The sequence below is a fragment of the Microtus oregoni genome, unplaced genomic scaffold (assembly GCF_018167655.1).
Source record: "Microtus oregoni isolate MIOR12 unplaced genomic scaffold, Mior012 000044F_ref0000062, whole genome shotgun sequence".
Lineage (NCBI taxonomy): Eukaryota > Metazoa > Chordata > Mammalia > Rodentia > Cricetidae > Microtus > Microtus oregoni.
In genome coordinates, this window is record NW_024543218.1 from 6,889,658 (window position 1) to 7,033,836 (window position 144,179).

A 144,179-nucleotide genomic window follows, 5' to 3' on the forward strand; every position below is an offset into this window, starting at 1 on the left:
CATCTATTCGCTCCTTTGTCTATTGAAAGAGAGAGAGTCAGTTTCAGTCGTGAATTGAATTAAATGCTTGACACAGCATTATGAGCATCAGGGCCAATTATTTTCTATGTTCCTCCACATTTCTAGCTTGTCTGTACCATTGCAACGGCACAAGAACAAGAACATCCCTCTGGGGTCCAAAGTACCCTATGATCTCTTTCTTCCCAGCCCCAATCAGCATTACTCTCTCATCCCCTGTCTTGTATCTCGTTCCTCCCATGAAAACACTTAGAATCCCATTTCCCTTTTACTAGTCTCCTTTCAAAGAACCTTTTTATGAAGGTTTCCAAGGTACTTTACTTTCTTTAATATGTTTTAACGAGTATATGACTCTGCCTTGGCATCACTTATAAGGTGGTTTTGAAACAATTTCCTGATTATTGCATGACTACTCATCTCTCCATTCATTTGGGGTGACTCGGCCAACAAGTGACAGGTTCTATTCTATTCGGATTTCTGTTGTTGTATATGTCCATGTAAAAGCACAGACAAGACCTCTCTCTACCTGTTAATACAGGATTTCCATAGTTTTCATGGAAATTAGGTGTCTTTTTGGCAGTTCTGCCCTTGCCATCACTTGCTGAATACTTCAGACTTGAAGGTGGCTTAGTGTGTTTCTGGTCAAGGGCAATATCACAGAGAAGATGTAACTGTGTTGACCAAAGATGCTGCTTTGGTGCAAATTTGCCTTGTTACCCTTGCCAAGATCCCGAAAAATCAAAGTCTCAAAAGAACCTTTTACTTGGTAACAATTTGATAATTTGAATTTTCCAGAGAATAGTTGTTTCTTGTCACATTGCCCGTGTACTGATTTGTATCAGTTGAACTTTTTGGACTACAATATTTCTTGGAAATTAAAATGACTAATGTTTCTCTCAACCATGACATTGCTTAAAATATCAGAGACACCCAGAAATAGCACCTTTTAAGGTTGGGTAGAAAACAAAAATGTGTCTCTGAACAAGAGGCGTGTTGGTGAGGTGACCAGAGTCTGGGAGAATGCGCTAAGTGGCAACGCCTGAAGGGTTTCCATGGAGGACTGCGAGCAAGAGCAGCAGATCCTGGACTCTACTGGCCTGAATTCAATGTGGGAAGATGTGCTCATTTGTTCCTTATAACGCTATGCTATCCAAAAGAAGAAAGAAAGGAAGGAAGAAGAAAAGAAAATAAATCCAATGATTAATTGGTGCTGCCTCGTTTCATCTAAGTTTAGGATTCCTGAAGCCAGAAAGAGGAGATGACTGTCTCTTCCATTTCTTGCTGGTGTGCGCCTTCTTATGTGTGTCTTCTTCATTTCTGGTACCTTGTCACTGAGAAGAGGGACTGGATCTCCTGTGTGTTGTTTGGACAGATGTGGAGGATGGGGAGAGGGGAGGCCGAGTTGTCATCCTCTGACCTACAGTGCAGCATCCTCAGAAGTCATTAGCAATTACTAAGTTATTTAAACCTAGCCAGACTTCAACTTTCCTAAGACGTTAAGAATTTTTGATAGTTGTTTTGCTTGTTGTCAATGATGTGAACTAATTTCTGTGCTAGGTTAACATCGCCAGCTCATCGAGAGCTGGAACACTCTCCTGGGACTGCAATATTTACCTGGGGTTCAAATTGTTAGTAACTGACGCTGGCTCTCACTTAAAAGTCACAGAAATTTCTACTCGGTTCTTTGTTTTCCTCTTTCCCTCCAACTGATTTCTAATTGGCATAATTCTGCAATAGTTCTTTTCCGATTTCATACTTGAGGTGAAAATATGTTAGAGAATTATTTGGACAATATGCAGTTTTTCTCATTACTAAATTTCATTCTGTGTTCAGAATGACTAGTTGAGGTTAGACTAATTGGAAGACCACAGCAGTGCATTTAAGGAACATCAGTCTCTTAGTTTCTCTAGGCCAGCAGTTCTCAGGAGGCACCTATGACCATCGGAAAACACAAATATTCACATTATAGTGGTTCTCAGGGGTCACCTACGACCACTAGAAAATACAGATATTTACATTATAGCGGTTCCCAGGGGTCACCTATGACCACCAGGAAATACAGATATTTATATTACAGTTCACAACAGTAGCAAAACAAAAGTTATGAAGTAGCAACAAAGTTGATTTTATAACTGGGTGTCAGCACAACAGGAGGAACTGTGTGAAAGGGTCACAGCACCGGGAAGGTTTGGAGGCACTGCTCTAAGCCTTTCCTTCACTATCCTGACCCTGGTTTTCAGAAATAAGATGGAGAGAAGAATAACAGCCAACTTAGATAAGTAAAGTAATTGAATGAAGGGAAGAAACCCAGCTCTGGCTTTGGTTGGAATAAAGTAATGAACTCTCATTTGTACTATGCAATGTGTAGTCTAAATTTTTTGAATAATTTTATTATTTTTGGGGATTATAGCATAATGATATCATTTCACCCACCCCTTTTCTCCCTCCAGAACATCTTATATATTTCCTTTTGCTATCTTTCAAATACATGGCCTTTTCTTCTTTAACTGTTGATCACACACGCACGCACACACATACACACCACTCCGCTCAGTTCATATAATGTTGCTTGCATGTATGTATGTTTTCAAGGCTCACCCTTTGGGATAGAATCTCCCTCTGGTGTGCTCTTCCCTAGGAAGATGGTTTCTCCCACTCAGAATTCCTTAGTTGCCTGTAGTTCTTTGTGTAGGGTTGAGGCTGCCTGTGCTCTCCCCTTGTATGTTAGCATGTCTATTGGTGTCGTCCTGTTTAGTCAGCCGTGCCGGTGAGTCTTTCTTGTTCTATGCTTTATTTGATCTAAAATATTGACATTTAATTTAGCTGAGAGAGAGAGAGAGAGAGGGAGAGAGAGAGACAGAGAGATGGAGAGAGGTTGAGAGAGGGGCAAGGTTCTGCTGTCCAGGCTGGTCTTGAGAGCTTCTGAAGGCTGGGGTCACTGGCACAGGCCACTACACCTATCTACTCATAGTCTTTAACTGCTCTTTCTACTGCTCTCTTATGGGTCCCATACATCTTATACCACTTGCTGAAGTTTATTTAAAGGGTGCAGAGTTATAGTCATTGGATGCTGAATCAAAAACAGATCAATGGTTTCACTCAGTTTTTGTGCCGGAATGCACCATTTTGGAGTTTATAGATGTTGCAACACTCATTAGGGATGCTATTCATTGTTACCAAGTCAAAGAACTGCATGTGAGGACTATTGGAATGCTGGGTTATCGATGAAATGAGGCTTTTATTTGAAGCCTTAGCACAAAGGGGGGTGGAACAGTGCTGGTGGATGACCCTGGCATGGAGGTCATGCTCCTCCTCTGTGGTTTCTCACCTAGTCCTCAGACCACAAGCACTCCACGTTGTGCTTATGAGAGAGTAGGTATCCAAGAAATGCTTAGGACACGCATGAGGGATGGAGGAAGATCTGCTTATCATAACAAAGAAAGCCTGTCTCTGTTTACACTGTTTTTCATGATGGAGAATGATAGATACCCTATTTAGATAATAATTCTTCCTTGGAAGGATGAAAATGCTGATAGGTGGTTATGGTCTAGTATGTGGGCTATAAAGAGTTAACTGCTTAGGAAGGAAAGTTTTTTTAAAAGTTGTTAAAAGTAGCTGGTAGTATGGTCCAATAATTGTTGATTATAAAGGCCTCCAGCTTTTAATTCCTGCCTGTGGTTCTAATTAGTTTTAATGAATGTAAATCATGTGGTCCTCTGCTGACCTGCTCCAGTTCATTACTCTCCTGGTTGTCTGAAGCTAGTTGGTTTAGGATTAACTGTCATACTCAGAAAGAAGAGCTCCTGTCACTCATGCAGCTGCAGATATGGGCTGTTTTCTTCTGGGAATGAAATTGAAGGTGCACAAGATACGCAGCTTCAGTGAGCAGCTGTGTGTTCATGGGTGACAGGAGTGGAGACTCACAGACACCGGGAAGACACAGGCTGCAGATACAAAGGGAACGCCAGAAATTCCTTCAATCACATTTGCCTTATTAATGTGATATGTCCACATGTACTTACGGATTCTTATTGTGATTGAAATTGACATTATTTCAAAAAGGAGGGCAAAGTTTAGGGCTTAAATTCGTTGTAACATATTGCCCCATGGATTAGTAGCTAGATTAACAATAGTAAGCATGTTCTTTTCTCTGTGGAATGAACCTTAGATCCAACCAAAAAGCAGTTGGATACGGTCTTAATGATCATAATTTGCTGTAAAGCTATTTTAATTTTTACATAGTAATAATTATTAATAATTTTATATGATCAATTGTATGTATTAAAGTTAGGAAACAGAATGATATATTTTAATACATAGTCTTTATTGTGATAAAACACATACAGATTTTTTTCTTTACATAAATAAAATCTACAATTGTTCTCTTAGCAAAAGAAGTCATTGGATAACACCAATATATCTTTTTAACAAGGAAACTTAACATTGACATAATAATTTAATCTGTAAATTGTGGTCTTATTTTGTCAGTTGTCACTATAGTGTCTAGTCTGTGCTCATTTTGCTAAGCTGGTTTTAACTTGGTTTTGTATTCTGGATGTTTACCTGACCATGTTGTTGATGTTTACATGATTGAAATACTGGGATGTTTTTGCATACAATCGAGTCTTTTTTTAGGTCTTTTTAAGGTCTTGGAAACTTGATGGCCACTAAAACCATGCCAAGCCAGTAGCCAGTAACTTTCAGGTTCTTGTTTTGAGAATTCGAACAATGAAATTCATGGGCCACCGAGGATGTGTTTTAGAGATAAGTTTATCATATATTCGTTTAAGGCAGTTCAGCTGTGTTGAGTAAGAGCAAGAGAGTAAGAGGGCAAGAGCTAGATGAGGAGGGACCCTGTAAGCAGGAAACATTCAGAAAATAGCTTGGCAGAGAGCCGCTAATCAGGGGCTAATGGAGGATTTTCTGGAAGAGACTTGGGTGAGGTGGGGACAGCAACTGGCCCACTCATGTGTCCAGGTGCCTTCTCTTAGCACTGCTAACATAAGTGCATATAGCCTTTAGACAGAAGAGCTCGATTAGGTTGTAACAAAGAACAGGAAAGAGAACTCTCCTGGTCTTCCTGCCCTCCAGCATGAGGAACTGCTGCTTTGGGTTCCTGGCGTACATTCTCAGTTTCTATTTCTTAGTCTTGTCATTGTAGGGTAACTCCAATTAAACTCTTTGAACACACACACACACCCACACACACCACTACACAGGCTTTATACATGTGCTTTCCATAGATATTTTTAAACACTTTTAGTACTAGTTATCCCTTACCCAAATGCCCATACCTTTCCACACAGAAACCTCTCTTCCCATTATTCTACTTTTCCCTTCAATATCACTTTGTTCTTTTGTCTTTCTCCCTTAAGATCTTTCTTTTCCCTCCCCACCAGTGGTCTCTTTCTAGTTTCCTTGATTCTACAGGTGCTTCAAGTTAAACACAGAAATCTAAAGGTTCAATGATAATATCCATGTAGGTATGTATGCATGAGAACATGTGATACTTATCTTTCTAGATCTGGGTTATATCCCTTAGTAGGATGTTTTCCAGCTTTATCTATTTTTCTTCAAAGTTACACTTTTGTTTTTCTTTAAAGCTGAATAAATTTCAGTGCATATAGGTATATTGTCATTATCCATTCATCAGCTCATGGATTTCTAGGCTATTTCCAGCATGCAAATCTAACCAAGAACTCATAGTTGGGAAGCTATGAGTTAATCTACTACTATTTCCCTGCAGAACTGACATAGTTTCAAACTGCCTTTTAAATTAATATCTCTATGTCCATAGACTAGTGCAATGCTCAGTCTTCATCAGGGAAGTTTCTTTGTCCAGAGCGAGGTGATTACTATAGACTTTCACAATTGACCAAAGTGCAGTGAAGAAGTCTCAGTGGAGTGCTCAATTAGGTTTTTATATACTCATCCACCACAACAAAAACCAAGAAAAATCAGTAACAGAGATAAACTAGAAAAACAATTAAATTTATGTTATGACTCATGTTTCCATTATTGCATTCCCTCCTTCATTATCACTTAATATTTACTTTTCTTTTTATAAGCACATTTGTACACATACACACATGTGTATACACACACACATTATAGGATAGGATAGGAGCCACATATGAAGGAGGACATGCCATTTTTTTCCTTTGTTCTTTTCACATTTGGCAACTTTACACAAATTAGTTACCTGGGAAGAGACAACCTGAATTGAGGAATTGCTTTCATAATGTTGGCTTATAGGCAACTTCTTGATAGTGATTATGTGGAAGGGTCCAGTTCACTATGGGTGGTCCTGTGTTGTGTAACAAGACAGGCTGAGAAAGCCATGTAGAACAAGCCAGTAAGCAGCATTCCTCTATGATCTCTGCCTCCAGGTTTCAGCCTTGAGTTCCTTCCTTGGCTTCTAGTGATGGTAGACTATGGCAATTTATAAACCAAATAAAACCTTTTCTCTTCAAGTTGGCTTTGGTTAGAATTTTATTACAGCAACAGAAAAGGAACTAGGATGGAAGTTCACACCAGAGAGTGGGATTGTTGTGATAGACCTGACCATGTTGGTTTTGGGGGAGGCTTGTGGAAGTATTTTTGATTTTTGTACTAGAAACAGCCATTGAATGCTCAGAGCTTAATGCACTGTTGACTGGTCTTTGAACATAGGAATGTTGAGAGATGTTCAGATCAGGAGACTTGGTCTGTGAAGTTACAAAGGGGATCAAACACTACACCCTGGTCATTCACATGAAACTTGCTTTACTCAGACAAATGGGGGTAGTAGCTAAAGCTGAAGAATTGTGGCTAAATATCAGCGAATAGTAAGAGATTATAAAATCTTCCTGGAAGTATTTCTTCAGAATCAGCACACAGAAGCTATGGTTGAAGGCTAGTACTGTATCTCAAGTTGGGATCTGAACTGGGTAATGTATAAGATTCTTTTATATGTTACTGGTTTTGGAGACATGAAGTTTATAAGATTAAAGGGATCATGGAGAGAAACTGAGGCTTGGTGTCATGAAGCTGCATCACAGTCCCTGAAGAGGGACTTGAGAGGCCATTGGTGGAAGGGTAGCCTCTGTTCAGCTGGACAGCATATTAGTTATGTCAGGACTGTGATGGCCATCAAGGACATTGGCAGATGTGGAATGAAGTTGGACTGAGCTTATGGGTCAAGCTGTGAGTGCCGAATAGGAAGCCAGAGAACCGGGACTACCCAAGCTCTTTGTAACCCAGAGGATCATGAGTGAGTTCCAGATGTCAGACACTGAACTCTTTCTACTGTTGAAGTTTGTTTTTGTTTTGACCTGGTATGCCCTGGTTCTTCCCTCTCAGAACAGGAAAGTACATACATTGGTTTTATTTTAATTTAATTTTTTTAAATATATGAGCCTAGAGTTAAGAGACTTCGGATTTTTAAAGGAACTTTTTGTAATGGTCTGCCCTCTTCCTTTAAGAGACAAGTCCTGTCCACTTCACCCCTTCCTCTGGGGTAAGCGGATCTTCTGCCTGAGTAGTCTCTCTCTCTCTCTCTCTCTCTCTCTCTCTCTCTCTCTCTGTCTCTCTCCCTTCCTCTCTCTCCTTTTCCCTTCCCTTCCTTTCCCTTCCCTTCCTTTCCCTTCCCTTCCCTTCCCTTCCCTTCCCTTCCCTTCCCTTCCCTTCCCTTCCCTTCCCTTCCATAACCCACTAAATAAATTATACCCACAGTCTCTGCATGGTGTGTCCATCTGTCTCTCACCCGTCGAGGGCTGCTGTGGCTCTGCTGAGGATCTCAGGTCACCCCACCCACAGTGGCCTGCTGTGTGCCGAGGCTCCCCACCTGGGACCCACTGTCTTTTGTGGTCTGCTGCTGGCCCTCAGGAAACTGTGCTGCTTTATCTAAAGCATTACACTTTTGACTTTTAAAGTATTGAAAATTTTAAAGAAGGGAAGATTTTTCAAGTTTGCGTTTTATACTGTGGAATTAGCATGAGATGCTGGAACTAAACAAGAAAGGGAAACGTCACGCTGTAGCTGTCATGTACTTAGGCGTCAAGTTGACTAGGGGTCTCTGTTCTGGTTGGTGTTTGTGACATGCACTGGAGTAATTTGGGAAGGGGAACCTCAGTTGAAGAATTTCTTCCATCAAATTGACCTCTGAGCAAATTTCTGGGGGCATTTTCTTAATGTATAATATGAGAAGGCCCATCGTAGACAGGGCCACCTTTGGGCAGGTGACTCAGGGTTGTATAAGAAAGCAAGTGAAGCAAGTCCTGGCGAACAAGAAAGTAAAGCAGAGATGCTCCAGGGTCTCTATTTCAATTCCTTCCTCCAGGCTCTTGCTTAGAGTTCCTGCCTTGGCTTCCCTCCTTAGTGGACCACAGCCTGTAAGTCAAATAAACTCTTTTCCCTTAAGTGGCCTTTGGGCAACATTTTATTACAACAATAAACAAGCAAACTGAAACAAACCACCAGCCCCTTCAGTTCTTTAAGGGCGCGGCTCCTGGTAAATTGACCATGCTTCAGAGGGTGGCCTCACCCCAGGGATTTACCTACATCCCAAATTGTACTGGGTGGGAGTGCATAAAGGGACCAATCTTGTGGAACCATAGCTTCAGGATTTCCATGGCTGGAGCAATAGCAGGATGTAGGAGAGAGGTTCCGGTGATGCTCCAGTATTGCTGGTGTACCAGAAGCCAGGAGCTCTGAACCAGACTAATGATTCATTGCAATGAGCATTTGCAAGTAAAGTTGTTTGGACTAAAGGGTAGACTGTGTGACACATCCCAGCTCCCGTGACCACTACAACAAATGAATACGTGATGGAGAGGTGGGAGAAATGGAGAAGTAAAATGTTTTTTCTTTTTCTAAGTTATTTATTGGAGGGGACAGGCTTCAAGGGTAGAGAGGGCAGGAATGGAAGGAATGAAAAATGAGTGGGATTGGGGTGTATGATGTGAAATCAATAAAAAATTATATTAATAGAAAAGAAGACAGGAATTTGGGAGTGAGGTAAGGGCTGAGTCTAGGAGGAGTTAAGGGAAGAAAAGGGAGTATGAATGTGATGAAAATAGATTGCATGACACTCTCAAAGAAGTAATAAAATATTATATTAAAACATTCAGCTCTTCTAGGGGGTTGGGGTTTTGGCCTTCAGATTGAAAGAGCATTACTGAGTCTCAGGCAGTCGAGTTGCTGACAGACCCCACTGAACTTGGGGCTTCCTGCCTTCAGTTCATTCTGTCCAGGGAGTGATTTATTGTTGGCTCCTTTCTGTTGGAGAAAACTGACTATCCTTTGTCCTTTGTGGTTTGTCTTTCTAGACCAGGGTTCAGTCCAGGATTATGTGTTCAATTTAGCTTTCATATGTCTGTAGTCTTCTTTTAGCTGAAACAGCTCCTTAGCTTATCTTTTTCTTCCACACCATTGACATCTTTGAAAACCTATGAAAGTTGGTTTTAAGAAGGTGTGTCTGGGTATTTTTCTATGATAATACTCAAGTTTTACGTCTTTGGTGAAATATTACATAAAATCACATTGTTTTCTACATGTGCCCATGTACCTTATTGATAACACTTTTAATAGTTAAAATTTTCATGCAATACATTTTGATCATATTATTTCCCCTTCCCTCAAGCCCTCCCAGCTTCTCTCTGCCCCTTATGCATCCAAAAACATAAAACAAAAGCCCAACAGAACAAAACATAAAAAGGCAAAACACTAAACCCCAAGCACCATTGCCTCAACAAAGCACATAAAAATATGGAGTCCATTTTGTGTTTATCAGACCACGAGGCCTGCTCTGGACCATCTACAGTAGACCTTTGATGATGGTAATTAACCAGACCAACTTAAAATAATACTCAGCTTTAATAAACAGAAGAAAGAAAACTTACAAACCAGGGTTCCAGCTATCCAGGAGTGCAGAGGGCAAAGAGGAAGAAGCAAGCATACCTGGATGTTTTTATTTGTTTTGTGTGGCCACAGGGGGACACACCCTAAACGGAATGTGGTTGGCTGAAGTTCCGCATCACTTTGAGCCTACTCTTCCACAGAGATCCCTCACCTTGAGGGCAGCACTTTGATATAGACATCCATGTTGAAAGGAACTCCTTGTTCGTCCCTGGCCTCCCAGAACCAAAATAATCACACAGAAACTGTATTACTTAAATCACTGCTTGGCCCATTAGCTCTATCTTCTTATTGGCTAACTCTTACATCTTAAATTAATCCATCTCCATTAATCTGTGCATCACCATATGAGGTCATGGCCTACCAGCAAAGTTTCAGCACGTTTGTCTCAAACAGTAGTTCCATGGCTTCTTCTAACTCTGCCATCCTTCTCCCAGCATTCAATTTAGTTTTCCCTGCCTAGATCTGTTCCCGGAGAGCTCTGCTCTAGGCCCAAAGCAGTTCCTTTACTAACCAATGGTATTCACAGCATACAGAGGGGAATCCCACATCACCTCTAACTGAGGATTGATGCTCCATGTTCTCTTGTGGATCTCTGTATCAATTTCCATCTACTGCAGGAAGAAGTTTCTCTGATAAAGGTGGAGTGGTGCAGGGAAGTGTGGGCATAGCAGTACTGATGATATGTTTTTGATGGCTTGTTTATGCTGGGAGCAGCCCTGTTCTGTTAGGCCTAGTGTTTTGCTTTGAGAAGTAATAGTGCTTTGTGGGAAGATGCAAAGACATGATGATGCTATATAAGTCATTTTCCCTTTTAAACCTTTTGTCACTAGATCTGGCATCCATTGATCATTCTTGCTTGAATAAATTTCACAAGGATGACTGTAAAAAATAGATTTAAAACATCATTTTCTGTGGTTATTAGGTGATATTTTTGCTTTAAGAAATCACTCTTTTCCATTTAATTTGTTAAAAGGACACAAGAATTCATATTTAAGTAAATATGAAAGTGAAAAAGGCCATATATGACCTTCTTTATTTATTGTGATGATAAAAGCAGTCTAGATTTAATGAGTAATAGTCCTTTCAAGACAGCTGCTGGACTGGTTAGTCCTCTGTAACTTTTGGAATACTTCTCTTTCTTTTTTTTTTTCTGATACAAGAAGCTGTATCCGATTAGTTTGGTATTTCTGATGCTGCAGTCTTGGGATGCAGCAATATTACCAGAGAGTCCTATTTCTGTTAGTAGCAACTGTATTTAAAACAAAGGTCTGTGTGGTGTAAAACAAAATCTTTTTAAAACAAAATCAGTGGTTGGAATGAGCAAGCAGTAAACAATAATGGAGCAGCCATCTGACAGCTAGACACTATACTCTATACTAAAATGAAGTTTGCTCACCAGTTGCTGAAACTGAGGGAATGGGGGTACATTTAATAAAGAAAATCAATAAAATTTTATAGTTGAGTTTTAGTTTAGAAAAGACTCATTGAAGTCAAGAAAAGGAAGATGTACAGTCTGTGATTTTCTTTCCAGTGAGTGGTGCTACATTTGTTGCAAGAAACATCCTGGTGCTCCATCTTGTACAAATGAATGAGATCATTTATGCCTTACTATGTCACCAAGTGACCAAGTAATGACAGTAACAAAGTAGATGACATATATTACAGATAGTTAAAAATGTAATATTGATACAATTGAAGAATTTAATAAATGGCATTTGTTCAGCTTGGAGACACTGGCAGCGCAAAGATCAGACCTGTGACAGTTGCTGAATCCCAAGAAGTAAAACAGCATTGCACCATGAAAGTGGGAAGAAATCAGGGAGTGTTGCTACTGACCGATACAATATGCAAATGAAAAACTCTGTCTAGAAAAACTAAGAAATAGTTAAGGACTGGAGATACAGACCAGTGGTAGACTTCTTACCTAGTATGCAACTCTGTATTCAATTCTCAGCAGAGAGAAAGTCAGTTAAAATGTATAAAACTCCATAAGTAACAAGTTACTCAATTAAACCCCAAAACAATGAATTGTAAGAACAAGTATGTAAGTTGCCTGTAAGCTATCAGGAATGAATTTAGTCATGGTCTTTGACAATTATCTTTTCTTTAAGGCAGAGAAAACTTAATTATGAAACTTACTACTTCAAATAAAGATAATGATATTAATAATGCAATAATCATATTAATAAAAGTTACTAAAGCATATTGCCTGTGATTATGGAGTGTAGGATGGAGGTCGGTATTATGGGCAGAAGGTTGGATAATGATGTCAGTTAGAAAGGCTCAGACTGCATCCTGAGAAAGGTATTTTGAATTCTGATGCTGAACAGGAAGTAAAAAGGGTGAAAATACTTCGATACTCTCAGAATCTGAAGAGGACCCATGCTGATTTAAGGAGAGAGAACAAAGACCCTACATATTGTGGTTAGCTGGGGAAAAAAAGAAACTCACAGTTTCACTCAGCTGTTTCCTCTTAGCAAGCAAAGAGGAGAAAGCCGGGGTTCTACAGAACATGTTGAGGAAGGCAAAGCAGAAATCAATAGATAATACTTCCTACATAATGATTTTACTGTAAGTGGAAAATTGACAGTGAAATATTTCATACAATTTGCTAGGAACTCAGAATAGGACCTGTATGGCTGTGCAAAAATTTTCGCCAGACCAGAGAACTATGAAGAGAGCACATAACACTCCTGTGATGTTGAGTGAGGGGACCCACCTGCTCCTCAATGACTAGAAGTTGGAAATGGCTCTAAGCACTTCCTCTTTTCTGTTTGCAGTTATAGACAGGGGCCGACGTTTTAAGTCTTCATATACAGGTTGATTGGAGCCATATGCAGGATTATTTTATGGGTTTTTCCTGTAAACTACAACTCACCCATGGGACGTTTCTTGGGGCAGGTGAATTCCTGCTGAACAGTAACTTTATTCAGATGCCATTACAGCAGTTCTAGGACATGCAAGCCCAGAGGCATGCTTTTTGTCATGACAAGGATCATCTGGCCTTGATATGTCTTCATGTTCTGTGTATAATGCAGATCAGAGCACACACCTGTTGAATAGTATGTGCTGAATGCCTTGTGGGTGACAAAGAAGTCTCCCATTGTTCACTTCCATGAGCATATTGGTATTGCTATGTTTATATGTTGAAACCCCAGTCTTCATTGTGATAATCACTGGAGACAGAGCCTTGGGAAGGCAATTACTGGGTGTGAGAGCAGGATTCAGGTTGAGCTCAGAAGCTTTACAAGACAGGAAGAGAAACTGTGACTCTGAAAAGGGGGCCATCTGTAAGCCGAGGAGAGAGGCCCACCAGGAATTTACTGGGCAGTATTTGAAATTTGGACGTTCCAGTCTCCAGGACCATGGGAAACAAGAGTTTGTGCTTTAAACACTCCCAGTCTATTGTGCTTTGTTGTAGTCTACCAGACTAACACAATCCTATAAACGCCTTAACTGCTTTATTGGGTTATTGTAAGCTATATCAGCAAAATGGGTTAGATATCCTTGAAATCCTTGTTCGGGGTGAATTCTTGCTCTATCAGTAAAATCATATGGGATATCAGTTCATAATCAGAAAGCGATTGTGTGACCATTGACTTTGAACAAGACACATCAGAGGAATTAAATATTAAACAAATGATTGGATGAGTGTGTTGGGAAATCCAAGGGATATTTATCTCTCATTTGTAGTTTTGAATTCAGTTGGTCAGTCTGACTTTTCTTTCTCAATGTGATCTTCTCCTAGTGTCTCTCCCTGTCTCTAAAGTGCTCTTTTCTGGGTTTCTCAGTTGGCTCAGCATGTAATTTTATCTGAACACACCCAAGTTTTTCTGTCTTTGTACTTTTCTCATTCATTTTCTTCTTTTCTACTCACGAAACCAACTGCTTTTAAGAAGCAGATTCAGTTATGCCTCTATTTCAGAATCTCTGTAAGTGAACTTAATCATGTCCAAAATGTTTATATTTAACTTTTCAGGCAAAGGACTTGGTATGGGAAACCTGTTGGGAAATCAGTGAACCAAGTAGATTACAAATGCAAGCCTCACTGTAGATAAAATTCCAATGCACAAACAAGGATGTGGGCACAATAAATATGGCACATTTACAGAGAGATCACAGATGTGCACACATGTATACATGCATACATATATGCACACATATATGTATATGGTTAAGGTTCAACTAGAAAAGAAATGATAAGCACGAAGTTCAGCGTTATTTTCTTCTAGAGGGTAAAAATGCAGAAGTGATGCTGTAATTAAGCCAGGTGAGAATTCTTAGGGACTCATTCTGTAATGTCTTAATCCTTATGAGTGCCTGATATATTATTTATTTTTTTTAAAAAAAGTTTTATTTATTTATTATGTATACAGCATTCTGTCTGGATATTTTGCCCACAGGCCAGAAGAGGGAGCCAGATCTCATTATAGATGGTTGTGAGCCATTATGTGGTTGCTGGGAATTGACTCAAGACCTCTGGAAGAGCAGCCTGTACTCTTAACCGCTGAGTCATCTCTCCAGCCCCTGATATATTATTTAACGGTGGCAAATGTATGAAATGAATCATGAATAAAAACATTTTTTTGCTGCTTATCAGCTTATAATATTCATTCAAAACTCGATGAGTTACATTTTATCTAAAAATTTTACTGCTTGACTTACAGAAGTACTTGAATAGACTGACTCAAAGTTCTTTGACTGCCAGGGAGAAGGTCACTTTAAAAGGTCCCTATGGGGATGAGGGACACAGACTGTCATGTGCTAGCTATATCGTCTGTAGAAATGTCCTCTTTTCCTGTCTGCCACATGGACGAAATGACTCTTACTTTAGTCAGACTGTATTACTGTAACTAAATTTCTTAGAAAATGCACTGTGAGTGCTAAGAACAAGTAAATGTTCCCTCTTATTTGTTGCAGGAACTTTAAGGGTTCTCCCTTAGCTTAGAATCAGGAGATATAATTGGGGTTACAGAGTTAAGGCTGGGAACTAACCAAACTTGCATGAGGAAATGCATAAAATTATGGCTAACTTACGTTTTTAAAAACAATTTCTTTTTTTTTTTGCAATTTACCAATAACTTGTTTATTCAAGAGCAACTGAAGCTGTAATTGCTCATTTAAAATGTTATATGCAGAATCTAAGAAGAAGAAAGTAGTTTTTGAAAGTATGCACAATGTGGAGCTAGGTAAAATACTTTGAACAAACTTAAAACTAATGTATTCTGAGATTGAATCATGAACTGGCTTCATTGGTGTTGCATGTTTCATTGGTGATAAAGTGTGTGGTCACAGAATTGTCTCGAGTTCTCTCTGAAAAGCATACATGTTTTTCTCTCAGTTTTACTTTAAAAACAATTTCTTTTGAACAGGGTCTCACTATGTAGCTCTGACTGGCCTGGAACTCACCATGTAGACCAGGCTGGCCTCAAACCCAGAGGTCTACCTGCCTCTGCTTTCCTAAGTGCTGGAACTATAGGTATGTGTCACCGTGACTGCATGGCTAACTTATTAGGACTTAAAGAGTAACATCTTTTTCTAGAGACAGGTACCTGTAACCCTCAGCAAGGTGCCCATTTACCTGGTCTTGAGAGAGCTAAAAATTTCAATTTCAATATTGAAAAAATGCTTGAGATTTACAGTGACCTCCAAACTTCTTTCAGTTGTAATTTATTTAATCATTCATCAGCTTTCAATCCATCCATTCACACCTTGCTTCATTTCCACAAGGATACAGAATAGTTCATAAGAAATTCACACAATGAGGAAGCCCCGTGCTTTATAAACTCGAGCCTAAGATATTAATAAACACCATAATACAACCTTTTCATGGATTCAGAAGGGGTGTTTATTGCAGATTTTCTGAAGGGAAGGCTTGAGGAGCCAGTCTGTTTTTATCTACCATTGAGGGAAGCCCATGTGGTCTTTTGGGTACAGAGTGGTCCTTACCCAGGGTTGCTGGGTGCATGGTACCTTAGGGCTTCTTCAGTTTTCTGTTTTCATCCATGTTATCTCTGTTAGTTACAGATTCTCTTAGGAAATCAGAATGCTAGTGGTTAGTTTCTGTAGAAGGAGCGGTGGGCTGCATTCCACATGGCTAGCATTAGACCCGAAATAACAACACACAAACTACATTCTTTTAAACATTGCCTGGCCCATTATCTCTAGCCTCTTACTGGCTAACTCTCACATCTTGATTAACCCATTTCTATTAATGTGTGTAGTGCCACGAGGTGGTGGCTTACCTGGAAAGATTCAGCATGTCTGACCTGATGGCTGGCTCCATGGAGGCTGCCTCACTTCCCTTCTTCCCAGCATTCTGTTCTGTCTACTCCACCCACCTAAAAACTGGCCTATCAAAAGGCCAAGGAAGTTTCTTTATTAACCGATGAAAGTAACACATAGACAGATGACCCTCCTCCATCAAGTTTCAATGTGGCAAACTACAATTACAGTCTTTTTTTTAGAGGAGAATTTGAGTTTGGGGTGTTTCAAGACTGTTTCTCACTGATGAATGTTCTTAGAATTATTCTATTCATAGGTAAGGAGGCCTGAGGCACTTTCTGTTCAGAGGGCAGAGTGGAGTCCTCTATCTGAGCAGATAGGCATTCTCTGTGAGACAGGCTTGCTCCTCCTCATACCACAATTGTTCCCCATCCACCTGAATGCTATCAGTCCTAAAAGATAATGAAGAGAGTGGCAGCTGAGGAGAAAGGGTGGACGATGAACACTTGGCTTCAGAGACTGAAGCTGGGCTCCGACTGTGCTCTGGCTTCTGACGGATGGCAGAGGAAAAAAGGGGATGCCATCATTTCGGTAACTTTGGGGAGGGAACTGATTTTCAACTTGCTGAACGTTATATTTATTCTTTCTTTGTAAATAAGTATAAAAATAGGTTTACTTATGGCATGATTCCTCCTCCAATTTACCTGGTCTCTTTTTGTCCGTACCATTCTGCTTCCTCGTGGTCCCCTTCTAACCTTCATGTCACAAGGGTTCCATGACTTCCACCCTCTTAAGCCCCGTTGCCCCTCTCTCACTGACCCCTTTCTAGCTTCACGAATCGATGCATTTATAGGAAAGTAAATTTTTTATTACTGTGGGAAAATAAATAAATGTCTCTTGTCCCCAAATAATTTTCGATATTTCTTTATGAAAAAGAACTACAATCAATAAATCAAACAAAATTACTTCCATTTTGCTGGTTTAACTCTTTTTGAGTCTAGACAATGCATCTCTTTAATCGAATGATCTAAGAACACAGTCCTCCATTTTTCAACCGCAGTGTGTCTCATCCACCCACCATTTATCCATTTACTCCTCATTTCCCCGAAGAAACTGAGCCCTTGGCAGGGAAGCCACATAACGAGAATGCACTGTGCTTTCTAACTCCAGTCTGGGACATTACCAGACACCACAGTGAAACGGCTTCCCATGCAGCTTTGCTCAATATATTCCTGTTTATTTTAATTAGTGTATATTAATTGTACAAAACAATTGTTTCAGAACAACGGGTGGCCTCTTTTCTGCACATAGTGTGCTTTGAACAAAAGGCTGTGCTAGTTTATTTGTGACTGTGGCAAATGCCTTGGAGAAACATTTAAAGGAGAAAAGTCTGTTTGTCTCATGGCTCTCGAGGTCCCAGCCCTTGTCATTTGACTTGGCTGTTTCTGGGCTTGGGAGGGGAATACTGTGGAGGATGGAGACACTTACCACATTGCAGACAAAAAGCCAAGGAATGGAAGAGATACTGTTTTCCCACAGTCTGCCCTCATGACATAGGTCCTTTAATTAGGCCACACCTCTTTCTTTTCCACCATCTGCCAATATTGACTGTTGTGGGATATTTTGATTGCATTCTGACTAACAATAAAGTTTGCTTTGAATCAGGAGTGGAGTTAGCTGCTACCTGACCAATATTAGCCATAGAGGTTTTGGAGGACTGAGGACAGATAGAGAGACAGAGGAAGTAGTAGGGCAAGGCTTGGAAAGAGTCCCAGCACTTTTGAGGGAGAAGGGTAGGGAGAGGGAGAGGTTACTGGTCACTTCTCAGCCATTTCTCTGATCATTCAGGTTCTTACTTCAGTATCTGACTCATGAGTTTTTATTGATAAGGACTAATTAGATAATAAAGACTAATTAGATAATTAGATAAACACATCAAATGACCCCCTATAATCTATCAAGAGAAGGTCCAACTGTTTCTCTAGAGTCCCTCAGCTAGCCGCCAGGCCTCTAACACAGCCTTTGGGATGCGATTCAGATTGAAGCCATGACAAACCATGACTTATACATCTTTTAGGATCAATGTCATTGTCAATGTATGTGTGATTTTCATGTGCCATAGGTTTAAAATTATGCAGAGAATTTTGGGACCAGTTATCGTGGGCCATGTGCCCATGCCTCGGTACTCTTAGAAAAATCTTAAGGACCAGGAAATCTTTCTCCTTCTGTTGTCCAAATAAGAAGACCTGAGTGGATGGGTTGAAAACCTGCTTGTGTTGTGACCTGGGAGGTGCTAAAAGGGCAGTCAGAAATGTCTTCTCCGACTTTCCGTGGAGTCAGCTGATTCAGTTGTCACTATTAACGTTGCCCTAGGGAAGGCTATCAGAAAAACCCTATCTAAAATAAATGTGTGTATGTTAAATTGGAGAGGGGGAAAGCGCACGAGGCTTCAACTCTACACAAAGAAATACAGGCAGCCAAAGAATGCTGAGAACAGGAGAACTAGTCTTACCCAGAGAGAAGCACACCTCTTGGCAGTCCAATACCAAATAGTCAAATCCAAAACCACACAGACAAGTAACATACAGACTGAGCAGGTTATATGTAGCAATACAGGTAGATGTGTGTAACAATTAATGAAAAACCAGGGATCATCGATTTGAAAGAGAGAAAGGAGTATATGAAAGGGTTGGGAGGGAGGAAAGGAAAGGGAGAGTGATGTAATAAATTATAATGTCAGAAACTAAAAAAAGTAATTAATATTTTCTTTGAGGCAGTAGCACATTAGCCCAGCTTGAGGCTGGCACACGGGTCTGGAGCTGTGAGCTGCAGGAGGTTAAGGGTGTGGCCAGGCCATTGTACACAGGGTTTCCAATAGGCCGAACAGGGTACAGAGGGACTTTAGACTCAATGGCAGATAAAGACACCAGCATGGGAGCTCTTCTACCTCCTTCCTTTGGTAGATGGGAAAGCCTCTCTGCTCATTAAAATTGATTTGCCTGTGTTAAAGTGCTTTGGCAAACAGGCCGAGAGAGAGAGAGAGAGAGAGAGAGAGAGAGAGAGAGGGAGGGAGGGAGGGAGGGAGGGAGGGAGGGAGGGAGGGAGGGAGGGAGAGAGAGAGAGAGAGAAAGAGAGGTATTTTTTTTTTTTTAAAATTGAAAAGAATCTCACTTTGCAGTTGTTTTTACGCCTTGGTGAAAAAGCAGGGTCTATCGAGTGGCTACATTACGCTGAGTCCACTTGGGCATCACTCCGGTCAATTACGGTTTCATTTCAACAAGGCCTCTGTCGAGTTCACAGAAGTTATCAGCCAGCCAGACATGTATTTTACTGATCCATAGCCTGCGCTATCCTAAGTAGTTTTCATCAGTTTCAGAAAAGATAGGCAAGGGCCCTATGGAGTTCTTACAACAACCTTGAGCTGTCTTTGGAGCTTCGGTCTGCTTAATTGGAAAAGAGAGCCCTGGTTGAGAGCGAGACACACATTCCCCGCTCCTTTAGAAGGGCCATCGCTCTGAAAATTGATACATTGTATCTCTCTGAAAATTGATACATTGTGAGCATAGGCATTAGATAAGCAAACATTTTCTTTCCCAGCTGTATGAGATCCGGCCAATGCCAGGTAAACTGCTCGCATTTTCACTCTCTGTAACTCCAGCTCTTGGGGGGCTGTTAGTGCTGTATTACACTGTGTACAGAAATGTAGTCTATCTCAACACGACTTCCGGGACTTGATATTTGACATAAAATTATGGTCATGTACAGGTCTGAAGCACTGTACAAAAGACGAAACTGCATCATTCCGTGGGATACAGTACATTTTCTCCCCCAAATAAATTGATTTTAGATGAATTCCCTTCATCTATTTGACCTGCTGGGCCTGGCTGCTTCCTGCGAGATGCAGTTATGTAAGAAGGAGGGTTGTTGTTATTTGATGGCAAATTAATTCAGCAATTTCAACAGACATTTGTTGGCTCTCTACTATATGCCAAAAATAAGGCTACATTATAAACGTGCAGAGGGTGGGGATACAGCTTCGGTTTTCAGTCAGTTGGCCGCTGAGTGAGGGCGGACACTTGCTCACAACATGGCGAAGGCCATAGGGGCAATGGTGGAAGGAAATTTGTGGATGGAAAGCTTTCTTTTTTTTAAGCTGTTGCAAACCACAGGGAAGGATTTTTCAAGTAGACAAAGATCAGCATTCTATTAACCTCAGGTTTCCTGCTGAGGATGTTTTGCCTGGATATAATCTGGACGGGGAAGAGATATGAAGTTAGTGCGTCCCACAGATTTGCAAAACATGCATTCATACAATGTTTTATAGAAGGTAGAGCGTGTTTTCATGAATTACTCAGCACTGTTCCTGGACAACTCTGTGAGATAAGAATAAGAGACGTGCCCTAGCTTCCAAACATTTAAAGATTGTTCCCAGCCCAGAGTAAAAGCATGTCAATTCTATTTATTCCGGCTGACGGCGATAGTGGAGATGCTGTGTGTAGCGTCTCTGAGCCTCAGTGGTTTGCTCAGAGTGGGTTGTCAGTCACGTTCTCATGGTTTTCTGTATTTTACAAATGTCACTAACTGCATTACGTGCAAACAAAGGGGGAATGTGATCAATAGTGATAATATGGGGTTCTAGTACATCTCTTCAGACTGCTTTTAATTTAAACGGGTGCTTTAGTGGGTTTTAGCTGCAGGCCCAGCATCCCCTCAGATACCCATGTCTGTGTGAGTTTGTCCGGAGACAAACTCGATCCATGGTGGGCAGTAGCCCATGGACAAACCATTCAGCCTGGAAAGATTCCTAAGTGAAGGGGCTAAATGAGCACCTGATGGTGTATTTAGCTTTCTGGGTATGGGTTACATCATTTAGTATGATATATTCTAGTCCTACCAATTTGCCTAAAAATTTCATTTTCCTTGAAACTATAGCTTTTAATATAGCAGTGTGTCTGTCTATCAGCTAAAGAATTAATCGACCAATTTTGGTAAATCCTGTGACAGCTACTATTTAGCATTGAAAAGAAATAAGTTACTACCACGTACAAGTATAAATCTCAGTATTATGCTGATTCCATTCATGAAATTCTAGAACAGATAAAAGTAATCTATGGTTCTGACAAGCTATTTCATGGTATTGTGACTAATAATAATGATAATGTATTGAACCATAAAGGAAGAATGAAGTTTGAATGTTGTAAAATATAAAGAAATGATGACTGTTTAAGGAGATAGATATGGGTAGGAAAATTAAACACTGCAACATATATATAAATATATGCATTAAAATAGCAAATAGTACTCTGTACATTTGTATAAAATGAGTACTTTGATTTGTCAGTTAAGTATATTTTAATTAAAATATATTAAACTATGTATATGATATCAGAGATCACTACTTGGTGGTGGATAACTAATTGGGGGACTCTTCTCTTGGGAAGAGCATTTTTCTTTCTCTCAGCAGTCCCTAGTTGCCTAGTTCTTTAGGGTTTGAGAGCCCATCAGCTTTCTCCCTTCTATGTCACCATGTCCACTGGGACCATCATTGTTCAGGTCTTGTTTGGTCAGTCATACTGACGAAAGTTCATGGGTGAAGTTCTTGTGCTATTTCCGGGAGGCAGACTTTCATAGCATGTAGGTAACATTATACAGCCTGGACAGGTTTTGAGTGTGTGTGTGTCTAACAATTAAAGAAAAAGACGACATGAATTAGAGAGAGAGAAAGTAGGGTGGATAGGAAGGGTTGGAAGGAGAAAAGGGAATGCAGATAATGATGAAATTATATAATTTCAAAAATAAAAATTATATATTATATATAGTATTTGGATTGACAGAAATCTGGCTGGAAAATAGGAAAGCTCAAAAGAATGTGAATGGAGCTTCAGATGGGACAGAAACGTTAGTCAGGTGGTGGTGGCGCACACCTTTAATCCCAGCACTTTGGAAGCAGAGGCAGAAATCTGTGAGTTCGAGGCCAGCCTGGTCTCCAAGAGCTAGTTCCAGGACAGGCACCAAAGCTACAGAGAAACCCTGTCTTGAAAAACAAAAAAAGGACACGTTGTATCAAGTTTGTGAAGTTGATTACTTTGTTCTTGACATTTATCAAAATTTCTAAAACTTATACATAAAATAAGATGCACCTTATGCTATATGAAAGCTACAACATGATAAAGTTGACGGAAGTAAGGAAACCAAGTGATCTTTCACATCATTTCTCATAGTGTTTTAGCTACATTGCATTATTAAACAGACCAAATATTTCATGTTAGGATAGGCTTATTTCTTTGTTCATTACAGGTTATTACTGAAGAGATATTAAAAAATCAATACAGCACAACAATAGGTTTATATGCTTGTTGGATTACTGATAAAATTTTGATGTAGCACTGCTGTTAAACTTCTAAATAAAGTTTACCACTGGCTGGAGACACCATGGTTGTGGAAACGGAAATACTGACCTCCTCATGCCTCATTCTTCTTTGTGAAATATATAGTACTTTATTATTATCTGTAATTACACTACCATGTAGAGCACAGGAAGATTGGCTGTATTTATTCATTTGAAAGTAAGGATTACATTATAGTAATATACATGATGTCCAAAACTCAAACCTGGATCATTAGTTTTTCCACCTCTTCAGCTGTGAGCATCATCCTGCTATGCTGTAGAGAATCGGAATTCCCTCTCTTGTAGTGATCTGATATCCCTAAGTTAACCTTTTTGCTTCTCCCTTCTTCTCTCCTATCCCCGTATCTGTACCACCATTGTACCCCTACAAGATTCTGGCCGTGAAAATTCCAGTGGTGTCAGCAGTCCAGACTGCAATGACTCAAGAGAATAGCTGTATGACTTCACAATGGATGTGCGCTTCCAAGAATGCATATTCCAGAACACAGAGCTGATGGTAGGAGTCCACTGGTATGAAGGAGATTTTCATTATGGCCCTTTGGGGTATGATCCGGTGCCAGGTTAGAATGCCAGAAACTGTTGCCCTCAAACCACAGGCTATGGGGGATCTCCCCAGGATTCTTAAGATGAATGCGGGAGATGTGTGGCCCTATGGGACCCCAAACCACAGTTGTGGATCCGTAAGATATGATATGAATACAGGTGCCACTGGTAACCATGAACTCATAAGTTCATGGTTCTCTATTGAATAGGAATAAGGTTTCTGTGTACTGTGGAGTGATTGCATGTGGTGAGCTTCTAACTTTATGAAAGTTAATACTCAAATGAAACCCTCTGCCTACCCCCAGGGGATAAGTATAAATGATGCTAGGGTTATTGACACGAGTCTGAAGTTCAAAGGCTGTGGGGGAGACCTTCTCTAGAAGATTCACGGTGCGATGATGAATGTCTGGGCTGGTGATGCTGTTATGCCTATTCTTGGGGAGGCAGAATTTAAGCATTTAGAGGTGATCTTTCTTAGGTCTTTTGAATAAAGAACTGGGTGATTCCAGGGCTTTGGGATTTTGTATTTACGGTTGTAGAGCTTCAGGACATTGGCTAAGAAGGTCTCTTGGTCATACAAAGTAATTGCTTGTGGGACCAAGTGGTTATTACAGTTCTGGAGTTGGAACAGGGGATATTGTCTTCACTCTAGTCTTGACAGAAAAGGTTGGGCTTTTTGTATCAGCAGCTTTAACCCCAGATCCAGTATTGGAGAGAAACACTTTCCTGGTTCACCTGGGCATATATATATATATATATATATATATATATATATATATATATATTTAAAATTAGTATGTAGGGTGTAGAGTTGATTAGATACTTTTACGTTTGTTACTTCTGAACTCAAAGTGTAGCCTTTGTGAGGTCTTTGGCTTTGAAAAACGTCAGTAGTGTCTGGGTGTAGGGCACTTATGGTTACCTTCTGGAGCTAAAGGGATTGAATGAAACCTTCCGCGGGCCAATGAGGCAAGCAGTAGTGATGCCAAGCCTATTTGTATCAACAATCCCATTTCAAGAACGTGGGATGGGCAGATCTCTTTTCCACAAGGTGAGTAGAACTAGTTGGGAATTTAGACATCCAATGTTCATGACCCTGAAGCTTCCAGAAATGACTACAATTTTATCCAGTTCTTAAAGGACAGGAATGGGTGACCCAGACCTTTGCATTAGCAGCTATTGTTCCAAGGGGTCTTAGGATTTTATTGCTGTGAAGAGATACCATGACCATGGCCACTCCTATAAAGAAAATACTTAATTGGGGTGGCTTGCTTACAGTTTCAGAGGTTCGGTCCATTGTTCTCATGATGGGGACATGGCGGCATGCAGGCAGATGTGGCGCTGGAGCAGGGAGTTCTACATCTTGCAGGTAACAGGAAGTCAGCTGAGACAATGGGCAGCATCCTGAACGGGAAACCTGAAAGCCTACCCTCACAGTGACTCCCCTTTTCCAACAAGGCCATATCCAGTCCAATGAAGACACACCTCCTAATAGTACCTTTCCCTCTGAGATTATGAGGCCCAATTACATTGAAACAACCACACCAGGCTACCCGCTAATTGAATTTTAAGTCTACTTATAGCCGTTTTAGCTGTGAGAGTTGAGTTTATACAGCATATTCCCCATTTTTTTGTCTGCCTCATCTTCTAATGCTTGTTGTAAGGAAAGAAATCACACTCCTCAAACTGTCTATTATTCTGAGTCCCAATGGGTTTTTTTGTTAAACCCATTTAGCCCTTTTAATAGCATAGAATAATTACAGAGGTGGTTTAGGCTCGTTTCATGCATGCCGGTAATCCATTTTGACCATTCTCCTTTTATCCTCTTCCAGATCGCACTGATGCCCTCGTCTTCCTAACAATTACTTTTATACTTTCACATGAATTCTTGGTGCTTCAAACAAATGAAATTAGTGCACACCATTCCAAAGTAAAGGAGGTCCACAAATTAGGTACAGGCTGCATCTTCAATTATATCAATACTATCATCTAATTTGAGTAATTATGAGCCAGGAAATGTGGCCCACTACAAAAACTATCAAAATCTAGACACTCAGCAGACGTCTTTGTTCCTGGTACAAAGCTAGGATCCTGAAATAAGTATAATGAGTTCAACTAAGCCCAATGAGAAAGGTAATTAGTTAAATGAGTTACATACCTTTGAGCCTGGGGACCTGAATAGAGCTTCTGGGAAAGTTAGAAAACAAGTAGAAAGCTCAGCTCCTTTCGGGGCCTTCTTTAAAAAAACAGTGGAAAATAGAAATGGCTTCCTACCTGCTCGTTGGCACTGTGCCTTGCATTGGAAAGCCAGGGAATGGGCACAGGTGATCCTAAGGGCCATTAACAGTGGGTGCTGTGGATCTGGAAATTTCGCAGATGAACACTGATGACTGCTTCATGCAGCCATTCTCCTTTTCTTAGCACCATGGATTAAGAGCTTAAAAATCTAGCTCCGTTCGTTAGGTCTTATCTTCTGCCTTCCTCCCTTAGCCCATGGAACCTTGCTGTCTGAGGTGGCATTTGTAAACACTATCAGAATAAACCATAAGTTTCTCTTCCTTCCCCAGTTAATTAATATATAAATGAGAAATAAACTTGTACATATGTGAGTTATACATTTTCTATAGATGCACATGGTTTTATACACACACATGTATTTGTCTTTCTCTATATTATAATTATTTGCCATAATGAAATTATACATTACAAGCACCCCTTTGTGTGTGTGCATGTGTGTGTGCGTGTGTGCATGTGCATGTGTACATGTGTGCGCATGCACATGGGTGTGTATTTGTGGTAAGGACAGTTAAGATACATTCTTAGCAAGTTTCACACAAGCAATAATCATTGAGATAGTGAGTCTTAGTTGTCAATTGTACATAACCTAGAATCACCTGGGAAGAGTCTCGGTGAGGTTGACCGGCCCGTGAGAAGATTGGCTTGATCCCCTTAGCTGATATGGGAGGACCTGTCCTCAGTGATTGGCCCCAGTGCCTGGTTTAGGAGGCTGTGCTGCACAAGAGCCATGAAGCTAGCGGACTACTAAGCAGCACGTATTCCGTCTCTATCTGGTCTTGACTGTGGCTGTGGTATGACTAGCTAGCTACCTCAAGCTCCAGTCACGGCCCTCAAGATCCCACTTGGTGTACTCTAACCTGGGTCTATGAGCTCAAATATTCCCCTGCTCCCTTAAATGGCTTTGTGTCAGTGTTTTTTACAGCAACAGAAATGGAACTATGGGAGACACCAGGCTGTAGACTAGGGCCCCAGCTGTTATTGATGGAAGTGAAAGTTTGTATCTTTCCTTTAAAGCATCTCATTTACACCATACCCTTGGCTTTGGTAAAAACTTACATTCTCTGCTTCAGTGATTTTGACTCTTTAGTACATATAAGTAAGAATTTACAGTATTTGTTTGTTTTGTTTTGGTTTATTTTACTTAGCATGATGACTGTCTTTTCATCCATTCATATCACTAATGGTGGATTTTTATTAGGATTTATGGCTGAATAATACTCAACTTTGAGTATGTACCATGTTTTCTTTACCGACTTATCAGTTGGTGTGCACCTACTGTGATTATTTGTGTATAAAATATCCCCCAAAAGTTCATGCGTTTGAACCCTTGGTGGTGTAGCATTGGGAGGTTATAGAACCTTCAGAAGGAGGACCTGACTGCTGAGACATGGACACTGAGAAGTATAGGACACCCTGATTCCTATCCAGTGTCCACCATTATTATATACTTCCAAGTAGTACTTTAATGTGTTAATGTACCACATTTTCTCTATCCATTCTTTTGTTGATAGGCATCTAGGCTGTTTCCAGGTTCTGGCTATTATGAATAATGCTGCTATGAACATAGTTGAGCACATGTCCTTGTGGTATGATTGAGTATTCTTTGGGTATATACCCAAAAGTGGTATTGCTGGTTCTTGAGATAGATTGTTTTCTAGTTTTCTGAGAAATCGCCATACTGATTTCTAAAGTGGCTGTACAAGTTTGCATTCCAACTAGCAATGGAGGAGTGTTCCCTTTATGCTACAACCTCTCCAGCATAAACTGTCATCAGTGTTTTTGATCTTGGCCATTCTGACAGGTGTGAGATGCATTTCTCTGATGATTAAGGATGTTGAATATTTCCTTCGGTGTCTTTCAGCCATTTTAAATTCATCTGTTGATAGTTTTCTGTTTAAGTCTGTACCGTACCCCATTTTCAATTGGATTGTTTGCTCTTTTGATGTCAACCTTCTTGAGTTCTTTGTATAATTTGGAGATCAGACCTCTGTCTGATATGGGGTTGGTGAAGATCTTTTCCTGTTGTGTAAGCTGCCATTTTGTCTTGTTGACCATGCCCTTTGTTTTACAGAGCTTTTCAGTTTCAGGAGGTCCCATTTATTAATTGTTGCTGTCATTGTCTGTGTTATTGGGGTTATATTTAGGAAGTGGTCTCTGATGCCAATGCATTCAGGTGTACTTCCCACTTTCTCTTCTATCAGGTTCAGTGTGGTTGGTTTTATGTTGAAGTCCTTGATCAGTTGTTTCTTCGAGATAAAGTTTTCCATTAGAAGACCATCCAACTGGCATTTCTCAATAATATAGTGCCATTAAAAATTTAGTAGTGCACATTATTTTCCATAATGAATCTACCAATTTATATTCCTTCCAGTGGTGTAAGTCCTCCACACCCAGCTAATAAGTGTTATGCCTTGATATTTTAGTTCTTATTTACTGTGTCCTCAATGAAAGGGAAAAGTCACATTAAACAATCACAATTGTGAATATGTGAAGGGAATGAATGATCAGTGAACCAATTCTTCTGATCAAGATCAATGAAATAATAGTCGTTTTTATATGATTACCTCATAGAAAATGGCGAAGACGGATGGGCAGTGGAAGGGAGTGGGGCAAGGTAGGAGTCAGAGGAGACTAAATTAATATGTAAAACCAGACCTGATGAGAGTGGAGAGCAAAAGAGAGGTTGGAACTGTACCCCAGATCTTCAAGTTTCTGTCACAATATTATGATTTCACAACATGAACTTTTTATTTCTGAATAGACAAAATGACTGAGAATACACACGTCATGTAGACAAGTCTACACACTCACATCATCCATATATCCCACTGAAAGAAGAGTTTTATTTTGATTTTCAGAGAAGTTAACTAGACTGTGAAAGGGTGGTCTATCAGAGTTATGGTCAACTTTTATGAAACATGTAAGTGCAATAGGTCAGAGTTTCTCATTAAAATACATCAGCAAGTAGAAGCTATATTTAAATGTTGCCAGGTGTGATGATCTGACATGAGAAAAGCAGCAGTAACTATAATTCCTTAGACAACCTTCAACTATGGCCTGGCGTTTCATGATGGAATCACTACAAGATTACAAAGATTAGAGTTGATAATTAAAGCATTGTAGTTTGTGCTCTCGGTAAATCTTTGTTTTGATGGAACATCCACCTAGCTAGTTCTGATCAGTGACCTTGGTGAAGACTCTTAATCCAACATGTACATACATGGGTTATATGGATATGACCTACCTATTTCTTGCATAATTAATTTACTCGTTCAATTTAAGATGACTAATCATAAATTTCATATACTCATTTTCATATGCATACTTTTACTTGAGAAGCAGATATCAGGTATATTTCTACTTGTCCTGTGCTCAGGAGTTTCCACTTGCCTAATTTTAAAGTTATGTGATGAGAACAACACACTTCTGGAAACACGACTATGTTTTTAGATGGGGTAATTAGGAAACCCATATTGCAGACAGTAGATGAAAACTAACTCATTGCAATTGAATTTGTCATATCCATAATTATCTAGTACATTATGTACCTATCAATCAATAATACAAGCAACCAGCACATCATATGAGACACAAATACTGTATTGAGAACAAGCATTAATGGACGGAACCCTGTAAACTACGGCAAGCTTTGATTAATGTTTCAGGTGAGACAACCTGTCTTGTACATCATCATTCACGGAACATATTACTAAAATGAAGGACTTTAGTATTTTTATCTAGTATGTTCATAAGCATTTTGTGTTTGCATTACTAACTCATATTAAAAATCAAACTATAGAATTATTAATTTGATAAATTTGATAAGAGGCACAAAACATTAAACAAATCTGGAGATCTTGGGAAATATTTTATTTGTATTTTTTCATGTGTGTGTATAGTGTGTGTATGTGGTGGTATGCACATGTGTGTGCGTGTGTGTGTGTGGGAACATGCAGACTACAGAAGAGGACATTGCATGTCCTGTTCTTTCTATCACTCTCTGCCATTTTCTCTCGAGACAGGGTGTCTCACTGAACCTGCAAATAGGCTGGCAGCCAGCAAGCCCCACTGAGTCCAGCATCTCTGCTCACCAAAGCCCTGGGATTGTAGACTTGCATACAAACCTCTCTGGCCTTTTCATGGGTACTAGAGGGACTCGGCCTTCATGTTTGCACAGAAAATACTCTTACCTGCTGAGCCATCTCTTTAGTCCAGAATGTTTTATTTTCTTTTGAAATGTTCTGTTTTGCTCACTTGTGTTTTCTCCTCTGAACTGATTTTATTATGAATTTTCTCTGGTGACAACGACATACTCTAGCTCAAGTAAGAGGACTTGCTTTTAAAGGCAAACCTAGGAGACTGTGCTCGTTTGCTTCCCTGTCTTTAACTTCTCTAATATTCTTCATTTTCTGTATTATTTATTAACTGTCTTTAGCCATCTGTTTTCTCTTGTGGAGGAACTGCTAGGTATTGATTATCTGAGTATAAATTCTAGAGGACTCCGACATAATGCAGCAGTGCAGAGATGGAGGGATTAGAAAAAGAGCAGGCAAGAAGCTCTGAGCTCTAAAAAAGGCCGGATCTATCCTTAACTCGCCAGAGTGCAGCCTCATATTAGAGGAGGGCCATTGAACTGCAAACAGCACAGGAAAGGGGAACTTTGGGTCTGTGATAAACCTGGATTCTTATCTGTGCTTCGGAGTCAGGACTCTCGGAGCAGGATAAATTAGAATCTGTAATGAACACAGGCAATAGCGTTTTACAGGAGGTAGGATCAAAAGCTTTCCCCTTCAGGGAAAATTTTCTCTATTATTTTCCATTTCTATCCTTGTGGTTAGAATTCAGATGGAGTCTCCCACGAGCAGAGTCTGCCCAGAGCCTTCTACAAAAGGATTTTTACTTTATTCTTTTATGTGATTTTTGAGTCTCTAGTGCTGGCTTCAGATTTTAGGATCTCAGTAGAGGAATTGTAGAGTAGCTTGGGATGTACAATTGTCTCAGAGTATTTTAGCATTCAGCTTTCTATACATGTAGATTTATGGGGAGTTCTTGAAATAAAACATGTGTGTTTGTGAGAGGGAGAGAGAAAAAGAAGAGAGACACACACACATAGAGATAGAAGCAGAGACAAGGAGAGGTTGAGTGGTTAGTGGAATATTCATACATATTTAGGATTTATGTTAATTCCGTTTATTTTTTATCTCCATTTATACTGAGCTAATTACCAAAATAAAAGCTGAACTAATATTCTGTATACTTCCTCAGTACATTTTCATTGCCTATTGCAACATATCTCTTTATGTGAGATTGTAAATATATTCTATAATTAGAAAAATGTAAAGCTAGTATATCAAATCTTAGAGAAGGTCCTACATTACAACATTGGCTATCTACATTAAAGATTAACAATTTCTTTCTCACCTAATTTTTTTACATACATTTAGTGTGTGTGTGTGTTGGGGGGATGGGTGCATGTGTGCCTATGTGCCACAGCACTTGTATGAACGTCAGATGAGAACTTGTGAGAGTTACTTCCCTCATCCTACCTTCTAGGTTGTGGGTATTGGACTCAGGTGACTTGGTAGCAGGTGCCTTCATCCACTGAGGCATCTCACTGACTTTCTTTCTCCCTTTCTTAATGATGTAGTATAAAACAACAAGGGACAGACTTTTCCTCTTAGGGACTATGTGGCAGGCATCCAGGAATTACTGGTATGGGGCTTGATCAGATTTGAACCAAGCACTAAGCATCTACTGGCATAACTGGCAGGGAACTTTTTTTTTTTTAAAAAAAGCTTATTTCTCATTTTAAGGTCCCAAAGTATCAAACACAGTCTATAGCTCAGCAGTGGGATACTTTACTTGGGAAGATGTCCCAATCATGCCCCATCTAGACAGGGTCAAACCATATTTGATGGGTAGGTAGGAAAGTACCATTTACTTATTTTTTCCAAGTGCCAGGTGCATGGCTATATTCTATGAAATAGGTATTGGGGCTTCCATTTGATAGCGGGAAATGGTCCCATAGAATGTAGGTGATTTGTCCAATAACTGATAAGACATTGGCCCTCTCTCAACAGCCGTTCTCTCAGGGTGCTAGTAACTGCTCTTTCTTGCCATTGCTCCTGGATGATTGGTTATTTGTCACAAGTGACAGAAGAGCAGGCTTCATTCAGCCTTAGGTCACATGACTCCAAAGCTTTTCTCTGACAGCCCATTTCACTTACAACAATTGCTAGCAGCTGGTTGAAGCATACGTATTTCTATGTCTCTTGGTCCTGGTTTTATAAAGGCAATAATACTTGGGCATAAATAATGTATGGTTATTTTCAGTAGATTTTCTAATAATTTAGAGTGACCACGTAAGGTTGAGTTAATTAATATACTCATTTGAGCAGCAGTGTAATGAGACTAGGCTTTTTAGGAAGTCATCAAAATTACTCCCTAAAAGAAAAATCTTAAGAATCACAACTGAATGTTTTCATGACAGAGCAGAAGCTTAGGAATTTGTGTTTGGTTATAATACATGATGGACCATACATAAGTCTGCCCTGTGTTTTGAATGTCAGTGTCAGAGGGGTGAAGGAGGTGGCCTCCATGCTGGGGTGTATTTACTTGCACTGCATTGGAGAGACTCCCTTCAAAAGGAAATGAAATTTATAGTCAATAGGAGGAATTAACATAATCCATGCTTCCATTTATATTGAGTGAATCAGAATTGTGGCCGAATTAATTTTATGTAAATTTTATATACTTACTTAATTGAGCTAGAATATTTTCAGCCCGTATCATACCTTTTCTGTACGTGAATTCAATCACATCTTTTTCTAGCGCAGTCATTTTCAGCTTCTAAAATGTAAGGATCTTCTCTAAAACCAATCAGAACACTGATGCAGTTTCCAGATGATAGTGAGAGTATTTTCAGTGTTCACCAAGTGAGGAAATACACGATTCCAAGACAACGTCTTTCAATTCAATAGTTCCTTTGTGTAACTGCACAGGACATGTCAGGAGCATCCTTACACATTATAATGTCTCTGCATGTGCACAGAGAAACTAGCCACTCACACTGTAGACGGTATCTGATTGGTACATGAGTTTCGTTAGGTTATACCAGTCCCACCTAACCGAGTAACTAATTCACTCATTCAGCACACTAGTTTTTATTTGCTGGATTTTGGTGGAGCTATACTGCATCCAGTGGGTGAACAGGATGTTTCCTGGCCTCCTGGAGCATAGATTAAACTCACGAAACAGGAAGTATAAGCAGTACCAGGAAAAAATTAGCAACGGCATTTAGCTTAGTTCAGGGGTCATGGAATGCTTCTATCGCCGTTAGCATACCAGGGAGTTGAAGGATGGGTGTGATTTTGGAAAGCTGTAGAAAATAGACAAAAGACTAAGGAGGCCATGGTCGCTGGCCCCGTTTCAAGCCAGAGCCACTTCTATCTATATATCTTATATCTATAGGTCTGACTATCCGTAATTTATGAGTGTATCTCTGTTATATCTATGGAAATGTGTGAGTGGAATAATCTCCTTATCTCATATTGACTGAACAAAGAAGACTGCTTTGGTCCAGAAGACAATTCCCCGAGGTCCTAGTGAAGGCAGGGGGTTCCCAGAAAGATCTTACTGCAGAAATTCTTACATTGGGCTTTGCATTATGGATGAAGTAAGGGTCCACACACCTAAAGCCGTCACATATGCTCTTCCTAAGGATAGAGGCCTTCATGCTGAGTTCTTCTTGGGGCGAAAGCTAGCCTTTGCACTATCCACTGGATGGAGAGCTCAGCAGCCATGAATCCAGTTATTCATATCTGAGAGCCTACTGCATGCTGAACACTCTTCTAGCGCCCGAGAATAAGTCAAAAACTCCTTCCTACATAGGTTGCTTTCTAGTAAATAGGAACAAAGGAAGAGATGAGACATAAAACACTGTGGCAAGTGTTGGGAAGACAAAGCGCACTAAGCAGAAGAGAGCAGTGGCGACGCCGTGCTGGGTAAAGTTTGCAGGTTAGATGTCTGACCACATGACATTTCGGCTGAGACCCACAGCATGAGTATGAAAGTTCCATTGTCACATGAGAAGCCACATTTCCCAAACCCCATTAAGTCAGAAAGAGTAATATGACCCGTGCTTTTCCTAGTCTGTGTCCTAACCTCTCTCGTGCCACATGCCTCGTGTTTCTTAACCTCTAAGGACACATATTCCGCCCACGGTTCGCTGTTTCCTAGGGTGACTGACAGCCCTAATATTTACTCCATTCAAGAGAATTCCGAAGGGAGGAACACTCCGTGAAGGTCTCTCCACGCTGCTGGCCTCTAAAGAAGGGCTCTCAGTTGCTAGAGTTGTTTCAAATATCGGCTGACACCTATAATAAATGATTATAACCTTTGCTACTTTACAGACATTTATTTTGACCTCATGGTACAGTTTTATTTATTAGTTTTCAATTTTATGGTCCCCAAGAAGAATGTGGAACATGTGCTACTCAGTAGCCCTGGCTCGAAAATGAAATTTCCTTCAGCCTGGGTTTATTACTAGGATTGTTTTCCTCTGCCCATCTGATCTCAGTCTTGGCTATGGAACATTTTGGGGGCCATAAAAGGGGACCTGAAGTGACTGGTATTGGTCATTTCCAAGAAGAAGCTTTAAGAGCCCTGGCATAATATACCATGTTCTTTTTCTTACCCCTGTCTTAAATATCACTAAAACACACACGTTGAGCTAATGTTTTGTAAACTGGGTTCCTAGCTTACCTGAAACAGTGACCAAGGCCACTGTGAACCTGATGTTTGCTGATGCACTTTATGAGTGACGTAGCTCATGTTCTTATTCTAGGCATGACACAGGAGGAGTCTAGTATAGCACTTACCTACAAAAGGTTTCAACTAAGCCTAGAGCAATATCACCTAGGAATAGGTGGGGGTTGACAGTGAACTGAGAAGGAACTGGAGAAGGCAAGAATAAACTGTGTCTTATACCAAAAGTAGAGATGGAAATATCAATAGTCTTTACTTCAAATGAGAGGAAACTGGCAGCACAATTTCTTTGACGTATGTAACCTGAGCTCTCCAGAGGAAAGGTGCAGTAGGCTGAACTTTCAGACTTTGCAATTTGATACAATACCTTAATTAATCAAGCACACTTGCTTGATTCTTTAGTCAAGTAGAAAAATGCAGGTTGGAAATAATCATTCCTCTCCTTTTAATCATTGCTTCAGACTTGCAATTTGAAGCTGTTTTCTCTCCTCGTATTTGACTGTCATCTGCTTTTTAGATCTGGGCAGCTGTGAGATCTTTCTGTTGGTTTCAAGCATCGGGATATGTAATAACGTATTTGCCAGAGGTCTGTTTATGTCACATGGTACTGAGAACTTGACTTTAATTTGGACACATGCCTCCAAACATAACAACAACATTTTGAACACAAACCATGTTTCAGTGGGATGAGTGTAAGCAAACCCTGGGTCACCAGACTCATTTTCTGATAAGATTGCCATTTCCCAACTTGTGGAGGCTTCGGACCAGAGTAGAGAATCAACTGGAGTTTCCACCATCAAATACCCTAATGGAGACTCTCGGGCAGTCAGTCCTGTGTCTTGCTGAAGGCTGTGCTTGATGCTGCTCTCTTAATCTTTCTTTGAAGAATCTAGCTTAGTTCAGTCTGAGTTTATACTTAAAAAAACTAGCAGAAAACAACAAGAACTATCATATTCTCATTTTTGAAATGTTCTGTCTGCTTTAATGCTATGTCCTGTGTAGGGGCCTCACGTAGGCTTCTAGAGTAAGCTAAGACACATTTTTTGTTAACTGTTCTGCTTATATTTAGCAAAGACCTATGCATGGCAGTCTAGAATACAGTGGCTTTGCTTGTCATTTTAATGTTGTGAGGTAAGCCCACATGAGACCACACTGACAATCTTAAAGTCGAAAAAAGTCTTTATTGCTGGACAGCAGCATGGGAAACTTGGCTGAATCATGCAGTCCTGAGCCTTACAGCGATTTGTCTCTTATGCACAAAATCATATCCTGGTTGCCATACTTCAGTTAGCAAGATATGTAACGATAGAAGTCAAAAAGCAAGGTAAGTACATTTAGGGTCTTTTTACTTGGTGCTTTTCTGGAAGTATGGACTAGGTCTTTGTTTCCATTTTGGCAAGTGTTGGGTCCCGTGATCTGGGTCAATATGGTGCTTCTACGATGGTGTCAGTCTTGTTAAGTCCTGTTGCACTACATCCTCTCCTCAGCAACCCCATATTTTAGGTCATTTGCAATACCCAAGGTTCCGAGCATCATTTTCCATCTAAATCACCTTTGACCCTATTAGCTCTTAGTAGCAGAAAATAAAATCAACCCCACAGGCGAGGGGAGAAATTTCTTTTTCCTTTTACATACTTGTAAGTCCGTAATATGTTGAAGCTTAAGCATATCCCTTGTGGCTGAGGCGTCTTCTGTCTTCACCATTTCCATCCTTCAGTAGTTTTTGCTGCTGTGCTCCCAAGACAGTGGTTATGACTTTTAACTTCTAGGGAGAAAGAAAAAGTCAGAGGATTTTGCATCCACGAGTTGTCCACGTTTCACCAACCATTTCTACTTATATTTAACTGGCTTGCCCTGGGTCACATGACCAAGCCCTGGCGGGGCTGCTACTGCACCGAGGCTGTACCAGTCGGCCTTGTGTCTGCAGAGCCACTGCCCTTGAGTCATTTGTCTCTGTCCTCAGCCCGTGTTGCTGCAGTTTAATTTACCTGTCTTAGAAGTCACTTCTCCTGGAAAGATCCTTTTAATTTTGTATATATTAGTTGATCTTTGCATCTTAGTTCAGTGGTATAGTGCTGTCTGCTTCTACTTCTGAAGCAAGAAAACCCCCCTACTCTGACTGAACCAGTATCATATTTTATTACTTCCCATTTCTTCTGCTGTTGCTTTGTTCAGTCATAATTTCTGATTTGATTTGTTTTTGTGAGACAGACCTACCCAGGGTGGCCTTGAACTCACAACGATTCTCCTGCCTAAGCCTGTATGCTGGGATTATAGATGTGACTCTGCCTTGCTAGTCATATCTTATTTATAGGCAGTTTCTTTCTCCATGTTTTAAGCTACATTCCATTAATTTACATGAACGCTAAAGATTTTACAGAGCGGTGAATCTATCCAATGTTAAGCAAAATATTCAGTGTAAATTTGAAGTGCATTTAAAAATGTATCAAGCCATGGAAGTAGATCTATATTTAACTCAAAATTCTATTAGAAAGAATATGGAGGATAAGAAAAACCCTTCATCAGCTCTATGTGATCATATTTAAATATGACTTTAATGAGAATGCCATGGTGTCTATTTATTTTCACATTATTCTTGTCATCTTGATGTTGATTCTTCCTCAGCCTTTAATTTCTGGGTCTATGAATCTGTTTTACAAGTGACTAAAAACAGCCAAGTGTACAAAACGTTCAGAACTTTAAGTTTCTTATCAAGAGTAGGTCATAAGAAAAGAACATGTGCAAGCTAGGTTTTACTGAGGGAGACACGAGGAGGGATGGCGTCATATTTCACACGCTGATGGCAAATAATTGAAGATTATTTCAGATAAGGTCTCTTCTCAGTAGTGCCGCCTGGAAGCCCTGCTTGCTTTAATGTTGTTCTTCCTTTCCTATCTGACTCTGTCCATTGTATTCCTTTGCACTCTCATAGCGAACAATTCATTTCTGACCTGACTCCCACCTGAAAATCATAAGAGAAAAATTAGAAAGATTCTCATCAAAGCAGAGCTGGGTATCCAAGAAAGCAAATGCAGTTGGTTTCAGAAAACAGTTTGCTACTCTAATGCCCCCCTGTGAGTCTCAAACTACAGCGAAGCCAGGCTAACTTCGATTGCTTCCTCTGGGATCGGCATTTTACACATTGGATTATAGTTATACTTGGAGGAGACAGGCTGGTTCATCATGTGAACTCAATTGTCTTGGCAGGCTAGGATTTTGCCATCAGGTGCTTGCGCTCTAGTGCTAGAATAACATGGTGTGGAGAGGTTGCAAGCCTTTCATTTCCCTGTGAATATATCTATATATGCTTATACTTCTTTATGCGTTGTGACTGAGGATTTTAGTGTTGTTTCATAAAGGAATCCTGACTTTTTTCATAGCTATATATGGACTTTCATCATCAGTGGGATGGAAATGGTATCAAAGTATAATATAACATTTATGAACGGTTGTCCTTCCTTGCCAGTTTTGTTGATTTTGCTTTAATATTGGATTAAATTCAGATGAAATGTCTGGAACTCAAGCATTTATCTTGAGTAATCAAGAGAAAGCTCATATGGGGTTGCTCATATGGGTAACAAGATAGAAGTAGGAAGACACAGCATTTTATATCCAAATTTATGTGAGAAGGAAATGCACTTCTGCTTGGTTTAAGCCATTTTAGTTTGGGCAGCATGCAAGAAGACCAATTTCTAATGGCACACGCATGCTTTCATCTCAAGGATTTAATATACCTAGGTATTAGTTTACAGTTAAGTTGATCTCTAAAGTGAGGGTTTTCAGAATGAGAAAAGTATATTGTAAGGCGCTCAAGATGGTTTACTGAAGAAAATGCTGGAACTTCTCTTTCAAAGGTACATCTAACAGTAAACCAGCTACAAAGAAATTAAGGTGTATTTGCAGCCGATTATCATATTGACTAGACCTTGACTTGGTGCTGGGCAATCATGTATCTCGTGTTTACAACATGGGGAATCGGTGGTTGCACTCTCAAGTATAGATTTTGTTCTTTAATTTTAAGGGAAAACTGACAGTAGTTTAGAACCATCTGTGGATGTGAGTTGGTAGTAGAGTATTTGCATAGTAGAGGTGAACAATTAAAGGGTATCCTAATAAGAGGGAAGAACAAGAGCTGGGAATGCTAGTGCATGCTCACAACCTCACACTTTGAAGGCCAAAGGAGAGAGTCCAAGTTTGAGGACTGCTCTGATGGACTAGAGAAACCATGCTCTGAAAAGCAAAATGGAATCAACCAACCAACCAAGCAACCAACTAAACAACCAACAAATCAACCAACTAACCAACCCACCAACCAACTAAACAACCCACCAACCAACTAACCAACCAACGAACCAACCAACGAACCAACCAACCAACCAACCAACCAACCAACCAACCAACCAACCAACCAAACAAACAAAAGAGAAAGGCAGGAAGGAAGACAAAGCAGCATGGGTAGCTGCTCATTGTCACTCTAAGTGTAGGGAACACAGTTCTGATACTGCTGATTGCTGTTTAGTCCATCTCAGCCTTTCCTTTTGCAATTTCTAGATTTGTATTTGTTTATAATGTGCACAATATAAGCACAGTGAAATATATAATTTATGTTAATGCATGTTTATGTATAAAGTGCGATTTGTTTTTATATTCTAATGGAATGAACCGAATCTAGTCTGTACAATATTTGGAGAAACTGAAAAACTAAAAACCTGTATTTTCCAATCTTCCTTGCTTGAGATTTGAAGGATGGAGTGAGAAATGAGGCTTCTTCCTGCCGTCGGAGCCAGTCTATTTCTGAGCTGGAATGGCAGTGGCTTTTGCACAGCTTGGAGGGAGATTATAACAAACAGGTTTTGTTTCTCTGCTCTTCCAGATTGCTGGCAGGTCTGGCCTAAGGCCCAGGAAGGAAGAAAATAGAGAAATTAGGGACAAAAGCGTAGTAGCCATTCTCACCCAACAATATGTCCTTATTCTTGAATCATCCCTTAGATCAGGTTTCTGTTGCTCACAGCGCTGCCACAAGGCAGAAGTGAGTTTATTTCAGTTCATTGGTTATGTGGAATTGTCTTTCTAGACAGCATCTTCTTTATTAAAACTGAATAATTGGTATCTGATAAATCTTAAAATGCTCAAAGATAGAGCCACTCACTTATTGAAGAGCTTAGATTACAAAGAATACATGTACATTTTTGTGTTTTTAGTCATCCCAGTTCTTAGTTGGTATAGATTCCTTCCAGTCCAAGAATAAGAATAGTCATCAGGAGAGCTTGGCTAGAATAAATGTCAGAAACTTCTGTTCTTATAGGAGAACATAATAAACAACTCTTCAGAAAGACGTTAGCATTAATTTTCCCTGAGGAATGGGACATGAAGTAGAATCTAAGGCATTGACTATTACAGTGATACATGGTGAAACTAGGTGTGGGCGAGTTTTCCGTTGACTCTTCTCTCTCGCCTGTGTTTCTGCTGTCGACGGAATGGAGACATCCACCAGATTCTTATTTCTCAGTTTGGAATTTATGTGTGTGGCTACCCCATCACTCACCTCAGTTCTCAGCAGCAACAGCCCCATGATGATGTAAGCCTGCGTGACACACGGGGCTGCTGTGTGGCGGTGAGAATGTGAGGATGAATTTAATTATGGGAGCTCGCAGGAAAAATGGTCATGGTGAGGGTAGGCATAGTGGGTCTGAGCGGAATGATGCGGGGGCCTTTAACTTAGTTATTAGAAAGGAACCTAGGAGTGCAATAACTTCGCGACCAAAGGTCAGCTGCCCTATATAAAAGATAACAGAAATAACAGGAGATTAGGAGAAAGCCAGGACATAGAGAGGAGCAATGTGGCCGAAACTTTCTCTGCTCTTAGCTGACTTTTCAACAGTTGCTGAAAAACCTCCCTCTGAGTGAAGAAATACATACATGGATATTCCATGGATACCTTATAATAATGAGTAGCACCCATGATTTATAGGTTATTTTAGATTAGATGTTATAATTTTATTTTTGATAGATTTTTGGGATGAAAGTCACACACAATAGATATAATTTTTGACTTTTAAGTCCACACTTCCAGGGCTTTCCCTATATTCGCAAGCCACACTTTATTCTCTCACAGACCAAACTGAGACTACTTTGTGTATGCCTCGAAGAAAGAGGTTTGTGTCCCTTACCTGTGAGAGTTACATCATCCACACCCACGAGCGCTAGACATTCCTATACCTTTTCTCTGTATAGACTTGTTTATTAGAAACACTCCTCCCCCATAAGTGTATGTGCATGGCCGGTGTGGAAATCGGAGGACAGTGGCGGATGTCATTCCCCAGCAGCTGCCGGTCTCTTTTATTTCTTTGAGGCAGGGTCTTCCACTGGCCTGGGTCTCATCAGGTCGGAATGGCTGGCTGGCCGGTGATCCTCAGGAATCTGCCAATCTCTGGATCCCAGCATGGGGTTACATGTTTACATGACATTGGGATGGATATTCTTGGCTGTCAGCTTGACTGCATCTGGAATGAAATAAAATCCAAAAATGGAGGGCACACCTGTGAGGGAGTTTTGCTTAATTTGACGTAGGTAGGTCCACTTCTAGTCCAATTCCTTGTGGTAGGAAGACACATGCCTGGATTTGAGGCAGGAAGACTCTTTTAATCTGGGTCACACCTGCTGCCGGATGCAGAAGGAAGCTCGATTCCAGTTTATATCGAAGATCGGCTGAGACCTGCAGCTTGGTGGAGCTGAGTAACTAACTATTGGGTTCGTAGAGTTTCTGTTCACTGCCAGCCATAGTTGGGTTAACTGGGCCAGAGCCTGTAAATCATTCTCATAAATCCCCTTTGTGTGTGTGTGTGTGTGTGTGTGTGTGTGTGTGCGTGCATGTGTGTATAGGCATATTGACTTTTACACCTATGGACTTTTTAAAACTATGAGTTCCAGGGAATCAACTCGGGACACCTCCAGGGCAAGCGTGCTAACATACTTGCTGCCTTGCCAGCCCAGAGATTATGAATATTTCACATCCTGAAACACTGCGGTCCCTGTACTTGGCTACTTTCACTTAGCATAGGATTTCAGTTACACGGTTTGCTCATTGTGGGAACACTGCTACATTTATTTCTAGTAATGAACAAATGTCCCATGTAGGGATGCGCCTCAGCACATGCCTTGCCTTGGTTGATGGCATTTGGGCTCATGTTTGGGTTTTGGGGGTTGAGGCTAATGCTCTACAACTACCATGGGCAGGATTTTACGGGGACATGTTCTTCCATCTCTTGGGTATATGTGTCTGGAAGTGTATCTATTAAACAATATATAGTACCTTAATTTTTCTTCCATTTTTCAATCTTTAAAATTAGCATATGAAGGATATGTTCAGGAAGGATAGAGTGCTATTTTGGCACATTGTCTACAGCACACACTGATCGAATTAGAGTGCTTAATATCTTCCTCTCCTCATTTCTTTACTGTTGGAGCTTTTGAGCTTCTTCTAGATCGTCATAAAGTGTGCAGTGCATTGTTGTGAACTGTAGTCATCCGTTTGCACTGCAGAACGCAGAACTTGTCCCTGCCATTCAGTTGTGCTTTCGTTCCTGTGGAGGCTATTTTTGAACTTTAAGGAACTACCAGGCTGTTTTATAAACTGTTTGCATCATTTTACAGCCTTGGCAGCAATTTTCAGAAGACTTCTCTGGTGACTGATGTTGCCCACGTGCCGACTACTAATTTATGTGTATTATTTTGGGAGAAATGACTATCGTCTTTGCATTTTGTAATGTAATGTAATGTGAAAATTTTAATTTTTATTCATTCTTTAAAAATGGTATACAGGCACATAGTGTATCTTGATCAAATGTGAGTGTTTTTTAAAATCCCAAATATAAATCTCTAAACACATACAAGTCTTGAAAAATTTTCATCAGTCCATGGACTATTGTTTCATTTTCTTCACGAGTCCTTTGAAGGGTGATTCCCATGTAAGCACATTACTTGGAGTTTATCTGGACTTGGGTCTCTCAGAAAGCAAAGACGGATAGCACTGCAGTGAATGTAGTCAGAACATGCAATGTGTTGAAAGAAACTGTCTTTATGAAACCCAACACTGTGCACAATGAACACCCCCCAGAAAAGGTAGACAAAGCTCCTAAAAGTTGGCTTTACTTAGAAGTGATCTCAGGTGGTTTATTTAGTAGTGAGAGCTGGGGACTGAGTCAGGGAAGGAGGCCAAAAGGATGATATGGAGTTGGAGTGGCTACCGGCATGGGTGGGTTTTTTGACGTGCTCTATAAAATATTTCAGAATGGCCCATCCTTGGACAGAAGGAGAGTGTTTTATCACAACAACAAAAGCAAACTAGGCCAGTGACTGGCACCAGAGAGTGGCCATGGCTGTGATGGCCTGGACCATGTGCATCTTTTGCCATGGACTCTTTTTTGGGAGTTAGGTAGAGGATTTTGGAGATTTGACTAGAAAAGCCATTTAAGGCTCAGAACTTAATCTGGAATTTGGAAGACAATGCTGGGAGAAATGCCTCTCGTTCCCTTTGGAAGTTCTCAAAGCCAGGCCTCCATTATAGTGAATACATTTGAAAGCATGCACACACATGCACATACACACACATGCATGCACACACACATGCACACACGCATGCACACATGCACGCACACACACACGCACGCACATGCACACACACACATGCACACACAAAGGCATGCACACACACATGCACACACACACATGCACACACACACACACACACCTCAGGATACAAATGATATAGTGAATTAGGAATTAAATTGAAGCTCAGGCCTTCTAAGTCCAATATTCTCTCCTTTATGATACAATTTACTTGTGTCTACAGTCTCTGAAATGATGAGCAGTTGGATTGACAGCTATATGGAGTTGCTTATTTCAGCACAGTGCTATTGATTTTCTCTGACCAAAAAAATAAGCTCCAGGTATGTGTGTGTGTGTGTGTGTGTGTGTGTGTGTGTGTTGTATATAATTGTGCTCATGGAAGCACAAAACTACAGGGAAGTTTATAAATGGGCAAAAGGATTTCTTAAATTGATAACGTGGTAACATAGTTACCATCTGTGCTGCAAAAAATATTGGCTTTGAGATTCATGAAAAATTAACATTTTTTATCTTGACTTCAGGCCACTTAAATTTATTTGAATAAAATTTTTGTTCAGAGTAAAGCACTGGGTGTGTGTGAACATGTATGCGCTGGATTCACTTGTGTATTTTTTATCTGCCCAGAGCCAGATGTACTATTTGGGGAACAATGGGGACACCATATCAGGCCAGCGAAGGCTGTGCAGGTGAAAGCATGTACTTTGCCTGCCTACTGGTCAGTGGTTGTCGGAAGAAAACTAAGGTGCCTCAATGGCTCTTGTGTTCTTTCTTAGTCCCAAACTTTCTTTGCAACTCATTGCCCAGCTTCAAAGTTGCAAGAGAATTCTCTTTCTCTGCCTATTCCATTATTGTATTATTAACTTACCCTTATCCTCTTTTACCTGTGGGCATTTCATTATATTTAAAACCTTGGGGCTATGAAGGCTGAATGCTTTCCTAAACTCATAGTATAGCTGTCGGCTGTCAGGCAAGAGATTCATATATATATATATATATATATATATATATATATATATATATATTCAAGCATTTCCAGAATGCCCAGATTTTTATTATATTCCAGATTTTATAGCTTTTGGAAACCCTTTGGCATCTCATCTTCCCTTATAGTTTCCTTGATCCCTTCAGCTGTGTCTTGAGAAAGGAAAATAAATCACTCATCTATACCAGCATTTTTGAAACCTATTTGAGGGGTGAGAGGGATAGATCAGTTGTTAAGAGCACTGGTTGCTCTCATAGAGGGCCTAGTTTCTATTTCCAGCATCCACATGGTGGCTCACAACCACCCAAATGTCTAGTTCCAGAGGACCTGGTGCCGTCTTCTGGCCTTTATAGATACCAGAACCACAGATGGTGCACATCAATACACACAGGCAAAACATTCATATACAAGAGATGAAGTAAATCTAAACAAAAATCTTGTATGAGATTGTATAGGATTTTGTAGATTCGGAGCCCCAGGAAACCAGCACCTGCAGTACAATTAAAATCATTAGCAGGACCATGAAGCCTGCATGGTCCTCAAGGACCGGAGGTGGGTGGCTTTTCTAGATAGAAGGTAACTTTGCTACTTACCTTAGACCATTAGCTTCGGGCTTTGTATAGGATCTTCTAAATTTACACATATTTGTCTAATCTTCCTCTTGTGTAAGCAGACTTACAGACCTAAAATTGGATCTTGGGATTCATAGAAATACCGTGTTTAGGCTCTATGGTTTCAGGTGATCTATTATTGTCCTTTGTAAGTTCAAATGTTTTAAAATTGAAATTTCTCTATTTTTTTTTGATTTTTCGAGACAGGGTTTCTCCGTAGCTTGAGAATCTTATATATGTATAAAATAAAATTTGTTCACATGAACCCCATTATCCCCTCTAACTTTCCTTAAATCTTCTTGAACATGTCCGCCATGAAGACTTAATGTCTTCTGTGTTGTTCGTTGCCTTCTTTCTGTTATAACTCAGTAAGTCTAACCAGTGCTTCCAATATGTGCATAGGTATGGGGTCATGTGTTGGAGCATGGGACACCTACCAATGTGAACACCTTCATAAAGAATGATTCTCCACCTTGCATCCACTACCAACTACCAATGGCGCCTTAGTAAGGAGTGAGTGTCAGAGGATACATCCTCTATTTATTTCAGAGCTCAGGCTGGCTTCATATTGTCTAGGTCTTGTGCAGGTACTCATGGCTGTTTTGAGCTCATGAGTGAGACAGCCGTGCCATACTCAGAAGACAGCATCACAGCATTCTTCCTCATTCTCTCACTTTTACATTCTTTCCATTTCCTCCTCCTCAATGATTCCTGAATGTTGGCGGTTAATACAGATTATTTAGGGATAATCATTTAGGGATGAACATTCAGTCTTTTATCCTCAATGCGTTGAACAATTAGACATTTTAGCATTGACTACTGCCCACTGTGAAAAGATTCTTGGGTCAAGGTTGAGAGCAGTCTATGTCTATGGATATGAACATAAATATTTAGAAGACAGCTTGATGACTTTACCATTTAACCAAATAACAATAGCAAATTCTACTCTAGGGCCCATGACTTCCTCAGCCAGGGGCTAATGATCAGGATTATAAATCTAGGTATGAGATCCCCTATTGTGAGAGCAGGTCTGACAGAAAATCAGAAAGCATGTAGATTCCTTACAACAGCCATGCCACTACTGAGCCAGTGGGCACATCTTGCCTCTCAGGTGAGTATGGTGGCATTCAGGGTCCAGCGCTGTGTAAGACCACTGGTGTCTTTCTCCCTCAGCAACCTTCACATGTCCTTCAGGCACCATGCAAACTATATAGCAGGGACCAAGCTTCCCAGTTATTTTGAGATTGAATTGTCTATGTGGTGTCTCTGGCGATAGGGTTTTGCTTTGTAATGATGGGAAGTAAGCAAGGACAAGTATGACCTCTGTTGTAGAGGCCCTTGGGGTCATCCGGGCCAGTAACTGTAAGGAAGGTATTTCCTGCCTTGTACTGTGATTATCCTTTAGTAACCCATGGCTTCTGAGGAGTGCATTGTCCACCCATGCAGGGTAGTTTTGTTTTTACCTCATATTTAAATGTTATATTTTGAAATTAGCTTATAAGCCCATTGGTTTTCACAAGGCTTTTTCATATCTCCTCAATTTTGGCTAACCTTTCCACTAATGCCTCTTCTACTCTAGCTGCCATCCTGGGACATCCCTATTAATCCTTTAATCCTCAGTATAGTTCCGTCTTTTATCATATTATATTTATTCTATTATATCTCTCCAATTGTATTGTTTAATTGGGCTGTGAGAAAGTAGACTTTCTTGTGGGTTTGCATACACCCTTCATTTGGTGTAGTCCTCTCCTCTAGGCCTGTTTTCCTTCACACTCCCATTCCTCTCTCTGCTCTTGCCCTTTCATACCCAGTATTCTATCCTTTACCTATAACGGACTATCCTCCCTCTCTCCATGTGTTCCTGCCCTGAAGGCCCCTTTCTAGCTTCTGCTTGTGCTCCAAGTTAAACATACAAAGCAAACTGATGGGGAACCTCCTTCAGCCAATGGAATTTAAGAGGTTGGACAAGGTTGGGGTGTGACTTAGGGTACCAAGAAGCTGTGGTCCCAACCAGCTCAGCCTCTTCTTCCCATTTTTCACAACTTGATGTTGGACCCCTGTTCCTGTGTCGTGAGTTTTCCCTTTTAATAAAGAAAACCAACCATGGCAAAGAGCTTATGGTAATTTTTTGGGAAAATTAAATAGCAATTATCTCAAAAGCAATAAAATTAACCTTATAAAGAGAACTATGTGGATTCTTCCCCAAATTGTAGGTGACATTTTATACTAATGCAAAAAAAAATCAGAAAAGCAGATTACAAATCAAAAAAGTAAGTAAAATGAAACAAAGCCCTTATAATTCTGTCCAAAAGGCAGTTATACGCTATTATCATTCTACTAAGGTATTTAAAAAAAACCTCTCAATATAGTTAATGATTTGCAAATTGCAAAAAGACATGTCTTGCATATTGAAATCACTGAATTTATACCAGATGATATTGACTTCATTATTCATTCAGGTTCAAGATATAATCAGGAATAAGCTTTGCCCTATATACAACATACATCTGAATCCATATGGGTCTGCCAGGTCCTCTAGCACAAGGTATTGCAGAAATTGATAGATTATTCATTGAAAGTATGCTGAAGGCCTCAAATTTCATGAAAAACATCATGACAATAGCAAAGATTTAAAGAAAAAGTTTCCTGTTACATGGCAACAAGCTAAGGAGATTATAAAGAGATGTCCTACTTGCTCTTTTATAACCAAATATTGTTACCTGCAGGGAGTAACCCAAAGGGTACTCAAAGGAATTCAATCTGGCATATGGATGTGTTTCACTTTACAGAATTTGGAAAATAAAAATATGTACACCACACCATTGACACTTATTCAGGTTTTCAATGGGCAACTGCCTTGAACTCAGAAAAGACTGATTCAATAATCACACATTTATTAGAAGTTATGGCCATCATGGGTATACCTGCACAAATAAAGAAAGACAAATAGTCCAGCATATATGTCTAAGAAAATGAAAGTTTTTACTTATTATACTATAAAGCATATTATAGGTATACCAAACAATCCTACAGGACAAGAAGGATATAAGAGAAAAGGACTACCAAACCTTGCCAAGACAGGGTAAAACCGTTCTAAAAATTTTCTTGCCTCGAAAAATGGTCAGTCAGTTACTCTAGGCCTGAGCCAAAGTTGGTTGTTTCAACATTGCAAATGAGACTTTGGTTTATTATGTAGTATTTTGTCTGCATGCATGCCTGCAATGCAGCCCAGAAGAGGGCACTGGAACACATTATAGATGGTTGTGAATCACCATGTGGTTGCTGGGAATTGAATTCAGGACCTCTAGAAGAGCAGCCAGTGCTTTTAACCTCTGAGCCATCTCTCTACCAAATCTAGCTGATCTGGGACTGAATGAGCATGCCATCAAGCCAAACTCTCTGAATGTGGCTGACAATGGGGGCTGACTGAAAAGCCATTGATAAAGGCACTGGCACTTGCTTCTACTGCATGTACTGGCTTTTTGGGACCCTAGTCTATTCAGATGCAAAGCTTCCTAGGTCTGGATGTAGTGGGGAGGGCCTTGGACTTCTCACAGGCAGGGTTCCCTTACCCTCTTTTAAGGGGGGAGGGGGAGGGAGGAGAGTGAGTGGGGTAGTGGGAGGGGAATGGGAGAAGGGGAGGAAGTGTAAATTTTTGACATGTGCACTGCAAAAAAAAAATAAAAATAAAATTAGAATTTGGGTGATTGCCCAGGTAGCCAGTTGTCTCTGTCATCTACTGCACATTTTGGAAGCTGCTTGATTGCACTTCCTTTCTACTCAAGTAATATTATCTCCCTTCCCAGGCCTTCAGTGGGTTGAAGATTAAATAGTTGTATTTACCTTCCTATTATGATCTAGCCAAGCCATTTTTTTTCCTTTTTAAAATTGACCTTATTGAGCTACATAATTTTCTCTGCTCACCTTCTTTCCTCTCCCCTCCTCTTCAACCCTCTCCCATGGTCCCCATGCTCCCATTTTACTCAGGAGATTAGATCCATGTATGTCTCCCTTAGGGTCCTCATTGTTGTCTAGGTTCTCTGAGATTGTGATTTGTAGGCTGGTTTTCTTTACTTTATGTTTAAAAACTCACTTATGAGTGAGCACATATTATGATTATTTTTCTGGGTCCGGGTTACCTCACTGAATATAATGTTTTCTAGCTCCATCCTTTTGCTTGCAAATTTCAAGATGTCATCATTTATTTCTGCTTTGTAATACTCCATTGTGTAAATGTACCACATTTTTTCTTATCCATTCTTGAGTTGAGGGTCATCTAGGTTGTTTCCAGGCTCTGGCTATGACAAACAACGTTGCTATGAACATAGTTGAGAACATGTCCTTGTGGTATGATTGAGCATCCTTTAGACATACACCCAAAAGTGGTATTGCTGGGTTTTAAGGAAAGTTGTTTCCTAATTTTCTGAGAAATCACCATACTGATATGCAAAGGGGCTCTACCTGCTTGCATTCCCACCAGCAATGGAGGAGGGTTCCCTTTACCCCACAACTTCTCTAGCATAAATTGTCATCAGTGTTTTTAATCTTGGCCATACTCATAGGTGTAAGATGGAATCTCAGAGTTGTTCTGATTTTCATTTCTCTAATGACTAAGGATGTTGAACATGTCCTTAAGTATCTTTCAGTCATTTTAGATCTCTCTGTTGAGAGTTCTCTGTTTAGGTCTGCACTCCAATTTTATTGGATTGTTTGTTTTTTTGATGACCAATTTTTTGAGTTCTTTGTATATTTTGGCGATCAGACCTCTCTCTGGTATGGGGTTAGTGAAGATCTTTTCCCATTCTGTAGGCTGTCATTTTGTCTTGTTGACCATGTCCTTTGCTTTATAGAAGCTTTCCAGTTTCAGGAGGTCCCATTTATTAATTGTTTCTCTCAGTATCTCTGCTACTGGGATTATAATTAGGAAATGGTCTCCTGTGCCAATGCATTCAAGTGTACTTCCCACTTTCTCATCTATGAAATTCAGTGTGGCTGGCTTTATGTTGAGGTCTTTGATCCATTTGGACTTGAGTTTTGTACATGTTGATAGATATGGATCTATTTTTATTTTTCTACATGATGATATTCAGTTATGACATCACCATATGTTAAATATGCTTTCTTTTTTCCATTTGATATTTTTTTGTTCTCTGTCAAAAATCAGGAACTTGAAAGTGTGTGGATTAATATCTGGGTTTTCAATTTGGTTCCATTGGTCCTCCTGTCTACTTAAACCATTTCTAATACAAGACTTAGACTCCTTATGATAGAATGATTATTAAAACATTTAACATATTGCAGTTCTAATTTTTATACTTGATATCTGTTCTTAGTGTGTATAGTTTTGTATTGGGTTTGGAACTCTCTTATTTAGACAAAAGGGGAAGTAATGGGGAACCTCCTTCAGCCAAAGTCTTTAAGAGAACTGAACTAGGTTGGAGCATGACTTAGGGTATCAAAAATCCGTGGTTCCACCCAGCTCAGCCTCTTCTTCCCACGTTCCCCACCTTGATGTTAGACCCTCATTTCTGTTCCATGAGTTTTCCCTTTTAATAAAGAAAAGCCTTAGAGTATTCTATTCAAAGTTAGCTTGGGATTATTTGACTCACATTCAGCATCAACAAATATTTGAAGTTAATATACATTTTGGTGAGTGACCATATGACATTTGTCTTTCTGGGTCTGAGTTACCTTATTTAGCAGAAAACTTTCCCTCTTCCACTCATTTGCATGGGAATATATTTTGAGTTTCAGTTTACCTTCATTTTAGTTTAGTACTCAAATACTTAGGTATTTTATTTCCTATATAAAAGAAATTCACATGGTGCTGGACAATGTTTTAAACACACATGCAGTTTTTGTCATTCCAGACCAATTTTTAAATTATATGCATACATATATGTTGCTTATTTACACAGATAGTTGTATGCAATTGATTAAACAATGAATGAAAACATACTATTCGTAGAATAGTAGGAATAACAAACATAACTACTCCCACCCAGACTTAGTAAGTACTGCCATATCATTATATTTCCTTTATAATTCCATTTTAAATGTTTTTGTTTTCAGCATCTTGCATATGGAGTTATCAGTGAGGAGTATCTTTCGGAATTCTTATTCTAGCTCTGTTACCTTGTAGGTAATTCTTAACTAGTATACATATTTTTTGCCTCAGGATACTTCCCAAACTCTAATTAATGAGTCAGAAGGTGTAATCATTTAAAACCTTGCAGAATGGTTTCCGAGAAGGAGCTTATTAGATTCTGTTACAGTCCGTATCTGTAAGATCTTTCCTGCTGGGCCATCAGCAAGCTGAAGGCTTGGCCATTAGCAGTAATCCTTACGTTGACAAGTGCAAGAAGTATTGCTTGAACTTAATTTTTGTTATTTAGTTGAACATTTTTGAATATTTTTAAGTTTTAAGTTTTGAATATTACAATACATTTATAAAGTTCAAATATCTGAATGTATTAGTGCTGTGGGATGAAGCATCTCTTACACCCTTGATATTCAACACCCAAAGTTAACCTCCGTTTTTAAAAACTGTCCACTTCTGCAGTTTCGTCGTATTTGTAGAGGCTAATAAGAACATTTCATGAGAATTTTCATCTTTTTATGTCCTCTGTAGCTAAAAATTATAACATTCATTCTTCTTTACCTAGATTTTTAAATTTTACTTAATAATATGACTTGAAGATGAAAGTTCTCTTATTTCTTTCTTCACCTGCACACTCTCCTACAATCTGCAGTGATTTACTTGGCTCGTCCTTATTGGTGGACATAGATTGCTTCCCAGCTCTCACTACTCCACACAACTTACACATGAGATTTTACATGTGCAGCAGCGGCTTTCCTGAGGCACATCGAAGAGGGTGTGGTTTCTCAGACTGTCTCCTTGAGGAGTTACTCCGGAGCTCAGGGCTTCTCTGTTTGCCTCACCGTAAGCCACCCAAGTGGCTTCGATGTTTTGCTGATCTGATGAGTCGAAAGGTCTCTGTGTGATTCTTCGTCAGCTCTTCCTTTGAAGCCAACAGGATAACTTCGCACATGTGGGATGTGAACTCTGCTCCTTGTCTTTTCCCACTATGTGGAGACGTTCATGTCCTCATCCATTTCTTACAGTTCTTGGGTGAATTACTGACTTCTGATATGAGATGAAAATCATTTTCTGGCTTGTTCAGTTGTCTTTGGACTTGCTTATACTTTTTATTGCCAAAATATATTCTTTAAGTTTTTGCAATTAAATTTATGTCACCTCAAAGAGAGACTGCATTTCAAGTCAGATTAAAAGATCTTATAATAGAATTCCCCAGTGTTTTCTGTGACTTTTGTCATTGCACTTTAAAATATTAAAACATTTGTTCCTAGTTGTTGCAGCTTTAACTTTCTTTTTTCCAGGTAACAACTGAATTGATTAGTTTCCTTTAGTCTTTGGTTGAGACTGTCTTCATTAAGTGAGCTATCATGGCATTTGGGTTTAGTTCTGGTTTTTCCTTACTGTGTTCCAGATCTATTAAGGTGCCTTTACCATGCTGATTAGTTCACTGATGTTTACAAATTTTTGTTGCTTGAATTCATAACCCCCTTTGATCCTTTTCATTCAGTGTTTCCCTGGTTATTCTATTTGATTATGATTTATACAAACATTACAATCACCCAATTAATAAAAAATGTTGATTACTTGGAACTGTGTTTTCTGTGAGTCACTTCAAAGAGAATTAAGATGATGGCATTGAGTTCTTACCCCTCAAAGCACGGTGAATCTGCCCAACTGTCCATAGCTTTTTGTGTTTTAATGTTTCCTCTTTTTTTTCTGTCTTGCGAATGTTTTTTTTAATTTATTTTAAATTTATTTATTTATTTATTTATTTAAGGATTTCTGCCTCCTCCCCGCCACCGCCTCCCATTTCCCTCCCCCTCCCCCGATCAAGTCCCCCTCCCTCATCAGCTCGAAGAGCAATCAGGGTTCCCTGACCTGTGGGAAGTCCAAGGACCACCCACCTCCATCCAGGTCTAGTAAGGTGAGCATCCAAACTGCCTAGGCTCCCACAAAGCCAGTACGTGCAGTAGGATCAAAAACCCACTGCCAGAGCCGGGCGATGGTGGCGCACGCCTTTAATCCCAGCACTTGGGAGGCAGAGGCAGGCGGATATCTGTGAGTTCGAGACCAGCCTGGTCTACAAGAGCTAGTTCCAGGACAGGCTCCAAAGCTACAGAGAAACCCTGTCTCGAAAAAACCAAAAAAAAAAAAAAAAAAAAAAAACAAAACAAACAAACAAAAAAAACCCACTGCCATTGTTCTTGAGTTCTCAGTAGTCCTCATTGTCCGCTATGTTCAGAGAGTCCGGTTTTATCCCAGGCTTTTTCAGACCCAGGCCAGCTGGCCTTGGTGAGTTCCCGATAGAACATCCCCATTGTCTCAGTGTGTGGGTGCACCCCTCGCGGTCCTGAGTTCCTTGCTCGTGTTCCCTCTCCTTCTGCTCCTGATTTGGACCTTGCGATTTCTGTCCAGTGCTCCAATGTGGGTCTCTGTCTCTGTCTCCTTTCATCGCCTGATGAAGGTTAATATTCAGGAGGATGACTATATGTTTGTCTTTGGATTTACTTTCTTATTGAGCTTCTCTAGGAACGTGGATTATAAGCTCAATGTCCTTTATTTATGGCTAGAAACCAAATATGAGTGAGTACATCCCAGTTCCTCTTTTTGGGTCTGGCTTACCTCACTCAGGATAGTGTTTTCTATTCATGTTTGCTCTTGTGCCTTTCTTACATTCGGCTGGAGGAATTTTGTCTCTTTCAGTACTACTAAATTTTGGATTTCATTATGTTTTCTACATTGCTAATTCTACTTATTACAAAATATAGTTAATATATTTCCTTGTCCTCACTTAAATGGATCAACTTGAATTTTTAATAATAACAGTGTATGTTTTCAGAAGCTCATTTAGTTTTTAAGATTTAACAGTGGTCTGGGCAGGTGACTCAGTGGCTGAAGCACTTGACATGTAATGGCGAGACTTCAGTTTTGGTCCCCAGAACCTATGTAAATGCTGGTAGCCATGGTGGTCTGTGTGTGTCCTTGAGTGCAGAGCTCAGGAGGTGGAGACAGGGAGGGGACCCTTAGAGTAAGGTGGTTAGACAGTCTAGCTCCATTCGAGTGCCCTGTTTTAACCAGGAAATCCTACCTTACTAACTAGAACAAAAGGAAGACTCCAAGCATAAATTTCTACACGCACACACATGCACATGCATCTGTACATACGTGTGAACCCACATACATGGGAACACAGACATGCACATACACTCCCACCATACTCACAGACCATAAACAAAGCCACACAAACAAAGCCTAGAGAACCTCAAGCAGAGGTTTCTTCACAGGGTCCTCCCCTTCCCTAATCATTTCTATTTATCCTTGCAGATCTTCACAATGCCGAGAGATTCCTTATGCCTCTTTCAGCTCGAAGGGATTTTCCTCACCTGTTTTAGAATCTCCTATGTCTCCCTTTCCTCAGGTGACTGGAAACACATTTTAGGAGCTGCCTTTACCTGGCTCGAACCCTTCTGAGTCTGGTTATACAAATAAGAAACAACAGTTTTAGGGAGTTTCTTGCGAGAGCCTCACCGTGTCCGATAGCCCTAGAGAGGACTGTATCTGAGTGTCTGCTAGTGCCTTCCCACAGACAGTGTAGACTGAGATCCAGAGCGTCTGAGGTTGGCTCAGTCACGAGTTTCTCTCTCTCTCTTTTTTTTTTTCACAGTGGCACAGAGTTTCTTTAGGTTTATTTCTTTTTTTTTTATTTATTAAGGATTTCTGCCTCCTCCCTGCAACCGCTTCCCATTTCCCTCCCCCTCCCCCGATCAAGTCTCCCTCCCTCATCTGCACATACTGGCTTTGTGGAAGCCTAGGCAGTTTGGATGCTCACCTTACTAGACCTGGATGGAGGTGGGCGGTCCTTGGGCTTCCCACAGGTCAGGGAACCCTGATTGCTCTATGAGTTTCTCTTTATCACCTCCTCAGCTCCTGGCCCCCGAGGCTTGGGCAAATGGGCATGCTGATGCTGCTTTCCCTGACTTTTCCAACTCTATTCTCATGGGAGCCCCACCCTTCAACACTGTGCTTTATGCAGGGGACACAATTTCAGATACTCCGCCTTCTATAGGCGGAAGCCAATTATCTTCCTGTCACATTGTTAATATTATTTTCTCACATGCCTTGGACTTCTCTTTCCTCTTAGGAATCTTAAAATGGATAAAGCAAGATTGTCCTTACAAAAATTTAAAATGAATAGGAATGTAAGCCCAGAAATGCCAGAAGAGAATAGCCACGTGGATATGGTGTGATTTCTTCCCATACCTACAGGAAAATAGAGAGAGGTTTGCAGTGACTTGCTTCCCCTCAAACTAATGCCCTCGGGTTTTAGTTAATCTGTGCCTCAACTTTAAGTAAAAGTTGATAAGGTCTGCACTTTCTTCTCTCACCTTCATTCCTTTCTATGTCAGAAGTTAATTATCCAGTTGCTGTAATTATTACGGGCACACAGCCTCGAAGCTTGCAAGAGGTTCAGAATTACATATGGGCTTTTAAGCAATTTACACAGTATGGGCTTTAAGCCAATTTGAGAAGCACTGAAAGCCATTATCATCTATCCATAAAATGCCTTGCCTTGAGTTTGCTGCCCTCAGACCCGGGGATTACAAGAAAGCCACAAAGTACTGTGAAACAAATGGGCGTGCAGTGCTGGTCATTTCGCACAGCCTGGTTCTCTGGCTGCGCATCCCTTGTCAACCTATTGGTATTTTCTGTTGAGACGATAGGCAAGAGATGCTTTAGAGATGTGCTAGCCTGTGCCAGGGGCTTGTTTGTTTTGGGGAGTTTCTTTGCTGTAATCTGATCTCAAATGGGTTGATGTTATTCAAGTTTTGCATGCCACATTCTCAAGGCATTCTCTCCACTGAACAATAGGAAGGTTCTTTCTTTCCTTTGAGTCCAAACACTAAGGATTTGTCTCTAATTTAACAACTCATTCTGTTGAGTGTTCCTTCCCTTCTTTCTCTACTTACTCTTATTTCTCCTGTGTCCTACTTTTCCCTTCAATAGCTTTTTCAGGCTCAGTTGTCCAAACTCTTGGAGGCACCGTCTTCGGCTTTTCACAGCCTTCAGTACGAGGTTTCTACCCTTGATGTGAGTTAATGTCTAGCTATGAAAAAAAAAAACTTTTGAATTATTTAAGTCTTCCTACAGTGATTCAAGACAACTTTCCAGAATGTTTTCACCAAAGCAGAAAACAATTGCACTCTGTACCTCACACCAGCCAAATAAGCACCACAGGGATCCTCCAGTGCATGGCTGTCTGGAATGCTGAGAGGAGGCATGGCCACCTCAGTTCCAGAACTCATTAGTCCTCAGGTGCCCAGCTGCATTCTTGCCTCCAGACTGAACCATCCACTCTAGGTTCATACAGGGAAAAAAAATACCTAATTGATTCCTGCCTCGTGGTGGCCTTGCTAGAACACATGAGCCAATTCTGAGGTCAGACTTGGTGTGAACTTAGAGTTTCAGCCCAGAAAACTGACTCTGGTGTTCTTAAGTTAACCTTGTTGTCTCCAACAACAAGAGACATATCGCCTTCTGAGAATGGAGAAGATATGAGTGCCTTCCTCTTTAGTGGTAAGAAATACATTTACACTGTGCACTCACTGCAAAAGCAGTTTTGTGCAATTTCCAACCTCACTAGGGATACACTTTCTTTTTAATAGAAGAAAGAGTTCACTGGGGATTATAGTTTCAGAGGATGAGTCTACAGATGTCATGGAGGGGATGACATATGGCAACATGTAGCCAGACATGGTGCTGGACCAGTAGCTGAGAGTTTGAATCTTGATCCACTAACACCAGGCAGAGAGAGAGGAAGAGACACTGGTAATGGCACAAGATTTTGAAACCTTAAAGCTCACATCCAGTGACACACCTCCTCCAACAAGGCCACACCTCCTAATCCTTTCCAAACAAATCCACCAGCTGGGGACCCAGCTGGGGACAACGCCATGAGGCAAGGAAGAATCTCCAGGCTTCCTGCTCCCATACACTCATTTAATTCATGCAGATACTTCTCTGTCTAGAATATAACGCCCTGAAACACCCTGCGACTGATACAAAGGAGAAAGTAGGGTTTTGAGCTGAGAGTATTTATTTTGCCCCAGAAGTTTCCCGCAAGTCTGATAATTACAACACAGCATTAGGTCTAGAGCTGGTTCTCTCCTTCCAGGCTGGTGTAGCCAGTGGAGGGGACCCTGCACTGTGCGAGTTTGTCTACATAGCTGGTCTTCAGGTTGATTTCAGAGAGGGGACAGTGTATCTGGGTGGTGGGATGCAAAAGCCAAATCTCCATGTGGGTCAATTAAACCACAGAGGACTTTAAATATGCCCTTGGCCACCCTCCCCCTTATAAAGAACTGTGGGGGGAATCTGCCATAAAACAGCTTCTGTCATGAATGAAATGTATGTCTTGGTGGAGATGGAGCTGTAGGAAAATTATGCTTTTATGAATTACCTTTCTTCTTTAGAATATTTTAGCTTCCCAGAACAAATGAAGCTGAGTCACTTGATGTTATTCAAATCTTTCTACTTTTCTGTTACCCTAGCGCTCCAAACAAAGGCAGTGAAACCGCCATAGTTACCTTCTTCGCCAGCATTTTTCTGCCCTCAAATAGAGTCCATCTTTATGCACTTCATAGTGAATGCAGTGATGTGATTTTCAGGGAGAATGTTTAGGAACAGACAGACAGATGAGTGTTGTTGCTAGGGAAGCACATTGCTGTAGGAAGCAGTTCTGGATTTCAAGAATTACATGTGCTCCTGACATGTTTGTGAATTGCCCTGAAGTGTGTACGTAACTAGCGACTCTATCACCAACCCGGTTCATTCAGCTAGCTTTGTGGGAATTATAATTTGCTGCAACTACGTCACAGAGTCTACGGCCCTCAATGAGGCATCTTTTTCCTCTTCCTTTACTAGTTGTCCCCTGATATAGATGAAATAACACAAGCATCCTTGAGAAACAATGAAAACAAAATCCAAATGGCATTCAGTTCAGGAAATGTTACAAGTCCTTCTACAAAGCTGAGCTCATGTCCCCGTTCTCTTTCTCTCCAGTGGGGTTGGGACCTTCTGCCATTGAGCTCTCTGAGACTTGATGCTAAGCATGGTGAGGAATCCTTATCCCAAGGTTTTGGGTTTGCTTTCCCACCAGCCCCACCAACAAATAACACGACGGTTTTCTCCACTAGCAACAAGAGCTGCTTTTGAGATTTCCTTTTGTGGATACATCTCTGTGACCAGGCATGATGCTGCACACTTGGCAATCCTACCGCTCAACAGGCTGAGGCAGGAGGTAGAGACCTATCAAAAGTTTTTATTTTTTGACTATAATACTTCCTCCACACCAAGAGGTAGCTCTTCCTCAGTGTGGTATAGGTGAGGTGGGTAAGGAAAGAATAAATTTAAATATGATTAGGGATAGAAACAGATTAAGCTTCCCTCGTGGTATATTGAAACTCCTTCAGATTTCTCCATGTTTACATTTTGGGAACATTCCTTATAGAATAGCATCATACTGTCTTTAATTCATTTAATGTAGCTAGAGGTATATTGAAATAGAATGACACGTAAGTGCTTTCTGGAATTCTGCACAACTAGACCAAAGCTACAATCTTTGTGTCTGATAAAACTATGTCCCACACAGGAGCACCGGACAGAAATCTCAAGGTCCAAATCAGGAGCAGAAGGAGACGGAGCACGAGCAAGGAACTCAGGACCACGAGGGGTGCACCCACACACTAAGACAATGGGGATGTTCTATTGGGATCTCACCAAGGCCAGCTGGCCTAGGTCTGAAAAAGCATGGGATAAATCCGGACTAGCTGAACATAGTGGACAATGAGGAATACTGAGAATTCAAGAACAATTGCAGTGGGTTTTTGATCCTACTGCACGTACTGGCTTTGTGGGAGCCTAGGCAGTTTGAATGCTCACCTTACGAGACCTGGATAGAGGTGGGCAGTCCTTGGGCTTCCCACAGGTCAGGGAACCCTGATTGCTCTTCGAGCAGATGAGGGGGGGGGGGACTTGATCGGGGGAGGGGGAGGGAAATGGGAAGCGGTTGTGGGGACGAGGCAGAAATCCTTAATAAATAAATAAATTAAAAAAAAAAAACTATGTCCCTTGCCCTAAGCTTTATCATGATAAAATTTGGTCAGCAACGTAACTAACTCTCTTATGGTGTTGTTTTGAGAATTAAATTGAATATTGGGTGAGTAGAGACTCAAAAGATCCTAGTTTTCTTTCCTTGGCTTTTAAAAAAACTATAGTTATTCTGGCAGGAGACTAGAATATTTGTTCCAAATTCTGTATTCAATTTTGGCATCTTACCTTCAGAAAGATGTTAAATTCAAAGAAATCAAAGAAATGTCAAAAAAAGCAATTGGTGTCAATAGAAACATTTATACAAATAACAAGAAAACAGTTTGATATAGATTGCATGGTGAACACATCTCCACAAAGAATGTGATTATCAAAGCATTTTAGAGTTGGGCAGGGCAGAGCACAGCACACCTTTAATCCCAGCAATGCGAGGAATGACTGGGAACTAGAAATCAGGTGGCTTCCATACAATACGCCATCGCAACAAGCCAACAAAACACAACTACAACTAAATTTTATACCTAGATTAGCTATAATGCCTCTGCTTTTGTTTTTTGAAGATTTTAAAGACTTTGCATGCACTCTCAATAGCTTTTCAGAACGACACTTGGAAAGTGTGACTTCTAAACTGCAGCGGAGAGAAAAGGGGCAAAGAGATAATGGGATTCAAAGTTACACAATGAGAGAGAAGCAGAGACTTAAAAAAATCCACCTGAATGCTCATGCTAGGTTTGTCAAGGTGTTCTCTGTTTTTGGTCTAAGCCCTGAACACAGAATCTATGGTAGCTATTCAGAAGTGTCGCTCATGTTACCTTGGGTATCTCCACAGTAAAGAAGTGGTCAAGTGATGGTCCACACTGACTGTCCTCATGCCCGACCTCCCCTGTGTTCAGTGACTGCAGACACCTTCATACTTCATCATACCCTGTTGCCTTCATTAGAACTTTGCTTAACTCCAACACCAAACACTCCAGGCAGAATGTATCTATAGAAAAGACATCCCTATGCTGAATTACCTTACTAAATTCACGACCTGGAAACCTCAGTTGAGAGTTGTTTCACTGCCGTAATGAACATCAGTGACTAACTCAGTTTTCTATTCTGTTTGATAGTGACTTTCCTCCTGTGTCCTCCCCAGTCAACACCTTCCTTGGTAAGCCCTTTCGTAGAGAAAACCGGCACATTGTAAGATCTCATGGCAATCCTTTCCACGCCTCCAGTGCCCTCTCACACTGTACCTTCCTAGATGTGACAACAGTTGAGCATTTGTGCCCAGAGCCACCAGTTTTTAGCCTCTCTTACCTCATTAGGAACATCCCTCCAATTCTTCTTTATCTGTGACGTAATCTGTGACAATAACATATATATGTATGTCTCTTTCCACGAACATTCAAACATATAACTCTTCTCATGTTGAAAGCAAAAATAAAACAAGCAACAAAACTTCAGCTTTTCTTTGGCTCTGCTTTCCCCATGTAAGACCTATTTGCAGCAAAACTTTCTAAAACAGAATTGTCTAAACCTGGTTGCCAATTTCTCTTGTCTCACTCCATTCTAGCTTTTATCCACACTTGTTCCCAAACTCTCCTTGTCTGGGTCAGCAGAGACTGAATTCTCAGTTCTCATGTGACTTATGCCGCCACACTTGACCCTCTGAGCACCCTTTCCCAATAAACTCCCCACCTTGACTTAGAAGACAATGTGCTCTTTTGTTTTTCTTCAGATGTTTTTGCTGGCTCCTCTTCATGGCCCGCTTATTAATATCAATTTGCCTAGGGCATGGTCCTTGGATGCTTCTCTGATGGAATCTCCTGCATCTGTGATGTTGTGCAATCTGATGGCGTCAGTGGGCACACAAAGAAATAAAAAGTGACCCCCAATTTTACACCATTCATCAGACTGTTCCCATTCACTGTACAGTGATGGTTTGATCATTTAATCTCTTCCATTTGGCCACCTAAGAGGCATTTGAAATTTGATACATATAAATGGAATTCCTAATCCATCTCTTTCTTAAAAACATCCTTTCCCTTTTTGGTATGATAGCAGAGACATCTCCGTAATTCTCAGGCCAGAGCAGAAGAGTTATTGGCCAACTCTTTCTTCCAGACTCCAAGTTCTGTTTATCAGAAAATTTTGCTCATTTGGCATTCTATTTCCAGAATTAGATCAATTTTCCCTGCCATGTTTGGCCTACAGTATCAGCATTTCTCAATTTAATTGCTATAGTATTGACTTCCTGTGGCCTTCCTCATCCTTCAGCCTCCTCTCGCTGCTTTCTTGTCTACATCTGACACTGCCCTCAGAGGGAGACTTTTTGATATGCAGGCTGAGTTGTGTCATTCGCTGGATCAAATGCAGCAATAGAGCTTGCTTGATGACCCAGGCTCACACCAGCACTTATTTCAAGTTCGCTTTGGTTCTAGAGCTTTTGAGCATTTCTCAGAAACATTTTTTCAAACCCCCACTTTATTTCATCTAAGTCAATTTCCAGAAATCAGATTTTCAATGGGGTCTACTCCAATGTTTATAATCACAGGCTTTGTGATTTCAAAATTCCCAGGTCCCCTTGCAATACCGGATGGTTTTATGGAGTTCCTATGTCTTGTGATGATGATGCAGTTTGCTCATTCATTATGTCAATTATTTCTTGTCTTTACTCTGAAAGAATATAATCTTCCCGAGGGCTGGAACCCTCATTTCTTCTGTTTACTGTTATATCCTGTCTTTCCAATAACTCCAGACAAAACACAACTGTTATATGGGCCAGTGGGTGGGATGACTCAGTGGGTAAGAGGGATGGTTGCCACGCCTGATAATCCAGGTTGGAGCCTTAGAAATGACTCCCCAGCAAGTTTTTCTCTGTCTCCACCTTGCACACTCACCCCTGACCCACCACAAAAGAAACAATACAAAAATGCATATGTAAATCCATCAATTTAAAAGCATATTTGTTTCAATAAACAGATTCTGGAGAAGGTACTGGCCCAGGGATACAGTTTGAGTTGAGCAATGTTATTGCACTTCGAGATCTGTGGATATTAGTTCCTCTGTCATAGCAATGCTTTGATGGAAAGGATCAGAATATTCTTCAGGGGATTTTGGTTTACAAATGTTTCCTGTATGCCTAGAGCCTTCTCTGGTATGTTAATAAATGATGAAGAAGAGCTCCAGGTGCTTCCAAGACCTTGCATTTTTGTAACATGACTTGAGCTCTGGAATCTATTTACTGGGATGTGACAAGGGTAAATCTCATGGCCAAGTGTATACACTGAATTATTGACAGTCCATCAGAGAGTGCAAAGGATGGTAGGCAGTGCAGGGTGAACTAGAAATGGAAGAAGTTTGGAGTCAGTCAGCTGTAGAGCCACGCCAGAGCCCGGACTTAACTTTCTCAAGCTTTTCTTTGTCACCTGCATGCTTGTGTGAGGTTCAGATGAGACTGTGTGTGTTCCAGTGCCAGCCCAGGCCAGGCAGATGGTAAGGTAGAGTGCCAAAGACTAGGCTTTCTTGTCCTAGGAAAGAACTCTGCACATGCTCCTTTCTTTGCCTTATTCCCTGGGTACTGAAATGGAAGTTAGCTTGTCTCAACACATGATTGTACCCCAAGAAGACTAATTTATGAACTAGAAGAAAACGAACAAAGGGTTTCTTCTCTTCTCTTTTACTAACTCTGAATATTTCAGCTTTACAATGGCTGTTAAAGATGATAGTGGCTTTCCAGGGAATTCTGATGAAAGGAGCATCAATCCTCAATTCGAGTAAGGAAAAGAGCTCAGCAGTCACTTAAGTTTCCACCAAGAATATGTAATTACAGATGTTTATTAAGAACCAACTGTGTGGAGATAGTAGGTGTTTCTAGAGTTGACTGATCTTAGAAGAGACAACACTTGCAAATCTCAGAACCATTAAGGCAAGGGTGTGAATGTTAATGCGCTTTTGTAGGAGAGGGTCAGATATTTTAATCATTATTGTTGGAGGTCTTCTGAGCGATTTCTAAGAGATTGTTAGGTACCCTTCAGAGGATGCTGTTGGGGAATTTTTAGGGACATCGTGAAAATGCATAGACGGCTTAAATCTGTTAGATTATTAATTAATGAAAATTATTCTCATGTGGTAGTTACGGCTTCAACTGAGAAGGATTGTACTACCTCTGTCTCCTTGAGGCACAATTATTTTATATTCATTTGAGGATGGTTGGACAGCAAGAAAAGCCCTTAAGAAAGCTCAGGGATTTGGTTGCTGTGTAGCAGTATAATGTACCTGGCCTATGAAATAAAAGTAGCTCAGTTAAAATTAAAATTACATTTTTCTAGGAATTTCTAATTAGTGTTTTCTTCCAATTAATTGAATTGGGATGTAATTCACTATAGCATAAACTCAACAAATGAGACTTGATTCTTAAAAGTTATTAAGCTATTTGTGTGTGTGTGTGTGTGTGCGTGTGGAGGGGAGGAAGTGTTGTGCTGCCGGAGGTTGCTTGTTCATTCCCGGCTGCTCAGACCTGAAATAATCACACAGGAACTATCTTATTTAAAACACTGCATGACCAATAGCTTATGCATATTTCTAGATAGCTCTTATATCCTAAACTAACCCATATTCACTAATCTGTGCATCATCACGAGGTCAAAGCCTACCAGCAAAATGTCCACGGGCTCCGGTGGAGGCGTCTATATTCTGTAGTGGCTACATGGATTTTCCCTGACTCTGCCTACTCTTTCTTTATGTATCTCTTCCAGCCTGGTTATATTCTATTAGGCTAAAAGGAGCTTCTTTATTAACCAATGGCAATAAAATATTCATAGCATGCAGAGTGGAATCTCACATCAAGAGAGAGAGAGACACACACACAGAGAGGATAACTTGTAGAAACCACTTCTCTGCTTCCATCCATGTAGGTCTTAGGGATCAAATGTAACTTATTAGACTTGTCAACAAGTCCTTTACCCTTTGGGCCATTACAGTGATATGGCAAATAATTTAATATAACACTAATTATAGGTTGAGCTATTGTTTGTTCATGTTTGGTTGACATTCTTTAAAAAAGAAAACAAACTATCTTTGTTTTACATACCAATCCCAATTCCCACTCCTTCCCTTCCTCCCATTCCCTTCACCTCCCCACCCCCCACCACCCTCCCTCCACTCCTCAGAAATGGTAAGGCACATTGCTATGGGGAAGGTCCAAGGCCCTCCCTACTGTATCTAGGCTGAGCAAGTTATCCATTCAAAGAGAATAAGTTCCCAAAGAGCCAGAACAAGCAGTAGGGATTAATCCTGGCACGACCGTCAGAAACCCCACAGTCTGCCCCAGCCATTCAACTGCCACCCACATTCAGAGGGTCTAATTTGGTCCTATGCTGGTTCCTTCCCAATCCAGCTGAAGTTGGTAAGCTCCCATTAGCTTAGGTAGACTGTTTCAGTGGATAAACCCATCATGGTCTTGACCTCTTTGATTATATTCACTTCTCCCAATCTTCGACTGGACTTTGGGAGCTCAGCCCAGTGCTCTGCTGCAGGTCTCTGCCTCTTCTTTCATCAGTTGCTGGGTGAAGGTTCTATCAATCTGACTACAGGGCAAGGCCAACTCAGGCATTCTCTCCTCTGTTGCTTAGGGTCTTAGCTGAGGTCATCTTTTTGAATTCCTAAGAATTTCTCTACTGCCAGGTTTCTTGCTAGCTCCCAAATGTCTCAGTCAATCAAAATATATCTTCCTTTGCTCTCATCTCTGTCCTTCCTCCATCCAATTATCCTGTTCCCTCAAGTTCTCCTCCCACTCCCCTTCTACCCTCCTCTTCACCTTCCACCCTCCCTTCTCCCCCCACCCCCATGCTCCCAATTTTGTCAGGCGATTTTGTCTATTTCCCTTTACCAGGTAGATCTATGTATGTTTGTCTTAGGGTTCACCTTGTTACTTAGCTTCTTTAGGGTCATGGGCTATAGGCTTGTTATTCTTTGCTTGACAGCTAGTATCCACTTATGAGTGAGTATATACCAAGTTTACCTTTCTGGGTCTGGGTTACCTCACTCAGAATCTTTTTTTTTCCCTAGTTCCATCCGTTTGCATACAACTTTTAAGATGTCATTGCTTTTTGTGGCTGAGTTGTAATCCATTGTGTAAATGGAGCACATTTTCTTTATCCATTCTTCTGTTGAGGGGTATCTAGGTTGTTTCCAGGTTCTGACTATTACAAATAATGCTGCTATAAACATACTTGAACAAATGTCCTTGTAGTATGATTGAGCATCCTTTGGGTATATGTCCAAGAATGGTATTGCTAGGTTCTGAGGTAAATTGATTCCCAGTTTTCCAAGAAACCACCATACTGATTTCCAGGGTAATTATATAAGTTTGTATTCCCACCAGCAGTGGAGTAGTGTTCCCCTTACTCCACATCCTCTCCAGCATAAGCTATCTATTTAGTTCTGTACCCCATTTTGAATGGCATTGTTTGGAATTTTGATGTCTAATTTCTTTATATATTTTAGAGATTAGTCCTTTGTCTGATGTGGGGTTGATGAAGGTATTTTCCCATTCAGTAGGCTGCTTTTTTTGTTTTATTGACCGTATCCTTTGCTTTCCAGAAGCTTCTCAGTTTCAGGAGGTCGCATTTACTTATTTTTGCTCTCAGCGTCTGTGCTAATGGTGCTATATTTAGAAAGTGTGCCCAAGCACTGAAGGCTACTTCCTACTTTTGTTCTATCAGGTTTAGTGCAGTTGGATTTTTATTGAGGTCTTTAATCCATTTGGACTTGAGTTTTGTACATGGGGATAGATATAGATCTGTTTGCATTCTTGTACATGTTGACATCCAGTTATGCTAGCACCATTTGTTGAAGATGCTTTCTCTTTTTTATTCTATAATTTTAGCTTCTTTGTCAAAAATTAGGTGTTTGTTGACATTCTTGCTATCCATACCAGGAACACATTGGTAGCAAGTGTGACTAATGTTGGATTTCAATTAAATTTATGTCATCCACAAATGATTTATTTTTTTGTTATTCAGAAAAGTACCCAATAGCTACTATAAACAGTACAATCCAAGGTAGACTATTTGAATATTTGAATTATTTTAATTTTTTCAAGTAACTGAAACTAAATACTTCTTTTTAGGACTAACTGTACTTAAAAAATTCCAACCTTGTACTGTAAATATACAGCAATAATTAAATTATGAGGATAATTTGGTGTCTTTGTTAGCTGCCAAGTGGAAATACACAATACAAACATGAAAATAAAACATAATTTCAGTAAGCAAACATTCTTACATAATTGACATTTTCTTCATAAATCTGTGAAGGAAAATGTTAGCAGTGAGCACGGCAGATGTTAGCAGTGGACATCTCCAGGTGCTGGGATTACTGCTGACATTTTTTTGTTGTTGTTGTTTGCCTCTGTTATATTTTCAGTACTTTACAGATTCCAGAGAAACTATTAGCTTTACTAGCAGAATAATTGAACTTGTGTTTAAAGAAGGTATTTTATATGAGATAGGAGCATAGGACAGTAAAAGTTGAACATGAGAATACATCCACTGTCTGTCAACTCTGCTCATCTTTCTTAGAGAAGACATTAAGTGCCACATCATGAAGGTTTCATACAAAGTAAAGGTAGTTATGATAAATCACTACCATAAATAATAAGCCTAGACCAAGGCAATCCTTTTTGTGACAAGACAACTCTAATTGCTTTTAATTTCATGCTTTCACTTACAGTGCTTGCTAATTCTTGAATTTGTAATCTCTGGTGTTCTTAGTCATTAGTACAAATTAGCAGTGCTGTGCTATATGCTAATCAGCTGGCTGAAAAAAATCAGCTATGTGGAAAATACTGTAAATAACCTTTTTTCAACTCAATTAAGCAATGTTAGTGTATTACCCCAGGCTTTAAGGAACAAGTAATTGACTGAAGCTTTTAAAAACCTTTGGGTCTAATCTAGAAAACCTTGCACAGACAAAATTCCTACTTCCTTCAGCAGTAATCTTATACACCCAAGAGTATTAGCTTACACCCAGAGATGAAATACTATGTGGGCAAAAGGCGAGGAACACGGGCCAATATTTACTGATGCTGCTCATGCTATCATAATTCTTAATTCCCACAGTAAAGATAGAATTGAAATATGAAACGCAATCAAAGGCATGCCCTTCAGTAATTTCCTAGCTGCACGCTGCTGATGTATGCTAACTCAAGATACGCTGTTATTTTCAAGTGAGTATGTGATAAAATGATTTTAAGAAATTTCACATACCTCTGAACAGTCATGAACAGGAATGGATCAACACATGCAGTTAAAACCATCTCTTAATATTTTAATTCAGATATTAATTTCACTTGACTGTGGTATTTATTAATTTTTTAACACGAGATGTACTAGCATTCTGTAAACCATAGTTTCTTAAACTCTATTTGTAGGCTGGTGACAGTGGCCACAAAATTTTGGCAACTGTAAAAGTTTTTTGTTTTTTATGCAAACAGTAAACTTTTGCAAACAAAAACAAAATTAATTGTGTAGTGGGATGGGTTATAGCTCAGTGGGTAAATTTGAGCAAATGTGAAGAACCAGGTTCAGATCTTCAGAAGCCACACAGAAGGAAGACTTGCTAGCATGCCTCTGTAATCCCAGAACTCATTTGGTTGAATGGGAAGTAGAGACAGGAGAAATCTCCAGAGCTGCAGGGGCCAGCTAGCTCAGCATAGAAACAAGATGTCCCATCTCAAACAAGGTAGAAGATAGCAGGTAACATCTGAGGTTGTCTTCTGACTTCCACACATGCACTGGGGACACAGGCACGTACACTCACACATAAGCACACAAGTCACACATATGAGATCAAATATGTAATGAATTCAATGTGTTTGTGGCAATGCCTGCCCACGTTGCATCAAGTGATGCCATTGCAGCCTTGGTTCTGAACTATACCATTCACTTTATGTTGTGCATGGCATCACACCATGAAATGCCCGCTAATGCTAGATGCCGTCTTCAACACCCACGCTCATACTGAGGTCATAGTGTCTTATGAACTCCAGTAGAGATTACAGCTCTTATGGAAACACAATTGTACAATTAGAGAAAACTAAGACAGCATTCTTCTACCATTATTCTTTATTGTGTATCAAGTTAGTATGCCTTTAAATTGTATTGCTAGATTATCTAGTTTTTATTTTATTTTATTTTTAGACACTGCAGGACTTTAATGTTCTTCACATAGTCAACAGAAAACACTAACAACATATGAACGATGGGGAAAGACCTCAGCAAAAATCTGGAATGTACGGTATTGCCCTGATCAAACTACAAAACAGCCATGTAAACACAATTCACGGGGATGGGAGGGTAACTGAGTTTTGTTTAACAGCCTAACCGGAAAGCAAGCAAGCAACCATTTCTTCTACTTGTGGCCAGGATAAGAAAAGTGAATCATGGAACTTTTAGTTCTTTCTTAGAAAGCGACTTTAGAAGGGAGTCACTAAAGGGTGCAACTGCCCACAGCAGGGGACAGTCGTGCATAAAGTCATGAGCTGAACAAACACTAAAAGCATTGACAGAACTGTCTCATTAGAAATATAAAGGCATAGATATAAATCGTAAGGTATTAAAATCATACCCACTATATAAGTACTCATAGCGTATGTCACTTTTATCTTGTTATGAGAACAGCACAGATTCAAAATACTCACTGTTGACTTTAACCAAAAGCTGCAGAACCCAGAAAACTCACTGCTGTCAGATCCAGCACATGCACTCCAACCTCCTTGGGGTATGCTCCTGTGAACACAAAAATAACTAATCAATTCGGCAGAACAAAGTCCGAGGCTAGGACTGCGATCTGCCTAGGGAACGAAGCCAGGCTGGATTCGTTAGAAAAGCAACAGGAAAGCTTTGAAAGTGCCTTCAGTTCAAGTCAAAATGAAGGTGGCCATCAGCTGGGAGTCCCATCAGCTCTGCAGAGCCCTGGATGGTTAGGTGTTATTCTTTGAAGAAGAGTCTGTGTTAAGCATGCATTGGGGGAAATCCACATCTGTTAAGTTACTGTAGCCGATCTGAAGGTACTCTGAACGCCGCATGGTGCTCACAGACAGCTTGGAGCTGGTCACGCTCACAGCTGATGCATCTCCAAGAAGTTCTTCATGAAGGCAGCCAGCTTCTCAACATCTTCAATGGTGACAGCATTATACAGAGAGGCACGGATGCCTCCCACTGACCTGTGCCCCTTCAAGGAGATCATGTTGAGTTCCACTGCCTTATCAAGAAACTGCTTCTCTAAAGCTTCATCTCCTTTGGCATTGCCAATGCGAAATGGAATATTCATCCTGCTTCTATTCTGGCGCTCCACTGGACATACATAAAATCCTTGAGAATTGTCAATTATCTCATAAATCATTTGGGATTTGATGGAGCTGAGCTTCTCCATGGCTGCGGCTCCACCATTGTTCTTGATCCATTCCAGGACCGTGCCCATGACGTAGATGCTGAAACACGGAGGTGTGTTACACAAAGAGTTGTTGCCAGCCTGCAGTTTGTATTCAAGGACTGAAGGACACTCTCTGAGGGCGAACCCCAGCAGGTCATCACGGACGGTCACCACTGTCACCCTAGCAGAGCCAACATTCTTTTGAGCACCAGCAAAAATCACAGCAAACTTGGAAACGTCCACTGGCCTGGATAAGAAGTTTGAGGACATGTCACAGACCAGCACGGCTCCCTTGACGTCAGGTATGAAGTGGAACTCCACCCCGAGCACAGTCTCGTTTGCACAGAAGTACACGTAGGAGGCGTCCGGGTTGAGGTTCCAGGTGCTTGGGTCTGGAACTTTTTAAATGGACAAGTTAGCTATTCTACATGGGAAATTAGGTGGTGAATTTGGCTCTTCCATCCCATCTCTATTTCTGTTTAATAGGCAATTACAGAACAATTGAAAGTATTTACTTTTTTTCCCCTTTATCTTTGGGGCTAGATTGTCTTCTGTCGGGTGAGGACACCCCCGGTGGATAGATGCTGTGTCTAGGAATTCTCAGAAGAGAAGCTGCCCAACAGGAAGACAACATCACGTGTTCAGATGGATAGAACTTTGGTACCTCCACTTTTTTTAGGGGAAAGGAACAATCACAGATTGTGTTTAGTCACTGTTGTGGTTTGGATTGGTCTCCTTTTGGTGGTGCTGTTTGGTGAGGTTTGTGTGGCCTTGGTACAGCATAGATTTTGACATTAGACACCTCACACCACTTGCAGTTCATTTCTCTGCTTCTTGTTCCAGTCACCATGTCTGCCACGTGCTGCTGTGCTGGCCTGGTCATCATGGACTCTAATCTTTGGAAACCATAAACTGAAACAAACTCTTTTTTTATTTTTTATTGATTTTATTGAGCTCTACATTTTTCTCTTCTCCCTTCCTTGCCTCTCTTCTTCCCTTCCACCCTCTCCCATGGTCCCCATGCTCCCAATTTACTCAGGAGATCTCATCTTTTTCTACTTCCCATGTATACTAAATCTATGCATGTCTCTCTTAGGGTCCTCATTGTTGTCTAGGTTCTCTGGGATTGTGATATATAGCCTGGTTTTCTTTGCTTTATGTTTAAAAACCACTTATGAGTGAGTACATATGATAATTGTCTTCCTGAGTCTGGGTTACCACACTCAGTATGATGTTTTCTAGCTCCATCCATTTGCCTGCAAATTCCAAGATGTCATTCATTTTTTTCTGCTGTGTAATACTCCATTGTGTAAATGTACCACATTTTCCTTATCCATTCTTCAGTTGAGGGGCATTTAGGTTGTTTCCCGGTTCTGGCTTTGACAAACAATGCTGCTATGAACATAGTTGAGCACATGTCATTGTTGCACTGTTGAGCATCCTTTGAATATATACCCAAAAGTGGTATTACTGGGTCTTGAGGAAGGTTGTTTCCTAATTTTCTGAGAAATCACCATACTGATTTGCAAAGGGGCTGTACCAGCTTGCACTCCCACCAGCAATGCAGGAGTGTGAAACAAACTTTTCTAGAAGTTGCATCAGCCATGGTGTTTGATTAGAGCAACAGAGGAGGGAATAATACAGTCAGCCATCTTCAGTGACTCCCCCTCTTTAGAGGCAAGCAGGAGCAGGGAGGTGGGGCAGGTCAGAACAGCTGGGGATTATGATTACTTATCAATAACGAGGGACTTACTCAACAGAATGTACAGCATGTAGCCTCTGTGAAAACGCCTTAGAATGGGTTCAGAGGACTTCCAGGTGGGTGAAACAGTTTCTGGGAGGGTAGCACTCCTGAGTGTCACAGAACATCTGTGTCCCCATCTCCACTTGCATACCTTATGTATTCTTATATAGTTATTTGGCTGTTTATTGAGTGTTTTGGTCATAATATAGTGATAATAGTAAGCCAGTTACTATTCTGTGGCCCTTTGTAATAAAATGTTGAAAAGGAGTGAGGTGATATTGTGGGATCTTTAATTTGTAGCTAACACAGACAGAAGTATAGAAACCCAGGGACTCAACACTTGAGTAGCTAGTATCTGAAGTGGGGGCATCTGGGAATTTGAAGTCCCAGGGCAGTCTGATACTATTGCCAGTATTTTTCAAAAGAATTAAATTAAACTGTAGGACACCCAGTTACTGTTCATAGAATTGCACACTTGGCTGGGATGGAGAAACTCATAGTTGTGTTACAAGTAGATGCTAGTAAAGTCTTATGTTCCTGGGAATGAATAACAAAACACCAAAAGTTTACACGAGAAAGGCGGGGTAGTTAATGGACATTGTTCCAGGAGGGCCTATGAGGGCTCATATTTATTCCTATTAAAAATGTCTTTATTATCAGAGTGTATATGTGTGTGTCTGTTTGGTGATTGTGTGCGTGTGGGTTGTGTATGCCATGGTACACCTGTAGACAAAGGACCACTTTCCAGGAGCAGATTTCTTCTTCCACAGTGGGATCTGGGGATCAAACTTAGGCTGTGGGGTTTGCATGACAAGGGTTTTTTACTGGTCAAAATACCTTGCCTGCTCTGGAGTTATCATTTTTTGAAAACAAGACTTGATTCTTTTACGTTCTCATTCGTATTTGTACCACATACAGCAATAGCTCTTAACAATTATTACTCTGAGATACAAATAAGAATAAATGTTGATTTACAATATCACATTACTGAATTGTGATGGGGATGTTAAGGGTTGGAGTGAGGAATCTAAGTCCATGTACACAAAGATCTACTAATCTTCTATCTTATTCTTTCTCAGAGATCTGACAATTTCCTGCACAGAACTTACTCGTCTGCTAGCCCTATATACCCTTGTATACCATTGTACAACTCTTTCTTAGATCTTTTATGAGTAGAAAAAGAAAACTAACTAACTCTTTCCCCAAGTTTTCCTTAAAAGGTTACAAACTGGTTCAGGGACAAATCTTATCACTGTAAGGTATCTGTTGGAGTTTTGGTTTGCTATGTTTGTTCTTTATATTTGTAGGAATTGGGCTGGAGAGATGGCTCAGCCATTAAAGGCTAGGCTCACAACCAAAATATTTGTAGAAATTTTCTCTGTGTGGTTTGTAGATGTTCGTTTGTATTATGCAGTATAACAGAAAATGTAAGAGAAGAGAAGAGGGAGAGGGAGGCCCGTGAAGATAGTGAGCTAGAAATCAACTGTCTGCTTTCATGCTCTCATTACCCTTCTGTCTGTATGTGCACTTGAAGTAGTAAAGACTTTTATTCATTGGATAATTAGTTTTCACAATCAGTTCAGAGTGTCGGGTCAGAAAGCAGAGTCACTGATGTCTATGTCTTTCTGTGCTCCTATTGGACTATAAACTTCTAGAATGTCTTATTATCTTTTTTTTATAAAACAATAATCTTTTAAATTTAAAATTAAACCTGAATTAAGAGCATTTGTATATACACACTGCATTTCTAAGGGCAGTTGGCTTAGAGTATTCTCTCTCTCTCTCTCTCTCTCTCTCTCTCTGTGTGTGTGTGTGTGTGTGTGTGTGTGTGTGTGTGGGTGTGTCTGTGTGTGTAATATTATCTATTATCCTGAAGACTTACCTTCATACTTGATTCAGTATTTTGAAGAGAAGGTTTATGTATGAACTATTGCTTATTATTTGCTTTCAAATGTCAGGGGATCACTTCCTCCAGCAGATTTTGTTTGTTTTTGTTAATTATCCATTTCCTCTGGAGTTCTGTTTTCTTCCCACTGGTAAACCGATTCTTCTGGTCATGCCTGAGTTCAATGTTCGCTTTTCTACTTTAAGATAATTATGAGGAACCCGGTAATATATTTGCCTCTGAAAGCAGTTTAGGGAAGACATCCCAATCACAGCTGGATATTTGGGATCATGAAGGGCCACAAGGCATAGAATGAATGCCCAAACATAGCATTATGTATTCTTTGGCCTAATCAATTAATTGGTGTATAAATCTTGTTTTCCCAGTCTGAAAAAAAAAGAGAATCAGTTATAGTTATCAAATATATTTTTCAGAAAAACAAAACAGGACCAGGATAAGACATTTACTTCATTTAAAAATGAATTAAATTTTTGAAATTTAAGACATGAAATTCAAATATAGAAAAGAAGATCTGTGTAGGCCAATGACTGTTAAAGGATAATATTTCTCAGTAGAATATTTAACAGCATGAGGAGCCATTCTTGTCACATATGGGAGAAATGCAACTGACATCTAGTAAGAGGAAGTCACGGATGCTGAAACACTTCTATACTCTTTCAGATTTACCGAAGAACGCGGCAACACTACTGAGCTGCTCTGCAGGGACAGAAGCCCTGTGTACTTGGTGATTCTGATGCATCTTTGTTTAAGAGACACTGGTAGATGTGTCAGGTTTCTTCATTTGTTAGTGGCTAGCATGTGAAGTCAAGCTCTTTTCCACACTCTGAGTCTGGCTAGCCTCAAGACCTCTTTGTGTGGCACCCTCTCTCCAATCCTCTGGTCTCAAGAAGTTCTCTTTGAGAAGTGGTCTGTGTCTTCTGATCTTTTATGTTCTGAAGAGTTGGTGTGGGTCAACACTTGGTTTTAGTCTACTGCAGTTATTCTACTCTGTGCTTTGGCAGAAAGTGGTAACATCTCTTCCAATGCGACTGCTAAGTGGAGAGCTTTTCATCTTAGGATTTTTGAGGCTGTATCTCATGTCTTTTTGGCTATAAGTCTGTTGTAATCATTTGCTGTGAAGCTCCAAGTAATGGTTGGTTTTAGTCTACTACCTCATACTTGCCGAATAGATTACCCATAGGGCTTAGCTCAAATGGAAATCTACACTGTATACATGAATCAGTGTATATCTCAAGTGATGGTGTTTGGGCAGGAGTTTCACCATATCAGAAAATGTACACTACATTTTCCTTCTACATAGTACAGAAAGGGAGCATCTAAGTCCTGAGACCACGAGCTCAGGGTTTCCATGAGATTGTTTTGAAACTTGAGAGGAAAACAGTTCTCAAGAAAAATGAGTTGGGAAGTCTCATGGAGCTGGGTGATGATTGTGCACGCATTTAATCCCAGCACTCGGGAGGCAGAGGCAGGTGGATGTCTATGTGTTCAAGGCCAGTCTGGTCTACAGAGCAAGTTCCAGGACAGCAAAGTGTTACCCAGAGAAACCCTATCTTTAAAAACAAAACAAAATAAAAATAGCAAAAAAAAAAAGAAAGAAGTCTTGTGGCTTTCCCACCCATCCATTCCCCTTTATGTATTCAAACCCTCCTTCCAGTGTTTGAAAAGCCAGCTTTTGCATGAGTCTTTATGACAGAGTGAAAGAATGCAAATCTTATAATTAAGAACCTGCTCTTCATTGTTAGCCTGCAAATCATACAATAAAATAAACCTGGCAGACATGGCCAAATGTTCTTACTCAATTAATTCGGAAACATATTATTCATCTGTTGTGGCCTGCCATTGCAGCTGACGGTTCTCCTCTCTCGAGTTCTATTAAGGGTTTCTGGCACGTGCTACTGCCAAAGGGGTTGAAAACCTGAACATAAAGCGATTGTTTCAAATTCAGAGGAGAGGTGAGCCGTGTAACCACCTGTAGTTTTCCTCTTGAATTGCCTCTTTATTTTCATGAGAACTAGAGACTTCTATTAAGTCAGTACAAAATATATTTCACATTGTGTGCGTGACTGCTTTGCATTTTGTTTTATTTTAGTTTTTCTTTTCTGTTCTCTCTCCCTTTTTCTTTGAAGAATCTCACTAAAATAACCCAGATTGACCTTGAACTAATGACCCTTCTGCTTCAGCCTCCTGAGTTCTGGGAATAGAGGAATACATCACCCTGCCAAACTTCTACTGTTTTCTCAGGAAATGACTCCGGCTTCAAAGGCCTTAGCACTGCTATGAAGGAACCACACACAGTCCCCCAAATGAACATGAAAATAAGCTCACATTCTAACCTGCTCGTGTCTCTTCACTCAAGGTCAGACCGACAGAGTCAGAGATGATCAGACTGGTCATGGTTCTACTCTTTTGCTGTTCTTGAATCAGGAAACAACAGAAATCTGGACTTTATTTGCCTTTAATCTAGTTTAGTGACATAAACTGGGGGAGTGTTGTCACATTTTATTAGGAGAGGATGTCACTTTTTGTAAGGGTTAGTTTTAGCTATCAACCTGGTACAACCTGGACTAAACCTGGAACTTGGATGAGGGGCTGCTTAGATCAGGTCGGTCTGTAGGCATGGCTATGGGAGACTTTTCCTCGAAGTGGGAGTTCCCACCCTCAGTGCCTGAGTTGGGCACTGAATTATATGAGTGGAAAAAAGTGAGTTGAGCAAGCTCTCGATGTGACTGTCTTTGAGTTTCTGCCTTGACTTTTCCACAGAGATGGACTATGACCTGGAATTGGAAGCCAAGTAAATCCTTCCTCACCTAAGTTGCTTTTGGTTTGGGTATTTTGTTTCAGCAACAAAAATGGAACTGGAAACCCTCCCTCTTTAGACTAGCTACAATGTGGCCTCTTAACCTTAGATAGCAGAATCGGATTGTATCCTTAGAGAGTGGCTGAATTTCCATGTTACTGGAATCACAAAGGGCAACGAAGAAAACATTGGAGACACTTTCCTTCAAAGCAGTGACTGTCCCGTAAACAGGGATTGTTCAAAGTGACATTTATGCAGGTGACTTGGTTTGGGTGTGGGTTTATTAGGTGAAAACACTTGTTTCTCTAAATCTTCATGGTTTTGTTTTGGTTTTTTGTTTTGTTGTTTGGTTTCAGAAAGGAGACTGGATGGTTATAGCCCTTCCTGAGGGTGTTTCTATGAACACACATGTACCACTTACTTATCCATGAGTGCAGTGACATTCTGGTGATGGTGTGGAGTATGTGTCTAAGAGTAGGCAAGAGTGAATCAGTGGGGTGAGTCCTTGAGACATTTATCAAATGCTCTAACGTCAGCCTTCCCTTTTTGGAGCCTCTGCCTTGAATACTGTATTGTCCTTGGCCATTAATCATTTCTCAATTCAAATGCTAATTACCTTCCAAACAGGCTTCTCTGGGAAAGGTACCTATCTCTCCTCCACTGCCTTTATACTCATCAGACAATGCAGGGTGTTTTTTTTTTTTTTGCATGGTTATGTGCAAATACAAGATACATTAATGTACTGGTGTAAACTCCAGCTTCTACTTCTAAAATCCCAAGAAAAAGTAAAAAAGAGAAGGTAAATATGACACTTTGGTAATATGATTTTAAACTGTGTCTCTCACATTGTGTGAACTCAGAACTTTGTATTGCGAATGGATAGGTGTGTAAGCAAAGGACACAAAAACTGTGATGGTTTTCAGGAATAAATAGAAACAAGAGCAAAATCATTTCTTCCTCTAAAATAAAATTATTCATATGGTACCCCATATACAATCCAAAAAGGAAATTTTAGAATTGGATTTGACCCTGGTATTCACCTCAAACAGAACAAGAAAAATCTCATGAATGTTATGTCTCTGCTTCGTTGCCACAGGTTATGTAAAATCAGATCAACTTCAATTGCTCCTTCCTCAGACTGTTGCCAGCCAGGGTAGATGCTCTCATTGCCACATTTAGCTAGACTTGAATCTCCTCATCCTAATTTCCAAAGCTGAACACCTCAACTCTCATGGAACTGTTGGAATATTGTTTGTCTTTTAAAGCCATCTAACTGTTGTCTCCATGTACCGGACACCTTGGAGAACTCAACAAATTAGGTGACTTAGAAAATTCGAGACCATATATTTCAAAAGGACTACGAGCTCAATTTTTCAAATCAATTCCACCTTCCTACATCACTGAACTTGGGTGTGTTGTCTTCATGCTTAGAAAGAGAGACACTGGAATGTGAAGCCCAAGTCTGTAGATTTGGTGTTCGAGTCTGAATTCTACTCCACCACGTTGGCTGTGTGACCTTGCACAACTTCACGAAATTTTCTGCGTCTCATTTTCTCCATTTGTAAAATGGAGGTAGCAAAGGCACAAATACAGGTGACGATTATATTACATGGGTCAATCTGTGTAACATGCTTGGAAGAGTCCCGGCAGGCAGTAAACACTCAAAAGTGCTAGTTGCTTTTTATTGTCCATGTGTCCCCCTAAGTCTTAAGTAATTCTTCAAGAGAGGACTATACAGCTCCATGTGACAGCAGTGACTCCCTCTCCATGGTACCATAGCTTTCCAGTGAAGCAGGGTCCAGGCACAGTTGCCAAAAGGAACCACAAGTCCAGGAAACCTCAGTGGTGATTAGTCAACCAACTTGTAGAGAGCCCAGCTCTAGAAGCTCTTGAACTTCCCATCGGTACACACGGGGTGCGTCACTCTGCTTAATGTACTTTTTGAGAAGGTGGGAAGGAAGTTAAAGTATAGCAGAAGAAAGGTTCCTTTTCTCTGCGTCCAGAGAATATTAGTTCAATAGCTTATTGTTGTCAGGCCTGTGATCCTGATTGCTAGGAATGTTTCCTCATTTTCTGCTGTTTCTTTGTCTACTTACTCTGGTTTGAAAAAGACAAAACAAAATCTCAGAATTCTCTTTCTTCTATCCTCTTACATTGAGTTTTCCTCCCCCTTCTAAAGTCTTGTCCTCTAGACTTTACAGATTCCAGGTACAAGGAAGTCTGGGAAAATAGGAAATAGGGTTTTCAAAATTGATCATGATTTTTTGCTTGGGACAGGGTGTTATTAATTGTGACCAATCCCCAACCCCATCCTCCACTCCCCTTTCTTTCTTTTATAATGTTCAGTAACTTCTACACACATCCATTTTTATTCACCACTGCTTTAATTATTTATTAGTTCTTCGAGAATTTTTTACAACGTGTTCTGATCATATTCACCCATCCCTAGCTCGTCTCAAATTTGCCCCCCTACTCACCCAACTTTGTATCATCCTTAATCTTATTTTTTTCCTTACAAGCATCAACTCAGTTTTTCCTCCTCATATATGTGTGGCTTTCCACTGAAACATGGTCAACTTACCAGGGACTACACTCTTAAGAAAAGCTTCCTTTCCTTCTTCCAATGGCCTGATAATAAAGCCAGGTATATGGGTTTCAGTCTGTGGAGTGGACGTAAATCTAGTAAGAATGCATTGGTTGGTTACTCCAACGATGTTTGGTCCCTACGGCACCAGTGGGCACTATCTTTCCAAGTTATCTTTTATTGTAGGCCACATACTTGACAGCTATGTAATATTAATGGCTATTTAAATAGTGGTGTGCATATGAACTTTCAGGATTATTGAAGCTAGTCAATAGAATGAAGCTAGCAGGTCACTAAGAGTGTGATATTTCCATGTTGTATGACTCAAGTACATGATGTCTTAAGCAAAAGGGTCTTATCACCATGTTCTGGAGGGTAGCCAATAGCATTGGTCATAGCCTGTAATGAATGGCAGGCAATGTTTCGGGTCTATGGGGTCTTACTGACCATTGACTCTAAAAGGGGTGATTCGCTTTCCCTATTTCTCTATATCTATCTATCTATCTATCTATCTATCTATCTATCTATCTATCATCTATCTATCTATCTATCTATCTATCTATCTATCTATCTATCTAATACATACATACTTGCACACATAGAGTGTGTACGTGTGTATTTGTATGTGTGTGCATGTGAGAGAGAGAGAGAGAGAGAGAGAGAGAGAGAGAGAGAGAGAGATCTTCTACATCTTCTACAGTATTAGGTTTCCATATGACTTTTTGAAAGGTTTTTATTTTACTGCCAGCTTCAGCAGAGTGTATTTGTTTTCTTTTCAGTAATGAGATTAAACCTAGGATTTTAAGAATGCTGGACAAATGCTCTACCACTGAGTTATATCCCTAGTCCCTACAGCCAATATTTTTATGTGAAGTGCCATAAGCAAGGCAACTTACAGAGAGAAGGTTGTGTTTGAGCTGAGGGCTCCAGAGACGTAAGAGTCCACTATCATCGAGGTGGAAATCATGGCAGCAGCAGGCATAGTACCCACAGTAGCAAGTGATGGTCCACGCCTTAAACTATATTCATGAAGGAGAGAGAGAGAGAGAGAGAGAGAGAAAGAGAGAGAGAGAACTGTGCATGTCACAAATCTTTTAGATTCTCAAAGCCCACCTCCTGTTACACACTTCCTTCAACAAGGCCAACCTGCTGAGCCTCCCAAACAGTTGCCACCAATTGGACTCAAGTCTTCAAATTCCTGATTGTATGCAGAACAGCTCATTCAAATGACTAGCACCCCCACTGTGTGTGTGCATGGGTGTGCATGTACTGTGGCACACGCGTAGCAGTCAAAGGATGCTTTCCGGAGTGGATTCTTGCTTTCTATCTTGTTAGAGATAGGTTCTTTTGTGGCTGCCATGTTATGCACTGCAGGCTAGCTGGCCCCTGAGCTTCTGGGTGGTTCTTCTATTTCTACCTCCTGTTGTAATAGCAGTAATATGATGTTGTCCTCTTTGTACTCTTTTGGGGGGCCTGCCACCCAGCTCCCAAATCAATCACACACGGAGACTTATTCTTATTTATAAATAGTCATCCTTAGCTTGGCTTGTTTCTTGTCTGCTTTTCTTAAGTAATATTATCCTGTTTATGCTTTGGCCTCTGTGTTTTTCCCATTCTCTTACTTCTTTAACTTTTACTCCGTGTATTGCTGTGTAGCTGGGTGGCTGACCTCTGATGTCCTCCTCCTTTTCAGGCTTCTATTCTGAACCCCTTCTCCCAGTTTTCTCCTTCTATCTATTCTCTCTGCCTGCCAGCGCCACCTATTTTTTCTCCTACCTCACTTTGGCCATTCATATCTTTAGCTCATCAGGTGTTCAAGACAGGCATCACAGCTTCACAGAGTTAAACAAGTAAAACACAAATAAAAATCACACACCTTAAAATAATATTTCCAATAACCTCCCATCTCAGGAGTCATGGGATTATACACATGTGCTAATGCATATGGCTTTTTACTTGCGTTTTGGGGCCTAACTCAAATCATTAGGCTTGCGTGCCTACAGCTTTTACTCAGCGAGCCGTCTCCCTGAAAAGCAGTTTTTGCAGTGGAATAAACCTGGTGTGTGGGAGAGATGTCACTCTGAGATTATCTGATGTCATGCTAATGCTACATCCAGAGTTCTGTAATCATTGTATTAGCCCTGGAGGCATTCTGACTGCCCAGCACCTATTGAGAGAGCGAGATGTGATTTGTTAGACTCGTTAATGGAGAGAACACTCTCTGCAGTCTTCTTATGAACGTTCTGAACTGAGAATTGCTTGTCATAACAAGTGACCCACAGTTCCTGTGATGCCTGGCCTCTCTCTGCTGTGCTCACAGATGATTTCCTCTCCGCATATGTTCTAGGAATGCCATCTTGATCTTTGTGTCCTTCTCCTGGGATTCTTTTTTTTTTCTGCCAGTTTATGATAACTCTTAGTAAAGTGTATGTCTGGCAGGATGGATGACCTTGGACCCACCTTGACTTGTGACAATTACTCTTATAAAATGCATTCTTTCCAGGACTGCTCATGTTCAAGCATTGTGTCTCTCTCCTGCATGAGATGTTCACAGTTCCCTGGGGATGCTATGGCAAGCCTTCTACGCCAGTTTCACTTACACCTGGTTTTGGGGTTTAATTATGTCATCTGCTCATGTGTCAAATGACTATTGTTGCAGCAGGGATGCTGCTGCCATGCTCATTAAGGGAGTGCTAACGGACTCTCACCAGAGTGACCTCGTTAGCCTGGAGACAGCCAGGGATTCTGTTTACTTACCGCACTGTTTAGGCAGTGGTAACCCGGGCTCCACAACCATGGCGGGGATGGTATCACATGGTGCTCCAGCACGTTCTGGTTTGGACTGTGGAAGAATCTACTTTCTTAATGCCCACTCCACCTCACACTAATACTTTAAGTAGAGATTCTTCAGTTTCCAAACCTGCAGCACAGAAAGGGGAGATCATTCTGCAAACCCAGTGACACCTGGCACCTCACTGTGTTATCTGGTCTCTTCTCAAGCTCCCAGATTCCAGGCAAGACAGCTTTGAAAACCTTAAGGCCTCCTAACAGTAGAGGTAAAGATAATTTTATTTTATAAAAGACCAGATAGTAGATATTTTAAACTTTTCTGACCCCATGTTTCCAGTCAAAAAATATTCAACTTCATGTGGTAGCATTGAGAACATCCATCAGCCACATGCAAATGAAGGATTGGGCTGTGTTCCTTAAACATGCCCTTTGGCACCCCAAATTTGAATTTCATGTGCCACAAAATTCTTCTTTTATGATCATTGAAGTATTCTAAGGGATTATACAAAACAGTGGGTTTGTTTGGTACAGAGGTTGCAGTTTCGACACTTTCTTCAAACCATCTCTTTCTATTTGAATCTTCTACAGTGATGGAAATGTTGTAAAACATTGATTCCTTGCAAAATCCCTGATGTAACTGATGAACTGCATTTTCCATTTTAACTAACTGAACTTTAAATTTAATTTTAAATAGACACTTGTAACTGGTGGTTGCCGAATCAGATACTTACAGCACCACTGCTTCAGAATTCTCAGGTTTTGTGTTTTATAGATGAGAATTATAAATTCTTGGGAGGGACAGTGTGGCTGGACCCATTAGGGAGAGAGTCTGTAGTAGAAACTGGACTTCCAGGAACTGCATTGATTGGAACTGAGTTGGGGAACTTCCTGTAAGAAAGGGAACCACCATCCCACCTGACAAGGCTCACCACAGTTTCATAAATCACTGTATTTAATAAAGGTACCCCTAATGTAAAGGAGAGAAGGGACTCCAAGTGTCACTAGAGAAGGATAGAAATTCTGGGAGTGCACCTCTTTTCTGTGTTTTTAAGTTCTCAGTACAATACTGCTTTGTGTCACCTCGGATCTGTCAGAGACCACAGTTGTTCACTTGTTCTTTTCAAATACACTGTGAGCGGGGCCAGTCAGCAAGCACTGCTGAGCATCTACTGTGTCCTAGGCATGATGCTCAATTCCTTTGCAGGTAGTTTCATATTTATATTTCTATTGAAATTTATTACTCTGGGTATTGCTTTGCAAAGAATTCAAATGAAACTAAATGTTCTTCTCACAAAAATAATATGAATTGTGATTCTGTTACAGAAGAATCTTTGAGGTCAAATTATAAAAGTCCCCCAAACCTTACTTTGTATTGATATCTGAAGTTTATTAACAGTCATTACACTGGCCAAATAAATTAACAGTATGTGTGATGGCTTAGGCTTCATGTCTTTCTTGGACTTATTCAGAGCATTGTATCTTCTCTGGAAACTTCTTTGTCTGGGTTGGAAAAGAATGAGAAATCAAGCAAAACCCTGCTGAAGAGGTGAAGTGATGTTTCATGTAAGATGCAAATGGTAGAAAAGTACTATTTGAAAAGGTTTTGAGAAAGAGGTTTTTAACCACAACAACCATGTGAATGCAAAAGTGGATGAGCTCTCACAAGCAGGAAAAGTGGCCAAAGGAGTCTGGAGTGTCATGTAGCAGGAGGCCCAGGGTGTGAATCCAGTTCACAAATTAACTCTCTCAGACCCAAGAAGGTCACTAGTGTTAACACTTCATAAACACAGGTTACATCACCAAGGTGGAGGAATCAATCACTTTTTTTCCGTGCTTCAGTTGAAAGTGGATTATCAGACAATGGACATACAATCAACTTAAATAAACGAAGTAATTCCTCAACATAATTAAGGCTATACATATATAACAAACTCACACCCAACATTTCTCCAAAATGGAGAAAAAGTTGATGCAATTCTATAAAGTCATAAACAAGACAGATCTTACCACCATCCTCATGCTTTTTCCTTTTCAGTGTAGTTCTGGAAACAGTAGCGAGAGTAATAAGTCAAGAAAAGAAATTTAAGGGATATAAATAGGAAAATAAGCTAAATTATCCCTATTGGTGGGTAATATAATACTGCACACAAGAGATCCCCAAAATTCCATTGGAGAACTTCTAGAAATAATAGCAATTTCAGCAAAGGAATAGCGAACAAAATTAACTTGCAAAAGTCAGTAGCCTTTCTGTATATTAATAAGCAGACAGACACACACACACAGGGAGGGGGGGGAAGGAGAGAGAGACACATTGCAGACACACTCTATTTTTAATTTATAAGACAAGTATTGTGTAATAGATCTAACCAAGGAATGAATGACATCTATAATGAAAACTTCAAATCTCTAAAATAAGAGGTTGAGAAAGACGCTAGAAAGTGGAAAGACATCCCATGTCCATTGATTAGTAGAACTGATAATGTGTAAATGACCATCTTTCCAAAAGTCATTTATAGAGTCTATACAGTCCCAGACAAAATACCTACAGCATTCTTAATGCAAATGGAATAAAAATACTGAAATTCTTACACAATCAGAAAAGACCCTGGATAGTCTAAGCAATCCTGAGCTAGTTGAGTGGAGGATGGCTATTCCAAACTTAGGTTACATTAGAGAGCCATAAGAACAATGAGGCGATGACACAGGACAGACATGTAAATTAGTGGAATAAGATAGAAGACCCAGACACAAACAGTCATAGTTACAGCCATCTGATGTTTTAGAAGGAGGCAGAAACCATGCACAAGAGAAAAGACAGCATCTTTAACCTAGGCTGCTAAGAAATCTGGGTGTCTACATGCAGAAGAATGGAATTTGGCTAGGATATACCACCCTGTAAACACATTAGAGCCAAGTAGATCAAAGACCTTAATTTGAAACCTGAAACACTAAATCTACTAGATGAATGCCTATGCATTATACTACAGAATGTAATAAAAAAGGACTTCACTTGCCCGGGAATTAAGGCCAACAATTGGCAACTGGAACTTCATAAAACTAAACATTTCTGTACAGTTAAGTGTATAATCAATCAAGTGAGGAATAAATCTTCAGCATGGGAGAAAATCTTTTCCATCTAGACATCTGACAAAAGATTAATATCAAGAATATAAAAACAGTGCCAAAGAAACAAATGACCCAATTAAAAAATGGGCTAGGAAGCTTAACAGAAAATTCTTAAGAAAAGAAACAAAAATGAGTAAGAAATGCTTCAAAAATATTCTCAATCCTTATCAATTAGAAAATATTAAAAAATAATAAAAGGTAACTTTAGACTTTCCTATGACTTTGATCAAAATTGCTAAGGATAACTGACAATGAAACAGGAATTCTCACTCAGTGCTGGTGGGAAAGCTAATAGTTAGACACTCTAGAAACCAGTATGAATAATAATAATAATAATAAACAAAGAATAAATCTAGCATATGTTCCAGCCATGTCACTGCTTGGCATACACCCAAAGGACTCAACATCATACTCTATAGGTGCTTGCTCAACAGGGGTCATAGCTGCTCTATTTACAGTAGCAAGCAAGGAGATTAGAAACAACCTAAATGTCCTTTAACATATGGATAATGAAAATATATCTATACATAATGGAGTACCACTTAGCTGTAAAGAGATATGAAATTTACAAATAATTAATGGATTGGGAAAGGATTGCATTGAATGAGGTCACCTGAACCCAGAAAGACAAACGTCACATGTTCTCTCTCATCTGTGGTTCCTAGCTCCAAATATTCAGACGTGAATATGACATGAAGTAGCCCCAGAAACTAAGAGAGTGAAAGGGAGTACTGACGGCAGGTATAGCTAGAGAGGAGACTAACAGGATACAGGCTGTGGAAGTGGACAAGCTGTGAGGGGGACTCCAACTGGGGAAGAGGGAGAGAGGTCAGTGTAGGAAAAAAAGGAGGAACAAGGGGCAAATAACACTAATGTTGTTTAATAACACCTTAAGGAATCATATTACTTTATAGTTATCTATAATTTTACACACATATACACACAGACACAAACAGACACACACACATACACACACTTGCAACAGTTACCTACTGGCAAAAAGGAAATCCATTTTCTCCAATGGATTGTTCCTGGGTAGATCAACCACACTCCAGGAGTAATTGGCTAACACAATCAGACTTCACAGTTTTTATTTTGTGGTTTTTTGTTGTTGTTGTTGCTCATTTTGGTATTTTTTTGTCTTACATTTTTTTGTTTTTGTTTTTGATTTTAATTTTGTGTGTGTGTGTTTACGAGTTAGAAAGAATATGAAGTTAGGTTATTAAGGAGATAGGGAGGATTGGGAAGAGTAAAGGGAGGGGGAAAGAAAATGTTCAAAATATAGTATATGAAAAAAATAAAATAAAAATTAAAAGATCATTGAAAATTTCTTCAGCAATGTTGTCTTAATACACTCAGTTTTAGAAACAAATGAGTAATGACAAAATATTTATGAATAGGAACAGTTTGACTTGTTGCAGATAACAATACTTTAAATACATATAATGTAGATAAATGTTTTCTAATACATGGAAGACTTTTTTTCGGGGATTAGGTCTTTTCTTGGGTAAAGGAAATATATTGAACAGTGTGTATCTTCCACATGTAAAGCACAAGGAGCTCTGGACTATCAAGCCTTCTACCCATGCTCTCTTTGGCTAGCTTGTTCTAATAGATGCAACTCTTCCATTTGCTCCATCCCCAGAGCCATCAACTCCCCCTAGATCCCCTTAGCCTCCATACCCACACAACTTCATCCTTTTTCTCTTTAAAGGAAAATCAGTAAGATGTAAAATATCAAGAGTAAAACAAAAATCATACACACACACACACACACACACACACACACACACACGGAAAAACATACACACTATTGGAGTCTGTTTTGTTTTGGCCAACTACTCCTGGGCATGGGACCTTAAGTTTAAAAAGAAGCTATCTCTCCATAGAAAATTAGAATTTATAAGTGTACAAGAGTCTCAATTGTACTGAGTGATTTCTCAAATGCTGTCAAACGATTCTTGTTTATTGATAATTCTTATCATCTTTAGGTTACTATATATTATCATTTTTATTGCGTTTTTTGAGTCAGGGTTTCTCTGTATCTTTGGAGCCTGTCCTGAAACTAGCTTTGTAGACTAGGCTGGCCTCGAACTCACAGAGATCTGCCTGTCTCTGTCTCTCGAGTGCTGGGATTAAAGGCATGCACCACTATCGCCCAGCTTTTATTATGTTTTTTTTAATATTTATACATCCAAATTTTCTTCGCCAATTCAAAGAGTAATTTAATAGCATTTATGTATGTGTAGTTAAATACCTCTTGGGCAGTTTGTGTTTCTGTGGTTTGTGTTTCTGAAGATTTGTCAATAAATCCACAGTATAAGAATAAAGGACTCGAAAGTGACCAAAACACAAACTGTTCAGTTCAAACCTATGCAAATCATCTTGGGTTCAATTGTGTTTATTCCATCTGTTTTTATCATCTGCTGTTACAATAATTTATCATTTTACATGGTATTAAAATGTAAATGAATCAGTAGAGAACACATCTGTGGACTGTTAGTTAATAAAACTACATTCAGCAAGAGAGTTAAGTCATAATAATTAATTAAATTTCACTGCCCATATATGCCTGTAATTGTATATTTAGTGTGCATTTGCATAATCACATAATGGGATCTATATGATTCATGCTTTGCTGAGCATAATCTGGATATGGAAATTACCAATTCAAACTAGGGCTGGTTATAAAGATATCACAGAGACATTTTACCTTTTTTTGAGTCAGGAAATGATGTACGGGAAGTCAATAAGAAAAACTGCTTTCTAAATGTGAGTTACACATTCTTAAAATACAGCAGCGTAGCTGATTGAAAGCATCTAGTTCTGATGCAGTCCTGTCTGGCTACTCTGAAAACACTCTGGCCTTTCCCTCTTGACAACGGCTAGCCTTAGTAGCATCTGATCATGGGAAGGGTCATCATTCTGAAGAAATGGTATGTCAATCATGATGATGTTTACTTAACTCACATCCTGTAGTTAATTAATTTATTTTTAAAAATGAGTGACTATCATTGCTTTAAGGTCATATCCTGAGGTAAAATTGTGCCAATTGGACTTTTAATACTTAGATATCCACAACTTTTTGGCACTTTAGTTTCCAGATGTGATATGCTGAAGAGAGCAGGGCTTTATATAAAATTTCTTTCTATGGTTCACTGCATCCTCTCAGAACTGACTGTTCCTTCAGATTACTGTCTGATGAACTGACGAAAACAACTCATAGCAAGTTGTGAATGACAAAGACTTCACACTTGCAGGTGTATGAAAATATTGAGAAAAGAAGTTTGAACCCTGAATGCATCTTGAACATATCAGTTTGTTGTAAACAGTTCCCTGACTGGTGTTCTCTTGGCTCATCACCATCTTAAGTTCAAGTACAGGTCATATCCTTCATGGTTTGATGATTTTGGCACCCTCCTCTGCTTTTCTATCTCTTATCATTTGTTCCCTTATTAATTGCTGAATCACCAGGAAGCATCAACTAAACACAAGTTGGCTATGTCACACCATTTTTTAATAGAAAATGCCATCATAGACTAGACTAATTCAATTTCTCAATTATGGTCTTATCTGTTAATTCCACTGTAAAAAGAAGCTTTTCTTAGCACCATTCAGCAGAAGATGCTAAAAATGTCACTAAAATAAATCCAAAGCACCACTTAACTCAGATAGATACTGCATGTGTGTGAAATAAAGACACAGTAACTTAGTTGTCTCATGCTAATTTCTCCATTATGTACTTTGTTAGTGAATTCTCCAGTCTAGATTCAAACCATGAAACGAACAACAGGAAAGACCAGGGACACACACAACATTCACACCAGCAGTTAGTTTCCATTCTCAGACTGGAAAACACATATATTTATTGTTCATCAGGAATAAGTCTGTTTGCTTTGGTATATAAACTTTAAACTCTTCTTGGAAAGCATCTCTTTAAAGGAAGCCTGCTCAGAAATGTAAGCAAACCCAGAGATGGAAAATATCTAAATAAAAGATTAAAATTCTTTATTGTTATGGGAATAAAATAAAACAATTTAAATGTATTTTGAACATGACTGCTTAGAGTTGGGGAAACACCCTTTGTAATTTAAGGCAGTTTGGATAAGTCAAAATGCTAGGCCAGTGAGTGTATGTACCAACTACTTTTTGTGAACATGAAGGCACATGATTTTGATTAATATAACATGACTCTCCACATGTCTGTCAAACACCAGATCCCTAGCTTTCTACTGAGCCTCCTTGTCAGTGAGCAACTGTACTCTCCAGTCTTTTCCTTGCCTCAAACTTTTCATTTGGAAATACTTTTAGACTTAGAAATAAAATCTTGTAAATGTCCTATTGGGTTCTGTATGTCTCTCATCCAGTTTTTCTGTGAAAAGTCCTTTGACATTGTACAGTCAGTGATCCCACAGGATAACTTCATTGAGCAGTGTGGTTATATAATAGCCAGTCTGAAAAGTGAAATAAATTCACAGTAGATATCAGCCATAGCTTACAGGTATTGTTTTAAGTGCACAGCTCTACATATTTTTGTCTTATGGTTTCTATTGCTGTGAAGAGATAACCATGACCATGACAACTCTTACAAAGAAAACATTTAAGTGGAGTGGCTCACTTACAGATTTAGAGATTAAGATTATTATCATCATGGTGGTGAGCATGGAGGCTCACAGAGACATGCTGGAGCCGAGAGTGCTACATCTTGTAGGCAACAGGAATTAGATTGACACACTCAATGGTATCCTGAGATTAGGAAACCTCAAAGCCAGCCCCCACAGTGACTTACTTCCTCCAGCATGGCCACATCTCCTAATGGTGTCAATCCTTTTAGGGGGCCAAAAAAATTTCTTTCAAACAACTACAATTTTATAGCCTAGAAGATGTAGGCCGCACAGAATTATGAGCTGCCTCCAGTTAACTGAGTGTAACTCCAGATGGTGTCCAGGCATTGCTCCTGTGTTGTACGGGAAGCTGTATGCATTTTGACTAGGCAGCTCAAAGCCTTCCTCCGATATTCAAATCTATGGGGTTTGATAGGAGTGGTTATTCTTACTCCTGTATTTGATGTTGCCTCCCTGGCCTGCAACTTTGGTTACTAATGACTTTTGCTTTCAGAGTCTGTGAGACTAGGAAAGAAAGCTTCCCGAGGAGACTTGTGTGTTGCAGGGAAACAGGTATCTGACAGGAAGATGGTATAGAAAATATAATTGGAGCCAAGGTTATTTTCTGCCTATTTAGGTTTTCTATGCCACTGAAACTGATAGGACGTGGGGCATTATATAAGGAAGTTAGATCTTTGGGATCATGCTCTTGAAGGTGCCATCGGTACCACAGACCCCTCTGCTTTCTCTTTGTACTTCCTGGATGTCATAAGGTAAAAAGGTCTGTGTCCTATGTATTTCTGCCATGAAGTTTTTCCCATCACAGGTCCAAAGAAACAGTGCCAAGTGACGATGAACCCAAATAAATCTCCCATACTTATAACATATTTATTTATTTGTTACGGAGGCAGATCAACCACATGGCTCTTGGGTAATTACGAATCTCCACATTCCATTCTGTAGTACACTCAGCCTGAAGGCAACATAGCCTCTTCTTACTGGTTCCAGTGTAGTCTGAACATCTTTGCTCCTTGCTTCAGATAGTACCATGTATTCCATTGGCTTTCCTGTCCTGAAAATGATTGATGTTATTTTTATTTCTGTTATTTTCTATTTTCTTAATTGATAGATGGTAAGGGTGAATTGTCTGTATTCTGTCAATCATATTTTAAATAAACACTGATTGGCCAATAGCCAGGCAGGAAGTATAGGCAGAAAAACCAGACAAAAAGTAGAGGTGGAGAAATGAGAACAGGAAAATTCTAGAAAGGAGGAAGCCCATTCCTCCAAGTTCTGCCCAGACCACTGAAGAAGCAGGATGTGATCTGCCCCACTAAAAAAGGTACTGAGCTATGTGGCTAACATAGATAAAAATAATAGGTTAATATAAGCTACAAGAGCTAATAAGAAGCCTAAACTAATGGGCCAATCAGTTTATAACTTATGGAGACCTCTGTGTGATTTTCATTGGAGGCTTACCAGCTGTGGGACCTGGTGGGAGGACAGAAACCCTCACTAGCAGGTTCTCATGTTGCATAATGATCCAAAGATCTAACTTCCTTAAATAATGCCCATGTCCTATCATTTTCAGTGGCATGGAAAACCTAAATAGGCAGGAGATAACTGGCTGTGGGACCTGGTGGGAGGATAGAAACCCCGACTAGCAGGCCCTCACATTACAGATAGATGTCTTTTAAATATTGTATTAGTTAGGGCTTCTATTGCCATGAAGAGACACCATAATGGTAACTCTTGGAAAGAAAACATTTAATTAGAACTGGTTTACAGGTTCAAAGGTTTAGTCTATTATCGGCACAACAGGAAGCATGGTGGCATACAGGCAGACACGGTGCTGGAAAAGGAGCTGAGAGTTCTATATCTGGATAGGCAAGCAGAAGAAAGAGAGAGAGACGGCCTGTCTTGAGCATTTGAAACCTCAAAGCCCTTCCTCAGTGACACACCACCTCCAACAAGGCGACACCTACTCCAACAAGGCCACACCTCTCAATAGCATGACGCCCTGGTGGTCACTCAAATCCATGAGCCTATGGGAGCCATTCCTTTTCAAACCATCACAAACACCTCTACATAAAACAATTGTAAGTCTTATTAGTTATTTTCATAAATTGATTTTTATAAGGAGAAAAGCTTAGTTCTAAGATGTCCCAAAGGATTTGGCAGTCAAGTTATCTGGGGTCACAAACTAGAGCATAATCGTGCAAATAACAATTTCCCACACATTTTTCTGTAATCTCCATAGTTATGAAAAATTTCATCAATGTTTATACACGTTTTCCCCAAATAGATGAAAACTTCATAATAATCATTTTGTAATTGTTGGAGATCATAAAATATACATGACAAGATAAAGGCAGGGGATTAAACTGTATCATAAATATTAATGAATCTGGTCCTGGAAGCTGTTGAGAAATATATTCTTTCCTTCTCAACAATGAATATCTGTATTGGCTTTAGCAGGAGTCATGCCCTGGTCCAACTAGAGAGGGTCTTAAGTTTTTTATTTTTCAGTAGGTTCTTATCTTTGTTTTCTTTGTCAAAGTTAAACGATACCCTAGGAACTTTCAAGGCAGGTGTTGAATGACACTCAAACCCCAGGAATGTTAGCGGAGGACCACTGCGGAGCAAAGTTTCCTCTTTGTAAACTGTCTCATATCTAACAAAGGAGAAGTAATATGTGAGTATGAGAAAAAGGCAATGAAAAACAATCACATTTCTAAACCTTAGGTATGATTTATTAATAGAGTTGTGTTGATTTGTCTTTTTGCTTGATACTTATGATTCACTGCTATAGTTACAGATATGACTATTACACGGAAATGTTAAATAATGAAGAAATAACTCATTTCAGAATAAGCGCACCATTGGTGAACATTCTGCTTGGGCTCATTAAAGTTAAATTGCTAAATTTCACTTCCTCTGTACTAATTAGCATAGTATAGAAATGCTCCCATCAAACCCCAAAAAAACACTCTCGCTCATCTCTGGGGCTCAGGGGAATTTTATTTCTCTGTTGGCTTTTTACTGCATATTCAGTCAATGATCCTCTTGTGGTATCAAAGAATTAATGTGTCTCTTTAACTGCCCAAATTACCTCCAGAGAGTGGCTCAGAGCTGTGAAAAAATTGGCTTGATGCATTTGAAGAGGTTCAAGTAAGTTGAATGAAAGCCATCAGTTAGCAGTGGGTAGAACTATATGCTATTTACTGAAATGTCAAAAGTTTATGAGACGAAGCTACAAGTAGTGGAGGAGTTCAAAGACTTTTAGTAAGTAAACATCCGAGTCTGACTGGGTGTCTCCTTGTTTCATTGATCCGGAGTACATGTCATCTTAGAGGCTTTCCTCTTAACTCTGGAGGTGTTCCTCCCACTCTTTTCCTTCCCCCCCCCCCCCAGGAGAAGGAAGGGGTTTGCAATATTAGAGTATAGAGTTGTCTTAGCTTTATTGCTGTGAAGAGACACCATGACCAGAGCAACTCCTATAAAGGAAAACATTTAATTAGAGGCTGGCTTAGAGTTCAGAGGTTTAGTCCATTGTTATGGAACATAGTAGCGTGCAGGCAGACATGATGCTAGAGATAACTCGAAGTTCTACATCTGGATCCTCAACAGCAGGAAGAGACAATGCATCACTAGGTCTAGCTGGAGCTTCTGAAACCAATGACATACTTCCTCCAACAAGTGCACACTTCCTAGTAGTGCCACACCCTATTAGAGGCCATTTTATTCAAACCACCACATTCCATACCCTGGATCCCATAGGCTTGTAGCCGTATTATAATACAAATTGCAATTACTCCAACTTCAAAAATCCCCATAGCCTACAACAGTTTCAAAGTTGTTTAAAATTCCAAAGTCTTCTCTGAGATTCACAGCACTCTCTTAACTATAACCCTTATAAAAGTCAGAATGAAAAAACTGCTCACATACTTCCAACATACAATGCCACAGGATGTACATTACCATTGCAAAAGGAAGGAAAAGGAACATAGTGTGAGTAATCTCAAAACTCAGAGTCAAGCAAACATAAAGGAAGCCTTCTATCACACACACATACACACACACACACATGCATGCATACACATATGCACACACACACACACAAGTGTGTGCACACACAAACAAACCAAGTCACATGTCAGGCAATTCTGAGAACTAGATAAAAATGAGGAACATATCCCCTCGAATATACTTTTATTCACATGGTTTTCCTAGTTCTGGACAGTTATCCGTCTCTTCTGCACATCAGAGTATTACCAAATTTCAGCACATAAGTAATAACTTCCTTGTAGTTTCCTGACAGTAACCTAACCTGTAACAGCCCATTCCCTTGTGTGTGTATTCCTATTGCCTACTTCTCTATGAGATACAGCTTCAAACTTGAGTCATGAATCAAATCCTTATTGCCTCAAATTTTGTTCAAAAATGCTTCATTTTGGGTCATTTACATTCTCCATTTGTCTTATTTGCTTCTCTAGATTATAAACCCATGGAGGTCAGGCCTTAGGTTTTATAACACGTTGATAGTATTTAAATGGCTTTCTAGAATTATCCACGTAAATATATACTTAATAATTACCTTCTTGTTGAATACTGATGAGCCATTTTCACTGTGAAAATCACAATATATCAACTCCTGGATGCCTGGACTCCCTTTGACAACTGAATGCTGTTCCCTAACGCTGGTCTACATGAGGTAGGAAGATATTCGGTCAAGAGTCTATGCAATTACCTTACAGATTTCCCATGACAAAAGCTTACTAGTTAGCAATGATTTGATTTCTATTTCATTGTATATAATATTCTTGTGAATAGGTGTTCTGTAATGTATCACGATATTGTTACTTTGAAGGACGTAGTATCTTAGAATTTCCACATTTTGGGTAAAAATGTATTTTCTTTCTGCACGATATTTTTTTTTTTTTTATCACAGAATCGCTTGTAACTGATTCCAAGCGAGCTGTACCATTTATTGGAAGAAACATTTGTTTTCTTTGCTCTCCTTGCATCAGCCCTTAGAAATTATGAACATTCAGAAATGGAAATGGTTTGTGCAATTTCCTCAAAGGCTGCTGTTAGGTTTGCTGCTGCAGGGTCCCCAAAATTTAAATGAACAGAGATGGTTTAATATTTTCAGAGAGAGCTCTTTTGTTAAGTGGTTCAGTATTGATAAAGGCCTTTTCATGCTGAACGGGAAGGCCTGCTGAGACATCAGAGTTACTATTTTGATTTGGAAAGGAAGGAAAGCAAGAAAACATTTTCTGAGAGTTCCTTTGAATCTAGCTGATCAAGCAGATAGTGAAGAATTATCTTCCGTGTGCTCAGAGAACCCCTAGATAAGTGGGGGTTCAGTACCAGAGTAGCTAGTCAACCTTCTCAGAGGAAAAAGGGGAATGGGATGTGAGTGTTTGCTGGATGCCTTCCATGGAGTGTGTATTGTAGTCTAATGCCCAATGCATGTCTGACATGGCAGTCAGCAGCTTCCTCACACAGGAAACTCGTTGCTGGCAGGGACTTTGTGTGTAGGTTATGGCTGCCTGAATATCACTGAGTGCTGGAAGCTTGACTTTGTGTCCTCCCAGCATCTTCCAGAAGCCTGGTGTGGAGAAGCTCCAAGTTATGACAGAAGGTCCAAGTTCTAACATAGTTACCCTTGGAAGCAAGAGCACAGAGTTTTATGTACTGTTTCAGGAAAGGGCAGTCCTTGAAGACTGTGTTTGTCACCAGGCCATACAAGGCACATGCAAGAAGTCAGGCATTCAAGCAGAGCAAGTGGCAAAGACTAATAATAGCAAGTATAAGGAAACTAAATGGGGGTCACATTATGCTTTAGGTTCTCAGGCAAATATCTGCATGGTTCTTTCAAAAGAAGAGGCAATAAAATGGGGAACACATGAACTAGGAGGAAGGGAGGCCTCCCAAGTTCTCTCTAGCCACTGGCATGTGCTGGGGAAGTAGAAAGTTTTCAACCATGGTAGAGCATTCCTGCCAGCATGGAAAAGGTAAGTGATAGAGGACTTACCCAGCATGCACTAGACCCCCCCCCAGAGACAGAGATAGATACACATATACATATGCAAACACATGCGCACTCAGAGAGACACAGAGAGAGGCAAAGAGAGAGATAGATACATATACAAACATGCAAATACACACATATACACATTATATTCAGAAAGTGTGTTAAGGGAAATGAAAGTAGGAGTTCTTTCTGGTGCAAATATAAATTAGACACAAGGCCTGCTTGCAGGAAGTGCAGGAAGTTGGAGGCAGGAGTGGGAAGGCAAATCTTTCAGCTGAGATTCTTGTAGAATTAATAGAGACCCGACATCTTCCATGTGTAGGGTGTGCTTGAGACACTGCAGTGGCTCAGGGATGCTGCAGTATAAGATGTAAGAAGGGCAAAGCAGTGGTAAGACAGGAAGTCAGCCCATCCATCTAGTTCCTAATGGCCTTTGCATGCCATGGTGAAGAATTTAGACCGTGAACTCCAGCAGATTGGAATCCAGTGAAGCATTAAGAAACAGGACAGAAGTAAGATTTGATTATCATTTTAGAAATTTCATCTGTGTAGCACTCAGGTCTTAGAAGAAACCCAGAAAGTCAGGCTTTAGGAGATGTCACAGAAGTCCAGGAAGGACAGAATCACCTCCACCAATAGGAAACTAAGAATGTGCTTTGCTAACATTCTGGTAATAAGCAGAAATTCTGCATATTTTCTGGAGTAAAGGGGAAATTTAGTATCACATTAAAGAGAAACTCTGTCTACTTTCACATGTATCCCATCAAATGTATGACCATGCACTGACATGTAGTTATCAGAGCAACAATTTATGCTTATGGAAGAGGCAAGCTGTGATGATAAAAAGTCAACCAATGAAATAATAGACATGCTTTTAATTGTTTACTTCAGTTTTTCTTGTGTCTATGGACACAATAATCTTTAATAACACCAGAATATTTTTCTTAGTGTGGTCATATTTTATTGAGAATTATAAATTAGCGAGCCTTCAGAATTGTTTTAGAGATAATTTTTATCTCTTATTGAAATGTATTTAAAAACAAATCTGTGCATAGCATTTTGAGACTAATTTTAAGGACAATTACAAGATCTTTCATATAGTGTCAAAAATATTATGTCCATTCTGGATGTACACAGAGAGTTTATACAGTCCAAGGAGTCAGAAATGACTTTTTCCTTTCTAGCATAAATTAATTAAAATTTAGATAAAATTAGATCATTACCCTTGAGATACACCTTTTGCATATTCAAGAACATATGTAGCAAGATAATAATGTAAATCTTTTGTATTTCATTCAGTCATTCAGTGTGTGTTACATGGTAATTAATAGGATGAAACTTTATTAAGAGGCACTGATGTAACAGAACATATATTGTACTAAATTCCATTTTTGTCAGTGTAAACACATTCATCAATGTGTACAAGGTAGAGCTTAACTGATGGATTTTTATGATATTCTATTTTGTTGTATGTATTTTTATTTAAAAAACAACAAATGGCCGGGTGGTGGTGGCGCACGCCTTTAATCCCAGCACTCGGGAGGCAGAGGCAGGCGGATCTCTGTGAGTTCGAGGCCAGCCTGGTCTACAAGAGCTAGTTCCAGGACAGGAACCAAAAAGCTACGGAGAAACCCTGTCTGAAAAATCCACCCCCCCAAAAAAATAAATAAATAAAATGAAAAACAACAAAGACTTAATTGAATATTGTAAGTACATTTTAAATACTTAATGATATAATAAAATAAATGAACTAAGAGCTAACATTTATATCAGACTTACTATGGCTGGTACATTTCAAGTCTTTGCCAATATTGTCATGTGAATCTACCTGTATGTCATTCTATAAATTATGGTATCATGTGAAGAAATCATGCCCCACTAGTTTTCAAACTAATAAATGTAGTCAAGCATAGACTCACTAGTATACAAGCAATAATACTGGCGTCACTGTTGAAGGATACAGTGCAGACCAACTCTATAGGGACCATAATTCTTTAGATGAAGGAGCCTGAAGTCTACCAACTTAGTTAGTCCCTTAGTGCAAACTTGCTCTCAGAAAGGACTAAGGGAAGACAAAGAATTTCACCCTTCTAGGACTCTAGCTACTGAGTTTGTGTTCACACCTAGTAACTGTTCCTTATTGTTCCTAGTCTATCAAGAAAATTCTTCCAGAATTGTTCATAATTTCCCACTGAACCCCATGGAAAATCAAAATTTAGATGATTGTATTATTTTGAACTCTCATAGGCATGTTCTATTCCTAGGTTATGGTCAGAGTTACCCAAGCAACACTGAAAAATTTCCCTGGTATCAAATTTCAGGTGATAGGAATGGTGTTATTTCTACAAATGGACTCTGTCTTCTCTTATTTATAATACCTGAGTGTGATGGATGTGGGTAAACAGCATCTACCAACTACACTCTTATTTATAATGGCACACATGTTCACTTTATATTCACAGAAATACATGAACTCCTTAAGTGACCATTAATAAAATAAGGAATGAAACCTCTCTTCTTAAGAACAGTCAAACAAAATGTTATGGTATAAACTAAATTATGGGCAAAATCAAGCAAGACTACATACACATCTAAAAATTTATTAACCTACACATTATAAGCAAGGGTGAATGGATTTCTCAAGCTCCTGCTCTTTTCGACTTAAAGACTGTCTTTACAATCTGGGTTTTAAATTCAAAATCCATTTTCCTAATCAGATCACTTAGTTTTCTTTGTAGAAATGTGGTATTTGACCCAATGCCTCTTTTACAAGGTGGGTCAAGATGATGGCACCAAGAGACCCTGATATGAGAGAAAGAGCTCGGTGTTTGCTGTTTCCCTTGCTGCATGTCAGCCTTGCATCAATATAATTGTTTTGTTGTACCCCCATTTTATTCCTTTAGAAAAGGAATTGCACCCTCAATGCAAGACCTTCAAGGCCCTCTTCAATGAAGACTTCAACTTGTGAAAAAGGAAATTTAGTAGTAAAGAGAAAGCATGAATTTCATATGCCACTGTTTAAAACAATCACATTGCACAGGGAAGTATTTTTCAAAGTTTAGTTGAGGTGGCACACACACATGCATTTATACATAGTCCACTACTATTCTGATAGACTGAATCTCAAACTGGCAAACTTTGGTATTGGTACAGTCATCCCTATGATTTTGCTTTTGTTGACACACGAAATGCAAGCCATAATGGGACTAGGCGACTAGAACCAAGCAAGATTCCAGAAATCTGCTGAGACAAAGCAAGGTATGTAACGATTATATTTTCTACAAGGATACCCAAAGAGGCCACTGCATGAACTTGTGAAGGTGAAGTCTAAGTTTAATGAAACTCCAGGTTGTTGAAGATGCCAGGGCTGTGGGATGCCCTTTCTGGAAAGGAACATGGAGTGAAACCCTCCTCCAAAAGAAGTTAGGCATGCTGCAGTTGGCATAATGGAGGGGTGGGGCTAATCAAAACAGTTGGAGTACCATTCTTCACTTCTTTTGCTTCCTGATTAAAAACAATGTGGCCAGCCATCCCCCTATATTGCTGCCAAGCTATCCTTACTGTTATGGGCCAACCCCTCAAATAATGAGCTAACTAAATTCTCCCTTCCTGAAGTTACTTTTTATGTGTAATTTTGTCATAACAATGAGCAAGTGCATACAACAACTTAGGAATTAATAGAGAGCCTCTCTTTAAACATTCTTACACTTTGTAATACTCTCATTTACCTGTTTACAGAGAAATGCAGTAAAAATGAAGAGAGAAGGGGCAAGCTGTATGTTTCTTCATCTTTGATGTAAAGGATACAGAAACCAAAAAAAAAAAATTATAAACAATTCTGAGAAGCAAAGAGGCAATTTTCAAGGTAAATGTGTCTCACAAAGTGATTGCACCATGTGTTGGTTGTTTGAGGTTCTAATTTCTCTCAGTGGTATTACCTGCTGTTTGAAATGGACAAGGAGTCTAGCCCTTTCCATCTTGTTCAAAGCACCCAAATCATGAATCCAGTTTTTTCTTTTCTCTGACTTAAAAGTCCATCTTCTATTACTCTGATATTTCTGGTTAATTTTCTTTGTTGTTTAAGCTTTGCTTTTCTTAACTTACTATTTAATAAAATTGTTTTATCACTAGTCATAAACTTATAGTATTTTGGCTAATGCCTTTCTCTCCAGCCTTGGGCAGCTTAGAAAGATGAATTTATAGCATAGATATGGTACATGTGTTCTGAATAGTAAAATAGCATTTTCTACTACAAATTTCCACACGTTACATTCTGTCCTTCACCGTGCTTCTAAAACATGCTTCAATTGGATATGGAATAACTAAAAGGATTGTAAACAAGAGGAATTCCCAGGCTAGGCCAGAATTTCCTTTGAAGAGAAAACAGGGCATTAAATCACCATCAAGGCATCTGTCTTTGCAGACACTGCAAAATCAAACCTTCAAAATTTCACTCACTACCATTTATAAGTGTGGGAGGGAAAGGGGTATGGCAGTGCTTCCCCATGTGGTATTTACCTTTGTAATACCCTTGCCTCATATATCTTCCTAATAAGGTTTTCTATCAATATTGCCATATTTGTTCTTACCATAAACATTAAATGTTTCAAAATAAAAAAGGGAAAGAAAATGTTTAGCATTAGTAAACCACACTGGGAACCATGCTAGACATGGAGGAGATAGTACTAAACAAGGCTGGGATGTGTTTCAGAGTTGGAGCAGGGGCAGGGCTGTACAAAGTACATTCAACAGCTTTCAAAACCACTTACAAAATGACCCATGGAGCTATGAGAACATAAAACAAGAAACAATCATTATCTCTAGGTCTCTGAGGAAGTAGTATTTAATTTAAAGGCCAGACTATAAATTAATCAGACAAAGAGTGCTAGAGATGGGAATAGGAAGGCAGGGTTCCAAGCCTAGGGGTGGCTTTGTAAATAATCAAAGCTACCACGTAGCTCATGATGTGCATAAGAACTCCATCTGAAAAAGTGACAATCAGGGGCCCAGCCTGGCCAGGCCACATAATTCTCATTATAAAGGTAGAGGCTGGCAAAGTGATAGAGTTTTAAGAAAAGCTTTGTGTTCAGATTTGCTTTTGTAGAATGTTAATCTGGAGAAAGGACTGGGCAACAGTGCCTGAGATGATGAGTTAGGAGGCCATTTCCGCTGTACAGGTGAGGGAGGATCATGGTCTTCCAGTGAGGCAGTAAAGCTCAGTGGACAGTCTTTCTCACAAGATGTCCTAGGTTCTCCTGTTCAGGAGGTTAGCTGAGTGCCCAATACTTGAAATCCCATATAAAAAACTTAGTTCAGGGAGAAAGATAGATTTCATTATTAGTCTTAACCAGTTGAGGTAAAGAGAAAGATTTCCTTTTGTATAGTTTACACAGGTATCTTAATATTTCTGGATGATTTTCAGATAATTGTTTGTAGTGAAAGGAGGGGAGGGCTGTGTTCCTGCCCAGATCCCGGCTAGCTTACCCCCAAAATAACCACACCAAATTGTATTTAGTTAAACACTGCCTGGCCCATTATATCTAGCCTCTTGGCTAACTCTCACATATTGCTTTAACCCATATCTAGTAATCTGTGTATCACGATGAGGTTGAGGCTTACCGGGAAGATTCTAACCTATGTCAATCTTGGGCCAGTGCTTCATTCCATCTGCCTGACTTTGCTTTCTTTCTCCCAGCATTCTACTTGGTCTACTCTGCCTATTTAAGTTGCTGTCCTATCAAAAGGCTAAGGCAGTTTCTTTATTAACCAATGAAAGTAACACATAGACAGAAGACCCTCCCACATCAAGTGTTTTCTTTAGATGCATTTTAAATTTTAATTTACATAATTTTTGGTGAAGAAGCATGAGAGTAGATTTATCAAATGTCATTTATACTTATCCTCACACAACATTTATATTTTTAGCATATGCTAATTTTGTAGCTGAAGTTCTATAAATGTGTTCTCTGTAAAATGATTGCAATTTTATATATCTGGTTACAGTTTATGGCCATTGTGATTCTATAATTGAATCAACTATTATGGAAAATACTGTATGATGTTTGAGATTTCTGGGGAGAAAATAAGCAAGACAAGTATAAAGCTTAATCTACTGAGCAAAGGATTTAAAAACACATTTTGACTTATAGTTGAGACATTAGAAACTTTTGTTTAAGAAAGGAAAGAGAAACAGGTATTTTGCCATAGTAGTGATTTCTTCATAGGCACTAAAGGAATACACAATTCTAAAAGAAAACCCCAATGGGCAGCCTAGGATCCAAATGGGCAAAAAGCACAGAGGCTCTGCTCTTAAAGATATTTCCTGATGTTAGAAAAGTTGTGTTAGAAAACTATACAGTACATTGTGGAAAAGGTTTACTGGGCACTGGTCACTTAGTGGTGTGACTGGTGAGTGAGATGGCACACCCACGTAAAACTAGAGAAAGTCCTTAGATAAAGAATCCTTGCTCTGATGATAATGGTTCCTCAAAGCTGAAGCATATTGTGTCGAGCTGATGGAGTTCTGAGTATACACGATCCACTGATACCCCAAGTTTGGGGGCCTCAAAAAGTCATCTAGCATGATGCCCTGGACATGACTTTGAAAGGTATCTGGCATCCATGGAGAAGAGGAACAAAATAGTTGTTCTGAGCAGGTCTTCCTCATCTTAAGACATGGCATCCTCTAGGAGGGACAAGTAAACCCTTAGACAATTTTAGGTATCTCTTACTATTTTAGGACATGGATTTCATGGCAACCTTCTGGTTGTTCTTGAGAACTACCTGCCAGCGACTGTTAAATCCAAAGCCCAGAGATCCTACTTACATAGTAAAGTGAAAATATTGTATCATATTCTATCAATCTGACAGAAGGGCTTTCAGGCTTCTTCCTAGGTTCTTTTTATTGCTGTTATTTGTATGTATGTAAAAGTATACTAATACTTTGTTTAATGCCCTTTGAGGGTTTGCTATAGACAGCACACTTCTTAGTCTTACTAGCATGTTGACAGCTACTGTTTTGAGTAACATAAGAGGTTATTAATAAATTACTTTTTATGTCTTTCTTCTTACTATTTTCCAACACACATAAAAACCAAGAAAATTTTTACCAAATTTCAGCAGTTAATCACATTTTCCTAATCTTCTTTCATTTATACCACATAAAGATAAATAATGCGTGCTTACAGTGTTTTCCAAAAGCCTAGGATGTTGAATTATGAACATTTCACTGATAAATACTTCTGAATGCACTTCTGAAAAATGTTATTTTTTGTATAAGTAAATATTACATTAGTGTCCAAAATGTTAATTCCTTCATCTATTAAATATTAGTCTTATATTAAAATATTCCAAACTGTCTAAAGAAATACTCTTTTTACAGTTGGTTTGTTTAAGTAGAAGCCAAATACTACATTTGGTTATCATATTTCTTAAACCTCATTTATTTTCCAATAGGCTCCCAGTCTCCCATTTCTTGCATAATTTAGTTGAAAAAACTCACAAACCTAACATTATAAAGCTATTTCTTCTGAATTAAAATATTTCTCTAAGGGAGGTTCATAGGGCTCTGGAAGCTTATTGAACTTCCAGGACTCAGAGGACCCTCTCTCTCCAAGGTTTTGTAAGCTATGCCAGGGGTTGACTTATTGGTGAGACAACTTCCTGAGGTACACCTGCCCCTGTGGGGTCCCCAAGCTAGACTTGCATAGAATCATCATTGGTATATCCCTGGGTGTTGGTGGAGACTGGTCATTCATTTCCTGGCTACCCAGGCCAGAGATAACAAATGGTGCCAGTGTAGACAACTACATCCACATAAAACCTGAGAGAACTTGGGAAGTATTTCTAGACACAAAAAGAACAGAGTTAAATATGATTTCTTGATAGCAGCATTTTCTCGGGTGGGCTCTGTTTGCTAGAGGCAAGTGCTCTCATTTAAAAGATGCTTTCTGACTCAGCTTTAGCTGCAAAAACCTAGTGGCCCTTAAAAGGGCCTGCCACAAAACACTTAAATGGTATTTATGAATAGCCAACAGCATGCTTCTTAGTGGTGGCAGGGACCTTGAAACTCCACAGAGTTGTGGCAATAAACATGGCTCCCATCAGAACCTCTGCCATGAAGAGACTCTCAGAAAGATAAGAAATGAGGTGGATCCAGCTGTCAAAGCCAAGGCTTTAATCCTGGCCATATCACTTAGCAAATTAAAGACTCACATGGCCAGAAAAAGAGAGATATACAGTAAAGATAGATTCAGATGAATGAATCCTCTAAATGGTTTACAGTGTGTTTAAAAATATATGTAGGCTTTATCCCAGGCTTTTTCAGACCCAGGACAGCTGGCCTTGGTGAGTTCCCCATAGAACATCCCCATTCTCTCAGTGTGTGGGGGCACCCCTCGCGGTCCTGAGTTCCTTGCTCATGCTCTCTCTCCTTCTGCTTTTGATTTGGACCTTGATATTCCTGTCCGGTGCTCCAATGTGGGTCTCTGTCTCTGTCTCCTTTCTTCGCCTGATGAAGGTTAATATACAGGAGGATGCCATAGCGGACAATGAGGACTTCTGAGAACCCAAGAACAATGGCAATGGGTTTTTGATCCTACTGCACGTACTGGCTTTGTGGGAGCCTAGGCAGTTTGGATGCTCACCTTACTAGACCTGGATGGAGGTGGGTGGTCCTTGGACTTCTCACAGGTCAGGGAACCCTGATTGCTCTTTGAGCTGACCAGGGAGGGGGATTTGATTGGGGGAGGGGGAGGGAAATGGGAGGCGGTGGTGGGGAAGAGACAAAAATCTTTAATAAATAAATAAATAAATAAAATATATGTAGGCTTGGGAGAGAAAAGAAAGAGATAAAGTCCTTTAAAAAAAGGAAGAAAGAGAGAAGTTGGGTGTGGTGGCACCCAACACTAGGAAGGCAGAGGCAGGCAGATCTCCGTGAGTTCAAGGACAACCTGGTCTACAGAGTGAGTTCTAGAATAGCCAAAGATACACAGAAAAGAAACCCTGTCTCAAAAAATCAAAAATTAAACATAAAAATAAAAGAAATAGAATTTATAATAAAGCCATGTAACGATGGAAAATACACAGAAAATCTGGATACTGTATGTTATTATGTTGTCTTTGAATTGTTTGATAGCTGAGCAAGGAGCAACACTCCTAAAAGACATTTGATTATAAATGCTTCTAGATTAATCCAACATTTATATTTTGAAAATGCCTTGACTTCTAAATTTAAGTCAAAAGATATGTTACTTTGGAGAAGAGGTTTTGCTTTTGTTCATAGGAAATGAGGGGCTGTGGATTCATTCTGGGTTAAGAAAAATCAGGTTTGATCGAGGAAAACCCCTGAGAAATCTCTGATAGGAGTGGATGGCCCAGAAGATCCAACATTTCAGAAGACTTCTGTTGGAGTTCCCTCTGAGTTCTACATCCAGAACACCCTCAAGACTGCTGGCTGAGATGGTCAAGCCTCACAGAATATTCCATTCAGGACTTGACCATAATTCTAAATTTTATTTAGGTCCCCATAAGATTATCAGCACCCCAATAAGCAGGAGGTAGCCTAGAAAAATATACCCACATTCACAAAAAATGGATTATGGATGTTTGTCTCTGTTTAGGGTGTTGGTTACAAGTTGATACAGATAATGGTCAGGAAAAAAGCTAAACAAAGGAGATTAGATTCAGTTTTTGTTTTGAAAAAAAGTGCTGTGGGACAATGGTCTGGTCTTGTATCTTGTAAAGATTTGTTACTTGTACTGGTTTAGTAAAACACTGATTGGCCAATAGCTAGGCAGGAAGTACAGGTAGGGTGACCAAGCAGGATGTATAGGCAGGCGACAAGAATAAATAGTAGAATTCTGGGAAGAGGAGAGGCTCATTCTGCAGACCAATAGGAAGAATGCCTCACGGATAAAAGGTACCAAGCTACATGGATAACACAGACAAAAATCATGGGTTAATGCAAAATAAAGTTTAATAAGAAGCCTGAGCTAATAGGCCAACCAGATCATGATTAATGTAGACCTCTGTGTGTTTCTTTGGGACTGAACAGCTGTGGCACTGGGTGGGACAGAAAACTCTGTCACCACCAGCGTCTTCTGTAGTGTGAGTAGTCTTTGCTGTCATCCCCTAAAAAACTCATGCTACATCTGGTTATTTTTGCTCATGGTGCTCCCTACAATCCTTCAAAAGATTTCTTTCTGTTTGATACATGTTTGGTATAAGTTTCCATGAGTGTTTTGTTGCTCCCATCCGTGTGTCCATTTGGAGGGCAGAGGAGGATATTTTACTCTATCACTCTCCACCTTGCTCACTTGAATCACAGTCTCCCACCAATTTTCCATTTTGGTTTTGCTGGCTAGCTTGGCAGCTCCCAGTCACCACCCACAGCCACAACCCCCAGTGCCTTGGGCACATTCAGTCATCCCTAGCATTTTTAAGTGTGTGCTGGAGACTCAAGCTCAGGATTTTGTGCTAGCATAGCAAATGTTCTTGCTCACTGAGCCATTACTCTAGCTGATTCCTGTGTTTTTTATTTGATGTCTTGATTCTCTATGCTCAGTTTTAATTCTTATGCATCCGGAAAACTAATAGTTATATCAGCAGACTAGACTGAAGCCCGATTCTATTTCTCTGGCTAGGATGATCTCACCTTTGGAGCTGTCCACTTCTCACCATGCTCAAGCTGTTCATACACAGCAGTGCTCAGGTAGATCTCCCTTGTCACCTCTGTTCATACACAGCAGTGCTCAGGTAGATCTCCCTTGTCACCTCTGTTCATACACAGCAGTGCTCAGGTAGATCTCCCTTGTCACCTCTGGGGTTGAAAACAGTGACCCAGTATGTTTTTTGGCTTGTCTGGTTTCATTGTGAAGATTTTCCCACTGAAGTTTGTGATGATCCAGTTGCTTATTGTTGGCCAGTGTCTGTCCATTAAGGTTACTTCTGTGTCCTTTTGACTTGACTGCATTTATAATGGTTGTTTGCCTTGTTTGGGGGACAAATTAACACTATTTCTGTTCTTGTGGGTTCTTGAACTAAATGTAGGAACAGCTGGTTTTCCTTATTGTCCTGTTACAAGTCATAAGAAAGTTTTACCAAACTTTAAAACTTTTATTACATGCCTAAATTTCTTTAAAACTTTATGTTTTATACACAATTAGGGATTGATCTAAATATTTTTAAAGTTTTATAGTTTTGTAATGATTGGCATTATGAATTACCATTATATTCAGAACAATAATTCCTGATGTTGGTGTTTTTTAATAGTAATACATATTGCTACATTTCCTCTCAAAGATTATTCCAATTTATGAAATTATTGTATAATCCTGTCAACTTAATATTATTTTATCATGAATTAAAAGCAAAATAAAGGAAGATTATTTTATTTTAGTTTGCCTTTAACTAATAAATAATATGAATGATTTGTTGTTGATGTTGTTGGAACTGAAGCAAACTTTTTAGTCAGTTGTAATTTTTATTGTACACCCAGTGTTGACCATACAGGTTTACCCTTTACCTCCATCTGTGAACCTGCTCATCATCCATGTCTTTGTGCTGATTCCTATGTGTCTCCACACTTAATTTCCATTTTCCCAATGTCACATTATGTTTCATCATATAACTTCTATTTCAGAAAAATAGTCATATATATTCATTATGTTCTGTATTTTGTTCTATTTTTAACTTTAATCATTAAACATTAAAAGATTAAGCTATGTTATTACCATAGTAAATCCTTTGTTTTTGACACTGCATACTCATCAATGGTGTGCCAAGTTGCCTATTCCTCTTGCCTATGATTGATTTTCAAAATATCTTCAATTTCTCATTAACCACACATAAAAGGCACAAAGAAAGCTTTGTTCATATTAAATATAGGTCTTTGTGTGAAAATTTCCCTGGAGTTCTGATTGTTGGCATTTGTTGATTAAATGATACCACATGGTTTCTTTTGTTAAGAAGTGTGGGTAATACTTATCTATCTATCTATCTATCTTTCTATCTATCTATCTATCTATCTATCTATCTATCTATCATCTATCTATCTATCTATCTTTCTTTCTTTCTTTGTATCTATCTATCTATCTCTATCTATCTAATCTCTACCTATCTATCTATTTATCTATCTATACTGTAATTTCCATTTTCTAAATAACAATTCATTTTTCAGCATTTGCAGCATATATTAGTTTTCGGTAAACATACATGTGTGTGTATGTATGTTTAAGTGCTTGTTCATAGCTGCTGTTTTTTATAAAAATAATTTTTGAAAATCATTATTTCTCTCAATTTTTTTCCAACTCTACCACATTAAAATTTATAACTATTATTTATATATAACCTTTTATGATCTGTAATCTTAGCTTTCAAACACATCAACCAGTTTACCAAGTTCTACATGACCTAGCTTCTACATCTCCTAACACTGTTTCTGCTAGAAGTTTACTACAACCTCAAAAATAGCTTAAGTATGTGATCCAGTTGGTTTATCTTCTGAGTCTAATGCAGGGAAATATTCTTTTATTGGGCACCTACTGATATAGACTACTGTCCTAGCAGGAGATATGTTCTCTCTGTCTCTGTAATAGAAAGGGTTGGCAGTGGTTTAAAAGGCAAAAGCCAAGGAGAGGATCAACCAGCACGATGTGTACAAAGTTTCACTTTAAGGCATTCTCTCAGTGTTTCTCCAGCTGCTCTAAGTCCCAAGCTTTAGGCAGCAGCACCTCTACCCAGTTTGGCCTTGAAATAAGCTTGAGCTTGTCTCTGTATGTAGTAATCCCCCTCTACAGTTATCCCAAAGCTAACTCTACAAAAGAAGACAGAAACTCTGTGTTAACTCACCATATGGACAGGAACCAGAAGTTCCTTCCATGTTGAATAAATATTTTTCACAAGCTGATGTCCTGTTTTGAGAGTCATCTGTTCATTCTTTTGCATATTTATCTTCCAGGGTTTGATTTATACAAGCTCTGCTATGGATGCTGTCACATTTCATGCTGTTTCAACGTAAATATTTGTAATGTGGCTATTAAAAATCACCTCGTTTTTGTTTGTCCCTTGTTTACTGCTAATGAATTAGGAAACATTTACCCATCAATCATTATACCATTTCTTTGTGATATTCAGGATTACCTATAGTCAACGTTGCTTAGGATCTTAAACAGTTCTAGAATTCAGAGGAGGTCCAGGACGTTTTAATTGTGTAAAAAGCATATGCATCAACAACCATTAACAGGACAATAAATCTTAACTTGGAATTGTTACTTATAAAAATTTCAAAATTAAAAAAGTTCTCTGCTGCCAACTGGGCTAGGTATCAATCTGGTCACAGGAGATGGCCAGGACAGGCTATGTATCTGCTTCAGCTAGGAGTCTAAGCTGGGGTCCTTCTTGTAGATTTCCTTGCATCAGGTTTCTACCTTACTCCAAAGAGCCCCCTTTCCGGTACTCACTCCTCCGTTCATTGCAACCTGATCACTCATGTTCCCAGACCAACCTGCCCTCAGTCCACTCACAAAACCTCTTCTACTTCCCCTTCCCAGGGAGATCTGGGTGTCCCTCATGAACCCTCCTTGTTACCTAGCCTCTGGGGCTGTGGATTTTGATCTGGTTATCCTTTATTTTATAGCTAATATCCTCTTAGGAGTGAGTACATACCATGCTTATCTTTCTGTCTGGGCTACCTCACTCAGAATGGTTCTTTTCCATCCATTTGTCTTCAAGTTTCCTGGTCTTCATCCAGCAACTGATGGAAACAGATACAGACCTTCAGTCAAACACTAGGCAGAGTTTGGGAAATCTGGGTGAAGAGGAGGAGAAAGGATTATAGGAGTCAGAGGGATCAAGGACACCACAAGAAAACTCATAGAAGCAATTAACCTAGGCTCATGGGGGCTGCTAGAGACTGACCTGACAACCAGGGAGCCAATATGGGTCTAACTTATACACTGCATATATGTCACAGTTGTGTAGCTTGGTCCTCTTGTGAACTAATAGGGACTATATTGCCTTGCCCAGCCTTGGTACAAGGGGAGAGGTGCTTAGTCTTACTGCAACTTGATATGCCATTCTGTCCATACTCATGGGAGACCTGCCTTTTGCTAAACAGAAAAGGAGGAGTGGATTCCAGGGTTGGGAACAGGAGTGGGGTGGGGAGAGGGATTGGGAGGAAAGGATGGATGGGAAACTGTGCAAGTATGTAAAATAAACAAATGTATTAAAGAAAATAAGAACTTCTAAGAACTTGTAATAACAAAAGTGTTGGATCTTGAACGTGCTCCATAGGCTTATGTGTTAAAAGCTTGTTTAACTTGGCTTTTTTGGTATGTGGTAGAGCCATTAGGAAGGTTTGGTCATGGTGGAACACCTTTGAAGGGGATTACTGACCCTGGTTCTTTTCTCTTATTTTTACATTTTCTCATAATTGTATGATTGGTTTTATTCTGTCCCATGCTCCCCAACACAATAAGCTGCCTCAACACAGTCTGCCACACAGCAGGGCCACCCAGTCACTTACCTTTGTGAGTCGAATCTTGTATGTGTCCTTCAGTGACAAAAAGCTGACTATGGTATTTTGAAACCATTTGAGAGTTCTTAATAGGTGAGCTTGCATATCATTTAGCCTCTTTAATCTCAATATAAAAATCTGCTAAATAACCATGATGATGCAATTGAAAGTAGATTATTTTAACATTGTAAATATTTTAAATTTAGGAAGAAGAGTAGTGACACAGAAGAAAAATACTAACCATTTAGAGAAGAAAAGGAGCTAACTGGACTTTTAAGTTAGTTTGTGTTCATCTTATGATGTGGGAGTCTTCTGTTTTGAATTGATTTCATTGGTTAATAAAGAAACTGCCTTGACCCTTGATAGGACAGAAAATTAGGTAGGTGGAGTAAACAGAACAGAATGCTGGGATGAAGTGAGGCAATCGCCATGCCTCTCCTCTCTGACCCAGACGTGATGAAGCTCCGACCCAAGATGGATGTAGGCTAGAATCCTTCCTGGTAACCTTGCCTCGTGGTGCTACACAGATTATTAGAAATGGGTTAGTCGAGATGTGAGAGTTAGCCAAGAAGGGGCTAGATATAATGGGCCAGGCAGTGTTTAAAAGAATACAATTTGTGTGTTGTTATTTCGGGGCATAAGCTAGCCAGGCAGCCAGGAGCCAGGCAGCAGAAACGCAGCCCGCAGCTCCTACAACAATCTTGTAAAGAACTCTAGAATGCCTAAGAAGAGTGTAAAATATCTCTCAATGTATTCTGGTTAACCTTTGGAAGAAAATGATAGAAAATACATATATTCTTCCAATGGTTCTAGGATAAGACATTGTATTCAAATACTACTCTAATTTTCATAGTAGCATCCAGGATTGGAGGAATTCACACACACACACACACACACACACACACACACACACACTCACTCATAGCTGTTTAACACTGATATTTAAACTTTTCATTGGTGATAAAGTAAATCAAGGATCAACATTCTTGCATGGTTAAAGTATATTTAGCTAATAGTAACAGAAACTCAATAGTGATTAAATTGAGAGAAATTCATTTTATTAGACACGTGACAATTTGTAGGTGTGAAGTGTCTGGTGTAGCATCTCTGCTTCTTGCAGTATTTCAGAGGTGAGCCACACCCTCCATCCCAATGCTCTGGTTGGACACCACCATCCTTTGCCCTATCTGTCATGGCTTACCATCTTGGTTATGTTCTTGGCAATTGGATGGAGGTAAGGAGATAAAAAGGGACACTTCCACTCAGAAACACACTTGTAGAGATTATACAAGCTGTTATTCTTTTCTCCAGAGCATGTCTTACTTCTACTTCTATGACTAAGCTAGGTATGTAGTACATACCTATAATCTCAGAACTCAGGAGGCGGAGGCAGGACGATTGCAGTTTTGAGGCCAGTCAAGTCTGCAAAAATTTTGAGAGACTCTGTCTCAAAACAGTTCTCTTATTACTATCACTGGTAAGGGGAACTTGAGTCTCCATTCTGTATGGTCATATACTAAGTTGAAATTTGTTTTTAGTTCTCCAGAGTAAAACAAGATGCAGACTAAGAGGAGACTCTTACTCGTAGTTTCTGAATGCTAGTTCTTCATATATTGGATTGCATATCTGTTCAAATCCCAAACTGTCATTTTTTTATTTGATTTTGATGCCAACCCCTCTTTACTGCCAGTCTCATAAACCCAAGGACTTGGGCTTGCTTGGCTAGCACTCTACTACTGATTTATATTTCCAGATGTTTCCCTTCCTTTTTTTTTTCATTTTGCTTTCTTACTTTTTGTCTTTTGGTTTGAGACAAGATTTTGCAAAAATTCCAAGGCTATCAATGAACTCACTTTGTAGCTCAGGCTTCAGCTTCCGAAGTGCTGGGCTCACAGGCAAGTACCACCATGCCCAGCTGTACCATTTTGATTTTTTTATAGTTCAATTACTGTGCTGTTTAAACTGAACAATTACAAATTTCTGAAATAAATATGAATTTCTGGACAACTTCACATGAACTATCTATCTTAGTCTGGGTTTCTATTGCTTCAGTAAAACACCATGACCAAAAAGCAAGTTGGGGAGGAAAGGGTTTATTAGGCTTACACTTCAGCATTGCTGTTCAACAACACTGAAGGAAGTCAGGACAGGAACTCAAACAGGGCAGGATCCTGGAGGCAGGAGCTGATGCAGAGGCCATGGAGGGGAGCTGCTTACTGGCTTGCTTTGCCTAGCCCACTCATCCCATCTTCTTATAAAACCCAGTACCACTTGCCTAGGGAAGGCGCCACCCACCATGGACTGGGTCCTTCCCCATTGATCACTAAATAAAAAAAAATGCCTTACAGCTGGATCTCAGGAAAGCACTTCCTCAACTGAGGCCCCATCCTCTCTGATGATTCTGTGTCATATTGATGTCATACATCATTCATAACTCTTTATAAAAACATGAAGTGATCACTCAGATTCTGTTTCAAAAGCTTCAAGGTAGATGAACTATATGGCTTTTTAAATGAAAGAAATCAAGTCCACAATTATTGGGTAGAAAGAGTTAAATGCAACCAAACAATCAGGGAAAACCCACGTTTCAATTACAGCACACATCTGAATATTTGTTGAATGCCTACTATATTTTTGTGGGTTGGTGAGACATTACTGTTAAAAACTGAACATATGCTGTTCTGTCTCTGCCTGTCTGAAAGGAAGGAAGGAATAACTAATTAATCATACAAATAAGTGTGAGATCAGGGTTAACCAATGTGAAGAAAGTTAAATGGGGTCCTGAGAGTGAAAACCAGGCATCCTCAGCCAGGGAAGAGAGCAGAGAAGTGACAGTGTAGCTGTCAGCTGGAAGGTGGGTCCTTTGCGGAGCAGGCATCTTAAAGAGCCTTCTTGTTGCTCTTTTTTCTGCCTCCTTTCCTCTCCCAGTCTCCTTTCTATTCCAGTTTCTTCTCCTTCTTCTTTCTCCCTTCCATCTTCCCTTCCCTTCTTCATCTCACCTTAGACTCCTCTTTCACAACCTTCCCTTCTTATGTGCCTTTTCCTGTGCAGACCTGAACCAACACACAGTTATCACAGATAAGACACTGATGACAGACGGAAGAAATGATTTCATTCAATTCTAGCTTAGTGAACCTGTGCGCTTGTTAGAGTTACAGCAGCATGGATCAGGGATTCTGTACTGTATCATGGGCAACTCAGAGGCAACTACATCACCAAAAACTTCTCATGAGCTCAAGTGACAATTCACAGAAGCGGCATCCCTGAGGCTCCCTGCATAGCATGTTGGCAACTCTGCCCGTCTCCTCTTCGCAGCAATAATTACTGCTCATATAATTTTCTAGCAGCCTCCTGAAGCCTGTAAGCCTCAAGCACTTCCTGAACCTTGCTAGTTCATTTCCTTCCTGGGCTTTATGAGCCTGCTTCCTGCTTCCTGGAAGAGAGTGTTTCAACTCAAAGCAATTGAAGATGTAGCATGCCTCCATCCTTCCTTCTTCCTCTTTTGATTCTCCCTTCTGCCTCTCTCTTTGCTTTATCCTGTCTCCTTTCCATTTGTGTTCTCTTGAGATAGATTGTACATATATGTGCCTAGAGACTTAAAGAGGGTCAGGTCATTATTAGTAAAGTAACTTGATTATACGTCCAGACTTTTGAAACAGTCTGTCTAAAGGTATGCCCCATATAGATTTTAAATAATCTTGAAGAGAGGGCATCATTAGCTACTAGGATAGAAACAACATATACAGAATCAGTTCCTTAACTCCATCTGATTTTTACTTTTGTTTTCATCATTGTTATCAATACTGGATAGAATTTTGCAGTTCAACATCTCTGAATCTCTTAAACATTAAAACACAGTTCTCTTTGGTAAGTCCTACTGTGTTGGGTCAGTGCACAATGTTTACATTTCCCTCTTCTGTTGTTTATTCATTTTCTTTTTTACCTCCTGACTTGTTTCTTATCAGTACCATCACCATGGATGCTACCACAGCTGTCTCCACTTCAGGACTAGGGAAAAACTCTTATGACATCATGGTGATAGAGAGTAGGTATCAGTCGCTTCTTCTTCCTTCAGTTTGAGCTGAAGTTGCTTGTGCTGCTATCTGGATATTGATCTCTGTGTCTATTGACTTTGCATCTGTCCTTTCTGTAGCTGGAAGGCTTTATTTTGTCTATTCTTAGTAGAGGTGTCTATATTAATTGTTCTCACATCGCCAAGCAGAAGATCTCCTTTTTCTACCTGGCTCTTCCTGTCTCCTTTTATTAGTGGTATACCAGGTACAGAGAACCCCAGTTTGATTAGTGTTTAGGAAGTTGCCCTTTATTCCTTCTACAAGAAGATCATGACATTTCTGGTGAGCTTGCCAGCTTTAGCTGTCCTTGGAATCTACCCTTGATCCTCTAAATGCTATGTGCACGTTGAGAGAAAACAGGGAGTTCTTTCAGAACCATCTGTTTGACCTGGCCACTCAGCCATTTCTATCTGATTACTCAAGCATCATGTTCAATACAGAGTCACAGTAGCCTCCGGGGCAACTTATATGTGCTATCTTTGGAGGTGATGGCCAAGCATGCAAAAAAAGAGTTTTCTTATTCTGGAATTTGGCCAACCTATTTGCATATCTTTACAGTTAACTTCTCCATCTCATCCTGACCGTGCCCATATAATTCTTGGACTGCTCCAAAGAGCTCAGTATGACAGAGCTGTCTTTTCAGACTCACTTTTGTTCTTGTAAGAAAGAGATTGTTCTTAATCAGTTTCTTCTCCCGACAATACTGCATTTGTTTTCTACCTATTCATAGAAACGAATACTAAGCCCATATCTGTTTTTAATTTTTTTCATGCAATGTATTTTGATCATGTTTTCCCTTCCCCAACTCCTCCAGACCTTCTTAACAACCCAACCTCATGCTCACTGTCTCTCTAAGAAAACCAAAACACAAACAAACATAAAAATCAAAACAAAAGCCAATAAGATAAAAACTTTGCCAAAACAATCTAAAGAAAAGAAAATCCCCAAACAGAAAACCACGGAGTTCATTTCATGTTGGCCAACTACTCCGGGCCATGTGGTCTGCTCTGGACTGTAGTTAATACACCCAGTGACAGTCCACTAGAGAAAACTGATTTTCTCAGCATGTATTAACTGCAAATAGCTTATTGATTAGGGGTGGGACTGTGTATCCACTTCCCTACTTAGTGCTGTGACCCCCTTTGGTTTGAATTTATGCTGGTCCTATGCATGTTTCCACAGTTCCTATAAGTTCTCAATATCTGTCTTGATGGCAACAGAGACATGTGTGTCTTGAGAGCTGTGGGAAATTAAAACTATAGTGAAGGGAAAATATTACCTGGGGATATGTAAAATGTTTACAAATTGGAAAGAAAGATTCTAAGCAGAAGGAGTCTCTTATAAAGAGTCTCGGAGGGTCTGGTGGGATGACTCAGTAGTTAAAAGCATTTACTCCTCTTGCAGCGAATATAGATTTGGTTCCCAGCACCCATACAATGGCTTTCTGCTGCCTAAAATTCTCATTCCAAGGAATAAAATGCCTCCTCTGACCATGGCACTACATTAATATGGTGCATATATGTAGAAACACACACATGTGCACATTAAACAAGGAAGCAAGCAAGCAAGCAAGCAAACAAACAAATAAACAAATAAACGGTTAAAAGTAAAAGAGTCCTGAAGTAAGAAGGAGTAAGCCAAAGGCTGGGAAAGGGAAAAGGGAAGCAGGTGTCCTAGGAAGCGTGGCTGGGGGCATTGTGGACAGATTGAAATAAGAATGTTCTGGATATGTGCCAAAAGGTGTTTCATTGGGGCTGGAGAGATGTCTCAGAGATTAGGAGCACTAACTGTTGGCTTTCAGAGTCCCTATGTTCAATTCCCAGCAACCACATTGTGGTTCACAACCATCTGTAATGAAATCTGATGCCCTCTTCTGGCATGCGGGCCTCCATGCAGGCGGAACACTGTGCATATAATATTTTTTTTTTAAAAAAAGGTGTTTTCTAGAGAACATTTTAATGTTAAGGTAAGAAATGGTTTCTTCTCATTGCTCAAATAACAACCACGTCACTTTCACTACCAGCAATACCCAATTCTTTCTCTTAGGAGCATTTGGTCGCTTCCTGCCTTCAGGTGGGAAGTACAGAATAAGCACTGAGGTAGGAACCTGGGGATGCAGAGTTGACTGAGCACAGGGGAATTTATACATAGCGAATGACCAGGTCAGATATGTGTGTTCCCCTTCGCCTGTTCATATTTGCAGCCACCACACTGTTACCCCGACTCATAACGAAATGGGGCAACCAATCCTGGCTCCAGATTGTATAAGTATTTTACAGGTTTTTTTTTTTAAATTAGAGTTTTAAAATCTAATGATAATGTCTGATAGCGAAGGGAAGAAGATGACAAAAAGAGGGGCCACATCTCCACATGCCTCCATGGTCTGAGCTGTGACTCTGTAGCAGTACATGTCATACACGTCATACGATAACATGGGGTAAGGGGAAGAGTTGCAGCTTGATAGAGTCATTTGTTTAAGAGAGTTTGCTTTATTTACTTTTTTGTCTGCAAAAATTGAAATTGCTTTTCTGTCTCTTGTGAGGTATTTGCAGGCTTCGGAGCAGCGCACCACCTCAGAGAAAGCAGAAGCGTCAGAGTGTACTTCATTCTTAGTGAGAGGATGCCTGGAAGCCGTCTGAGATTGCCTGCCAATGCTCTTTACTGCCCGAGTTTCTGAAGAGAGTGGTTTATGTGAACTTAAATAATAGATTAAAATTGTTTGAAAATGCTAGAGCAATTATTCTTACATTTAATGAGGACAAATTTTAAAAGAAGGAGAGAAAAGGCAAAACAATGCTTTTCAAATTTCAGGTATTTTTCTAAAAGAAAGAAGTATTGTGTGAGTCATACTCTTACGCGAGTCCAGACATCCGTGATCCAATCTTGGTTTCAGTTCTATTCTGGTAACGATGTTGGGTAAATCACTTAAGGTAAGATTCAGCTTTCCAAAATTAAGATTTGAATAGATGTTATTTTCCTTCCTGTGTTTTACCACACGCTGTCAACTAGTCTGGCTACAGGGATACCAGATCTGTGGTTACAGACTATGGTTTGGATCTGTAGGGAGAATAAAACCGATATTCCTCCATAAAGTGAGTGAACCTCACATAACCCACTAAAGCCATGGCTATAATAGCAGAATGGCCCTCTTGCAAGTAAGAATGAATTTCTTTCTGCCTGATGAGTTGGGAAATTGATTTTTGTCTGGCCTTTGTATATCTGCCGAAATGCTAGATTTTCCGGAATGAGCCCCTGAATGAATCTACAGATGTCTGGGACTCACCGGCTTTGTTACGATGTCACCAGCTCCCAAGAGACTGTCTCTGTTTTCCTTTCTTGAGGGATATCATTGTTGTTTCTTTTTACATTGAGAACTGAATACTTTATTTGCTGGTGATTTTAGCACTTACTTTGTAAATGAAGACTATCTCTTTGCTGATGCTGGGAGGCTGCTTTGTGGGCTTCTTCGTGTTTGCTTCTCATATGGAATATCCCCCATTCTTTAAAGAAAGAAAGGTGAAGGAACTCACGGAGTTTTCCTGTATCACACACGTATCCAACTTCCTTGAGCCACATTTGAGCATAAGTACAGCATGCTGAATCAAAGGATTATATTTTAATAATTAACAACTCCTTGATATAAAATTAGAGATAAAAAACTAAACAGTTCCTAATTTTCTATTGCTTTACTATATCTTAAAAAATTGAGATTTCATTTTATTTCATTGTCATCCATTTATTGCCTTTAGTCTTTTTCTGGCTGATCCATTCTCAACCCAGGAAGAACCTTGTACTTGGACACTGGCCAGATACACAGCTTGGAGCAAAGATTCTCTTTCATCCTTCCAGGAGCTGCCAACTGATATGTCTTAGTCTACATTTCTGGAGAACATCAGCAGGAATGTGGGTCTTTATGTTCATGTAGAAGACGTTGGCACAGGTAAGGTGTATAGTATACTTCAGGGCCAACAAAGTAAAAATATGCCAGAATTTTATTTACTTCATTTTTATTTCTTTTTATGAATTATGCAAAGTTATAATATCCTTAAGCAGAAAGCACTGTCATACTGTAACTATAGTACATTTCTTGTAAACTTCCTTTTGTTGAGGTGAAATGGAGATTATCCTCTCATAGATACACATTTAGCTACTACTGTTATAGTATCTGTGTTTCTGAAATATATTTAATTGATATTGTCCCAAATTATAAATTTTTTAACTGATTTTTCAATGTCTAGTTGATAATCATTTTCTATAAATAAACATGTATCCTAGTATTAAATTATGAATATGTAAAATAGCCTTCTTTTTAAAATTTGAAGACCCAGAAAACTTGTCCTACTAAAATCCTAAAATTGAGATTTATTTCTATTTTTTTAAGAGTTGAACATCTTCAAAATAAACATAAAAATGAGAATGCTGTAATTGGAATTTAAGAGAAAATCACGTTGAATGCTTATAGAGATAGTGGCTTATGCACACTGGTAAAAACGTAAATCAAAACAAAATCGAGGGATTTGTCCAGACATTTAAAATGTTGCACCTCTCACCCAATATTTCTCTAAGGCCATCTAGGCCTCCTGTGCTTTTCCCTGCTCATTCCCTTTTGAATTTTAGTGATCAGTTCATAACTATGTCTTGCTTTGCTAGTATAGATGTTAAACTCACACCAATTTATTGCTAACTTAAAAATAACTTGTAATAGTGCTGAAATATTTTTTAGCCTTTATAACATGAGTGTTTTTGAAGAAAAATTTGTCTATTTAGTAAGAATGGTGCTTGACTAAAAAAATGGTAGGAGTATTTTATGTAAGATAAAAATGAAGTTAAGATAATAATTGAAGAAAATTAAGGTGAAACATTTCAAAGTTAGGCATGCTTAGCTACAAAGTAGGTCAGCTATCGCCTCGTTCATAATTTAGATGGGAAAGCCAAAGGATGTTTGAGATTATAATATCGAAAATTAAAAATGCTTAAAATTAAACTGTGGCAATAATGAGAGAAATTCAGAGGAAATGATTACCACTAGGTTTCATAAATAGATTTTTTATCCAGAATGTTGTTTACTCGTTCCCTCAGTTATTACCCATATTCTATTCTAAGTTCACCATTTAACATTTAAAGGGGAGAAGCTCTTGTACAGCCTCAATAAACTCAGTGCTATTAAAGGCAGTATATGTGATAGTAATTTTTGGGGGGCCATTTTCTTTAGTTTTGATATCCTATAGGATTTTGGAAAGTTCTTTTGAAAAATATATTTCAAAATAAAATGATTTAAATTATTCTTATTTAAATTTTTTGAGAACTCTACAGAGTTCTATAGCCCTCTATATTCATATCATATCCAATCTCTCCCTCTTTTCTCCCTCTACATGTGTCCCCTGATTCCCTCTCCAATTCATGATCTCTTCCTTAATAAACACACACACACACACACACACACACACACACACACACACACGTTACTTCACAAATATTTTTATACCATGATCTCAAACATATCTGAATTATATGAATGAGGCTATAGCTGACATACTTTGTAGCTAAGCATAACCTAACTTTGACAGTTTTCACTTTTAGATTTTTCAGTTATTGTGATCTTAAATCGATTATTTACTGACATAAGAAGTTTCTCATACAACCTGCTGAGTACATTTAGTGTTGGTAATTAAATGCATGTTTAGGGCTCACTGCTTGAAGTTGGAGAATATGTTAGGGGTTTTGTACCCAGGGAAGATTAATTCTTCCTCTTTTGCAGCTCTTCATCTAGGGTTGTAGCCTTGTGAGATTTTACCCCATGCACACTGAGACACTAACTAGTGTTGCCATTGTTCAGGTTCTGTTTAGGCAAGCATACTTGTTGAGATTTCTTGCTTGCAATTTCTCTGCCCTATGTAGAGGACTCTATTTCACAGCAGGTACCCTATTCTCTGGCTCTTTGTTCCTTCTGTGATATTCTCTGAACCCTTAGGTGATGGAGGAAGGTCATTGGCTAATAAAGGCACTGCCCTGGCCCATTTTATTGGTTAGAGGATAGGTGGGAGGAGAAAACAGGACAGAACACTGGGAGACTCGACCGCTTTCCTGGCGGGAGCAGACGCCTGAGAGAGACACCATGCCCTGCTCCCGGGATGAAGCTCGGACCCAGGATGGACTAGGCTAGAATCTCCCCGGTAAGCGCACCTTGGGGTGCTACACACAGATGATTAGGAATGGGCTAAATTAATATGTGAGAATTAGCCTAGAAGAGAATGGGCCAAGCAGTGATTAAAAGAATACAGTTTGTGTGTTGTTATTTCGGAGCATAAGCTAGCCATGTGGGCGGCCGGGTATGGGGGACGCAGCCCTGCTGCCCCATATTACTACAGTTGGCGCCCAGACATGTGGACAGCCGAAACCCACTTAAAAAACCTGAGAAGGCTTAAAAATAAGGGAGAGAGAGTTTAACACAGATTTTTGCTGTTTGTTGGTGGCGTGCTGTAGAGAGATTTCCTGATTCGGCAACAGTAGCAGAAAAAAAAACGCTGTGTCATTTTAAAGCGCGACTTCCTGGGGCTGTGCCGCCATTGCGATCTCTGTCTGGCTCCTGTGGGAGACAGAGCTTTTGAATAGAGCATAAATGGAGTAAAGTGCTACGATTAGTTTGATGGCAACTAGACTCGCTGTGTCCTCGGGTCTGCTCTGCTTGCCAGAGGCAAGCAAGCACCTCATCTAAGAGAGGCTTCCTGACTCAGCTTTAGCTGCAAAGCCTGCAGCTCATTAAGAGGTCCTGCCACGAAACACTTAAACGGTGTTGACGAAAAGCTGAACGCATGCTTTTCGGTTTTCAGCCGTAGCAGGAAAAAAGCTGCGCTGTTTAAAAATGCTGGCTTTCTGGGCCATCCTGCCAGGGCAAACTCTGACTGTTTGAGGCAGGAGGGCCGGCTACCTAGAGAGGACTTGAGTGTTGTCTGTTGTAGCTCACTTGCTGGCAGGGACCTTGAAATGCCATACAGTTGTGGCAGTAAACATGGCTACAGCCTGTATATCCGCCATGAGGCTGGAAAGCTAAGGAATGGACTGGATCTAGCTGGCAAAGCCACGCCTTTAGTCCTACTGAGATTGCTTGGTAAATTAAAGATTCATGTGGTCAGAAAAAGAGAGATATACAGTAAAGAGAGATTCAAAGACAAAGAAAATTTTTAAATGGTTTACAGTGTGTTAAAAATATATGCAGACTAAAAGTTGAAGTTCTTAAAGTAAAAAACAAAAAAAAGGAAGAGAGTTGTTATGTGTGGTAGCACACGCCTTTAATCCCAGTGCCTAGAAGGCAGAGACAAAGAGATCTCTGTGAGTTCAAGGTGTAGTAGTGTACACCTTTAATCCTGAATGCCTGGGAGGCGGATCTCTGAGAGTTCAAAGACAGCCTGGTCTACAGAGTTACTTCAGGTCAAAGATACAGAGAACCTGTCTCAAAAAGCAAAAAGTTAAAAGTAAAAATAAACGAAATAGAGGTTAAAACAAAGCTGTACAAAGATGGAAAATAAACAGAGAATTTTGATACTGTATGCTATTATGCTCTCTTTAAATTGTTTGAATGCTGAGGAAAGAGCAAAAGCTACTAAAAGATATTTATTTATAAATACTGCTGAACTAATCCAACATAGATATTATGAATTTGGATCTAAGGATATGATACTTTGGAAAGGAGTTTCTTATTTTGTTTTCACAGAGGATGAGACGCTGTTCATTTCTTCTATTCCGATTTGGTATGATGGACCACGCCCTCCTGAAGGGTTGGTGTGAAGGCCTTCAGAAAATTGCTTCGCTCAACTGCCAACTGAGATAAAACTAGCACACAGGTTATACTATGAAAGACCTAATTAACGACGCCCCCATTCAGCAGGAAGCAGTTTGGAGAGAAAAAACTGCGCCCATGTTCCCAAATATGGTTTATAAACGTCCTTTTACATTTAAAGGGGGATATGATATAGATATGAATAATTTGCATTAGTATAGATTTTGCTTTATTGATAGAGATTTAAGGTCAATTTTGTTATATGTATAAGTGTTTCTGATTTTGATTAAGGTATTGTGATTGTGTAGTTCATTTAAATATGTACTGTATAATTAAGAAATATAGGTTGTTAATAGATGATCATCGATAATAGTAAAGCTTGTAGTCATGTTAGTTAGATTTTCTAGATATATAGAGATATATTTTAGATAGACATTCTTCATGTCTTTCAAAGATTACAGAATAGGACATTTAATGTTTTAATAACTGAGGACTTTTCATGACAATGAGACACGTCTGCTCCTGGCAGCACCAATCTACTTCAAGAGGAAGATGGGCATCGAAGAGGCACCTTATGGAGTTTGATAGCCATTTGGGCAAGAAACTGCTCTTGCCTGGACTATTGCATAAACTGGACACAGAGAACCCGCAGAGAGAGGACTACTGAACTTGCCTAAGGTGAGATGATCTTTCGGGGTTCCTGATTCATTTTGAAAGAGTCTGCGAGACATTCTGCAGGACACAACAGATAGTGACTGAACTGACTTTGAATTTTCCTGCTTTATGGAAATGTCTGCTGGATACCATGGGCCTGAAGGCTGAAGATGGATGCCCCAATGATACAGAGGAACTTTGGGTGACTGTCCAGGCAGCGAGATGTCTCTGTCATTTCTAGAGTTTTAAAAGTTGCTTTTTTCTTGTTTGCTTCGGTAGTATTGTATCTTTCTGGAGTCTTTGATGGAGTTAAGAATAGTTAGTTATAGTTTTCCTTAGTTATGATAAAGATTATTGTAACTTTTACTTGATAACTGTTTTGTTATATGTAATTTTGCTATGTTAAAGCCTTTTTTTTTTGTTTAAACCGAAAAAGGGGAAATGATGGAGGAAGGTCATTGGCTAATAAAGGCACTGCCCTGGCCCATTTTATTGGTTAGAGGATAGGTGGGAGGAGAAAACAGGACAGAACACTGGGAGACTCGACCGCTTTCCTGGCGGGAGCAGACGCCTGAGAGAGACACCATGCCCTGCTCCCGGGATGAAGCTCGGACCCAGGATGGACTAGGCTAGAATCTCCCCGGTAAGCGCACCTTGGGGTGCTACACACAGATGATTAGGAATGGGCTAAATTAATATGTGAGAATTAGCCTAGAAGAGAATGGGCCAAGCAGTGATTAAAAGAATACAGTTTGTGTGTTGTTATTTCGGAGCATAAGCTAGCCATGTGGGCGGCCGGGTGTGGGGGACGCAGCCCTGCTGCCCCATATTACTACACTTAGGTGCTGGAGTTTTGTTGTAGATGTGTTAATTGGGGTTGCCTACCCACCCCCAGTTGTTTCTGTATTTTGACCAGTTGTAGATTTCTGCATAGTCTCCAGATGCTATAAAAAGATAGTTCATTGATGACAGTGAGAGTTATACTTCATCTGTGGGTGTAAGAATAAGTATTTAGATTGCAGTTAAAATTTGTACTAGTTTAGGAAAATGGCTGGGATAGATTCTCCTCCTCCGGAGTGCCCTCACCTGCCCTAGGTAGTTGGCTAGGTTTATCATACTGGGGGTGGAATCTATTCTACTGAGCAGGCCTTTACTCTAACTAGACAACTATTGGTTACCTGCAAGATGGAAGAGCCACCATAGCTTGGTGATATTGTAACAAGCTTGTCATCTTGAGGTTCAAGGGTTTAATAGTTGGGTAGGGCTATTTATTGTTTCTCTTCCTTGGCAGCTTGCATAGCATCTTCTGGTACTGTGAAAGCTAATCCTTAAGGAGGGTGTTTTGAGGGCAGTTCCAGCTCTATTTCTCCACGTCTCCTGTCTGAAGAGTGTGGCACCTTCAAATTCTAGACAGAAACCATGGGCAACAGCAGTAGCCTATATTGTTTTTAGGAGTCTTTTGGACTTCCCTTTCAGCAAGTTCTTTAACCAATCTGTAGCTCAGATCCTTTTATTGTATTGTAGGGATAATAACATTAAATGACTACTACTACTACTAATACCTTCCTAACACTGCTATTACATAGATTAAAATCATTACTATAGTTGAAAGTCCTGGTATGAGAGAATGATCACTAGTCTTAATTTTACGATTAAGTTTTTATAGGTAGGCTTTGCTACTCTAAAAAGCAAGTACACTATATACTTTTACTTGAAAGGCAAATGCTGACATTTGCAATTAAGGAAGTTGAAAAGAGAGAAAATTAATGCCCCTGTCAGCTCAGATCCAGTCTTGAGATAGTGTAATCCCTGCTACTGTGGTGACTGTAAATGTGACATGTGTGTTGTGTATCTCTCTGTGTGTATTGTGTGTATGTGTGTGGGGAATCATAAAGTAAAAGTTGCTACAGGCTAAACTGCTTAAAATGTTCTCCCCAATTTATCTTTCAGGATGAAAGGGGATCAATCTTGTCAGTGTAATCATTATTGTTTCCCCTTCTGCCTGCCACTCAACTGAGTTTCCCTTCATTTGCAGATTATATCAGCAGATCGATACAGTTAGCAAATTGAGTCTGATGAGGTCTAGGTTCAGAATTATCTTTCCTCCGATGAGCACATCACTATCAAGTGTCTCCCGCTGGTGCATACAGATGACATGAATTACACTATGTTTTTGTGTGTCACTTTGCTAGTCTCATGAATTTAATCAGCTCTTTTGTTCTTTATACAATTAACTATTCACTGCAGTGCTGCCAAGATCTTAATGATATTTTCCAACAATACAAAACACACCAAGAAGTTCGTTTTGTTTTTGTGTGCATTCTCCTTTTGTCTGCGCATCAACAGGCACTCAGTTTCCTTTGTGAAGCTCTGGTGGGTGCCCACTTCTATTCTCTCACATCTTTTGTGTTTCCTTCTATTATACTACTACCATAATTTTCATTTTCTTTATCCTGAAGTAGATTTGAAACAGGTCAGGATTTGCTGGCCCTTTACTCTAAATATTCAGAACCTGGTATGTAAGGAGGAATTCATACATACTTACTGAATGAAAAAATCATTTGGTAAGTCTAAATTTGTTTGGAACTAAGATTTAGCTACCTATGTCTAGTCTAAGTTTAATATTACAAGGCCACCACTGTATTAATTCCCATGCAGTCTAACCTCTATTACAATCTTGTCGCCTGAATCCAAGCATCCAGAACAGTACACTTATTGGGGTCATTCTTATTGGAAATAATCAAGCACAACTTGACATAACTTTCCAAATAAGTGCAAATAGTTCATCACCCTCCTGATGTTTCTGTCTCATACCCCAGGGAGAGGTGCACTTGGTTGATAAATTGAGTTGCATGTCCTGTATACATCAGTGAATGCTTGTGTGTTAGCTTAATTGCTCTAGCTCCCCATCTTTATATTCCTAAGCATAATTGCTGAATAAAGATTCTTGCCAAGGAGGCTCAGTTTTGTCTTTGATAACAAGCATACATAGCTACTTTACGCCGTTTATATAAATATTAGCCATCAGACAAGGATGGAGAACACACCAGGCAGAAGCATGACGGACACTCAGCTCTTTTCAACATGTTGTTTGCTGTAGGGACTGGATACACTGGATTTTCCGCAGCTCCTCTCTCTCGCACTCTTCCTTCAGGTCCCACGTTCCTCTTCCTCTTTGTGTTGATCTAACAGCTGTATTGGTGAGATAAAGTATAAAACTGCATACTTAAATCAAGTACGTGATGGAGGCAGATACACTCTTGACCCTGGAAGTCTCCTTTGGCTGAATGCTCCCTACCAGCAGAGGAGGCTTTGCACCTCCACAGGAGTGTCTGCTTACTTTGAGAAGCTTCAGCGCATAGTGAAAGAAACCGAGAAATGAGGTGATATGGTATGAGCGGATGACTCTTCTATTAAATAATTTATTTTTCTAAACGAGCCTTCACTATTCAATTATTATTGGAGTGGGTATAACTTAATATAAATTCCTAACTCCGTGCAGTTAATTTAGCAGAAGTAGGTTTTATTGTAGAAACAGAAGAGAGTCCGTTGCTAGTTGAGTTTCCTTTTACGTCATTTGGTGTTATTTTAATTCTTTTCCAGTTAAATTTGTAGAATTACTTTAAGAACACAGGAAACAAATCAAATTAAGACTTTTATACTTAAATATATTCCTAGTGGGTATTTGGCATTTAAAATCTGCCATCTAAAATTATGATCTCTACAGTTGCTTTCTTCTATTTGTTTTTTCGCCAAATTCTCTCCTAAAACTATTGTATGATTTCCTCCCAATCGTTAAGATGTCTTAGTAATTGTTCTAGACTTTCTTAAGCATATGAGACTTAATATATTTGAGGTGTGAGTTTATATTGTATTGTGTTTTAAACCCTAATATCTCTTAACTAATGGAAAAATCTAAAGTTGGGGCTCAAGAGTGTCTCTCCTAGCTAAGATAAAAAGGAGTTTCATGCTGATGTGCTGCTTGACATTTAATAAATACAAAACACAGTTATAAAATCAAGAGATGAGTTCATATCTTTAAATAATTCCTGTAGGTTTATAGCAAACTATTATATACTAAGAAAAATTAAGTGCTTAAATAAGCTCACAGATCTGAGGCATGAAGTTGCTTCCTGGGCACCGTGCCCTTCTCATTTAGGAAGACAGACTTTACTTCAGCAGAGCTCGTCAAAGCTGATAGCCTGGCACAATGCCTCTGGCATTGAACTTGATTCAGCATTTTGAGACAAATGTGAAAAACATCAATATTCTGGGTTAACAGTTTGCCAATTGTTTTATATTGGGAAAAAGTCCTGTGTGGTGCTCTGTAGTCAAGCAATGTCAACATGAGCATTTACTTTCTACTTATCCACAAACCATAATTGAAATGCTACTATCTAAATTGTGTACTTAGGAATTCATGGCAATATATTTCTTATAAATAATTCACATTTGCTAATACTATGACACTTTCTCTAACTCAAATACCATATTATACTAAAGCACATTATAATAATGTCTCCATAATTCAAGGAAGTTATATTCAGTCTTCTTATGTATTATATACAATGACTTTGACCAAAAGAAAATAAGTGATGCATTTAACTACAGTCAGAGGAATTTTCATCAACAGTTTTCCCACTTCAGTTACAGTTACACATAGGCACACAGTATTGAAAATTTCCATTATTTTTCCTACTGTGTCCCCCTAATTTTGAAGATATAATTATCAAATACCTCAAAGAACTTGGCTGAATTTTGAAATAGAAGACTGAAGAGGCAGTGAAGACTAAATGTGGTGACAGAGATTCAACCGGAAATCTTAGAACAAGAGATATCGGGATGCTTGTTGTGGGGGATGCATTAGACCTGTGGTAAATAGTTCTCAGGCACTGGCTCACACAATCCCACAGATGCTCTGTAAAAGGGGTATCTTTTATTAACTTATTAGTGTGATTTTATAGATGAGAAAACTGGAGCTTAATGGAAACAAATGTGAGTCCAGGAATTGAGCTCAGGCTTGACAGCAGGCACTATTACTACTGAGTCATCTTGTGGGGCATACTTCCGCTTATCAAATTCCTACTTTCTCACTCTGAATGCTAGACACATCTTTGAGTTTTCCTCTTCCCATTAACTATCTGGTTCTACACGTGGAATCCACTCTATGAGTTTTCGTACACCAAGTCCCTTAGAAATTAAAGCTTTAGATCCAGAAGGTCTGAGTTGAAACCTGCTTCCGTCATGGATTCTGGGATCTTGGTTATCACTTTATCACTCTGCTATTCTATTTTCTCATCTGAAAATGGTGATAGCAGACAATATATCTTAGAATTGTGAGGTAGATTGAATGTGTAAACTATTACTATAATGCCTAGTGAAGAAATCATTATGCACATTAGTTTTTCCTCTTTCTTCCTCCTCTTCATTTCACTACAGTTCCTATTTTTATAGCTATTTATATATTATATATTTATATATTATCTGTTATAAGTCTATCTAGTTGATTTGTTTAATCCTCTTTTTTAAATCTACTTTATCCTTTAACACATTTATGAGTCAACGTTTCACAGAAGAACCAGGGTCATTATGTTCTCTTATGGTAATAAATCATCCTTGATTCATTAGTAGTCATTTATATAATACAGTACGAAACCAAAATATCTACAAATATATGTATGATGGGTGACACTTTCAAAAGATGACTGTGCCTATTAACAGTGCAATCGATACCCCATGCCTGCCTTTCAGAGTTTTCCTGCTTTGGTTCCTGTATACATCCTAGTGATAGGGAACACCTTTTACTCATTGCTCCATTCCTTGTCCATACTCCTGGCATATGCATAATGGTTTGCACATAGTTTTAGTTCCACTGATGGTTATTGAATCAATGTCTAGGCATGTTCTCTAGTGTCTATAGCACTTTATGTAGCTCAATAGAAACTTACAATACAGAGAACATAGCCTTGTTTATAAGGACCTAACAAAGACAAAGGGATTTTTACTGTAATGCAGTTACAGGCAGTTCCAAATTGTGGTTTCACATCCTAGAAGGTCCAGAGCTATACAGGGTGTGCTTTTATCAGGGGCAGTGATTTGTCAGCTCTTTAGCTTTGACTGTGTCAGATGACCCAATACTCAGCACTCGGTTTTCAGATTAGTCTCCTTTTTCGACCTTCACGAGGTGAGTACTTTGTTTCAAATAATACTCACGTGAAAAAATATTGAACCATGATCCTGCAAGTGACAGATGGTGGAATCTCAACATGTGGTCAGGAGCTGTGAGCTAGCATGCTTTTTCGAGTGAGGCTTATGTTAGGCTCACGGGAGGCTTATCTCTGCTGAACTAGTTCATACTGAGACACAGCACTTGAAAGCAGAATTATGGTCAGGCTGAAGGACAAACTGCAGGATCCATCTTAATGCATAATACAAAGCCCAGCACCTGTACACTCATCTTGGATTCTTCAGAGCATTCCTAAAATATATAAATTTTAAAAGCACGAATGATTTTTCTTCCTGGTCATTCACTTTCCAGGGACGTTTTAAGGTATAAGGGCTAGAATGTTCTGTCCTTCGATTTGCCCTCCATAGAGTATACAGAGGATCCTGTTGCTGCTTATAACCCAATGCCATCTTTTCTGGGAAAATTAATTGTTCCCCAGAGTTGTAAGGAAAATCTCCCGGATGAGATTGCTTGCTGGATTACTGAGGATTACAGCTCCACTTACTAACCCTAATTCTCTGATTTTCTGATTACATAGCCCTACCTCACATAACAACTGCCAGGAGCCACTTATCAGAAAAAGAACTGTGCTAAAAGGACCTTCATAATTTGCCCAACAGAAAACTAAGGACAAACTATGTGTTGGATATTGAACAAGTATCTACCAAACTGTATTTGAACATTTCCTTGCCATTAATATTATGTTTGACAAAAATAAAACAGTGCTAAAATTTTTGTGTATGAAATCATTATTTCAATTATATTCAACATTCAAAGCTGCCTAATTTCTTTTATTGTTGTTATTGCACTATGTATTTTTCTCCATTCCCTTCCTTTCCTCCCCTCTCTTCTTCTACCCTCTCCCATGATATCCATGCTTCCAATTTACTCAGAAGATATTGTCTTTTCTCCTTCCTATTTAGATCCATGTGTGTCTCATTTAGGGTCCTCTTTGTTTTCTAGGTTCCTTGGGGTGGTGGACTGTAGGCTGGTTTTTCTTTCCTGTATGTCTGAAAGCCACTTATGAATGTGTCTTTCTTGGTCTGGGTTACTGCACTCAATGTGATACTTTCTAGATCCATCCATTTGCCCGCAATTGCAAGATGTCATTAATTTTTTACTGCTTAGTAGTACTCCATTGTGTAAATGTACCAAATTTTTCTAATCCATTCTTTGGTAGAGGGGTATCTAAGCTGTTTCCAGGTTTTGGCTATTGCAAATTATGCTGCAATGACAACAGTTGTGTATAGTTGTGGTATGATTGAGTATTCTTTGGTTATATACCCAAAAGTGTTATTGCTGGGTCTTGAGGTAGATTGTTACATAATTTTCTAAGAAATCACCATACTGATTTCCGAAACAGCTGCACATGCACAAGTTTGCACTCCCACCAGTAATGGAGGAGTGTTCCTCTTACCCCACATCCTCTCCAGCATAAGCCATCATCAATGTTTTTAATCTTGGCCATTCTGACATGTATAAGATGGAATCTCATAGTTGTTTTGATTTGCATTTTTATGGTGGTTAAAGATGTTGAACATTTCCTTGGGTGTTTTTCAGTCATTTGAGATTTGTCTGTGGAGAGTTTTCGGTTTAGGTCTGTATTCCATTTTTTTTATTGGATTATTTGTTCTTTTGATTTCAAGTTTCTTGAGTTCTTTGTATATTTTAGAGATCAGTTTTCTGTCCAATGTGGACCTTGAAAGAGCAATACTCAACTTAATATGGAAAAACAAAACAAAACAAAAAAAACAGGATAGCCAAAGCAATCCTGTACAATAAAGGAACTTCTGGAGGAATCACCATCCCTGTCTTCAAACTCAAATATATTGCTACAGTAATGAAAACAACATGGTTTTGTCATAAAAACACACAGGAGGATCACTAGAATCAAACTGAAGGCCCGGATATCAATCCACACATCTACAAATACCTGATTTTTGATAAAGAAGCAAAAAATGGAAAAAAAGAAGGCATATTCAACAAATGGTGCTGGCATAAGTGGATATCAACATGCAGAAGAATGAAAATAGATTTATTATCTATCAGCACACACAAAATTCAAGTCCAAATGGATCAAAGACCTTAATATAAAATCAACCACACTGAACCTCATAGAGAAGAAAGTGGAAAATACACTTCAACGCTTTGGCACAGGAGATCACTTCCTAAATATAACCCCAGTAGCGCAGACACTGAGATAAACAATCAATAAATGGGACCCCCTAAACCTGAGAAGCTTCTGTAAAACAAAGAACATGGTCAACAAGACAAAATGGCAGTTACAGAATGGGAAAAGATCTTCATCAATGTGATCTAATTTAATACCATGTTCAAATACTATTTATAGGTTGTTTTTTTTGTTTTTGTTTTTGTTTTGTTTTGTTTTTAAATTTATTTATTTATTAAGGATTTCTGCCTCGTCCCCACAACCGCTTCCCATTTCCCTCCCCCTCCCCCGATCAAGTCCCCCTCCCTCATCTGCTCGAAGAGCAATCAGGGTTCCCTGACCTGTGGGAAGCCCAAGGACTGCCCACCTCTATCCAGGTCTCATAAGGTGAGCATTCAAACTGCCTAGGCTCCCACAAAGCCAGTACGTGCAGTAGGATCAAAAACCCACTGCAATTGTTCTTGAATTCTCAGTATTCCTCATTGTCCGCTATGTTCAGCTAGTCTCCATTTATCCCATGCTTTTTCAGACCTAGGCCATCTGGCCTTGGTGAGATCCCAATAGAACATCCCCATTGTCTTAGTGTGTGGGTGCACCCCTCGTGGTCCTGAGTTCCTTGCTCGTGCTCCGTCTCCTTCTGCTCCTGATTTGGACCTTGAGATTTCTGTCCGGTGGTCCCATGTGGGTCTCTGTCTCTGTCTCCTTTCATCGCCTGATGAAGGTTAATATTCCTGAGGATGCCTATGTGTTTGTCTTTGGATTCACCTTCTTATTTAGCTTCTCTAGGAACATGAATTATAAGCTCAATGTCCTTTATTTATGGCTAGAAACCAAATATGAGTGAGTACATCCCATGTTCCTCTTTTTGGGTCTGGCTTACCTCACTCAGGATAGTGTTTTCTATTTCCATCCATTTGTATGCAAAATTCAAGAAGTCCTTGTTTTTTACTGCTGAGTAATACTCTAATATGTATATATTCCATACTTTCTTCATCCATTCTTCCGTTGAAGGGCATCTAGGTTGTTTCCAGGTTCTGGCTATTACAAACAATGCTGCCATGAACATAGTTGAGCATATACTTTTGTTGTATGATAGGGCCTCTCTTGGGTATATTCCCAAGAGTGGTATTGTGGATCCAGGGGTAGGTTGATCCCGAATTTCCTGAGAAACCAAAACACTGCTTTCCAGAGTGGTTGCACAAGTTTGCATTCCCACCAGCAATGGGTGAGTGTGCCCCTTTCTCCACAACCTCTCCAGCAAAGGCTATCATTGGTGATTTTTATTTTAGCCATTCTGACAGGTGTAAGGTGGTATCTTAAAGTTGTCTTGATTTGCATTTCCCTGATCGCTAAGGAAGTTGAGCATGACCTTAAGTGTCTTTTGGCCATTTGAAGTTCTTCTGTTGAGAATTCTCTGTTCAGATCAGTGCCCCATTTTATAATTGGGTTGATTAGCCTTTTACGGTCTAGTTTCTTGAGTTCTTTATATATTTTGGAGATCAAACCTTTGTCAGTTGCAGGGTTGGTGAAGATCTTATCCCAGTCAGTGGGATGTCTTTTTGTCTTAGTGACAGTGTCCTTTGCTTTACAGAAGCTTCTCAGCCTCAGGAAGTCCCATTTATTCAATGATGCCCTTAGTGTCTGTGCTGCTGGGGTTATACGTAGGAAGTGGTCTCCTGTGCCCATGTGCTGTAGAGTACTTCCCACTTTCTCTTCTATCAGGTTCAGTGTGTTCAAACTGATATTGAGGTCTTTAATCCATTTGGATTTGAGTTTTGTGCGTGGTGATAGATATGGATCTATTTTCATTCTTCTACAGATTGACATCCAGTTTTGCCAGCACCATTTGTTGAAGATGCTCTCTTTTTTCCATTGTATACTTTTAGCTCCTTTATCGAAGATCAGGTGTTCATAGGTTTGTGGGTTAATGTCAGGGTCTTCTATTCGATTCCATTGGTCGACTTCTCTGTTTTTATGCCAATACCAAGCTGTTTTCAATACTGTAGCTCTGTAATAGAGTTTGAAGTCAGGGATGGTAATGCCTCCAGACAATCCTTTATTGTATAAGATTGTTTTGGCTATCCTGGGTTTTTTGTTTTTCCATATAAAGTTGATTATTGTCTTCTCCAGATCTGTGAAGAATTTTGATGGGATTTTGATGGGGATTGCATTGAATCTATAGATTGCTTTTGGTAGAATTGCCATTTTTACTATGTTGATCCTCCCAATCCAAGAGCAAGGGAGGTCTTTCCATTTTCTGGTGTCTTCTTCAATTTCTTTCTTCAAAGACTTATAGTTCTTGTCAAGTAGATCTTTCACTTCCTTGGTCAGGGTTACCCCAAGATATTTTATGCTATTTGTGGCTATCGTGAAAGGTGATGCTTCTCTGATTTCCCTCTCTGCTTCCTTATCCTTAGTGTATAGGAAGGCAACTGATTTTTTGGAGTTGATCTTGTATCCTGCCACATTACTAAAGCTGTTTATCAGCTGTAGGAGTTCTTTGGTAGAATTTTTGGGGTCGCTTATGTACACTATCATATCATCTGCAAATAACGAAAGCTTAACTTCTTCCTTTCCAATACGAATCCCCTTGATCTCCTTATGTTGTCTTATTGCTATTGCTAGAATTTCAAGCACTATATTGAAGAGGTATGGAGAGAGTGGACATCCTTGTCGTGTTCCTGATTTTAGTGGGATGGCTTTGAGTTTTTCTCCGTTTAATTTAATGTTAGCTGTTGGCTTGCTGTAAATAGCTTTTATTATATTTAGGTAGGACCCTTGTATCCCTATTCTCTCCAAGACCTTTATCATAAAGGGGTGTTGAATTTTGTCGAATGCTTTTTCAGCATCTAGTGAAATGATCATATGGTTTTTTTCTTTCAGTTTATTTATATGGTGGATTACATTGATAGATTTGCAAATGTTGAACCAGCCCTGCATCTCTGGGATGAAGCCTACTTGATCATAATGGATAATTTTTCTTATGTGTTCTTGGATTCGGTTTGCCAGTATTTTATTGAAAATTTTTGCGTCGATGTTCATGAGTGAGATCGGTCTGCAATTCTCTTTCTTGGTTGGGTCTTTTTGTGGTTTTGGTATCAGGGTAACTGTAGCTTCATAAAAGGAATTTGGCAATGACTCTTCTGTTTCTATATTGTGAAATACATTAATGAGTATAGGTATTAGATCTTACTACAAAAGCCTGTATGCCACAAAACTGGAAAATACAAAAGAAATGGACATTTTTTTTAAATAAGTACCATATACCAAAGCTAAACCAAGACCAGGTGAATGATCTAAATAGAACGGTTTCTCGCGAAGAATTAGAAATGGTAATCAAAAATCTCCCTTCGAAAAAAAGCCCAGGACCAGATGATTTCAATGCAGAATTCTACCAGAACTTCCAAGAAGAACTAATACCTATAGGTTGTTTTTATGTGAGTTTTTTGGATAGGGTCTCACTAGGTAGTCCACGATGGCCTCAAACTTGCTGAAGTTCTCCTTTTTCTCCCTCTTAGTCATTAAAGTTATAGTTGTGGACTACCATACCTGACTAGATTATTTTCAAAAATAATAAAATCACCCTCTGTCATGATTAGTTACTGTCTTAATTTGGAGACAAGGTTTCCTAATAATACACACACACACACACACACACACACACACACGGTGGATAAGCTGTCCTCAAAGTCAAGGTATTGATTTGACCCGAGAGGGCAGAAATCAAAGGTCAGTTGTCGTCTGAAGGTCTTTGGTCTTTGGTTCAAGTTGTTATAGTATCAAAAAAAAATTTTTTTTCTCACTTTGGCCTGTGTTGCTTTGATTTCTACCACCACAAAAAGAAATAAAGAAAAGGAATTGATAAGAATATTTCCCAGTAGCCGGGTAGTGTGTAACTCCATCAATACAATAAGCCAATCCATGTCCAGGTTTTAACTGAGCAAAGCACTCCAGGTGGTCAGGGGAAGAGAAGAGGCCACAAGGGAAAACCTCTGGGGGTGGAGCCACTGTTGGTGGGATTTGAAGGGGGAGCTCCAGGGGAGGGGCCACCGCTTGGTGATCTGAGGGCTGGGTTTGGAGAGGGCAGCTCCAGGGGAGACAGCCAACTGGAACATTCTCAATCAATATAATTAACAAGTATTTATTAAATTTATCTTTTACTGCAATAATTATAAAGATACGTTATCTCTTCCACGTTAGATATTTTACATAGTTGATTATAAAACTTGGTTGTATCCATATTCTTTATTTTTTTGGCCTAGGATTAAATTTAGGGTCTCCCACATGCTAGCATGTGCTCAGCGCAGAACTGTACCTCACTCTCAGACTCTAAAGGAAAACCTGCCTTCAAAATAGGGCTTCGTTTGTTTTATCCTAAAGCTCCAGTCTTTCAGAAAGCTTTGAGATTTGGAATTTTCCAGGAAATCTGATTCTTTTCATTTTACACCCCCCAAAAATTTCTCATGCACACAAACACACACATAAAAATTTGTCACGTCAATAGCTAGATTTACAGTGATCTCTTAAAAACATTTCCCCTAGCTGAGTGATAGTGACACATACCTTTAATCTCAGCACTCAGGAGGCAGAGGCTGGTGGATCTCTGTGAGTTTGAAGCCAGCCTGGTGCACAAGGATAGCGAAAGATACAAAGGAACTCTGTCTCAAAAAAAAAAAAAATCCCCTGTAAATAACATCTAATGAAGTCAATATGTGAGTTTGTTTAACAAACACAAAACAAAACAATATGGCTATTAGTAGAAATATGTTACAAAAGATGAAGCTAAAGGTCAAATGGCAGCGCACATAAATCACAGAGTGTCACCAACACATGTCATTAAACTAAAAGGTGTGCACACTCATCCCAGTTAGCTTAGGATCCTCCCAGGTGCTGATGTTGTTGCCAAGGCAGAAGAGGGCCTGCTAAGTACGAGTTGTTGCTCAGGTTGTCCATGTCAGATCATTTTCCAAGGTCCCTCTTCATCTCCTAAAACAAAGCATCTCAATCCTCTCTGGCAGTCATTTTCATGGTTATATTGTCATTCTGCCATTTTCATGTCATGATTTCCTCTCTTCCTTCATATGTTACCACTGAACGGGCTTCCAAGTTCCCTTGTAAGGCAACAACACTCAGATAGGGTGAGTCCTTTGAAAAAATGGGCATTTGTGCTCTCCTTTTGAGAACTGTCTGTTTTATTTCCTTAACCCGTTTTGTTAGTTGGCAATTTGGAGCTTTTTTTAAAGGTTCAAATAATATCTAGAATGAGAAGGAATAAGTATCTATTAAAAAAATACTGAATTTAGCATTCATAAAAATGGGTAATTCTTTAATATTTTGTTGTATATTTCACAATTCAAATTTACATTACTTTCAATTCCACAATGGCAAATGAATAGAATGGGGGAAAAGAACAAAAATAACAAAAATCAGGTAAATGGGAAGCATAACATTTTCCTCATCTTTTACTTACCCAATGATCACCAGTCACAAGATAGTTGCTGAACTCTCCAAAACATACAAATCAAGCGTTGGCTCTTGGAATTGTGTATAAGTAAATAAAAAAGCTCTTCAATTGAACGAGGTCAACTGAGGTAAATAGATCTTCGAAATACACTGGTACTTTTAAAATGGACTTTTTAATCTTCCAGTCAATTTCAACAACCTTGATAAAGATAAGAAAACAAATGAGTCGTTTATAGCTGACTTTCTTTCCTGACCTCAGAGCTTCAGGAACTTTGTGATGTGCAGAGTATGTCTACAGGCTACTGGAAATGGCATGCTCAGGTCTCCTCTCGAGCACTGTCAGGGACTTTAACTCTATGTGCGCTCAGTAATCTTGCAGACAAGCACATGGAAGTGAAAGGCAAGGGGGCAGGAGAAGTTCCTCAGAGTCATTAAGCATTTCAAAGGACAGTTTATGATCTTTACTGAGTTTTCACGCTTGCCCAGTTCATCTGCGGGAAGGATAGGGGGAAAACCAACTGATCAGGCTTTGCATCATCAGCTGATGGGGATTCTGAATGGGTCTGTATTATATCTGAGAAACTTCATTTACGTTAGGCTGAAATCCTGTAAAATCCTGGGCAGTTTCTATTCAGAGGACTGAAGCATTTCCATGACTACACCATCCTTTTGTTAAAGCAGGTACTCTAGGTCAACACTTATCTTGAAATGGGCCTACATATGATTCTTTCAAATAGGAATGAACTAGAGGATTCAGTCAAAAGAAATTGCTCAGGTTGGCTTTTTTTTTTTTTTTTTTGTCATTAAGTGCTCAGTATAGAGAGGACAGCTCATTCATTTTATTAAAGTGTTGTCATTGGGTGCTTACTACTGCTAGATTAGTTTGTAAATGTGTTATACCTGCTAATCATCTTTGTACTGTACCTTAAGATGGATCTAATTTCCAAGTAACAGATAAGAAACTGAGGCACAGAAGAAAGTAAGACCTTTTCCAAATATTAGTAAATCATAGTAACCAGGGAGGAAACTTGGAATTCATCTGTGTGGTGTTCATGAAGAAAAAGTTAGGTCAAATTAATACTTGGAGATGCTGGGAATGTAAGTTTAGAAAATCTGATTTTATTTTACATTCTGTTACCTGTAGGTAAGGAAACCTAATTTCTTTCATCCTTCTGAATTCTCAGCTGGAACTGCTGTAACAAAAATACAGATTCATAAGAAGAAATCAAACAGAAATGGATTCACACGCATATTTGATACATTCACACACATGATATTCCCAGGAAATGCGTAAGTTTCAAAGAAGTGCTTGAGAACTCCAGCTTTCAAACATCTCCCTAAAGCAACAATGCAGTTTTAGAGATACCTTGACAAAGGCCAAGGCCTTGACCTCCCCCAGGAGAGTGAACTGTGGGAGAGAAAGTTTTGTTAGTAATGTTCCCTGGCTGGGAATGATGGGAAGCAGTCTTACAGTTTAGAGAAGGGAATAGATACATTTTGTCAATGTCATAGCTTTAAGTGAGGAGGGAAAGGCAGAGAACTTAGCCTGTTTCCACTTTGACCTTCAGTCTAAGATGATTCTTAAAGTGAAATGGCATATTTAGGGAAAACACAGTTTGCTACTTTTTACACCTGTCTGGTGGGCTCTTCTGGGTTTCAGCTCTCGTCCTTGTAACAGGAATGCTACACTGAAACTGTCTGTGTTCGGAAGTAGGTACTATTTTTTTTACCTCATGTTTCTGTCTTTATGAGTCCTGATACCTTCATATATACCTCTCTCAGCAATAAGGGATGTATGATCTTGAAATTACCTTATTATTCTTTCGTTTCTCAATTGTTTCAGAACTTATTCATGGAAAAGTTTCCTTTTCTCACTCAGATTTCAAACAGATCGGATCACTAAGAGGACTAAGGTAGAAAAATGAATGTAGAAAAGTTATAATAGGGAACTTGGTGAATATTAACCGCCTTCTATATTTACTATTATTACTTTAATACAATCCCTTTAGCGAAGTTATACATTAAAATTCATTAAAGGTCTTTAAAATGTAAATAGCTGTTATAGAAGTTAAAAATAATGAAACTGGTTTTTAAAAGAAACTAAAACTCAGATCTTTTGCTTTGACTAATTTGAAGTGATATTTATTATTTACTAAACTAGGAAGTAGTGAGATTTAACTATACCATATTTTATCTACTCTAAAATGCCACCAGTAATAGCTTACATATTTATTTCACACTATTAAGCAAGAAAAATGCCTCCAATTAAGTCTAAGATGCTACAGAGTCTGAATTTCTCTTCACCCATGAGTCGTGATAATTGGAGATTAAAACAGAGACAGTGGTCAGAGTGTGCACATTTCATAGCTGGATTAGTTTGCCTGACTGCCTGGAATCTATTGGCAATTCCAATAGACTTATTTTAGCTAGGCCAAATCTGGGAAATTAATACAGAACCCAGATTCCATAAAGATGTCCCTTGGTCATGGCTATGAACTATGCCCGAAAACCACATCAGTATTAAGCTGCGGAATTTTAACTTGCATTCAGATTCAGATGTCTTCTCGGAAACACTAGCAAACAAAATAGTTCCTTTTTGCATTTACAGCATGTACTTGTGAATTGCACACACAACTCTTCTTGTGAACTGGTTTGAAGCAGAACTTATAATTTATAAAAGCTTTATATTGATACAAAGCTAAAAGAGTCAAATAAACTCAGCAAAGCACATTACTAGGGCCAGTATTTCTTCTGGTTTGGGTAGTGTTCACCACAATGAGAGATTTAAGGGCACTAAAATGAACATCCATACTTGATGCAAAATACCAAGGAATATTTACCATTTTAGTGTGGTGTTGTCATTTTCTGCTTTCAATATTTAAACCTATGAGATGCTGGGGAAGATGTGAATATAAATTCTTGTAAGTGGAAGTTTTTTTTTTCTTCAACTACTGTTTCCTTTTCTTTGAACATGACTGCCATACTGGCATGTTTATTCATGCATCTTTCTGATTCACGTGCTTATTGTTCTTGTTCATATCTGCTGCACAACTGGCATTTTAAAACATGGATTTGTGAAGTGAGACTCTTGATTTGAAGTGGCTGGGCCATAAAACTAAGCTATTAGATTAACAAGTCAGGGCATTAAAGCAAGGAGTCACTGCAAGGTTGATGTTCAGTCTGTTTATCACTTCCATACCAGATGAGAAAGAAAAATGACTTAATATTTGCATAGTTCTTGAATCTGTCTGGGGTGATTTGCACACTTCACTAACAGTGTGGCTGCCACTGTTAAACACAGTATAAAAAACACTGTTTTGTGTTCTTTAAGTAGGTTGCGTGCTATCTCATGAAGCTCACTAGAACAGCAATAAACAAAGACAAATTTGTCACCATCTTCTAGTACTTCATTAATTTTTCTAAAAAATTTCCACCCGTCAAAATGAATGACTGAGGGACAGGATAGCTCTCTTTATACAAAATTTATTGTGTGTGGGACTTGTTAAGGGTCATGGCTCCTTGAGTAATATAAACGACACAACACACTTGAATATATTTGTGATAATATATTAGTAGGGATTGATTTTTGAAGAGTGCGTCACATTTTTAAAAGTATAGCTCTTATTCTTAAAAAATATCCCTGGGGTCCCCCCCCCCCCACTGCGGGTCCCAGCAGTGCCGGGCGCCGGCTCTAGGGTCCGGCACCGGAGTAAGCAGCTACAACTTCTCACACTTCTCACCAGCGGGAGGGCACGCACGCGGCGGGTCAGACATATAAACACAGAAAATAGCCATAAATGTTTATTAAAAAGGGGGAGGGAGAGAGAGAGAGAGAGAGAGAGAGAGAGAGAGGAGAAAGAGAAGAAGGGAGAGAGAGGAGGAGAGAGGCAGAGCCCCATGTGTACACCGGGGGAGGAAACAGGAAGAGGGAGCAATGGCGGGGGAGGTCAGAGGTTAAAAGGAGTGGGCATGGCCAGGGCAGGGACCGAAAGAATAACAATAGCTTTCACAGCTGCTTTTAAATTTCAGGGTTTTAAACAATTGCCAATGTGGAGAATTTAGGCTTCTCTCTCTCTTTTTTAAAATATTTATTATGTATACAATGCTCTGCCTGCACATCAGACAAGGACATCAAATCTCATTACAGATGGTTGTGAGCCACCATGTGGTTGCTGGCAATTGAACTCGGGTCCTCTGGAAGAGCAGTCAGTGCTCTTAGCCTCTGAGCCACCTCTCCAGCCCCTAGACTTCTCTTTCTCAAGTGGACAGATGAATCACACACGATTGGACCTTAGCTCATTTTCTTTTTCTTTTTTTTCTTGATATTTCACAACCTGAACCCCTAGTGTATCTCACCCATTGCCAGAATAATGACAGGAATACTGAGTATTTGTTGTTGTTTCTCCTCTTGCAGAAACTTTCTGCATCCATAATGAGCTGTCAGTGAATCACTGAGGGTGGATGAGACTTGACTTGTAAATAGGAGTTACAGGTTTAAGCCCAAAGGATTAACCTCCTAGGTTCTGTTTGTATGAGGTGGGATTTATCAAGTACACCACTATTTCTAAAACGCATTTCTCACCTCCAACTTTTGTGTTAAGGGCTGAAGAGAGTGTTGGGGTGTGTTAGAGAGGACGGTTATCTGCTGGGCACCTGCCGAAAGTTTAGCTAATGCATAGGCTCCTCACTAATTCCTTCCCATTAGTGATGGCGGTGTCACTTTCTCACCCATTCCTTCCATGTGTGCAGCTGGCAGGCACCGAGCTGGCACTGAGGCAGGACTCTCCAAGTTCGCTGTGAGCTGTGAATTTACTTCCTTGAGTAAACACGGCAGCTTGGAAGGAAAACTTACTTGAAGCAAATGTGTGGACGGGATGACTGTGTTAGACTGGGTCCAGGTGCAAATCGATTTTGTGACTCCTTCCCTCCCAGTCTCAAAGAGCAAACATTGAAGGTGATTAACTCATAGACAGGCCCAGTTGGAATCCAATCAAATTGTTGACTGGAAGGAAAATAAAGAGCCCTTATGAATTCTCTCTGGAGTTCAGCACTAAATCATTTCACATCTGTGTGTGTATGTGTGTGCATGAGTGCATGAGATATGTTCACATGTGTGTGCACGTATATATGTATGTATGTGATTGTAGAAGTTAGGAATCTTTCTCTACTGCTCGTCACCTAATATTCCAAGATCTATCTATCTATTATCTATCTATCTATCTATCTATCTATCTATCTATCTATCTATCTATCTCTATGTATCTGTATTTATCTATCTATAGCGATCTCTCCATCTATCATCTATGTATGTATGTATGTATCTATCTGTCTATCACCTATCAATACATTTATTTATCTATGGACTTGCACCTGTGTCTCTCTGTGTGTGACTGTATGTACTTGTATGTGCAGGTAAGCATGGTTGGAAGCCAGAGGAAAGCATCACGTATCATCTTCTATAAATTTCCTTATTCATATAAGGCAGAGTCTCTCCCTGAATCCGAGGCTCACATTTTCCATGCTAAGCTGAGATCAAGTAAGCTCCAGTGATCCTCTGCTTTCCAACCCCTTCAAACTGGGGTTGCAGGTGTGTACAAAATGCCTGGCTTGTTTTGTGAGTGCTAAGACCTGAATTTTTCTCATCTTTGCATTGAAAATGCTGTTAACTGGTGAACTCTATTTGTTGAAACAGGTTCTCCAAGTGAGCCAAGAGCTTATCAATTTGGCTGGCCACTGAGCTTCAGCAATCTATAGATCTATCTATCTATCTATCTATCTATCTATCTATCTATCATCTATCTATATCTGCCTTCACGTACCACTTATCCCTGGAGTGACACACACACACCAGTGTCTCAATCAGTGCTAGGGATCTGTACTGGCTGGTTGTGTGTGCTAACTTGACACGAGCTAGAGTCATCCGAGGAAGGAGTCTCAGTTGGAGAACTGCCTCTATGAGATCCAGCTGTAAGGCATTTTCTCATTTAGTGATCAACGGGGAAGGCTCAAGTCCGTGAAAGGTGCTGCCGTCCCTGGACTGCTGGTCCTAGGTTCTAGAAGAAAGCAGGTTGAGTAAACCATGGAAAGCAAGCCAAAAGCAGCTCCCCTCTATGGCCTCTGTATCAGTTCCTGTCTCCAATATCCTGCTGTGTTTGAGTTCCTGTGCCGACTCCCTTTTGTGACAACCATCCACGTGGAAGTGTAAGTCAAATAAATCCTTTTCTATCAATTTGTTGTTTAGTCATGATGTTCTGTTACAGCAATAGAAACCCTAACAGGATCTACCCCTAAGACAGGATCTGAATTTAGGTCCTCATGTTTTCAGAGAAAAAAAAAAAACAAAACAAAACGTTTAGTCTGAAGGCTCCCTTCAGACTCTTCATGTCTATTAATAGATAGGACATCTTTGAATATTCAGTCAGTTCCTCATATGAGTCACCTCAAAACTCACAGGGAAGAATCTCTGCTTTAGAATCATTTTACTGATGACTTGCATCCCAGGTCTGGCACTCACTGTAAAACTTGGGCAAATTACTCTTATCTCGTGGCTTCAGTTTCTTCTTTTATGCAAGAGTCATCAACAACACATTATACTGGGTAACTGCTATGTTGAAAATACAGTAATCCATTACTTACAGTGGTTCCTAGAACATACACAACCATAGCATCAATTCTCTCCCCTCTGGGTGTTCTCAGCATGTTCAAGGTCTAGAAGATTTCTTTGCTGCTGATGTGTTTAAATGAGGATGATATTTTCTTAGTGGTATTGTGTTTTGGAATTCCCCATTTCCTCACTGTATATACACTTTCTTTCTGCTCCTTTTGTAAAATTTAGCTTCAAAGAACCTTGATTATATGTCCTCTGTGTCTCAGAGTTCTATATTTCTAATTGAGGAAATCTCTCTCTCTCTCTCTCTCTCTCTCTCTCTCTCTTTCCTCTCTCTCCCTCTCCTTCTCTCTCTCTCTCTCTTTCCTCTCTCTCCCTCTCCTTCTCTCTCTCTCTCTCTCTCTCTCTCTCTCTCTCTCTCTCTCTCTCTCTCTGTGTGTGTGTGTGTTCACATGTTTTTGTGTAACTATGTTTACATTGCTACTTATGGAGGCCAGAGGTGGATGCCAGTGTCTTCCTCTATTCCTCTCTACTTTATTTTGTTTATCTTTATTGTTAGATAATTTCTTACATGCATACAATATATTTTGATCAAATCTAACCATTTCTCTTCCCTTCAAACCTACCCCTAAGTACCAGAAGAACCATCACATATTATCCTCTATCTTTTGAGGAAGGGGCCTTCTTCTGGACTCTGGAGACCCCAACTTTCCCTCCTAACTTTATGTCTCTTTTTTTTAAAAAAAAAAACAAAAAACACTGAACATAGCTCTGCCTGTGTGGACAGAATCTTTCATTGAACCTAAAGCATGCTGATACAACTGTGCAGTCTGGCCATCAGACCCCAGATCAGCTTTCCAGCATGGGGTTATAGGCACTTACTGCCACACGTAACTCTGGATGTGTCTGCTCAGGATTGAATACAGATTCTCACCCTGCCACGCAGGCACTACCCTCAGAAATCGAACTTCCATTTTCTTTCAATGCTTCTTCTACCTAGGGACCCCAGACTGAGCTTATAATTTTTTCTTCCAGACCCATGACAATTTCTCCCTGATTTTTCATCAGTTTAACTGCTTTTTCTCAGAAGCTTGCTTTTTTCTTTTTACTCCTATCATCAATAGTGCGTTTATCATGAAGGTCCACGGAGCTCCCTGTCCAAAGTCTTGCTTTTCTCTATTCCCAGTTCCCTCTGCCCCAAGATGGGTGGTGTCATACCCTTACCATGTGTGATGAATATATGGTAGACTTTCACTTATTTCTTGGCCCGCATCTCTTTCCTTTCTTATTCCATTTTTTTTTCTCAGTCACGAGGGTTCCCACAGTCCCAGGCCTCATTTTCCTTCTTAGAAACTTAAAAATGATTACTTTTAAGCAAAAGTCTAAAACAGAAATATAATGTTAATATTTATGTCCTAATTTGGCTCAAACTCAGTTTTGCCTTTTAGATAATATTGATTCATAAATTTTAGAATTTTCCAAATATACATGTAAGTAAAAAAAAAAACAGACCATCAAGATATTCTCCATTCAGAGTTAGCATTTCTGATATTTATATATTTGCTTTAAATTTTGCTATAATTGCATGCCTTAAAATAAGACCTGGAATTCATGTCTGCTTCATCTCTCATCTCCTTCACATTGACCCTTAGTAATAGCCAACCTTATCTTTTTCTTCTCTGTCATGCCTTGTAGTTTTTGGGGTGGTAAAATGACAGCAGGTGCTATTTAGCAGGGGCAAGGGTCTGCTAGAGAAGGGCCTTTAAGGAGGTGATCTGAGCACATCAAATTCGTCAGGGGGGGGACCCTTCATGTTACCTCTGTCTTGTTGTGAGATAAGATCCATGTCTCATATGCAATACAGCAAAGTGGTCTCTTAAAATGTTTGTTGTTGCAGCCTGTTAGTCCACCTCCCAAGACTACAACCAGGTTAGCCAAAAGAATGCGTCAGAGTAGCGAGGACTTAGGGGAAAGTCCCCATCTATCTACAGGAAAAAGACTCACATGCATGTTCCGAGGGTCATGTTCTTTTCATATCTTGTTGTCCTTTCTTTATTCCAGTTCTCTAGTTCTAAATCTTTAGTTCCAATTCTCT

The 144,179-nt window shown here is 39.5% G+C and overlaps 1 protein-coding gene and 1 pseudogene across 1 annotated transcript; both read right to left on the reverse strand.

Annotated features, from left to right (window-relative positions):
* Nucleotides 1-427: 427 nt before the first annotated feature.
* On the reverse strand, nt 428-68,661 carry LOC121434696 (annotated as a pseudogene).
* On the reverse strand, nt 68,661-80,836 carry LOC121434697 (phosphoserine aminotransferase-like). Its single transcript, XM_041633610.1, has 2 exons — nt 80,797-80,836; nt 68,661-69,400 (listed from the first exon to the last, which is right to left on the reverse strand). Exons 1-2 carry the CDS (start codon nt 80,834-80,836, stop codon nt 68,694-68,696), a joined length of 747 nt encoding a protein of 248 aa, XP_041489544.1. The 3' UTR covers nt 68,661-68,693.
* Nucleotides 80,837-144,179: the final 63,343 nt, after the last annotated feature.

What these genes read in the sequence shown, in the direction of transcription:
- LOC121434697 (XM_041633610.1), bottom strand. Translation starts at nt 80,836, where the DNA reads ATGGTTGTGGAGCCCGGGTTACCACTGCCTAAACAGTGCG. An exon ending in ACCACTGCCTAAACAGTGCG is followed by an intron (nt 69,401 to 80,796) that starts GTAAGTAAACAG and finishes AAAAAGTTCCAG; the next exon opens with ACCCAAGCACCTGGAACCTC.